This window comes from Acomys minous, assembly GCF_964271855.1.
Source record: "Acomys minous genome assembly, chromosome: 3".
Classification (NCBI taxonomy): domain Eukaryota; kingdom Metazoa; phylum Chordata; class Mammalia; order Rodentia; family Muridae; genus Acomys; species Acomys minous.
The window spans coordinates 11,063,247-11,207,425 of NC_140485.1; the positions used below are offsets into that span (position 1 = coordinate 11,063,247).

The 144,179-nt window shown below is 40.7% G+C and overlaps 1 protein-coding gene and 2 long non-coding RNA genes across 6 annotated transcripts; 2 read left to right on the forward strand and 1 right to left on the reverse strand.

Moving 5' to 3' along the window:
- Positions 1-15,749: 15,749 nt before the first annotated feature.
- On the reverse strand, positions 15,750-46,570 carry BTBD3 (BTB domain containing 3). Of its 2 annotated transcripts, XM_084776337.1 has the most exons (5): positions 46,427-46,570; positions 24,133-24,442; positions 23,538-23,628; positions 22,956-23,074; positions 15,750-19,847 (listed from the first exon to the last, which is right to left on the reverse strand). In XM_084776337.1, the coding sequence occupies exons 2-5, from the start codon at positions 24,273-24,275 to the stop codon at positions 18,815-18,817; spliced, it is 1,386 nt and encodes a 461-aa protein (XP_084632463.1). In that variant the 5' UTR covers positions 24,276-24,442; positions 46,427-46,570; the 3' UTR covers positions 15,750-18,814. The 2 variants fall into 2 exon arrangements, with proteins under 2 accessions (XP_084632463.1, XP_084632462.1); XM_084776336.1 differs by lacking the exon at positions 46,427-46,570 and having other exon boundaries at positions 24,133-25,698.
- Positions 46,571-46,767: 197 nt separating this feature from the next.
- Positions 46,768-78,217, forward strand: LOC311594541. Of its 3 annotated transcripts, XR_014778122.1 has the most exons (4): positions 46,768-46,897; positions 47,952-48,035; positions 53,457-53,585; positions 54,766-55,174. It is a non-coding gene; the product is annotated as an uncharacterized lncRNA (long non-coding RNA). The 3 variants fall into 3 exon arrangements; XR_014778121.1 differs by lacking the exons at positions 53,457-53,585; positions 54,766-55,174 and adding an exon at positions 78,060-78,217; XR_014778123.1 differs by lacking the exon at positions 53,457-53,585.
- Positions 51,752-52,151, forward strand: LOC311594542. The gene is made up of 2 exons (XR_014778124.1): positions 51,752-51,863; positions 52,022-52,151. It is a non-coding gene; the product is annotated as an uncharacterized lncRNA (long non-coding RNA).
- Positions 78,218-144,179: the final 65,962 nt, after the last annotated feature.

Below are 144,179 nucleotides of genomic sequence, written 5' to 3' on the forward strand. Positions count from 1 at the left end.
TAATAGAATTTTTAAAATCATATTTGTAAGTAGTCAGGTTTTATTAGAGGAAAGCTTATGTAGAGTATAGGAAGAAAACAACTCCAAGGAAATTTTGATATGGACCCCAATACCCTCCTCCGGCCTCTGCAGGCAATACATGCATGGGGTGCATAGATATTCATGAAGACGAAAAACAAATGCACATAAAATAAATAAATTTTAAAAATTAAAACTAAGAGAATAAGGAAAGTTGGATTAAACAGCTGTGGGAATCAAATAAATGTTTTCGCCATTCTAAACATTCTTCTCTGAAGCACAGTAACAGTATCAATAGCCCTACAGTGTCATAATTGCAGCATCATGCATCTTTACCTTACCAGGTGACTGTATTTGGTCTTTTATTTCAAAGAGTGGGATAGCACTACATTTGACAAGTAGAGGCTTGAAAAGTATGTGCATGTTTCTTCTTTCTGTCTTAGATTCCTGCTACTGTATTTATGAGCCTCATGAATCAGAAACTGGTTATCTCAGCCTGGTAGAATTTAAACCAATAAAAATTGGAACCCATAGAATCTGGAAGAAGGCCCACCCTGTCTGAACTTGCTTGGGGTAGAAAAGTCTATATTGGTTATGTCCAATTTGTTTTGTTGTACAGGGGCTTACAATTTACACATTTATTACCCCATACTGTTTATTTGGGTCACAAATCTGGGTCAGGATTTATAGGGAGGTTCTTTTGGGGTCTCACACTAAAATGTGAGCTGGGTGCATGGTTGGAGCCACCATCATGGGACCTCATGAAACTGAAAAGCCTCTGGAAGTCAAAGGACGCCATCAACAGAACAAAATGACAGCCGACAGACTGGGAGAAAATCTTCATCAACCCTATGTCCAGCAAAGGGCTAATATACAAAATATATGAAGAACTCAAGAAACTAAACACCACCAACCAAATAGCCCAATTAAGAAATGGGGTTCAGAGCTAACCAGAGAATTCTCAACAGAGGGATATCAAATGACTGGGAAACACTTAAAAAAAATTCTCAACGTCTTTAGTCATCAGGGAATGCAAATCAAAATGACTGTGAGATTCCATCTTACACCCATCAGAAAGGCTAAAATAAAAAACTCAAGTCACACCACATGCTAGCAAGGATGTGGAGAAAGGTAAAACTCTTTCATTGCTAGTGGGAGTGCAAACTTGTACAATTACTTTGGGAATCAATCTGGTGCTTTCTCAGAAAATTGGGAATAGTGCTACCTCAGGACCCAGCTATGCCACTCCTGGGCATATACCTGAAAGATGCTCTACCATACAAGGACATTTGCTCAACTATGTTCATAGCAGCCTTATTCATAATAGTCAGAATCTGGAAACAACCTAGATGTCCCTCAATTGAAGAATGGATAAAGAAACTGTGGAACATTTATACAATGGAATACTACTCAGCTATTAAAACAAGGAAATCTTGAAAATTGCAGGCAAATGGATGGAACCAGAAATGATCATCCTAAGTGAGGTAACTCAGACCCAAAAAGATGCGCATGGTATATACTCACTTATACGTGGATTTTAGACCAATATAGACGTCCTCTGAAAGTTTCTACTCAGCTGGGGATTGGGACAGATGTTGGGACTTTCTGCTGGACTCCGGGTAAGAGTGGTATGGAAGAATAGGAGAATGGGAGGACCGAGAGGGTTCAGGAGCCCCACAAGGAGACCATCAGGGCTGATGGGTCTGGACCCAGGGGAGCCTGAACAAACTGCTGTACCAACCAAGGACAATGCATACAGCAATCCTGGACCCCTGTTCAGATATAGCCAATGGGCAGCTCATTCTCCGAAGTTGTGGGAAGAGCGGGGACTACCTCTGACATGAACTCTGGTGCTCCCAATTTGATCACACACAGAGAAAAGGGAAGCAGGCTATCAGGATGAGACCTGATAGGCTGTGGTCATATGGTGAGGGAGGAGATCCCCTTCTGTCAGAGGTCTAGAGGACAGGATATAGGGCAGAAGAGGGAGGGAGGGTAGGAATAGGAAGATACAAGCAAGGGAATAACAACCGTGATGTAATCTGAATAAATTATAATTTAAAAAAAATCACACACACACACACACACACAAACAAACAAACATGGGCTGAGTGTCAGTCAAAAGTCTAAGTAAGGTAGGAAGATCTGCTTCTAAGATGACACACCCAAGAGGTTGGTATCAGATCTGGTAACCTGATAGCTAGAAAGTCACCTTGGTCCCTTTGTGAGGTACCCTACAGCTGTGGATACTTCTGCCAGTGCACCTTTTCAGATGAAGAATCAGATAGAGACTAGAAGAAAGGTTAAGCAAACTTTAATGAAAGGCCAGCACGGTAAGAGGCTGGGATGCCTTACAGAGAACAAGGCAGGTTAGACCAGGGAAAGAAAACAGAGCTGGCTGTAGCCAGTCTTCATCCCCAGAACCTTTTACTGAGGTAGCCATAAAGTTCGAGGCCAGCCTGGTCTGCAAAGTGAGTGCAGGACAGCCACACCTACACAGAGAAACCCTGTCTAGAAAAACAAAAACAAAAACAAAAAACAAAACACAAAACAAAACAAAACAAAAGAGACTGCATACTGCCCTGGATGACATGAGCCTTGGGCATGAAAACTGTGCTGCTGTCCTTAAACCAATCAGAGAAGAAGTAGTCAAATGCGTTCGATTACTGTTGGTCTAAATGTTGCAATCAGATAAGAGTTTGTAGCCACAAACTCAAGGTGAATGTCTGCAATATATTCATCACCACGGATTTATCTTTCAGTTTTATTTAGCTTTGATTTAGGATGGCATAGCTAGTTTGATTGACTGTAGTTGGTTTACCCTTCAGCTTTGAGGCTAGTTTAGGGCCCCAAGCTGCCGCTTTGGCTTAGTTTTAGCTAAGCAGCAATAAGCAACAAGGATTATTTGTCAAAATATTAGCATTTCAAAGTTTTACACTGTGTCTTTCAGAATCTGTCTTCTCTCCCAATTCCTGGAAGCCTTGCCTGGCCAACAACCTCATGTGCTTGCTGGCTATGGGCAGGGGTCTCAATTCCACACAATTTGTCTCTTTTTACAGGAAAGCTACCTTAGTCCTTTTGTGAGGATGGCTGCTGGCTTTCCATAAGTGTGAATGACCCAAAAATGTGAATCACAAGTTATAGTGTCTTTTCTGACAGTTGCTAAAGTAACACACTGTCATCATGTGACAGCATATTAATTTCACAAGACAGAACATTCAACGTGCAGGAATGATTTCAATCTAGCGACACAGGAATCATTCCAGGATGGTGATCTTGGGGAGGGGGCTGTTAATACCTTGTAGATTTAGATCTGCAGGCAAAACTTGAGAACTTTGTGTTTTCTTTGACATCAGTCTCCAATATGCCCCAGATCTTACGAGGTTTTTATATCTCAGGAATGGCTACATTGACACCTTGTTATGAAGACTACAGATTCGGTGGTTACCATACTCAAACAGCAGGATTCGGATCTTTCCTCTCCTGACTTTTTTTTTTAGCACTCACTGGATTTGTCAGAGGCTGGCGTCTCAAGGTAAGCTCTTTATGACTTCTCTGAGGCAAGTTACCTCTCTTGCCTCACTGGCCTACAGTGGATATTTCTGGATAGCCCTTCCATGGGTTCTTCTCTTTGTTGATACTGCTCCACTGGTACCTGCACTTCCTCCCCCCTGCCCCCCAAAGCCCTCTAATGGCCAAGGGAATCACTCTGTCAGTACGCAGTCCTTCCTTGAGCTCTGATGTAAATGAAACAAATATTTCTTCACATATGTGCATGTGGAGTGTGTGTGTGTGTGTGTGTGTGTGTGTGTGTGTGCGCATATGAGCATGTACATGTGTGTATTTTGTTGTTCTTGTTGTTTAAATAATTTCTTAGTTAGACATTAATAAAATTTTAAAAAAGCATCCAATCACCCTATGAGAAAACCAGGAATCCTTCAGTGTGTGTAGTCCTGAGCAGGTGTATGGTGTTCACAGGAGATAGACATGTCAAAATCTTTCTCCACCATCCAGCCTGAGTGCAATTGTTGATAATGTGTGCTGGAATTTTCCACTGCTGCTCCCTCATGAGATATTTACTGCCTGAAGACTGCTCCCATTGAGATTAGCTACACCGTCCTACTTGATTCAGCTGCGAACCATAAATCTAGTCTCCTTCTTCAGGTTTTTGCAATAACCCCACCTCCCTGGCAAATGTATACAATAAACAGGCTGATCCTCTGGCTTGCTGTGACTTCTCCATCAGAGAGTCCAGTCCACTTGGTCCTAGCTTTTCTGTATTCATGTTTCTCTTGTATCTTAACATCTGTCCTTTCTTTACTCATTCGCCACCCTCGCAGCCATGCAAGGCTGTGACATGACCTCAAATAGAGAAGGAGCTGGCAGATGAAAGAAAGTGCTCCATCTACTTCAGCCTAGAAAATAAAGGCGCTTCCTAGACTCCTTAAAGCATGGGTGACTCCCAGGCAGTGGCAATGCTGACAGGTCCCAAACTCTGTCAAATTTCAGTCTCTTATGTACTCCGACACTTAGGGTTACGCTTAACTAGGCAGAAGGGAACGGTGACTGGGTGAGTGGAATCTCATGTGATGAGCTCAGTCCCCCTTTTCTCTATGTATACGGGAATGTCACACCAAGCTACAAAATGGCCACATAGTACCAAGCCTAAGGGAAATACACACTGGTGTGTGTGTGTGTGTGCACGCGCGTGTGTGTACACACATACACACAGGCATGCACGTGTGTGTGCACATGATCCATATGTGTAGATTTGAGCGTATTTGTGTATGTGTGTTCATGGATGTATGTGTGTGCACTTTTCTGTGTGTGTGTCTTTGTGCTCTGTGTGCTTCCAACTCCATTTCCTTTCCATGTACATGTATATTTTGTAATTGATCCTAGGTTTGCCCTTTAGGTTTTCTACTTCCATGTATAATGCCTGTTACTACTAGAGAGCTGAGGCGATAAGGAGCGATTATGTGCACATCCATTCCATTCACTGGTCTGCATTGTCCTGATCTGGTGATCCTAGTGTACATTTCTTGGGTACTGAATTGAAAAGCATATCCAGATGTCAGGAGAGTTGTTTCAGCTAAGGGACAATGACAGGAGAGCTTGTATTCAGGGAGATGTGGAGGAATGCAGATTGAAGATCTATGTTCGATATTGAAACAGCAGGATTTACTAATGAATTAGATATGGGCGGTGGTTAAAAAAAAAGGCTTGCAACTAGATTGGGAGTCATGACATTTACTTAGAGTCTAAACAGAAGCAGGCACGTTCTGTTGTAAGGGTGGTTGTTTGTTCTGCTGTTGGCCAGGTTGGCAATAGATTTTGAGATGAACACTTGGCCACTCAAATGAAGCAGCCAGAGGCATCTGAACATACAAACTTGGGTCCGAAGTGCTGAGCTCAGCATAACTGTAGGGGCTATGACTCAGCATGTCTCAAAACTTAGTGTAATGAGCGGCAAGGTCCCTGTTCTGCCCCCCAATTCTGTGAGTTAGTGTTGGCTAAAGTAAAGATATGTCATCATCTCTGTTTCCGGGACATCTGATAATTCAGCTGGGGAGTCACTTGAATGGCTGGGGCAGGATCATGTGGGCCTAGAGGATTCCCTTTCAAGCTGTCTTCTCATTCCATGTGTTGTAAAGGATGGACGGAGCTGGTTATGCTGACCAGAGTACAGCATGCGATCCCTCTAGCATACACAACTCTCTCTCGGTAGTTGTCTAGTCCGTTATCACTAATAGCTCTAGGACTGTCTGAGGTCAAGAGTGATCAAGACCTTGGGTACAGCATTCAAAGTCACAGTGCATTTCCATCACGCCTGTTGGATACTATGAACCAGCAAAGTTCAAAGGAGTAGGCACTGATCCTGCTTCATACTGACAGAGGAGCAAAGAATTCAGGGTCATGCTTAAAACTGTCACATCTCATTCATCACTCTCTCTCTTGGGATTTTTTTTTTTTTGTCTGTCTTGTCTACTACTGTATCTACATGTATTTGACAGTTTTCTTCAGATAAACACAGCAGGAGGGCTTAATATTGTAATTGAACCATGTGATAGTAGAGGTTAAAAAAAAAAAGTCTCAGAATGTCCCATCTGCAAGCTGGAGACTGAGAAAGCCATTGGTGTAAATCAGGCCATGTCTTAAGGCTGAGAACATGGGGGCCTTGGTATAAACACCACATGTGCACTATGTGAATGCCTGTGAATAGTGAGGGTGAGGATGGGATGACCACGCTAGAGTGTTCAAGGGCAGAAGAATTTGGTTCATATTAGTTCAAATAGAGTTTGCCCTTTGTCTCACCTTTGTCCTTTTTAGAGCTTTCAGTATATTAAATGACCCACATTAGTCAGGGTGAATGGGTAGAGGGTCTTTTTTAATTTAATTTTGTTTTGTTTTTAGCATTTGATCTATTGTTTTGATGATAATTCTTTTCAGAAATACTTTCGCAGGTATACCTAGAAATAATGATTTACCAGGTATCTAGGTGTCCCTTAGCCTCATCAAGTTGATACATGAAATTATGCATCACATCTTGATACCAAGAAAGATGTGCATTTAGTGAAAAAGAAACGAAGAAGGGCTATAAACTCATTATTATGAGGCCTAAAATATGAGAAGTTTACAGGGTTCTAAAACAAGCTTTCTGAATACTCCATCATTTAGGATAACAAAGAAGAAGACAACATTTTCCTCACAGTGCCCCTGAGCCTCTTAATTGGGAAAGCATGATCACCTGGAATCTGGGCTTCACCCTCTGCATCATGTAGTATGTGGACTCAGCTTTCTCAGTCCCAGGGGAGTCAAGTTCCCTTCCTCCTAAGCACAGGCCACACTACCAGGATGTTCTCACATAGATGCCAAAGATAGTTCTTGGGTATTGGGCTACAATGGACCAATTTCAATGTACGGATAGTGGAAACCATACATAAACAAAGACATTTTTGTTCTTCAAGATAAAAGCAAGGGTTGGAACGGAATGGCTATGAGCTCATCATATGGGCCCAGGGCCCCCTAACCACATTCAAGGTATAGAGCTTTGTGGGGCTGAGAATTTGAAACTTGAACCTGGCTCATAGGCTATTACAAAGAATTATTAAGATAGAGTTATAGGGCATGGTTTGCTTGGCAGTTTTATTACCTTGGCTAAGACAGTCGAGCGTAAGATAGGGTAGTTTGTAAGCTTAATTTAGAACTCACAATATTTACATATATAGTTCAGACAGGCATTCATATTGACTGTCCTGAGCACTGTAAGTGAGGCATGGCTAAACAGAGCCTGTGCTGGAAGGAACAGAGAACTGAATTCAGAAACTGGAGTATCTGAGACTCATCTCCGATGCTCATAAACCCTTGCTGCACTTGCAATTAAAATTTTCTAAAATTAGATTATGTTGCCACCAGGGGAACTGTGTGAATGCCCTAATGAAGTCATGATCTAAACTTCCAGGCTTCTCCTAAATATGATTAACCAAGATCAAGAATTTAGAATGCCTCTCTATTTAATTAGGAATTTTATGAACTGGGAACTCTCATTTAAGCAGTTGAGCATAAGTATCCATCCATACATTCAAGAGGCTATATTACTTAAGCTTTAAAACTCAGGAGTATGAAAATCTAGTCCATATTATGCAATCCCCCAGTAGAGCTGACCACAGAGGCCCCTTTGTCCACACGAGAGTCTCTAAAACAAGCCTGGTTCACTTTGAAATTGTGCGTTCAGCTTTAAGTGTTCACAGTGGGTCCTGTTAGAACCAAGTTAAATGTAAGGAGTGAATTACCTCTGCCCAGGAAGTGCACCTTATTTGTTAGCTTGGAGGCCTTATACCTTCCTCAGTTTTAAAAATGGAAAATTCCAAACACACAAGGATAGAGTCTACAGTGAGGCCCATGTCCTCGGCAGTAACTTCAGACTATAAACCTTCCACTTGTCTTGTTTGGTGGTAACATGTTAGGCTTCAGCAGAGTCTTCCTCTGCCTGGGAAGAAAGCAGGAAGTGCATTCCTTAGATTGTGTTTGTGCTTCCGTGTTTGTGTTCTGGCTTGCTACCTGCAAGAGATTCATGGTTCTATCATCTTGTAGGATGGAAATGTACTCTCCTGATGGACGTCTCCAGATAATAAAAGCATTCATCTGTTATAGGTTTCACAGGTCACGTTCAGCTCCTCTTGCCCAGCGATGACTGCACAGATGTTTTCATTTTTAACCAGGAAGCAAGTACTTGGGGGAAGAAACAGGAATGGTGACATCAATTTTACACACGCTTTGGGGGTTAGCGCAAAACCACAGGTCAGCAGGTAGTGGTCAAATGGCTTCCCCTAACAAGAGAAGCCAAATGATTTGGAGAGCTGCTCACAAGCAGGCATGATGTTGACAAGATGACCTCTAAAAATGACCAATGAGGGACTGTGCTCTGCCTGCACACAGCGATACATCAGAGCACTGAGACAGAAGACTGGACACAGCTGACTGCATGTCCTTCATGTAATAGAAGTCATCTATGACAAAACCAAGAAACTTGCCCATTCTATTTATTTAGGCTCTAAGAATCCATTTGGCAGGGATCTGGTGACACTCACACCCCCCACACCCTAATGTCTACCACTGTATCAACAGGGCCACCATAGACTTTTCAACCCATTGGACCTTCCTTAGTCTTCTCCGTCTGTAAAGTGACCTTTAAGATATTAATGCTTTCTACACAAGAAGTTTTCCTTCATCTACACTTTTTGCTGACGGGTGAGGAAGGGCCAAGCATTAGCTGGTCAAGATCAAGAATTCGAGCTGGCCTGAGATGAAGTTATTGAGACAGAAGAAAAGTTATGGTAGAAGTTGTGGGGGGCCAAAAAGACCTCTGGCTTCTTGTATGAGGCTGACTTCACTCAGCTTGGGGCATAGCAAGGAAGAGCAGTAAGGCGATTTCAAGTGTCTTCTGGCCTCAGGGTATGTATGAGGTCCTCAAGAGGAAGAGCTGTTTCTTCCTGGTGAACACTGAAGCTCACGTACCTTTGAGACTCAACGTGTCTTCAGGGCAGGATCCTGTTGGAACCTGTCAGGAATGGCCTTATTTCTTGCCTCATTCTTTGTCCCTGAATGGGTCATGTGTTGGGCTTGCACTTTAGATGGACTCTTCCTTGGAAGCCCAGAAGATGAAAAACACCAATCAAGTGTCCTGAAAACGTCATCCATACAACTGTAAGCAAAAGGCTTGGCGCGCGCACGCGCACACACACACACACACACACACACACACACACACACACACACACACACACACCATCCAGGCTTTGGGAGCTAGGGTAAGAAGACCTAATAGAACCACTTCTTTGAACATGCACAGCAGAGCTCACAGGAGCAGCCCTTCCTGCTCCCAAAGGAAGCTGAACCTTTCATCCTTCCCAAGGCTTCTCATCTTAGAGGAAGCTGTGCCATGTGACACCCCCCACCCCCACCTACTATCTCCCTCCCTCCCTCCCTGCCTCCCTCCCTCTCTCTTTTTCATTTCCCTGCCATCTCCAGCCTCCCCATTTATACTTTGTTAATACCCTGAAGAAACTACGCTGCATCAGAGGCCAAAGAAATTTGCTTATATGGCTGATTTGAATGTATGGATGTAGTCACTGTTTGCCTGAGAAGATGGGTAAAAGGAAACAGGAGCTTTAAGATTCCACAGATAGGAAATAGTTTGACCTGGAAGGTGTTCAGCTGCAACCCCAGGTTTTCTGTCCCCAGTGAGTAATTTTAGGAAGCCACTGGCTACATGCCTCTCATTCACACCAAATGCCTTTACCTATCAAATCAACACCCACAGCTCAGGACTTCTAATAAAGTGGCAAGAATAATTAAACATGAGCAAATTTTAACATCATCGACTGGTCTCTTTTGGTGTTGAATATGACCTTAAAACCTCACCCACTGAGCTTTCTATGTTGGACATTTGAGTCAGGCACGGAGTTCTGAGGAAATCAAGAAATGAGTACAAGAAGTTCCAGATAAGTAGTTACACAAGGCTTCTTGGTAACTAGAGTCCCTAGTTTCTCCCTTCCTAAGCAGACCCTTTACCCAGCTCCCTCTTCCTGCCACACTTGGGTGGGCTGTTAAACAAACATTTCCTTCTGAATCCTAAGTCAGAACTGGATGTGTCCCCATCACCCTGCACCACGAAGAAGCACAGGGGACATCTACGTTCTTCAGGGAGCAATGCTGTGAATGAAGACAGAAAAACACAATAAAACTCCTGTTTGTCTTCATGACTTCATGCTTCTTGAATAAGACTGTTATGACGAAAAAAAAAAATAATGTCTCCTTAGGACATTCTCCGTGGATCTTAGTTCTAAGGATCAAAAGGGCCACAAAATTCACTGGTAGATTTCTTTAAGACCTAGGTCAAAGCCTGGCACTGGAGGTGCATGCCTTTAATCCCAGCACTGGGGAGGTAGGGGGAGGTCAATCTCTGGGTTCGAGATCAGACTGGTCTACAGACCTAGTTTTAGGAGAGCCAGGGCTACTGTCACAAACAAAAAACAGAAAAGACCTATGTCAAACGCTGTGTCCCAGTGACTATTCCCATGGCCCAACCTGTCACCCTGTTCTGAATCCACGGCCCTGGTCTTGTGACTTCTGAAGCATTCCTCAGTAAGGGGTAGGGCATTTAATTTCTTACATGTACCACAGTGTCACTGTGATCAGCTTTGACCAATAGAGTAGATGTGCAGAGGTGATGTTATACAGGTTGTGAGCCCAAGTCTTGAGAGACCAGGTATGTTTCTTCCTGTTGCGGGTCATTCTCTTGAGCCATGAGAATGGTCCCCTGGGAAGATGAGAAACAAAGCAGTGCTGTCCACCCCCCCCCACCCCACACAAGCAGCCCACTTTGGGGCTCTCAACTTGTCATGCCTTTTGGAATTCTGACTGCTCTTCTCAGATGCTCCTGATCCACCTCCTAAATCTGTATCTCTGGAGAATGAATTCCTTAGAGGATTCTTCTACAAAAGAGCAGAGAATCTAATCCTGAAAGAACGGGGGGGGGGGGGGGGGGGTGGAGGGGATGTCCACTTCTAGATGCCAGCGGCCTGGGGAAAGAGGTCCAGGCACTGGCTGGGTAGATGTAGATGTAGTGTAGATGTAGAGGTTGAGAGGCAGAGGGATGAGGCACTCCCAGACAAGGCAGAGGTGACTGCCAACAACTGTGGGGCCAGCCTAGAATCACCAGTACTGCTGGACACCACCTGTGTTTCTGTAAATGAAAGCAGCTCACCATTCAAACGTCCTCTTACCATTCTCATCACTCACAGTAAAGGTCACACCTGCGACGAACATCTGCCAATCTCAATGCTAAAACTAGTTTTCATCACAAAATATTCGCGGGAATTATATCCCAAGTCCTCTAAGACAGCAGTACAATAAGATGCTATTTTAACATTGAAATTAATAAAGTAGAATTTTTTTTAAAAATGCCTTGAAAATAGACTTGTGTTGGAAAATGTTTCCAGAATCCTTTATTACGCCCTCCTCCAATTTTTCCAGTCATTTGAAGAATCCAAGCAGAGCAAAGCATCTGAGGTGCCAGAACCATCCACAACATAATAAATCATTTCTGTATCTCATTAACATGATAAAATTAAAGTTCATATTAGAAATCTAATTAAAGTATGAGAATTCCTCAACAATGCAGCCCTTTGTAGCTTTACAAATTCAGTGGCTACTGAATGTGAGGGTTTAAAAGAACAGCACCAATACTTTTTCCAACTGTCTACAATGACAACTTGCTAAAAGAATGTGCAAATTCAAAGTACACATGCACACATGAGGAACACTAACGGTTCACTTTGTGACATTTCATCTCCAGTTTCACCAGCCCTTGTAGGTGTGTTTTCTGTTCACCAAGCATTGTCACATGTGCTTGGGGATATATCATCACCTGACTCTTCTAAGAAGGCACCGTCACCATTTTCCTGAAGAGACTGGAGCTTCAGAGGTAGAGAAATTTGATTCAGGCCACGTGCAGATTTAGCCAAAGTTTCAATGTGGACAGCTGTATTGAGAATTCTGAAATTTTGGTTTCTTTAAAAAACACAGAAATATAAGAATGTCTTCATTTTAATCCCAGGTGTGGGGATATGGGACTACTTTGGACAGTCCACAGTAGCTATGATTTGTCTAATGCTATAGTAGAGGCGTGGTTTTGTCAGGTGAAGATCCTTTCTATGATAGTGTGACATTTGGAATTCTAGGAACTTTTCATAGGGTGTACAAAAGCTAGGGCCCTGAGGCATAGTTGGTGATTGGTGGTCATTCAGTGGGGTTGGTTTTGGTTCCTTAGCAAGGATTCTCAAAGAACAAGAAATTAGATTCAGATACTCTCATATTCTCTCCTCTCTCTCTCTCTCTCTCTCTCTCTCTCTCTCTCTCTCTCTCTCTCTCCCTCCCCCCCCCCTCCTATTTAGTGATAGAGGGTAAAATGGGAGGTGGAGGTAAATGGTGGGAAAAAGAGGAACCCACAAAATAGATAAGACCACCTACAGATGGCAGCCCAGCTTCACGCCAAGCCGTTATGAGTTTTTTTTCAAAACTCAACCACACCCTGGGGATCTCTCTACACTTCCTAAATATTCATCCTTTTAACCATCTGCTAGCTGCTTTAACCTTCATTTATGTTATTCTTCCAACGCAATGTTCTCCTGGCCTCCAGCCTGGCCCATTCTATCCTCTCCAGAGTTCAGTACCTAAAATACAAATTTGTCTTGTCTACGCTGAAATCTGTCATTGGCTTATTTTTTATCTAAAAGCCTGATAAATGAGCCTGATACATGGAATGCTTGCTTCCTGCTTCTGCTAGGTCAGTATCCCATTCCAAACCCCAGATGTGGCTTCATCCTACATGGACCCTTTACTGTGGCTATGTTAGGATCTCTCAATATTAATGTTCTGGGATTTCTTCCTGGCTCCACACTACAATCTGTCCATTTATGACAGCAATCTCTTCCATCTTAAGCTGATGTACATGCTGCTAATGGTCTACTAGGAGCCCCAGCCTTCCTCCTCTACCTCTCACTCTGCTGACTCATACTCACAAAACCCAATCTGCTCCTCTTTCTGGGTCAGTGACACTTGATTGTGATCTGCAGACAGCAGCATTGGCATAGGAGGCCTGCTGGCCACTCAGGCTCCATTTTGGGCTTACATCAGAATGTCTGGGGAATGGGGCTCAGCTACCTACGATTCTTCTGCATCTAACATTAAGAACATTCCTGACCTCAACCACAAGCTCCACTATAACACACATCTTCCTGGCCTGAGTCCCTGCACCTCTGACTGCCTGTGATGAAGTAAAAGACCAATAAAAGATCAATGACTGAATGAGCAGCGGGTTAATCCTCGGAATGACTCATTAAACCTTCTGTCTCTTGTTGGAGGCTAAAAGATGTTGATCTGCAGTCCATCGCTATCTATAAATATTCTTAGAAACAGCATTTTTCTTAAGAGTAAAGATTGGTGACAACTTTCAATTTTGAATTAGTTAAGGGCTGGTTCAGTTTCAACACTGTAATAAGAGATGCTGAAATAATTTAAAGTTTACACTTTGGGAGGAACTAAAATGAGAACTCCGTGAGAAGCACAGAATATCTCAAAAGTACATTTTCATGGGTTCTGTGGTGTAACAGAAGGTGGTATTCTTTAGTTTATGCTTTGAAATATTATTCATATGCCCTTAAATAATCATTACCATTCTTTTGATAGGAAGGGGAAAAAATGCAAATTGTATAGCCCTAGTGAAGACTGCCACACATCAAAATAGCTCTGGTTATTCTAGCTTCACACAGAACAACAGTCTTCATTTAAAATTAACAAGGTCATTCATAGAACTTGCTTCTAGCTTTTTTTTTTTCTGCCATAATTTCACTCTTCTAAAATAACAGGCGAAATAGTGAGCATAAAAGAAAGTTTACTAAATATAAAACTGATCCCCAAGGTAATAAATACCAAAATGTGTCCTAACTTAAGTACCTTTTTATACTGCTATGGCCTTGGTGAGAAAGACTGCCTCAAAGAGACCTTTAACATACCACGTCTCCTGCCATCATCAGCAGCTTTGGCGAAGCAGCAAGAGCTAGCTGTCCTAAAGCGTCCACTTACCTCCGGGGGCTTTTCAGACATTAAGGGTATAAGTATTTCCACTGGACATTTCAGTAAAGTGTAAGCTAAGCAGTAATTAAAAGGGACAGAGCCTGCACAGTGGAAATCATTTGTACTCTGCTAGAAAGATTTAGGAAAGACAACAGAGGGGAAAGGTTGGTGTGAAGGAAATATGTCCAGACTTTGCTCAGAAGCCAGATGGTGGCAGCCAGAGTTGGCACTGCAGCAACACACTCAGTGGCTCTGCCCATATTTGCATTTTCATCTTACCCCCATGCTGGCAAATTCCCAACTGGGAAACTTTCCACCCACCAGTGTTGGCTACTGAATTAAGTGCACAACCTCTAATTTGAAAGAAAATTCTCTAGAAGTAGTTTTTGTTAAAATATATATTCTAAAAGGTAGAGGGTGGAGTTTAAAACAAAAACAACTCATCAGTTGTCAGTGGAAGGCACTGCAAGCAACACTGGACCTGGAAATCCAAAAGTGTGCTTAGCTTCCACTGAAGGATTTCAAAGACTCGGCAGATACTTAGAGGCCACTTGCTTCTTTGGCCTCTACATTTTATATAACTTAATTTCTTCTTTCAAAAGTTTTCTCTCAAGTTTTGGTCCAGAGTCTTTCTAGGCAAGCCAATCAACCTGGAAGTGTAATTTCAGTCACATGTTGATCTTGGTCCCCACAATTGAATTGGGATAATGAAAACAAGCAGGAGGATTAGCTTTAAACAGAAGCAAAGAAGAGATAAAAGCCCAGACTTTGGTGGATTAAAGATCTTTGCAATTCAGGTTGTACTGGGGTTAAGCTGATGAGGGTGGAGGTGGGGGCTGGGAACCCCAGTTCTCATGCTTAGGAGTAACTCCAAAAATCCTCTGAGCAAGTAAAAGGTAGAGACAGACCTGGTGAGATGAAAGAGCCATAATAAAGGTGCATAATAAAGTACAGTTGAAAGTACTAAAGAGATTCAAAGAAAAGTTTATGTATGCACAGCTCTGTAGACATAATTATGAAGGAGTACACGGGTGTGTTTTGTACAGGATGTATGCGACACAGGGAGATACACCTGACTGTTGTTAAAAAAGGCCAAGAAGCAGTAACACTGGGAAGCAGAGTGGGAAACGACCCGAGTATATAACAACTGCACTAAAATTCCCATTTGGAAGTTTATTTTATTTCCGGATCGAATTAAGAACTTAGAAAACAGCAATGCTGGTCCCATCAAAAGCCACATGTGGTTCAGTACAACATCCCCTTAGTACAGGGAGGCCCAGCCATGTAAGCAGCTACGGCGAATATAGCTCGGAATGCTAGGCAACCACAAGCTCCACGCAGGACCACGAATGCACCATTCACTCACTCTTATTAACTGAGCAGTCAGGCTTTGAACAATGCAACTGATTAACATATTCATTGTTCCTATGCTTCTGCCTCAAATTTAACCTTCTTTAGGAATCAAAGATACTGAATACTTCGCAAACAAATGCTTCTGCGAAACCATCATTGTAAAATGCAGTGCCATCAAAATTTAGGGAATTAATTTTTTACCATTTCAAGGGAGCAACAAAAATGCTAAGAAGCAAATCTATGAACCAGTTTTATTTTATTTGCATTTAACATGATTATACACATTCATGTGTCTAACAAGATCTGCACTGTTACATTAAAAATACAGTACAATAACATTCAACATGAGGTACTTCATATTTATATATTTTCCTTCATAAATAATGCTGTAAGCTGCTAAAGTCAAGCACACTGATGCACATTGGCTACAGTGTCCTGAATTAGCTGAGCTTATTTAAACACCTTAAAGAAAAAAATGAAAAGACAGTTCAGTGCAATAATTATGTAGAAATCAGACCATTTACTTAAATACTATCTTAAGATATGATTAAAGAATGCTGCATTAGAACTGCTAGCCTAGTTACCCTTATCCCCAGTATGAACAATGATGAAGACTGCCATGTATGCTGGGCAAAGCATCTACAGCGTTTTCTGCCTAATAAAGTTGTATTTATATACTAGAGCTGCCAGCGCTGTCAGAACAATGGTTTCTATTCTTATAAGCTACAAAGTTCAAAGTTACCAAAGAAAACCAAAGCAAGCGCATTATCGTTCATTTTGCTGAAAAACGCAGATAAGAGAATAGGTTCAGAACACAAAATTTCTTATTTTAGGTACAGCTTTTCATTCTTATCCACAGTTCTTCACATAGGCCAATCAGAAACTGGATGTGTCTTTTTGGAAACATAAAAATAATAATATAAACTTAAGTCCTTCCATCCTCAGTGAACTGCACTCGCCTAACCACATGGATGGCAGCTAAGTCACAGTAAGAGTGAGTTGGGGATAGACCTGCCCCTTTAAGGCTATCACACCCAGCCCAACTATCTGACAGGAAGCAATCAGCGATAAACAAAAGTTCCTTCTCCTCTGGCTTAAAAGTTAAGTGCCTTCTAGTCACTTTGTATGTACCATACCAATTTGTATGGTAGCTATGAGCTACTGAAATGTTTAACCATAATTGTAAAACAAAAACCTTTGTAGAATTTATTTCAATTGACAATGTACTTTTATCTCATTGATGCTTTGCCAAAACTACAAACTGTCATCCCCTTTATTAGGAAGCAGTTGAGAGATATTTTTGGAAAGCTGCCCTAGGAATATTCATCTAGTTACCAATAACAGCTTTTGGTCACCTATGTTAACAGATGTAAGTAATGGCAAAACGATTACAACATTTCCCATAATCCAGTGCTCTCCTCCACCAGGGAAGCTGGCCAAAGGCCACAAGCCCTTATCTGCAGGGGAAGAAGTGTCCCAGAAGCACAGTGAGTGGAAGCAGTCACTCATTGGGCCTTACTGGCAACAGCAGGGGTGAGGGGGCATTTCTGACACACCCACCACTAGCCAGGCAGGGAGGAGGCAGTTCCTGAGTTGGCAAGCACACTTGCGTGCACATATTGCGCAGGCACACACACCCCAGGACTAGCCCCTGCTCCAAATAAGCCATCTTCGGCTCACAGAGCAGGAGAAGGAGGCGGCCAGGGACCACACTCTGGGTGGTGGGGAGCCATCTCAGGATCACACTGAGCAGAAAAACTGCCCAGAAACACCTGGATATTTCAGTTTCAAGTGACCACACTGGACACTACCAGGGTCACAGGCACTCAGCCAACACGAGCCATCATGGAAGGAGAAGTTATCTGCGAGCTTTTCCCTCTTTGCTTATGATATCATGGACAAATAAGAACTGCATGTGATGCTGATGAGGTGAATACTCGGAGTAACCCAGTGTCACTCCGAACCTTTTTTCAAAAACCCTGCAGGCATATATTGGCACTTCAAGATGGCCGGAGGCCAGGTTCTAGCAGTACAGAAGCTCGTTCATAATCAACACATAAGATCGTCTATGGTCAAAGAGCAGATAAAGAACGTTTTGATTTAAAAGAAAAAGCACATAAAGAACTGACAAGTAGTGCTACAAGACCGTTACTCCATACCTCTAAAGAACTGTTTGGTCCTCTTTTAACAAGGGAGGGAAGAATGAGAAACGGGACTCCTATGTAGTTAAGACTTAGGAACAAGGAAAGAGAGAGAGAGAGAGAGAGAGAGAGAGAGAGAGAGAGAGAGAGAGAGAGAGGGAGGGAGGGAGGGAGGGAGGAAGGGAGGGAGGGAGAGAGAGAGAGAGAGAGAGAGAGAGAATGTGTGTGTGTGTGTGAGATGGGTGGGTGGATGGGGGGTGGAGGGGGTGTTTTAAAGCTGCCAGGCAAGAATGGCTTTTCTGAACTGCGTATGCCTCTCACTGGTAAACTGAACTATTTGTTGTATAGGGCATTTTCGGGCTTCCCTTTTATCCAACGTCTAAATTAGCAGGTTTGCAACCTTTTTTTCCCTATCACCAATGAGATTTTCTAACTTCATCACTTCGGAAAGAAGTGTCTGCATTCTGGCATCGTGTCTTCTACACTGGAAGTATGTAAGTCGGCTTCGTAGCAGAAGTCAGGACCTACACAAACACCCAAGTCCTCACCCCAATAGTGTGAACTGTTAGTGTGCAACACATGTGAACCTAAGATACAAGGAAATCTAAAAGCAAGGCCCGGAAGCAACAGCAAATGTGGAAGAGCAGAGTCAAGCAGGACTACCGGCCTACCTCTACTTTCTAAGTTGACTTGTTCCAAAGCAAATCTTTTCAAATTTGTACACTGAGGTTTACCTGATTTGTTTGTTTTGTTTTGATTGTTTTTTTTTTTAAGGAAGGGGTTCTGTTTAAAAATAACTGATACTACTTTAGAATACATATTTCCATTCATCAAAGGAAATTCAAGTTGATCCAAAATCTTCTTCAGAGGTACAGAGTGGGAGGTGGGTGGGCACTTGGAAAAGCACATGGTCTCCCTAGGCGTACAGACGCAACTCTAAAACCACAAAGCCTGAGTAAGAACTTGGCTCCTCTAAGCATATAGTTAAAAGCGGAATGTTGCATTTTAGCCTGTACATAATTAAAAGGTTCAAAGACATTAGAAACTGTCTACTGCTTCATTCATTACAAATTACCTGTGCTGACCACATATCTGCAGATGAGCTAAGCGTCAGGCAAGGAGGGCCCATGCGGGCGCCTCGTGCTGCATAAGGAAAGGAAGGTTCAAGCATAGAATATGAGTTCGGGGATCTGCCCTCCCTGTACACCAGTGCCATTGGTACTGTCTGAGGAGCACTGGAACTGGACAGTCACCTTGCCACACTGAACTTCCGTCATGCCTTCTTGTCCGAAGTAGCTGAGTTCATTGCCGTCCAGCACCACACTGGCTGTGTAGAAGGTGTCTGGTTCAATCTGCACTGGATATTCAAACCAGACAGGGAAGGTGTTGCTGGATCCGTCAGAGAAGTACTTGCTCAAGTTCTGGCCCAGGACCACACCCTGCCGTTTGAGTTCAATCTTAGCGCTGTACTCTGCAGAGCCACAGCTGGAGCCATACAGCCCGAAGCCTGCGATGAACACCCTCTTATCAACTGCAAACTGGATGCTGTCACAGCGACCCCGATAGCGCCACTGGTTGCTCCGATAGGCACATGACTGGAACCGATGACAACGCTGGGGGACCAGGCCCTTTCGGGCTTTACTCACAAACTGCAGCTCTGGTTTTTTGGACGCAGTGTACCAGAGAAAGATGTCATTGGTCTCATTGAGAGTTAATACACCGGACTGCGCAGCACCGTTTGCAAAGTCATCCAGGGCCATTGTGGGGATGCGGATCAAGTACAGGGCCTTCCCTAGGACTTTGCGTTTATTTTCAATGCTCAAGGCCAGATCTTGCCGCTGGCACTCTACTTCAGCCCAGTTCAGGGCTGCCTCAAAAACCACTATCTCTTTGGCATTCAGCGTTTCCCTGCGGAGGATACTTTCGAGTGTCTGGAAGTCGATGTCACAGAATCCCTCGGACTTGAGTGCTAACTCAGCTTGGGCATCAATCACCTCCCAGCAACGCTGCGTCAGGTCCGGCTCCTCAAACAGACAGCTCTGAGAGAGAAGTACGCAGGCGTTCTTGGCGCTCAGGCTGGTCTCCAGGAAATTCACACAGGCTCTGGCAAGGTGAGGAACTATGTACTTTTTGGCAGCATACAGTGTGGCCAGCACCGTGTCTGCAGCCAAGTCAATTTCATCACAATAGATGTATCTGGAAGAAAGCATCCAACATGTAAGCGGATTTCCACAAAATGAGCATGTGCAGCAAGGAAGGAAGCCACTGCTTTCAAGCCTGTCCAACAATATAATTTCATGTGACAGTTACTGCAAACATGTTAAAGAAGCATCTGAAAAACATTCATAAGGTATTAAGATTTCAGCTCAGCAGTAAGCTTATATAATTAAAGGGATTAACTTTGTGTTACCATTCCTCCTCTGTCTTATAAAGATGTATTTGGTACATTTTCAACAAAACAGGAGATACTGCAATTATCTAAAAGATGGCTGTGTAACAGAGATAAGATGAAAACAGGGCAATCCTACCACAATGTATTAAGTACTGACATTCCCAATATCACAGTTTTACAAATATTTATTACTTATTTATGTGTGTGCAAGTATGCATGCTTGTTTACTTGAAAGCACGTGGAGGCCAGAAGAGGGCCCCAGATCCCCTGGAACTGGAGTTACCAGTAGCTGGGAGGCATCTGACAGGGGGCGGGAACCTGAAGCCTGGACCGCTGCAGCAGTAGCAGCAGCAGCAGCAGCACTTTACCCTCTGAGCCTCCTCTCTTTTCAGCCTCACCAGTGTTGAAAGTAGATATGTACAGTTTTATTCCATTTTCTGCACGCTCAGTAAAAACACATGTTTTTTGACACTCTAAGGTCAAAAGTTACATTTTAATGATTTGAGGCTTTTCTAAAACACAAAATAAAACTGGATACTAAATATTTCTGAAGTGGTTCTAAGTTCACTAAGTCGCCACATTCAAATTTCAATACTACCTTTTCAGTTAACTCCACAAAATCATTTGAGTTATAAACTTCTAAATTGTATGTGTCACCACATATTCCTCCTACTTTCAGAAGTGAAGAGTACATTACTTTCACATGCATCTATTAAAAGACAAAGCAAAGAAAGAGCTTAAATGTGCATTAATTCTGTGCCTCAGTGAGCTGTACCTATCCTAGGAGATAAAATACTTCTTGGTGTTTGGGGGATGATGGTAATTTCTCAACCCAGTGTGTAAAGGTGGAGACCAGTCAGTGAGAACGCTACCAGTGAACAACACTGAGGAAAATTTATCCTTTCAAGTTTTTAGGCCAAATTATAGAGTACTTTATCTGATTTTTTAATAGTTGTTTTATCCATGTTTGTAAAACACACCTAACTTTAAAAATCAAGAATAGCTTTTGCAAGGGGGGTGGGGGGGAACATAAACACACACACACAAGCCAAAACAGTTTCCACGGTCACACACATTTGCTTCCAGGAAACTCTCTTCTCTAGTAGGCTAAGCCGGTTACACTGGCAAGACCACTTGACAACACAGCTGCAGCACAGCTGTGCTTTGCCCAGAGGCTAGGAGCAGGAGAGCATCCAGGACACAGCTGGATTTGCAGCCTCACCTGCAAGTAAAGGAACCGCCACTCCTTTTCTAAAAGTACAGCTACTCAGCTAGGACACGGGAGGGGGAACCTCAGTTACTACGGTCTCGACTGCAGCACACCAAGGCGAAGGAATGGGACCCTACTGCAGTTGTAGTCTTACCCCTCCACCTGATCCCAGAACTTTAAAAAAAAATACGTATTAATAGGCTGTAGGCAATACATGTATAGGAGAAGATATTTGGCAAATGGTGAATCAAAGGCTTGGGCCAGATGTAACTCTCTGCCACTCTTGCGTGTGTTTCTTGATTGTACTTGTGTCTGGGATGTAACACGCTACTTGACTTCAGTGAGGCCAAAATGCCAGGTAGGGCTGCACTCCACTCAACAACAGATGGCACTATCTCTCTCTCTCTCTCTCTCTCTCTCTCTCTCTCTCTCTCTCTCTCTCTCTCACACACACACACACACACACACACACACACACACACACACACACACACACACACACACACGCAGTGAGGAAGGGCAAGGACCCCGGCAGCTAACTGAGGTTTCGGCGTGAGGAAGCGGTTAACGTTAAGGGGCTTCACATACTTGCTTGCCTTTAATCTCCCTGCTTCCCACTGTGAAAGTTCTAGTTCAATTAGATTTCAAAGCCTTAACAGGTACAAGGAATTAAATACTTAAAACTCTAGAACTGACTATAATTTATTTATCATTAAGCAGGAATTAGCAAATAATAATTGTTTTTTAAAGTTTGTGAGAATATTATCAAACTTGTTGATCCACTGGACAATTTTTCTTCAAAAAACAAAAGAAAACTTTTTTTCTTAATTCACTCCAGTAAACTGTAATCCCCAGACCATCAAGATAACCTTGAACTCACATATTAGTGTGCTAAAAATAGACAAAACACAACTTAGAAGTAACTGTGCTTAAACATAATACAGACTAACCCACTGTCTAGCACTAGAGACATGGGTAAAGATGATTCTCGGTGCCTGATTAACATGCAATAGTCTGCACAGGATCTATAAGATATAAAACTTTTTACATAAATATGTAATAGCCTAATCTTTTTTGTACTTCTATATTACTAATTGAAGATTGCATGCATAAATCTACAGGCAATTATAGAAACTCTGTTTCCCCCTTCAACTATCTCTTCATCACCAGCACATGTCCAATTGTGTGTGTAAAATATGTGTGGGCAAAGATCTGAAAATAAATAAGTTCCACTTCTGGTGTCACGAGACACCCAGAAGACGCACCCTTCCCAGCCTAGCTAAAGAAGGTACATAATTCCTCCAACTGTGAAGTAAAGGTCTGTTTCTCTGACACTTCTCGGCATGCACTGCTTTTGGAGGGTGGGGGGTGGGGCATAGCTTTTGGGGAGGGATGGACACATGCTTATTAAATTACATGTATACCAGAAAGCTATTTTTCTTTTAAAATGTCATTAAAAAGCAGCTCACATATGCTCTTTGCCCCTAGGCTCTAGGCTAAGACATGGCTCTAAATGCCTGCAACATTCCATCTGACGTCCACGGAAAGACGAAGAGCAGTTTCCTCTGAAACCATTACAAGGCGAGCAGCACCCTCTCTCTTCGGAAGCTTTTCTCTTACACAGGGCTTAGGTCTGAGGGAGAAGCCGGCAGAGTACAAACAGCACAAGCTCGCTCTTGGCAAGCACACAAGTAATGCTTACTTCAGCATGGCCAGGAAGGCAGCAGGTTCGACGTCTGGGATCCGGATTTCATCTTTGTCCTCAGCAAGTTCTCCATAAAACATTGCATGGAACACTGAGCTCCCAACAGCTAAGACATACTGTGAAGAAAGGGAAATCTCATTTCATGCACTAAACGGAGAGCATTTCCAGCAAGCCAATCCCCCGGGAACAGCTAGCAAGTCAGAGCTAGGGAAATGCACAGCCAGAGTATTTCAGGGTGTATCCTGACAGGGGACCCAAAGACAGGTTCTCAGCTGTGACATTAATGTATACCACCCCACTCTCACAGTAAACTAAATAAAACCAAAGTGCATTTATCTGATTTCTATTGGAATGGTAAACAGAGGACTTTGCGAATCTGGAGAGTGAAGAGAGCATGTTTCCGGGTGACATATAAAACCAGGGAAATAAAGGCAAAAGTGAGTGTGGCCAAGCCCTAGCAAAGGGTCTGCTTTCCCTGTAATCCGGTGAAACAAGCCCTGCCTGTCAGAGGCAGGCTCTGTCTGAGAGGTCTCACTATGTAAATCTCAGGACTAAACCGGTAATGCAGCTGTTGCTTACTTTGTGTCCTGGCAACCGCTGAGTCCCACCTGGTGGCCCAACCACAAAATGTACATCTGCCATCAAGTCATTATTGAACATCACCGCATTTCTACAAACAAGAGGCAATTCGTTAATCCACGGCAGCCTGTATTCTTAACATCCCTTTCCCCAGCATGCAAAACTTACAGAAGCGCCTCAAGCTAAGCTACAACAGTTCAGTGACTTCACAGCAAAAGAGGAAAGAGAGGATCCAAGTACACAACTGTCTGAAATCACTGCAGACACATGGGAAGTAGGCTAAAGTTGGAGGAGTTATCCAAACTTTCACATGGCTTAGGACGAATGAAGGGTGTCCCTCCTCTGTGCTCCACAGACACAACCCTGCCACTTAAACGTTCCAGCCTGCAGGAATATTTGTACCTAAGAGGAAAGCAGCTGTTTTGGAAAAGATACAAGGCAGCTTTCCATTGCTGGTCAAGCTTCTGGGAAGAGAGTAAGTGGAGGAGATTCACATTAAAATGCATTACAGGTCACACAAAAGCAGATCCTTCAATATTGGCAAACTTTGAAAGTAAACACACTGGGCAATGCCGGAGGCAGCACTGGTGCTTACCTTTCTCTGATGGTAGGATAAAGCCCCTGCCAGTTGGGGGCCGGAATGAGGTTGTTGTTACAGAGATTGTGCTGGTGCTGCTGCTGGACAGTGGTGCTGCTGGAGTTGGCTGGCTTCTTACGGGGGAATATATCAGCAGCCATCTTCTTCTTCTTTTTAGTTTTCAAGGTAATTATTTCATAACAAACTGGGGGCAACTTGCTGCTGCTGCTGCCGCTGCCGCCACCACTACCACCACTGCTGCTGCTGCCACTGCCGCTGCCGCTGCTTGCTTTCTTTGAGCCTTTCTTAGACCTGTTCTTTACTGTCTCTGGAAGCATCAAGAAGAAGGTGAGACATTTCATGTTCTTTTCTTTATCATCTACCATGAGTACAGGATGTCTCTCTTTGGCGCTAGATATTCCAAATTTGCTCGAACATCAAGGCAAAGAGGTTAGCCAGAGCTAAGATGTTAACAGAAAACCGACAAGCTGGTATTTTCCTGCTTTTCACAGCCAGGCAAGGTGACCTTTTCACTATGTTGAAGAGAAACTGTCTTTAAGTTTTATCCAGGACCGGATCTGTTAAATACATTCCCATCATGATTCCTGTTTTTCTTACTTGCTCATAAAGACAGCCGTGTTCTGGATCGCCTAGAAAGCCTATGCTGCGCGAAGGAGGCAAGCCGCAGACAGCTGAGGCGCTTGCTTTCTGAATTAGGTTAGCAAGATGTGCGGAGCCCAGCGAGTCTGTGCGGCCGGCGAAGTTGTGTGGTGAACGGATCGGAGAGAGCAGAGTAGGTATTACAGGGCCTGCAGACGAGTCAGACAGCCAGCGCTCCCAGCCAATAGCTGAAGCCACCAATCAGGATTGGCCCAAGCCAAACAGTGACACCTATTGTAGCGTGCTCAGCTCAGTATTAAAGGAACAGCAGTTATATTCTCTCTTCTACTGTATATTTAAATAAGATAAACAGCAAATGAAAGACATCTGCAAACAGGAAGGGAGGGGCGTGTTTCTCTTTAGTACAGGAACATTTTCATTTCAACTGAAACAAGCAAAAGCCATTAACAAAGAATGGGAACACATGTCTAATCTCTCTTTCTGGCAAAAATCTTCCTCCTAGCAGCATTTACTTGCAACTATTTCAAACAGGATCTTCTAGTCTTTAAAGCCAAAGGGAATCAATGTACTGAAACTAAACCAAACACATTTAAGTACAGCTAGGTCGAAGCAGGGTGTTCTTTTTTTTTTTTTTTTTCAGTCTCTGAATGTTCTGCTAAGGCCATGCATTTAACTTGCCCTCTAATGTTTTCTAGCTCTGCAGTGATCTTAGACAGGAGTCCCAGGTCACAAAATACTGTTAACTACAATTAGCTTATATACCAGCACCCTTAGCTGTACTGAACATAAAACAATTCTAGATATAAAAACAGCATTCAAAGCCCTGTGTGGTGGTGCATGCCTTTAATACCAGCACTTGGGAAGCAGAGGCAGATGGATCACTGTAAGTTCAAGGCCAGCCTGGTCTACAAAGTGAGTCCAGTCCAGGACAGCTAAGGCTACACAGAGAAATCCTGTCTCCAAAAACCAAAACCAAAAACAAACAAACAAAAAGCAACAACAACAACAACAACAACACAAAACAAATTTTTCAAATGAGACAAATGTGATAATCAATCAGTGTTTAAACACTGTAATTTACTAAAGATAAAGCCAGATAGGAGCCTTGTTCAGCATCTCAAAATCCAACTCAACTCTTATGACTAAATATAATCTTGTCATACAACTTTTAAATAAACCGATCCACATACTCTAACACAGCAGTAAGTCTACTTAGAGTCCTCTAAATCCTTTATTAACTAGCTAAAAGGCAAAAGGGCTCTTTGCTTTAAATGGGAATAAGGCTCCCTCAGAGCTTCTAGCAAAACAGCATCTCCTGGAGCTCCTAGACATGCATATTTATTTGTAAAGACAGACTAAGGACTAGAGTGACCCTCACACCTAGCTATGGGATTACTCTGATTTACTCAAAGCAAAGTTTATTTGCTGCCCCTCAATCAAGACTCTTCAGGGCCACAGCCCTGTGTGCTGTGGAACACTCACCTGCAGGATGACTCTGGCAAATGAGAACTAGTTGTTACTGTAACTAATCGTATTATATACCAATAGTCAGTCTTTAAATCCCTAGCACCTAATCACTAAGTCAATCCAGGGAATAGCCTCTGTGCTGTCATTATCATTAAAACTCCTTTGTAAAGCCACTGTGAGCAGTGTGAGACACAGACATGGCTACCCTAGGGGCTGGGGAGACGGCTTAGTGAGTTAAGTACTTGGTGTGCAAGTACTTTGCACCATTTGGGTCCCAGCACATAGAAATGGAAGGAAGGGAGGGAGGGAGGAAAAGAGGGGGTAAGGAAGAGAGAAAAGAAGGGAGAGAGGTGGGAAAAGCAAAGCTTAACATAACAACATGTACCTGTAACCATAGCTCTAGCAGTGGGTAAAGGGTTAGAGTGAGGCCTTGCTAGCCAGCTAGCCTAGCTCACTGGTAAACTACAATTGAATGAATATACTCCGTCACTAAAAATAAGGCTGGGAGCAGTAGAAGACATTGTCACCTCTGCTATACACACACACACACAAACACACACACACACAAACACACACACACACACACACACACACACACACACGCACACACACACACACACACGGCACCAAGGAAAAGACACTAGGAAAACGAGTGAGCTGCCCATCTGGACTAGGTGGCTGCTGCTGAAGTTCTCATTCACATCTGCCTGGAAAGCCCTTCTGACAGGCGGGTCCTTCTGAGCATAAATCCCAAACATATTTCTAACAAACCCAGTATCTGGCTTCTCAGGTCAGAACTAATCAATTAAAATGGAAAGGAAGCCAGCTGCTTCGAGGCAGTCATGAGCAATTGGCAACTGAAGGAGGCAAACAGAAGAAACAAAAGGACACCATGTGAGGCTTTGAGGTGGATGCTCATCTTACATAGAGATAGCTCAACGTCCAGCACAAGGATCTAGAGCCTTCACATCACTGAAGAGTAGTTCAAGAAAGGAAACTGGATAACATCTTAGAAAATATTCCTTTTGAAATGAAAGATCCACCGTATTTAGAAAAATCAAGCTTTGTAGAAAAGCTTGAAAAATGAAAGGTAAGTGAAAGAGGACTGAGTATGGACTTGCTCAGGCGGAGCTTGCTCCAGAAGACCATTCCCTCGGGCACAGGCTGGCGGGGTAGCTGTTAAAAGATACACAGGGCGCGCGCACGCACGCGCACACACACACACACACACACACACACACACACACACACACACACACACACAGGCACACACATACAGCTGTCTTTCCTGCTCTGGTGACAGGACAGGCCACACACTGCTGCAAAACCTGCAGCCCCAGAGCCGGCAGCAGCAGGGCTCAGGAGCCTTTAGGGAATTCAGAATCACAAGGTTTTGGATCACACCTTCATTTTACCAAGGGCTTTCCCACACTGTGTATGGCACTAAAGTTTGAAAAAAACTTCCCAAAGATCCTGGTTCAACAACTTGCACATCTTACCTTCAATTGTGAATTAGCTTCAAAAGTGAATTAGCGTGCAACTATGTGTGTGGTTCTCTGCTAAAGACACTCTGCTCTAGTCCAGATTCCCACAGGTCAACAGCAGGATTCAAAAACACCAAGCAGACAATGCAGCCAACACTGAAATAATCGACTCCCCAATGCTGTCTCAGAAAGCTGCTGTACACATTCTCAACAGCAGCAACCCAGAAACCTACCTAACTGCCACCTAGGCCACCTAACTGCGTGGGACCATGGGAAGGGGCTCTAAATCGCAGTCGTTTTAAGGGACTTGCTTTTCTCATCTGACGGACATTTCTCCAAGTCTGCCTGATCCAGTTAGAATTGCACTTTTATGGTCTGACTAGGCAGAGCACCAATAGCAGAAGAGTGAAAGACAGAAAGCTCAAGCTGATCACTTCTGTTTGATTCTTCATGTTTCGGTGTTACTCCTGATACTATTGTCCTAATGACTGGGTTAAGGACACTGGATTATTTAGTGGGGTATCTAAAGTTTTATCATCCAAAACTCTTTTCCACCAAGAACTTAGACTTGGGACTATCAGAAGAAAAGGAAAGTTAGACCCACGTACTTAACAGAATGCACACAAAATCCCTCAAATCAATGCAAAACTGGCAGTGTGTAATGATTTTTCTGGAAAGACTAACAGTTTTCATCTGCCTTTCTGAGTAATACATGACCCAGAACACAGTAAAACAGTGGTTCTCAGCCTTAACGCTGCAACACTTTAATACAGTTCCCCATGCTGTAGTGACCCCCAACCATAAAATTATTTTTGTTGCTACTTCACAATTGTGATTTTGCTACTGTTGTGAATTGCAATGTAAATATCTGTGTTTTTCAATGGTCTTAGGTGAGACCTGTGTAAGGGTCATTGGACTCCCCAATAGGTCACAACCTGCAGGCGGAGAACCGCTGAAGTAAAATGTTATGAAAAAGCCAAACATAACAAAAGCCAAAACCTCGTATTAATCTTCGTATCTTTGTTCTCTGCTTTTGTTTCTACTTTCCCACATTAAGCACATCCTGCTCCCTTTATTTAAATATAAACAGAATTTCATCTACCCGCTCACCGATCCAGACATAGCACCTACTATGTGCAAAGATTATCCAAATATCTCCTCCCAACTAGCATTTTCTCACTTGCTCCCAGACTCCCTTAATTTTGGAACTTTTTGAGACATAGTTAATCTGTCTAATGAGGTAACTAGGTCAAGAAGCCCTTCAGCATTTAAAGAAAGCATTTCCAAAGTACACTGTGTGGAGCCTGAAGTGAACCAGGAGCTGGGCACACAACACGGGAGGCGAAGGAACCCGGGTCCAAAGGTTGGCTAACAACAGTGAGCTTCTACTGATTTTATAATTGCCAGAAAGTTGAATCACCATTATCTGTTTTCATTGGATTCTGAATTAATGAGAAAATCATCAACAGAGCTTAAGCTCACTTAGATCATCCTTGCTCCATGGGAGGGCTCCCAGTTGGCTTGTCTTAGTATGACTTACTCTGGCAGTTTGGGAAAGGGACTCTTGGAAGCCTGGAAGGCAGCGGTCTTGCTGAGAGGCCACTTGCATGCCAGAAGCGTGAGGGACTTGTAAAGCAGAGTCCACAGAAAAACAGTAGGGTGACACATGGCCTGGGAGCAGGTCTGTGTGCCACGTTCTGTTTGTCCCACTCAATCTGGTGATCAATCACACCAACCACACCACACACAATCCTGCTCATATTTCTAATCCACTATAAAAGGAAAATATATATGCAAAGTGCACAAAGACAAAAGACATGAACTTACACGGTCCACACATCCCTGCTGGGGCATTTCAGGAGAGAAATGAACAGGATCTAGAAAGTTCTCTAATGGGAGGGAACAGCCATGCGGAAGTTGCTGAAATCCAGGAGGCTATGTAGGTAAAGCTAAGGTCAGAAAACCAGCCATTCCTGGCTAACATGGGGCTCCGTGTCCGCAACAACAATGCTGGCAACTCTTGTTTAGCTGGTTCTATCTCTAGTCTCATTGCCTGGACTTGTACATAGCTTATTACAGGGCACCAAAAACCCAAGGCAGTGTGGCACACTGAAAGAGTGTCCCTGCCAACACCCAGTCACAGGACATAACAGGAAAGCAGCTCAACCTGATGAGTTGTGATAGAATGCTGTTAGGGTTTTGCTTATTTTTCCTTTCAGTACCAAGCAAACGTCATGGTTGTGATCTGGGAGGCTGGAGAGATAAGTGACAAAATGCTGGCAGTCCCTAAAGATAGCGGCAGCTGCTGGAAAACATGCTACATGCTTTCTAAATTTGGAGATAAACAAAGAGCCAAGCCATGGCATGCATAGTGAAAAAGGCAAGAGCCAGGAACAAGCAACTTTAAGGCTGGTTACTTAGCATCTGAGGGCCTCATTTTCCCCATCTGCCAAATAGAATAATTACACATGGCTCAGCCTCTCACGCTTACTGTGAAGTCGAAATTATATGTTTGTGAAAGCACTTTGATAAATGTTGAAAATGACAAAGGTAAGCGCTCACTATGAGCAGCAACTGGACTCAAGAAGAAAATATCATTTATGATGAACTCAACCAAAACACAAAGCTCTGGCTTCCGATTCTTGCACCATCTTCAAGCTCTCCAGATGGGCAACGGCCCCAGCTGTGGGCCACACAAGTACCAAGTTACTTCACAGCGTGCTTTGATTTTCAAGTCTGGATAATCAAGATTCTGAACTATGCATTTTGAGCCGGGGACACAGCAACGTCAGAGAACCCTGCACGGTTAGTCTGTACCTGGAGCCGACACTGCAGGAGGACAGCATTGGTTAGTGCCCCCCTAACCTGAAGAGGGGAGCCGGTCATCTAATCACTTGACTGCCAATGCTCACGCTAGCCAACTATAACTGAACTCTAGCACCAAGGACGATGATACCTAATACAAGCCTTTGGGCAAGGCATACTCAGCTGTCCAGATGAGACAGGCATACCGTCAGTTTTACTAAGGTATCTCCTTTACCAAAAAGAACTCCAGCTAACCTTGAAATCTGAGGGGGGAAATATCCGAAGTCAGAATGCAGCACTTCTCAGAAGGCAAAAGCAATTAATTTGTTAAAAACTCCTATGTAGCATTTAACATATCCAGCAATTACAGCTCTGTAACATACTGTATCTCAGTACACACCTTGGTTAGAATACTGAACAACTCATTTAAGTCTCAAAGTAAGCACTCATACATTGATACAGTATAGGCAGCTACTTAAAGGAATAGCATCATATATTATTTTGCAAAGGTTAAGATATTTTGATAGAAAGGGTATCTATCATCAATTTTTAGGTACTCTAAATGACCTTATACATTATTTTCTCTCTAGGTTCCTAGGGTTAAAAAAAAAATCTACCTATGGGCTAGAGAAATAGCTCAGTGGTTAAGAATGCTTACTTCTCTTGAAGAAGATTGGAATTTACTTCCCAGCATACATTTTTACTGGCTCCAGGAAATCTGATGCCCTCTTCTGGCACTTACGGGAGTATATATACACATATAGACATATATGTACATATACATAAAAACTTATATGCAAAAGAAATAATTACTATCATTTGCTTTACATTTTAACAATATGATTATGTATGAATATGTATGAGATGTTTTATTGACTAAGTATTCTTACAAACATAAATATATTTTAATCTGGACTCTGGTCCTTTTTTTCTTGTACTATATAAAAGAATAGCATATCTTAAAACTAACGGTACCTTGAAGTCAATGAAATAACTCAACTCAAACTTATACAACTCAACAGAAAGTAATCTTTCGCTTATGTTGTTTAACTATGCCCTTAGACAGACAAGAGGAGGGCTTAGAATTCTGGCTGATCTGCATTAGAATAACTGCAGGCATTTGATAAAGTATATAATCACAATTCTCAATTCCGAGTGCTACGATGACAAGTGCTGGCATGGTGGAGAGCGTAGATGGAAATCCTGAAGTGAGAACTTCTATGGCCAGGCTCAGTAAAACAAGAACATCCCTGAGTTAATACAACCCGCCTCCAAGATTTTCTCTCTGCACACAGTTAAGCCAGTAACTCTCTGGGTAATAGCTGCTAGAGACTTATCAATCAAACATGAACTCTAACAACTCTGTAAAGTAAAACTGGGCATGAAACAAATCCTTAAAAGTTGCTGTGTCTGGGAAGGAAAGACGGCTCAGCCTTTATAGGCTAGGCTTTAAAAGAACCAAAAAGATGCTGTGCATATTCAAACAAATAGAATATGTATTAATATACTAGTTTAAAAGTGAGAAGCATTATAATGATGAAGTACCTTCCCCCATATAACTATTACTATATATTTAAAAACAATATACCTAATTGGGCCATGTGTAGGGAGCCTTGTGGAAAAGTGGGGGGAAGGAGAAAAGGACCAGGAGGTGACAGGAGCTCCACAAGACCAACAGAGCCAACTAACCAGGGTCCAGAGGGGCCTGCTGAGCCTGAAGCAGCAACCAAGGACCAGGCATAGGCTGGACCTAGGCCCCCTACACACATATAGTCAAATGGCAGCTCAGGCTTCCTGTGGGTCCTCTAATAAGAGGAGCGAGGCTGCCCCTGACATGGACTCTGTTGTCAGATTTTTGATCACTTCCCCATGGTGGGACTGCCTTGCCAGGCCACAGAGGAAGAGGAAGCACTCAGTCCTGATGTGACTTGATGAGCTGGGGTGGATGGGAAGGAGGGCTCCCTTATCTGAAAAATAGGGAAGGGGGAGAGATGGTGGGACTGGGAAGAGAGGAGGGATGAGGGTATGAATAGGATGTAAAGTGAGTGAATAAATTCTGGGTCCTGTGATTTCTACTGAAGATCTGTGAAAGGAGGCTGGTGTGACCCAACAGGGAACTCTAACTCTACTGGGAATGGCCAGTAGAACAACAATGGAACAACTCCAAACAACCATTGTGGTGGCCTTTGCCAGATCATCTGCTGGCTTTTCATGACAGAGAAGGGAAATTGAAAAAAGACAAAAACAAAAACAAAAACAAAACAAAACAAAACAAGAGCATGAAGACAGTGCTTTACTTTGTGACTTAAGCCTGACCCATGTTAGGAGCAGAAGCACCAAGTGCATCGCCAGCAGGTCAGATCAGGAAATCTGCCGCACATGATGCTCAAACTTAGACAAGGACCAGCCTACTCCATCGGGAAAGTCGCTGCTCCAATGAGCACATGCACAGAATGGGAAGAAAGAACCCAGACGACTCCCAAACCACTTGATATTTAGTTTGCACCAGTCTTGATTAATAGTGGGATTCCAAATCTGTCATAGACAAAATCCTACATTACCTATAACTCTTAGTGGAAAAACTAAAAGAAGATAAGAATGCTGAATACAAAGCTACCTAAATATATGGTGTTCTTCTACCCACTCAAGGCTTAGAAACAACCTTCAATTTACCCCTGTCTCATCACACCAGATCACCTAATGAATAAAGATTATCTTAGCCCTAACACTATTTGAAGCAATGCCAGGAAGACCTTTTAAATTTTTATTTTTCAGTAAAACACATAAAAAGGACCAGTTAAAATCCTGTGTTTGGATTTACCAGTAGACGCACATCTACATGGTGTCTATCAACTAGTACTTAATGAGGTTTATCCCTTCATTTTATAATATATATGACTAGAATAAGACAGTATTTCCATTAAATGATGATACAAAACTGAGAGGTCGGATACTCAGGGAAGTCTAGGAAATATGACTAGAAAACAGTGGTAACTGAGATGACAAAGCACTTTTACAGCCGCTGGTCCTTTTTTTCACCCCCGCCTTTTTTTCTTTTTAAACTAATAACTCAGAGTGATACCCTTGCCTCAGTCTTCTGGGTACCAGGATCTGAAGCTTGCACCCCCATGTGTGGTTCTAACATACTTTCTCTGAAATACACACTTTCAAATAAAATTTAAAAAAAAATACATGCATTACCAAAATTATTAACATTCTATAACAAAAGAAGCCTATGATGGGCACACTGGAGAAAAAACTCAAATTCTCTTCTAAGTTAAATTTTAAAAAGGCTTATGCTACTTTTAAAGATTCGTGTGTGTGTGTGCGTGTGTGCGTGTGTGTGTGTGTGTGTGTGTGTGTGTGTGTGTGTGCGCGCGCACACAGGTACATGTGCTAGAATGAGTTTATGTGTACCACATGCAGATACACATGGATGCCAGAAGAGGGCACTGTGTCTTCTGGAACTGAACTTAGAGGCAGTTCAAAGCTCTTGTGTGGTTGCAGTGAACAGAACCTAGGTCTTCTGCAAAAGCAATACACACTCTTAAAAGCTAAGGCATCTCTCTTGCCCCTAGTTTTAAATTAGCTTTAAATTGTGCAACTTCTTAGGTGTGTTGTGAAAGGCATATAATGAAGGTGCAGTGTATTCATAACTCTTCGCGTAGCCTTAATGACATGAACACCAAGAAAGAAACATTCAAAGACCCTCCATTTGCCCCAGGAAATAAGGTGGCATTAGCAAAGTGTCCCTTTACTGTTCATACCTCTCTTGTTGTTGTAAAATGAATAGATGCTGAGGAATTTCTATACTTGATTTCTTATATTAGAATAATTAGGTATGTGGAGCATAAATTCAATTCCAATCATATAATAGTACATTTTATATTTTATGATAAGTATGCTATTTAAGTGGGTCAATGCTTGTACTACCCAGAGGTAAAGATAAAATAATCTAACTGCTCTGAAGTCAAGAATCTGTTCTAAAGTCTTGGTTTCCACAATCTACATCACACAACCCTCAGGCACAAGCATGTGGTATGGATCTTAACTGCCACTGAAGTTAACATACATCTTCAGAGTGGGCAACTCTTAAATTTTATAATAACACACTGAGAAACATTTCCCCATAGTTTACAGCTGCATGGTCTCACAGGAGATCCCACGTCAGTGTGGTGACAACTGGAATCAGACCAAAACCAACCTTAGGTTCTAAAGATAAAACAAAATGTGTATCTAAGTCAGCTAGCTCTCTTTGCTCAGGCAGCTGCGGGCATGTTGTGGAAATACTAAAGATTCACTATTTGCTTATACTAATATCCTCTAGTACAATTTAAAATAACATCAACCATGGAGACAAAAAAGAGATGTTTATTAAATGGCAGGTGGCCAACTCTCAGCTGCACTGAGATTCTTCATTAAAACACCCTATGGTAACACAGTGGGCATGGACTCTCCTGCACACCAGGAGAACACACAAGCATCTACCCAGGGAAAAGAAACCCTATCTTGCTTTCACAGTCAGGAAAAAGCCAATGTGTTACTATGGCCACACTGACGCACTCACTATAGCTCTTTTGACTTGTCTTCTTTCTTCACAGGACACACGGCTCTGCTGCATCCTGTCATCGCCACAGCTCCTTTTCTATGACCCATCTGAAACTTACCTCTTTCTTCATCCAGAGACTACCTCAAGCCCAGGACTCCTTGACTTTCCACACCCAAGGGCGCTACCTTGCCTTATGTCACCAGAATAGAGTCTATTCTCTGGGGCTGCATCTCGTATCTCTATCTAGAGCTAACAGGGCCACACCCACACACCTGGCATTCTCTGGTTACATAAGAGCAAAGTTCAGGCTCAACATGTCCAAATCCAGCTAGCAGTCTATACTAAATTTGTGCAGTGCAACTGATCTTGGGTAAATTAGCCAGAGCCTGAGGTCTAAGCGCTCATAACTGTGTGAGTTGCAAGTGCAAACTGGATGCTGTGGCAAGGACCCAGGGAACTATTAGCTGCATCCGGAGGCTTCTCCCAAAGAAGTCCTAGCACAAATGCGCCTTAGAATACTACATTCAACTTGTAGTTAATGCAACTGAAAACAATAAAACTCAATCTAATGCAAGTCCCTACATGTGCTTAAAGTAGAGCTCTGTTCATTAGAAGCCTAACATTTAATGCAGTGCAGACATTCACAGAGCAGTGTGGGCTAACCAGGGGCAAGATCACTTACCGGACAAAGCTGCTTTCAGCCAAACCCAATTCATGGTCGGGCACATTTATTTATAGCAGCAGTAGAGAATTTTAGTGATTTAATGAACTGGAAAGGATGATAAATTATGTGATCCACATGAAAGGAGCAAAGCAGTCATATGAATAACCCAAAAAAATGATAATTAAAAAGACTTTTTGTGGCTCTGAGATGTGTTTCATCTGTATTTAACATTGAATGGATGGATTTCCACTACATTAGACACACCCAATCTTCAAACAAAGCAATAAAATGGGCATGTGTGAATAGGGCAGTCCAAAAACCCATGCCTCCCCAGCAAACCACCACCCTCGCAAGCCTACTTTCAGACTACCTCCTACCACAAGGAGAAAAGGGCACCGCTTACATCTGTGTCTTGTTGCATGCACTTGAGCCAAGCTCTCAGGTGTGTGATAGGAAGAAGCAAGACAGCCCTCCAGCTCATCTCCAATCTACACATCCCCTCACAATAGAAATATTATTCTGGAAATAAATAAATAAATAAATAAATAAATAAATAAATAAATGTAATGGTAAGTTCTCCTGGCTTATAAAAACATATTTCTGTGAGGTGGTATCAGGGAAATATACTCTGTGTGTATCTGTTTAATTGAAAATATCAAGTATCTTTGTTTGTTTGTTTGTTTGTTTGTTTGTTTCAAGACAGGGTTTCTCTGTGTAGTCTTAGCTGTCCTGGACTCCCTTTGTAGACCAGGCTGGCCTTGAACTCACAGAGATCCGCCTGCCTCTGCCTCCCTGAGGGCTGGGACTAAAGGCAAGTGTCACCACACCTGGAGAAAATACCCAGTATCTTAAACACTTCTGAACCACACTGCTGAAGTGGGCACCAGAGACAGAATCCCAGAGCAGCATCTGGCAGTAGTGATGCAGAACTGAACGTCTCCGTGAGAGAGCTTTCTGCCACAAACAGAAAGGATAGGGATTTTCTTCACAGACTCCGAAGGAAAAGGACTGCTCCAGAGGCTTTCACTATCATGCAAAGGCCGTGGAAGGTCACCCCAGTGGACCTTGCAATCAAGAAGGGAAGATACGGTGGAGGATGACATAGTAAATGTCCTCTTACCTTCCTCCATCTCCCCTGCCACACCAATAAGGTGTATTTCAGCCACTGGTGAACAGCACAGGTGAGTGAATATTGGCACAATTCTACATTTCTTAGCTATCATCAAAGTAATGCTTCATGGGGAAACCCACAAGAGAAGTCACAGTGAAATGGACGAATGCCTGTAATCACAGCACTGAGGAGGCAGAGGCAGGAGGATCACTGTGAGCTTGAGGCCAGCCTGGTCTACAAAGTAAATCTAGGTTAGGTAAAGCTACACAGAGAAACCCTGTCTCAAACAAAAACAAAAACCCTGAACAACAACAAAAGACATTCAACTTAATAGATCTGATGCGTGAGTATACACCTTTCACGCTGTGCTATGAAACGAGAAGCCCGCACAAGGCGTTTCTGATGAAACTGAAGCATTTGCGAGACTTTGCTGAGTCAAACCCACAGCATTTGCAAGCCACTGTTACCTGAGAGAACTAGCTAGGTGGCAAGCTGTGCTTATCAGGACTCTGGTAGAGAGTTTCTAAAGGGGGTGGGGGTGGGGGGGAGACAGAGAGAGAGAGAAAGAGAGACTGACAGTTCAAGAAAGAGTGACAATATTTATTACTGAGGGTGAAATTCAAGCCTCTCAGCAAAAATCAGAACTTTGGAAACCATGATTATGACACCAAGGGTCAGAAATCCTCCCAGTATTTAGCAGTTATGATGAAAGTGGTTGTTGTATTATAGGATTTCTCAGTACCAGAAAATGAAAAATACCGACACCTGAAAGGTTTACATAACTCACTGAATCTAGCCACAATGCAAAGAATCACACCTTGGTTAAGTAAGTGCATCGGCTGATAAACAGTTCATCCAAAGTGCAAGAAGATCTAATAGCTTTTAGCATGACAGACGGACAAAAAGTTCCTCAACACTATTTTGGAAATCTGCATGGCAATTAAACTTTAAGAAAAAAAAAATGACCCTTTCACATTGTCAGGTATATCCTGCATGAAGGTGATTTTGAGGCCATGCCAGAGCCATTTGCTAACAGGAACTCGGGACTGATGCAAGCTGTGTGGAGATGTTAGTGACAATGGCAAAAAGAAAACAGCTAAAAAACTTCAGGGAGACATGAATGGATCCCACAGAAACACTAATTGCATGGTAAGTACAAATTAACTGGACCCTCTATTCAAATAAAGAAGCTATACGCATCTGCTAATTAAGTGCTGATGTCACGTGGAGGAACTTCAGGGATGGCTTGACTGCTCACCCTTCTCTCCAGTGCTGGCCACGTGTGCAGAACAGTCCACATTCCAAGGACACACTCCAGCTTGGAGCACTCAAGGATCTTATGGCCCTAAGCGACCAGAGTGAAAGAGGCAGCACTGTGCACACATGCCTGGTGGGCAGGAAACAGGAGCAGGGGGAAGGGCAGCACACAGGGTCCAGCCAGCTGCCAGCGGCTCCCTGCAGCCTGGACCCTCCCCCTTAAAAGGTGCTTCTGGGAACCTTCTTAGCTTTTGTAATGTTGATAGTAAGATTAAGAACTTAATGGATTTCCAGGCTATTTAGGCATGTACATCATTCCAAGTCACATTAAAAGGATTTTGCCTATAAACTGCTTATATTTTCCACTAACAAACATATGAAAAATAAGTGGTGGTTGTTATTAGGAGTACTTCTCTATGCAGAGATTTAAAATATAATAGCAGTCAAGGGCCAAAGTTACTCTCTCAGTAATGAGCAAAAGTGTGACATTTAAAAAACAAAAACAGTAGATACAGAGAAATGAGGTGGCCAACCAAAACAGGCAAAATAATAAAGTAAATAAATAAGTAGATAAAAAAAATAATAATAAAACCAAAAATTTTCACAGGACTTGAAAGAGACTTTCAGGAGACCTTCAACAAGGTACAGATGTTTGGCCCACAAGCGCCAAAGGGTTATGAATATACTGGTTTCTTTGAAATACACTGGGGGGGAAGTGGAGTAGGAAGAAGACTATACTTATCCAAGAAAATAGTCACTGTGCATTCTCTACATGCTAGGCACTTGGGACTGTCTACAAACACCAAACTCACGCCTTCCCGGACCCCGGAAGTACAGCAGGAATAGGGGAGAGAAACAATTCATAAAGCCAAAATGATGCTATAAGTAATTTAGAAGGTAAGGCATGCTATAGAAAAGAAGAGGAGAAAGCATACACAGCAAGGATAGAGGCCATCTGATGGTGGTGTGAGGGTTAGCACTCCCCAGGAAAGGTGCAAGCATGGCCAAGACTTGAAGGGGGTGAGGTCATGAGCAGATCTGGATAACTGCTGTGTGCAATATTACAGCACACAGACTTAGCATGGGAGTGGGCCTACTGTGTTCAAGGGTTAGCAAAGAAGGATGAACAGCTGGTGTGGAGCGCGTGATAGGAGAAACAGGAGGTAGAGGGCAGAGTTAGTGGGAAGGGCACTGTGTAAGCAATGGGAGTCATGAAGGATCTGGCCTATCTGGAACCAGAGAGCACTGGGGATTTTAAAGCCTGGGTTATTTAAATTTTTAAGAGATAAGTTTGCGGTAGAGGATGTAGATCAGAGGTAAAGAGAGAAGTTTCCTAGCATGTGCAAAGCCCTGGGAATAATCTTCAGCACCAAAGAGGAGACAGTAGAGGAGGTGAGGGCAGAGAGAAGAAGGAAATCAATCTGGTCTTTATGTTGATGGGAGACTAGATTTACCATGGAAGGCCACTACAACAGTACCAGCAAGAGTTGGTGGGACAGACACAAAGATGCTGACAGGTGAGGTGAGGAAAGGAGCTACTTTTTGGTTTTGGTTGAAGGCACAATTCTGAACATATTCTTGAAGACAGTAGCAGCAGACACCCCAGATACAGGATAGGAAGTAAAATTCACCGGTAGCATCAATGGTTTTAGAATGAATATCCTTGGAAACAATGTGGGTTGCAGATAGACCAGGTTTACAGAGAAATAATCATTCAAGGTGGGGCTTGCTAAGACTGTCTTACTTAAGCCAGTTAAGTCAAAAAAGTCCTTGGAGCTCTCTGAACAGGTAACAACATACATTCGGAAACTGCTTGGAGGTACAATGTACTGTATTAATTTTGCACTGAGGCTGGTAGGAAGTTAAGGTTTGGCCCATTCCGAAGTAGTAGGTTAGTAAAAGGGGAAATTAGTATATATTAAAAAAATATGAATGAGAAAACCAAAAGCCGAATGGTACAGGAGAAAATGAAGATGTGAAGTAACTACGAGACTCAGCTACAGAAGTGACTCAAGAAAGGACGGCCAATTGTTTCAAAAGCTGTCAGTAGACACGATGAGAATTTAGTAACCAGAAATATTTTCTTCCCAATAACCCACAGTAACTGACTCGTATTGCGCACCAAGGAAAACATGACTGGGATTGGGTGTGTTATATTTCAGTCTTCTGATGAATTTAACTTTCTGGAATTATCTATTGAGTCAAGATTGATGCAAACTGATTAATGAGACTCAAATCAGTACTTTAAGATAAGTAGCATGCCAATGGCCATTTGCTAACATTCAAATACCAGCCTTGAAAATATTTTTTTTTAATTTAAACATAAATGAAATGAAAGGATAAAGTTCCCTTTTCCTGACATGGGGCCATGACAACCCAAAAGTTAAGCTGTACTCCTCTTTTGTCTATCAAAATAAAACACAAGTCCATACAGTAACAGTTATCGATTACGTTCCAGGAAGATTTTATAAGATTAAAACATGCTAGTGCAACTTACCATAAAGCCAAAACTTAAAATGCAATTATTGCAAAAATATAAATACAAGTGTCATTATCTGCACCCAACACAATAAAATGCAATGCTCTTACAGTAACAGGCAATCGTAAAATAAATACACAAAAATCACTGTGCCTCAGCCTGGCAAGCCAGTTTGATAAACAAAGCACAAAAGGAACAAAACTATAAATCCCCAAGAACCCCAGCAGGCCCTGCTGAAGAAAGTAAATTCTGCTGAGCCTGACGGGAGGTCTGAAGAACCACCTTTCCCGTCTCACAACAGGAACACTGACCACTGACTCTACAAGAGCTGGGTGCTTGCCAAACACAGTGGTGGGTGATTTCTATCTACTTCTAAAGATTCAGTCAATCACATCCTTTTCATAAACTCCACTAAAGTAATAGTAAAGAAATCTCTACAAGGGACAGAAGCCCTCTCTATCTTCTCACTGTGCGACACTGGCAGCTCCCGAACCCAACACTGAAGATGTGTTCTTGGACAAGGAAAATAACAACACCCCAAACTGGTTACCCGTAAGTCTTTCTTTTTTCTTCCTTCCTCATTTGTTTGTTTGTTATTTTTTATTCTTTACATCCTGGTCATAGCCCCATCTCTTCTCTCCCACATTCCTTCCTCCCCTATTCCTCAGAAAAGGAGAGCCCTCCTTCCCATCCAACCCCAGCTCATCAAGTCACATTAGGACTGAGCCCATCCTCTTGCCCTGTGGCCTGGGAAGGCAGTCCCAATAGGGGAAGTGATCAAAAAGCTGGTGTCAGCGTCCATATCAGAGAAAACCTCCCGAAACCCCCCTCCCCTTACTATACCACACACATGAAGCCTGAGCTGCCCATCGTCTACACCTGTGTAGGGGGCCTAGGTCCAATCCATGCGTGGTCCTTGGTTGGTGCTGCAGTCTCTGCAAGCCCCTCTAGGCCCTGATTAGTTGGCTCTGTTGGTCTTGGGGAGCCCCTGTCAGCTCCAGGTCCCATTTTCCCACAAGACTCCCTAGGCATCGCCCAACGTTTGGCTGTGAGTCTTAGCATCTGTTTCGAGCCACTGCACGTGGAGCCTCTCAGAGGACAACACTGCTAGGCTCCTTCCGCAAGCATAGTAGAGTAATAGTGTCAGGGGTTGGCTCTCTCCCACAGAGTGGGTCTTGGGTTGGGCCAGGCATTGGTTGGACATTCCCTCAGTCTCTGCTCTATCTGCTCGATCAGGGTAAATTTGAGTCAAAGTTTTTGTGGATGGGTTGATGTTCCCCTCCCTCTACTAGGAGTCTTGTCTAGTTACAGGGTGTCCTCTTCAGTCACTATGGCCCCTGCTACTAGGAGTATCTACGAGAGTTCTCCAGTTAGGTCTTAAAGAAACCCAGGACAAGACCCACTGAGTACCTGTGGCTCCTCCCTGCACTTCTTACCCAGCCCCCTGTCCTAAAGCTCTCCAGCCCAGGGGCTGGGCTTCCCTGTTCCAGCCTCTGATCCTTATTAGACCTTGGTCATTTTGACCACACGATTTCTTGGCTCCTCTCTTGGGTCCCATGAGCTCTTCTGGTCCTCTCTGTCTCTTCTCTTCCTCTCTTGCTTTCGCCCCAACTCTCTCCTCTCATTGCCCATTTCAGTTTCCTGGCCCAGAGAAGTCTGGAATCTTCCAGATGCCACTGGCTGGGGGTGTTCTCCCCTCATATCTACAATAAATCCCACGCCTCAATCATACTCAGGAGCACTCACGGCCTTTCTTCATTCAGTTACCACCTCGAAGACAGACTAAGAGAAAAGGATAGGAAGCCACTGAGATTACAAGTCTGGGACAAGTTTAAAACTACCTACAGATTAATTTAAATTTAGCGTCTATATCAGAAAGGATAGGCCAGTAAAAGGATTTAAGTCATGTGACTTGATCTACCAGATTTCTATATAATCTAAATCTAAGACTTTGACATTAAGATTTGGATTGGTGTACTGATGAAAAAAGACTAACAGATTTAAATGTCTAAAGTTTTTTGCTTTACTTATGTCACTCCTGGACTTGTCAAACATAACTGTTTATCAGGAAAAAAATCATAAGGGACAAAAGAGACAACTGGCCTTAAAATTGTGGAAATATAAAATTGTGGTAACAATGTGCAATACATTATAATATAAAATAAAATGGGTCAAAAATTTTTTAAAGAAATGGATGTATTTTGCTGTATGGAAAACACTGTAACATAAATTACCAAGGAGTAATTAAAGTGACTCTTCTGGGAAGAGCCCACATTTACACTTCCAACTAGGCCTTTCTTCTTGAGTACCTCTCTCTTTCTTAAACCCTGTTCTTAAAATCCATGTGCTATTTTTAATAAATCCCAACTCTGATTCAAATAACCCAAAGGAACAACTGCATAATTAAAAATATATACACATACATGAAACAGTCGCACAGTACTTAGTTTTACATAAAATGTGCATTTAACTTGCTTTAAAAGAAATCACCATTTAAAAGTAAAGTAGAAATGGTACACAGGCAACTCCCCAAAGCAATAAATTACTAACTTCAATAGAGAGAAAGCATATTAAGGCTAACTGAGTCTTTATAGAAAGTCAGGAAGGATTAAACATTCGAGTGCTGGAACATCTGACCACAGAGCAGGCAAGGGAAGGACAGGCCATTGCAAAAGCAAGTTAACAAGCCTCAGGAACCATTAAAAAAAGTTCACCTGGTTCTTCTGCTTGTAAATCTAGCCCAAGCAAATCACTGACGCTAAGGCACACAGGGCACTGACCTCAGTTGCACTTGCTTCCAAGACTGCCTTGCCCACGCGCTCTGGCACCCTGCTGGCCTTCTTTATCTATCTCCCCACAGCTCTCCAGTACAGTTATCCGTATCCCATGAAAGGATGTTTAAACAATAAATAACTAAAGTCACCAACAAGTGGCCAATCCAGGCTTTACAACCTGAGAGCCTAACAGCATATTCTCAGTGCTGAAAATGGAAACAGTATTAAAAACAAAAACACGAAACAAAATACCTCAATAAAGCAAGAACATGGGCATATCCATCACAAAAACCTGATCTGCAAATGATTTAAAGGCAGAGACATTTGTGATGTAATGCTAATTAAAGGGTTCTATTTAAAAGTACAGAAAGCCAGGTATGATGGCACATGCCTATAATCTCAGTGTTCAGGAAACTGAGGCAGGAGGATGGTTGGAATACACACTGAGTTCCCTGGGCAAGCTTGAGCTACTTAGACTGTTTCCATAAACAAACAAACATTAAAAAGCCAACTTGTTTCTGACTTTCTGCAGGAAAACACAAAAAGGCAAATAGAAAGCAATTAGCAGATGGTGACTGCCAGGGGATGTGACTATGGCTTTCATTTCCTTAATATCTTTTGCAAAGTCCCAAAAGCCTGAAATAAAGGTAAATGCTGTTTGCTTTACGATGCTTTTAAAACCCTACAACAACAGAAATTCTCAGCTATCGCTGTGACTAGTATTTCAAAAGGGCCTATCAATGACAGCATATTAACACAGTCCACAAGGATCTCACTGGTCAACTGGACAGAGGCTGTTAGTTTTTCAATACGCAGTGAGAAAAAGACATGATTAGGTTTTTTAAAAAAACAAACAAACAAACTTATTTCAGCACCATGAGGTTGTCAAGTCCAGGATTTGGTTGGTAGTAGGTTAACAGAACCTGAATTAGCACACACCAACAAGAGAAGACACCCAATCCTCAGCATCACTGCAAACCAAAGGATACACTGTAACACGTTACAGAGAAGCCTAAATGATTTCAAAACCGAAGTCTGAAACACACAAGAAACAACTTCCATCCTGCTTTATTCAGGTGTCATTTGGGTGGGGGGTGGGGGTTGATTGGGGTTTTCTTTCTTTCTTCCTTCCTTTTTTTCTTTTTTCTTTTTCCCTTTGAATGTGTGTTGGGAGAAGAAAGGAGTTCTGTGCCTCTCCCTTTGTCATTTTTGAAGGATAATATTACGCAAGTGGTTTGGTTTGAGCTTTTGTAAGTAGTCTCAGAAAACACCTTCTAGGAATGAACCAACTTAAACTGCTGACAGCAGCATTTTCCCTCACAAATTATGAGTCATTTTTTTTCTTTTCTTTTTCTCCCGCTTGCTTTTTTTGTCTTGCATTGCTGTAGGATATTTCATGTTTATAAACTGCTAAAACATAAATTTTTCTTAGTACTTTAAAATAGCCATTGTTCACAATTCTCAGGTTTGTAGGAACAAGGATCTTTGCTAAGCAAATCAAGTGTGGACAGAGAGTGGTTCAGGAAGGAGTGAGGACCACTGTTCTCAGTAGCCCTGAGAGGTATCCTCCCATGAAAATCGCTAATTATCTCAGAAAGAAAACCTGCAATTGGATAAACTCGCCTTTACCTGCAGTGAGGCCAAAGAACTGAGGAGAGTGAATCAAAATCTTCAGAAAGGGAAGAGTCCTGTTTAGAAACCAAATAGTAAGAGGTCCCGCCCACTTCCCCTGGAGGACCCGTTGCTATGGAAACCCACAGTAACCCTTTAGCTTCTAGTTACGGGATACTACGCCAGAGACTGAGGAACACTAAATATGGGGCCCAGGAACAAGGGTCGGAGCAAAACTTAAAATGAGATAGCCTCTTGGCTGTGACAAGGGGCCAAAGGGGAGTACTACAGTTCCAACAGGAATTCAAAACACCAGAGTCACATAGCTCTAGCTCCACTTTGACTCTTAGGAAGTTTTCTCCCTACCAGGCGGGAAACAAACCACTTTTGTGTATTGGAGACTTCTTCCCCCTTCCCGGTGGGAAACAAACCACTGTTGTGTGTTCCGGACAAGGAAGAATGAACTAGAATATCATTCCAGCAATTACAAACCGAATGCCACTACTCTGTAAAACCTAAAGTCTTGACTTTCTATTATCGAACGACTGTCTCTGAACGCCACAGCTCTTAGAATTAGACGCGGACCGTTTACAAATAAATGCCTTGGGTTGGAATTAGCTTAGGGTGCAACGGGGGCGAAGTGGGATTTTAAAACTCCCCCAGCGAATCTCCCACATTGACAAGCTTGGGAACTATCCTAGGGCAGGATTTACAGAAGTGGCGGGAGTATTTCAAAATGAAAAAGCCCAATTATCTCCACTGGCCATCTTTGAAAACATATATATACAAACAGAATTAGCTAGTCTTCTGCACGCGCACATGGGACAATAGGTTGCTAGAAACACAGACTAAGCAGCACGCTCTAACAATACTTTCTGTGAGAGAAAGGCAGTAAGTGCCTTTTCTTCCCAAGACAGCAAACAACCAAGCCGCCAAACTTCAACCTCTACATTAGAGCGAATGGGCCCTGCAGGGAACTCGGAACTTGGAGGACGCACTCCAGCAGCAAAAGGACACCCCCACGAGGGCGCACCTGCGGGAACCAGGGCAAAAAGGCAGGGCATGGGTCCCCGGAACCCCCAGCCCGGGATCCCGTCGGCCACGCCCCAATAAGTTTCTTGGGAGAACTTTACTCCGGCCTCTAGGTGTTCTCGTTGTGCTCGCTGCGGACTCGGCCCTGCACAGTGCAGGTGGCCACCACCCCGTACCGGACCTCCGCCCCCACCGAGGTGGTTTGGCCCACGGCGTCCGCCCTGTCGCAGCCAGGCTCGCCTCGCTCTCAGTGGGGTCGCGTCCTCCGCCCTGTGCCCGGCCCTCCGCCCTGTACCCCACTCGAAGCGTCGGTCATTCGCCCACACCCTCCCCTCGCCTTCCGCCCCCCCCCCCACCAGCCCTGTGCTCCCCCTACCCCCCCACCCACGTTCGGCCACTCCGGGCGCGCACCCCAGCCTGGGCCCACGCCGCGCACGCGCGCAACCGCCCGCACTCACCGTGTGCGTTCTACGTGGCTACGGACGCTACCGCCGCTCGCTCGCAGCTTCGACCAGGTGCCCGCTCCGCAGGCCCGGCCCGGGCACTCAGGGATCCAGAGCCTGGCGGGCGAGGCGAGCACCCGCACGCAGGGCACGCTCCCGGGAACCGTGAACGCACGCCCGAGCGCCAGGAGGGGCCGGGAGGCGCTCCCGGAGGCTGCCCTGGATACGGGGCATGCGCAGAGCCAGGGCCTGTGAGGAGTGGGCGGGGATTCTGGACGACTGGCTGGGAAGACTGGAAGGGAACTCTAGGGTTTGAGTCTCAGTGGAGACCTCTGTGTCCTTGTCCCACAAACTGAGGCTTCTTTCTCTACTTCACTCATTACATCAGATATTAAACACCCATTGAGCTCTGTTGCAGACTACAGAGCAGTCTTCCGGAGCAGCAGACATATTGCCTTTGATTTTGGAACTTCCTTTAGACTGATGGTGAGGAATGCGTAAGCAAGCATTTGGAAGAGCAAACATGAACTACACTATTCAGTGATAGAGGGAAGGAAAATGGCTGGTATGCTAATGAAAGGTTAGCTGGGGGATGGAAAAACAGGCAGAGCTGAAGTGAGAAGGCAAACTTCCCTGTCAGGGAAGATAAACACACAGGCAAAAACGTTGAAGGATTCCACGAGCATGTGACCGCTCGGGCAAGAATACCTTGGCTGCTGTTTGGAGGGTTAAAACGGCCGCTGGAAATGTAATTGAAGCTCATCTGGAAATAATCTTTAATGCTTTGTACAAGATTCCAATTTTATTTAGCGAATAAATGGGAATTACTTAAGGGGGGGGGGGCGGGAGCCTGCGGTGGCCTTTTGAGGTACAGTCTATGTAAGAAGCAGTGGATTCCTAGGTTCAAGAATATTAAGACATTTTGGAGTGAGCCAACAACCATGAGTTACTGGTCCGAGAAGTCCCTGAGGCCCACAAAGCAATACACACTATTGCTGATGATGTTGCTTGCTCACTGGGGACCCTATTGCTAAAGAAACCACACCTGCTTTGCTTATAAAAGAAAGAAATTAAGCTGTACAATAACAGAAGGTGCTGTACAAGCTGCTCCGGGAGAACATGAAAAGTCTTACATAGTTGGGGACCCTGCATGCTTCATTACTAACTACCCAGTTAGTACTTAGTAGCACACTGTTGCAGTAATGGCAGATCTGTTATGAGGATAACCAACCATTCCCCAGGGGGGACCCCCCTTTTTAAAATTAATATCTGGTTCTATAGATTTGGTCAAAAACATGGGCCCTAGTAGGGAAGCTACACTTGTCATCTTGTTAACTGAGTACGATGATGTGCCTGTCAAGTGTCTTTCTGAATATTTTTTGTTTACGTACACAGATGAATGGTCTTGTCAGCTTTGGTCAAAGAGGCTTGTTTTGTTCAGTGGGCAGCAGTTACTGCAGAAACTCATTACTATTCAAAGTACTGAGAATTCCTGTTGAAAGCTGAACTCTAAATGAAACATGTATATCATCCCCTAGAGGGCTCAGGGCACACTGTGAAGTTAACACCAGAAAGAATATAAGAGGAGGAAGAAGGAGGAAATGACTGTGGAACTCATCCTTTGGTATGTGGCATGCTTTTATCGTCTTGAACTGTTACTTACTACAGTTATCAACACAAGGCCTGTTCAAGATTGGGGCCATCAACATTCCGTCATGGGGTGGGAAAACAGCTCAGCAGGCCTTGCCCTTTTTAGAGGCTATGAATGCAATTATGGTTGCTAGGGGACAGAAAGACCTTTCCTTCAGTGATATAGGCACTGATACAAGGTTGTTCCACTAAGTAAGCTCTTGTGAACAACTCTAACTAAACTTCCTGGATCATGAGGTGCACAAAAAAGGGAGAGAAGAGAAAGGCATGCAATGGAAGATAAGGCAAAGAGGAAGGATTTGTCAGTGGGAACAATTAGCCAAGAAAATGGGTTGGTTGCTAGATATGATCAAAATGTCATACCCATTATTATGTGTAATTAATATAGGAAAAAATAAAAAGAAAGAATGAAAGAATGGATAGAGATGATCCAGAGATTGGAAGAGACAGAATGTCTCCTAGCTTTGCCTAGTTCTCTTTTTGAATAGAGAGATGTTTATCATGGCAGGCACCACACTGGACAAATGAGGCCTATAAAACATACAGCACTGGGGGCTGGTAAGATGGCTCAGAGGTTAAGAGCACTGACTGCTTCCTCTTCCAGAGGTCCTGAGTTCAGTTCTCAGCAACCACATGGTGGCTCACAACCATCTATAATGAGGTCTGGTGCCCTCTTCTGTTATGCAGCTGTACATGCACTCAGAATACTGTATATATAACAATAAACAAATCTTTTTTTTAAAAAAAAAACATACAGCATAGGCTTTAAATATTGATTTTAGTGTGGGTTCAACTCTGTAAGCAAGCATTTCTGTGTACTTAAAAAAACCATTAATATGAAAAAGTGTGTATATAAGAAAGATAATTGGGCTTTCCAAATCAAAACCACTTAGGTAGAATGTACGTGCCCCACAGTAAACAGCCTGCCAGTGCCCCAATCACTTACTGTCTCTGAGCTTTACTATGCCCAACTGTGATATGGACTCAAAGCATTTACTTTCCTTGGCAAAATTTCTAGATTGTTCTTGTAGATGGTTCAGTTAAGGTATGTTTCAGAAGTCATTAGCGTATCTGTAGCTCTGAGAAAAGCACTTTAGTATGCACTGCTTGTGAGTCTCATCCACTCAACTGAAAACTTCAATGCAAAAAGTCTGACTTCCCATAATCAAAGAGAATTTTGCTATCAGTCAGCCATAGGCTGACGCTTCCTGAGGTCTCCAGGCATTCAGGCTGAAACCCCAACCTTGCTTAATATCCCTTCCCCTCCCCCTCCCCTTCCCCCTCTCCTTTCCCCTCCCCCTTTCCCTCCCCCTCCCCCTCTTCCCCTTCCCTTCCTTGTCCCCTTTTCCCTCTCCATCTCTCCCTCCTCTTGCTCTGTGTCATACTCTGAAGTGTGTTTATGTGTGTGTTATCTAACATACACATACAGGCTGCATATTTAACATCGATGAATACATACAAATTAAAGAAAACCGGGAAACTCGAAGCTGAGTCATTCCTAAAAAGGTTCCACATCAGCAAATTAAGACTCGACAGAGCTGTTTACATGTAAGATCAAATCCTGTGAGAAACAGGGACAGAAATGATGTCCAAATCCAAGTCAACTAAGGAAACTGTGCTATAGGTCTGTAATGGAAGCAACAGGATGAGCAGAACCAGAACAGAAATTAGAATAAAGTGTACAGATGTGGTCTTGTATGTCTCTGTCTTTGTAAGTTGGGTATTTTAGCATACTCTTCACATCTATTCTTAATTACAGTCTATTTAGGAAATTTATTTATAAATAACTGAAATATATATATATATATATATATATATATGTATATATATATATGCCACTTTTTCTGTGTTGGAACTATGGTCATCAATCTTCATAAATATGCTTTTAAAAATTTCTATTACTCAGTGAAATGAGAAAAGTGCTTTCAAGGTGCAAATATCCACCCTCCCTCCCTCTTTTATTTCACCTTTGGTACTTATTCACATATGATAGCTTTTGCCATGTAATCAGCTTCTATTTTGTACTGGAGGTTTTCACACTTGAATTTGATATTTTTTATAGGGCAGGCAGCAAGTTAAAGATGAAGGTTGTTTTTTTTTTTCTAATTGAGAATTAATTTACGTAGTATTCTTCATAAAGCAATAAATTGGATTATCCAGAGTTATCCCAATAAACAAAGTCAACAGGATGAATATTACATATATAAGTCCAAGACTGTCTTTTGTTAGTGGTCCACGAACCAAGCATCCAGTCTGTGAAACAGAAACTTGCTCCTGTGAGTATCCGAGATTCCATTGGCTTTTGTTAGTGCTGCCAGGGCAGGAGAAATCTAGGAGCTTATTTATGACAAAATTCCCAGCCTCCCATGGTGGCTGCATGCTGCAGCACTCAATCTGTATCAGCGTTTTTATTGATTCCTTTCTGGAGAACCCAATAGCTGAAGGGAGTATGCAAAAATGATTAAAATATTCCGTTTAGTCTACAAATATCACAATTTGTTATTCTAGGCAATGCCTCTATCTTGAGGGAATTTATTAAATAGTCCTAGAAAAAGAATCCTGACTATAATTTAGAAGAATGTGACAGGTACCTTAAGAGGAAATGAATGATTTGGCCAATTATGCTTCATCAGATACTAATGCCAGGGGCTTTCTTTCCTCATGGTGGCCTCACGGTGGTTCCTAACTTTCCATTTTGGTTTGGTAAAAGCCAATGAGGTATGACAGAATATTTTAAATAGGTTTCATTTGAGGTTCATAAGTATTAGATCAGCTAACATTCTCATTTCACTGATGCTCAGCATCTCAGCTGACAGGCCACTGGAAGGTGCAGTGAGTCAGAAGTGTAGTGTATTTAGGTCTATAATTCCTTTCTTCCATCTTTTCTCCTCATCTTGATTATCTTACTTACAGGAGAATTTAAATTTAAAATATAAAATAATAATTCTCTTGACATAATGGAAATTTTTAACAAAAGTGCATAAAAAACTGTCATAATAAAAGGCTTGGTTTCGGCTACTGATGGGACCAATGGGTTGAGAGCTCTTACCAGGGCGACCATGAGGACTACTGTGTCGGTTTGGGACCAGCCTCATTTTGAGGTAACGTTCTTTTCCTTTTTGGCAGAGCATAAAATAGTGTATTGTAAAGTACTTCAATACCAGAACTAACAAAAACAAATGATTAGGGGGAAATACTTATATATGCAATATACAAAAATACATGGCATTTTAGTAATCTTTAAATCATCAGCATATTTTACTATGAGAATTTAGGAATACCTTTATGTTGTGAGCTTGTCACAGCTACTGGGCAATAAACTGATCTGGGTAATCTAGCCTAGAAATGGAAGAGTTTTCATAAAACTGATTGGAATGGCCTCCAATCTTGGATGAGCATTGTCATTTGGTGAATAATAGTGATCATAATAGAAGTTGTGATATAATATACATACCAGAGTTGTTCAGAGTAATACAATGTTCTGCCTCCCAATTCCTTAAAATTAAAATGCAATTAGCCTGACATGGATCACATGCAGCCCTCTCCCATGGTCTTTCTTCATACTAACTCTATTCAAAACACCTTATCCGGATCCATATCACAGTAGAATGTTTTCTCTTTACTTAGCAGGCAATGGCACTCTAGAGACTTCTTTTATTGTTGTTGTTTTGTTTTTGTCTTATAGGGCTGGGTTTCTCTGTGTAGCCTTCCTTGCCTGTTTTGGACTCATTTTGTAGATCAAGCCGGCCTCAAACTCACACAGATCTGCCTGCTTCTGCCTTCCCAATTGCTGGGATTACAGGTGTGCGCCACTGTGCCCAACTTCTAGAAGCTTCTTAATGTGAGAATATTCGATCTTGAGATGCTTAAACTCTAACAAAAAAAAGACCATTAAACATGGTAGTAATAATTTCAAATTCTACCTTCCTCTTTTCTTTTATGATTTTATCCCATTGACAGGTGTGGCTGAAGTAGTTTGAAGAGATGACGTCAGCCTTGGAGACGGCTGCCTATACTCCCACCACTTAGGCACTGAGAAAAGGAGATTCAGAGTTAAAGTCAAGCCTTGACTATCTAGCAACACCATAATGGGGGGCGGGGGAAGAAAGAAAGAAAAACAAAACAAAACAAAAACAAAAAACAAAAAAACCCAAAATCCCACAAAGCAAACTGACCAAACAAAAACGCGCCAAACAACAAGATGAGGTTTGGACATCTTAATTACTCCTGTATCTCAAATCCTATGTAAACTTTGTATGGTGGTGTAAATGAAAGTAGCCCCTATAGACTCGTAGGGATTGGCATGTTGGAGGAAGTGTGTCACTGTGGGTGGGCTTTGAAATTTCAGAAGGTCTAGCCAGTGCCAGTGTCACCCTCTCTTCTTGCTGCCTGCTGCTGATTCAGATGTAGAACTCTCAGCCGCTCCTCCAGCCCCATGTCTTCCTGTGCACTGCCATGCTTCCTGAGAAGATGACCACAATGGACTAAATCTTTAAACTCTAAGTCACTCCCAATTAAATGATTTCGTTTATAAGAGTTGCGATGGTGTCTCTCCAACATGTAATAGAAATAGAAACTTGAACTAAGACACTTAGTATCAGTGTAATATTTAAAATATTAAATTTGGTGTAATAATGAAAATTCTTGTAAGTTAGTTAATTTACATGAGCAGTAATAAAAGGTAGAAGCTTTGCATTGAGCTACAGTTCATTTTTAAAATGAATCTCTCAGGGAAAATTACACTATTTTCTTCACGGTGAGCATACACTTACTTTATTAAGCCAGTTTCTCTATAATCACATGAGCATTAGGATACTTATTTCCAAGTCACATTTCTATTTAGTGGGGGGGGGGGGGAGGCAGTCTAGATCAGAGCTGCTCACTAAAAACAATATCTATAGTAACACTTCAAAAATGAATATGTACCAACTCTTCTTGAAGCAGGACCTCACTTTCTGTTCCAGACTGGCCTGGAATTTGTTGTATAGTCCAGGATAGCTTGGAGCTAGCTGCCTACTTGGCTTAGCCTCCTAAGAACTGGGATCACAGGAATGCAGTACCAGACTAAAGCCAAATACAGATAAAATAAAATTTGACACCGTATTCCATTTACCACATCAAAATATTCTTTCAAAATGTAGTGAATACAATTTTACTTGTTTATTTGATTTTGGTTTTTTCGAGACAGGGTTTCTCTGTGTATCCTTGACTGTCCTAGACTCACTCTGTAGAATAGGCTGGTCTCGAACTCACAGTGATCCACCTGCCTCTGCCTCCCAAGTGCTGGCATTAAAGGCATGTGCCACCACCACCTGGCTAATGAATACAATTAAAAAAATTATTTATTTATTCACTTTACATTCCGGTCATAGCCTCATCTGTTTTCACCTCACAGGTCCATGCTTCCCTCCTTTCCTCCATGTCTCCTCCTTCCCCTATTCCTCAGAAAAAGGAAGACTACCTTCCATCCATCCAGTTTATCAAGTCTTTCAGGACTGAGCTTGTCCTCTTCCCCTGTGGCCTGGTAAGGCAGTCCTGCCAGGGGAAAGTGATTAAAAAAAAGAAAGCTGGCAAAGGCAAGAAAATCCATGTGAGAGACAGACCCCACTCCCCTTACTAGAGGATCCACATGAAGCCTGAGCTGCCCTTCAGCTACATCTTTGTAGGGGATTTAGGTCCATGCAAGGTCCTTGGTTGGTGCTTCAATCTCAATAGACCCCTCCAGGCCCTGGTGAGTTGGCTTGTTGGGCTGCCTGTGAAGCTCCTATTACCTCCAGGTCCCATTCTCTTTCTCTGCGCTTTTCAACAAGACTCCATTTGTATCTCCCAGATGTTTGACGGTGAGTCTCAGGATCGTTTTTGAGGTGTTGCTGGGTGGAGCCTCTCAGAAGACAACTCTGCTAGGCTCCTGTCTTCAAGCGTAGCAGGGTATCATAAATCGTGCCAGCAGTTGGTTCACTCCCATGGGGTGGGTCTTGGGTTAGGCCAGGCATTGGCTGGTCATTCTCTCAATCTCTGCTCTATCTGCTCTATCTTTATACCCCTGCACATTTTGTAGGCAGGGTGAATTTTGGGTCAAAGATTTTCTGGGTGGGTTGGTATTCCCTTTCTTCTACTAGGAGAGCTGTATACAAGAACTTCAACTCTTGTCTGAGGAGAGAAATTGAAGATATTAGAAAGGGGAAAGATCTCCCATGCTCATAGATCGGTAGGATTAACAGTAAAAATGGCCATATTACCAAAAGCAATCTACAGATTCAATGCAATCTCCATCAAAATACCAACAAAATTATTTTTAAACCAGAAAGAACAATTATAAACTCCATATGGAAAAACAAGAGACCTAGAATAGCTAAGACAATCCTATAAAATAAAAAGAGCTTCTGGAGGTATCTGCACCCCCTGACTTCAAGCTATACTACAGAGCAATAGTAAGACCTGCATGGTACCGGCATAGAAATAGACTGGTTGATCAATGGAATCAAATCAAAGGCCCTAAAATAAGTCCACAAACCTACAGACACTTGAGTTTTGACAAAGGAGCCAAAATCATACGATGGAAAAAAGCAGCATCTTCAACAAATGATTCTGGTCTAACTGGATGTCCACATGTAGAAAAAAAATGCAAATAGGTCAATATTTATCACCCTGTACCGTAGGGGCAAAATTAATGCCATATTCTACATGTAATTTATATTCTACAGTTAATGCCATGGTCTGTGAGAACGTTGTCCTCCAGGTGATTCCACTACTTCCTGCATTCTGGGAAAGACCACGTACTGCCATAAACCAAACCTGACAGCACTCTCCAGAAGATGCAATTAACACCCAATGATCCCTGGAGATTCAGCCTCCTGGACCCAACCTGCTGGAAGGTCTGCATGCCTGAGACTCACAACTTTCCCTGGAGATCCTGTCCCCACCCAGCCTGCCTAAAGGACTGCATTCCTGAGACTCACGACCCCTGCTTATGGTTGTGTCATTGCTTCCCTGTGACCCCCAATCCTAATTACAGTTTTTCCTAATAAGCCCATTGCCCTTGAAGCTCCGGTACCACTCTCCTATCCTGCTGCGTCAGGAAGGATGATGATGATCTGAAGCTCAGAGCCTGTAATACAGGACCCTGTGTTTGTTGCATCAGTATCGAGTCTTGGTGTCTTTTTTTGGGGGGGGGGGTCTTGTGATCTGGGTAATCTCAGCATAACAGCACAAAACTCAATCCAAGTGGATCAAAAATCAACTAATACCAGATACACTAAATCTATGAGAAGAGAATATGGGGGAGAGTCTTGAACTCATTGGCAAAGGAGACAACTTCCTAAACAAAACACCAACAGTTCAGACTCTAAGATCAACAATTAATAAATGGGACTTCTTGAAACTGAAAAGCTTCTGAAAAGCCAAAGACACTGTCAATATAATGAAGTGACCATTTTCAGATTAGGAAAAGATCTTCACCAATCCTACATCCAACAAAGGACTAATATCCAAAATATATAAAGAACTCAAAAAAATCTTTTCCCAGTCGTAGGCTGTCACTTTGTGGTGTCAACAGTGTCTTTTATAAAGGACTAATATCTAAAATATATAAATAGCTTAAGAAATTAAGCACTTAAAAAAAGCAAAAAAACAAAAACAAAAACAAAAACAAAAAAACATGCTGAGCAGTGGTGGCACACGCCTTTAATCGCAGCACTCGGAGGCAGAGGCAGGCGGGTCACTGTGAGTTCAAGGCCAGCCTGCTCCACAAAGTGAGTCTAGGACAGCCAAGACTACACAGAGAAACCCTTTCTCAAAAAAACAAAACAAAACAAAAATAAAACAAAAAGAAATTAAGTACCACCAAACAAAATAACCCAATTAAGAAATGAGGCTCAGAATTAAACAGAGAATTCTCAACATAGGAATATTGGATGGCTGAGAAACACTTAAAGAAATGCTCAACATCATTAGTCATCAGATAAATGCAAATCAAAATGACTCTGAGATTCCATCTTACAACATCAGTATAGCTACGATGATAAACGCAAGTGACAACATATACTGCAGAGGATGTGGAGAAAGGGGAACACTCCTTCATTGCTGGTGGAAGTGCAAACTTGTATAACCACTTTGGAAATCTATCTGGTGCTTTCTCAGAAACCTGAGAATAGAGCTACCTCAAGACCCAGCTTTTCCACTTCTTGAAATGTACCCAAAAGATGCTCCACCACACAACAAGGACATACGCTCAACCATGTTCATAGCAGTCTTATTTGTAATAACCAGAACCTGGAAACAACGTAGATGTCCCTCAGTCAAGGGACTGGATAGATAGATGGATAAAGAAACTGTGGTACATTCACACTATGGAATACTACTCAGCTATTAAAAACAAGGAAATACTGAAGTTTGCAGGCAAATGGATGGAACTAGAGATGATCATCCTGAGTGAGTTAACCCAGACGCAGAAAGATACACATGGTATATACTCACTTATAATTGGACACTAGCCCAACAGAGATGTCCCCTGAAAGTCTTCACTTAGAAGGAGATTGGGATAGATGCAAGGACTTCCAATTGGGACTCCAGGTGAAAAAGGAACAGGAGAATGGGGAAATAGAAGGATCCAGAGGGTCCTAGAAACCTAGAAGAAGATCATCAAGGCTGGTGAATCTGGACCCAGAGGGGTCTGCCCAAACTACTGTACCAACCAAAAACAATGCATGCAGTAAACCTAGAACCCCTATTCAGATCTAGCCAATGGACAATACATTCTCCACAGTTGTATGGAGAGTAGGACTGACTCTGATATGAACTCTGGTGCCCACTATTTGACCACGTCTCCTTGGTGGGAGGGTCTGGTGGCACTCAGAGGAAGGGTAAGCAAGCTACTAGGATGAGACCTAATAGGCTGTCATCATATGATAGGGAGGTGGCCCCCTTCTGTTACAGACCTAGGGGAGGGCAATAGGGTGAGGGGGGCAGGAAGATACAAGTGAGGGGATAACAATTTAGATGTAATATGAATAAATTATTTAAATAATAAAAGAACTCAAAAAATTAAACACCTACAAACAAAATAATTCAAATTAAAAATGTGGCACAGAGAATTCTCAACAGAGGAATATCAAATGGCTGAGAAATAGGAATGTTCAACATCCTCAGTCATCAGGGAAACATAAATCAAAACGACTCTGAGATTCTATCTTACACCTATCTGAATGACTTAGATAAAAAACTCAAGTGACAGTAGATGCTGCCAAGGATGTGGAGAAAGGAGAACACTCCTCCATCACTGGTGGGAGTGCAAACTTGTACAAGCACTTTGGAAATCAATCTGGCAGTATCTCAGACACAATATTTTAAAAATACATTTTTACTTCTTTTCATACTATACCTTTGTAATCTGGTATGCTCTTTTCATTCACAGCTCAGCTAAATTAAGGCTAGCCATGTCTCAAATGCTTCCTAGTTACCTGTGGCTGTTATACTGCATAACTAGGATTCAGGGATAAGTCCTTCGTTCCCATTGCTGGAAGCATATTGCCATCAGCTGAGAAATTTGAAATTTCTCATATGTCTGTGTGATAATCCCACAGCTGTGCTCTGAATATCACCTGGACATTTAAAGTTTTATAAACTCTTTGAGTGATTCTAATATATGAATAAAAATAAGATAAATCTCTCTCATATGCATATTTAAACCACTCAAGTTCTTGATATAAAATGCATAGAAGTTGTTGTTTACTTATATGCATTCACTTGCATTGGTTTATAAAATTATGGTGAAATATACTAGGAATGTAGTGTATTTAGTAACAGTAGTAAATGAGCATCACTAATGTATCTTAAGAGTTCTTGCTAATGAAAGCCTAATCCTTTGGTCAGTGCGGCCAGGTTCGTGTGTAATATAGCCAATTCCAGGTCAAAAATTAATCCTATTGTTTGATATAAACTGTTGATCAGTGCTACTTCTGTAAAAGATCTGACTAGAAGGAAATTATCTTTCTTTACCCTCTGAGGGTCAGTATTTGGAACACTTAAATTAAAGTAACATTTGAAAATAAATGGGTAAATATAGCTTAACCATATGCATTTATGAACACGCTCAAAACAATGACAATAAATAAAGGTGGGAGTTATAAACAACACTTTGTGAGAGGGAAAAACAAATGGTTTTCTAGTAGAACCAGGGAAACATCACAATGAATTCTTCATGCTATTTAAATGGGTTTATTTAATTATTTAGACAGGGTCCTGCTGTGTTTTCAAGGCATACTCTAATTCCTGGGCTCAAGTGAGGCTCCTGCCTCAACTTCTCAAATAACTAAAATAACAGGTATGTGTCACTGTATCTGATACTGTGTTGTTTATCAAGGTTAAAGTACTCTTTTTCACTTTTTCATGATGGCGAAAGTCTACTGTTTTAAACCAATTGATGTCAACCTAACGGACAAGATGAGATATACCAAGTCGAAGAACAAAGAGTTTATTCATGCCAAAATGCGAATGCCATCGGGGAGAAAACAGTCATTTTCATTGTCTAGAATATGTGTTTCTAAAATGGCTCTAAAGGCTCTTGGATTTTATAGATTTGAAGAAGAAAGAAAGGAAGGAAGGAAAGGAATGTTACAGAATTTCATACAGCGAGCAATACTGGTCAATAAGAACAGCACAGGACATCCTTGGTCGCTTACACTACACATTCCAGATTGAAACGTAACAAACAGGAAAAGACGTTTGCATGGAAGTTTTGTTATTGTACTTATGTCATCGTGGAGTTCACAAACGTATGCTCCGTTGGGTCAGGATGACCTTAATGACCATGGCCCCATGCTTCACATTTATCTCACATTTATCCTAACTAGAAAGAATTTATGACCTCATTGCTATAGTACATGAAGTCTTTTCTCAACATTTATTAACTTCCTAGTCTACTGTTCTGTTGGGTGATTCTGTGCCAAGGAAAACAGCCAGCAACTTCTCCTGGACATTTTCAAACAACTCCTCCTGGGTGGTGGGTTGCTGGAAGCCAGAGCTTCTGGGCCAGCCTTACATGAGACCGCTCAGCTTTGCTCCAGGTGCTGTCTCTTACCATCCACCCACACAACCATGAGCAAAGCTAGACCGTGGAGCTGACAATAAAAGACAAACTGGGATAGAAGCACCAGCACATTTTCAAGAATCTGCATCCATCTGTCACTGTATCAGTGGTCAGAACTAGTCCTGTGGGTGAGGGCAGCATCACGGTGAGAAGCTCTCCAGAGGATGTGGATGCAGGCATCGGTACATCCAGGGTACATGCATCCTGTGTATATGTAATTAGTCCTATCATAGTTTATTGTGTTCCTTTTCATTGCTCTCACTCTGCAATGTTACCAAAATTATTGTAAAATGTCAGTTATTTAACAATTAGATTTCTTCTTCAAATCTTATGTTTCTCTCTTAAAAATGATTATTCTTTATATTTCAGTCATTTTTACACTTTTAAAAACCTCTTGTTGAAATGACTATGTGTATAAATAATAAAAATGAATATAATCTTTGATCAGGAAACCATAAAGAGAAGAAATAGCATAAAAGCGTTTAATACATTTTCTTAAGTTTCAAAAAAAAAAAGGCCATAAATGCTCTATGTTTTGTCAAAATTCTGAGTCTTATTTCAAACAATTAAATAAATGTTTGTTTGCATATGATATTGGCAACATACTCTGTCCTTTCACTGATCATTTGAGCCTTTGTTTTTCTCTGCATTCCTTTGTAATTGATAGATTGATGCTCTTTGTAAAACCTTTCTTGCTGTGTTTTGAGGCAAACATACACAGATCCAAGCACTACAGTAAAAAGAACTGTATTTTACCAACTGGCAATATGGCTACACTTTGGTTTAAGACTAAAAACAAGTGTGTTTTCTTCTGTAGGATTGCATATTTGGTGCCTGTAGAATTTCATATATATGTATATATATATAATGTTTAATGCCTTTAAGTAGGAATTATACATTTTGTTACTAGATTATAACCTTATACAAGTAAATTACACTCCATGCAGCTTTGAATTGCCATGCAACATTTTATGCCAACATGAATAAGTGACAAAAAATAGACTAAAAGAAAAAAAAAAACAGCACCTGGATACACTATGCTGTTTGCCGCTTGAAAAGACTTAACACTCTGCTCCTGCTCATGATGAAGACTCTTGTGTGTAGCCGGAGAAGGTATTCTTCCCCTCCAAATAATAACTTAGACGACTCCCCGGGCTCCCTTTCTTCCAAGGTTAGCTTCCTAGGATCCAATAATACAACAAACAGTACACACCACTGGACAACCTCCTTGCTTTGGTTTTCTTTCGAAACAAACAGAATTCACCAACAGAATTCAAATGACAGCGGTGCGTTTGGCAGTGGTCCATGGGAAAGCTGGTGGTAAAGGGGGGAAGTGAAACAATGACGGAGAAGCGGCCAAGTAAGGCCGCAGGCAGCTGGAGTTGCAGTATGCTGGGGACTCTGGGAGCTGGCACACACAGAGCACACACATGCCGGGATACCCGGCGAAGGCCAGAAATTCAAAGCTCACTACTCACGACCTCCTGCTGGTCAAGTCACAAGAGAAGTGCAATCATTAGCAGATAGTTCTCATTCATCAATGATTTGGGGCTGTTCTTAGAGAAACTAATCGCCTAAGTGCTTTTCTCCATTAGTTCCTGTTCATGAACGGAAAGAGTTCTGTGGTTAGAAAAAAAAAGAAACGAAATTCAATATCTCATAATTGAGGGGCACCAGGATGTCCTGAACACGGCCACACGGCTACATCGCACTTTCCGCCGCATACCTGAACGTAGTTTTCATTCAGCGGGAGGCCTGTTGTTTTTCCCACGTTTACATTTGCTGCCGTCGCTGGTCACTGTGGCCCTCAAAACTGACAACTCTTCTTGCGGCCATGTTCCAATGATGCACATAACAGATAACGACTCTCATGGCTGCATAGCAGCAGGCCCAAACTACCAGCCTGGAGCTGCATCCTCTGTAGAAGAAACTTTGTATCCAGGCTGTGTCCATAAAGGCTAGAAGCTGGTTTTCATGAAGGTACAGAGGTCTTGAAGGAATCTTGAAGGCAAAATTGTCAGCAACTCTCCACCCCTCTAAACCAGAATGAAAATTGACCTTTCCTCCTACTCTGGAGCAGATGCTTGGCTCTGGCTGAAGGCCATTGGGTTTTGATAGCCACAGGTGATCTAGTTACACACTAGGTCCTCCAAAACCATTAACCAAAGGAAACCTTTTCTTCTAGTAAGTTGATTGTCATGGGTGTCTGTTATAAGGGCACAGAGCTAACCAACACATAGCTAATCAACTTATAATACAGAGTATTGCTCTTCATTCCTCAAATAACTATACATCCCCCAAGGTTCCGTGGAGACCCTATAGAAGAGCTGTGACCCAAAGGAACCATATCAATGGGAGAAGAGGGCACTCCAGGCCGTGCGCCCCAATTTTCTTTGCTAATCTGTGCTTTCACTTTTGAATCTAACCAGCAGAGTTTCCATTGGTTTCTAAAGGTGACTTCTAAGCAGTTTAGCAGGCACAAGGAAGGAAGCTCATTATGAATTTTTGCAACTTTACTAAATTGAATAAGGGAGTAGCAACCTGATCTTTTCAAATGTTTCCAGATGCTGAGGACTGGATTGAAATGCGAAATTGAAAGAACCAACTATTACCGATGAGCAGTGAGCACTATAGCAAAAGGACAAGTTTTCTTTTGATGTAGTGAGTCACGAAGGACGGAAAGACACTGACACTCAGTGATTAATTTCTAAAAATGTGGTTGAACGAATCACATTATGTATCATTTGATGCCATTAAATGTGAGTTCCTGCACTGTGTGCAGACCTTTCGCTCCGCAAGCATTGGCAGCCTGCGAAATTAACTGTGCCATTTACAAGCTATCATGCAATTTTCTGTTTTCTGAAACAAAGGCAACAATCTGGGTACATTAAAGACCGTTATATAATTGACAAACCTGCTTTTATAAAAACTTGATCTAAAACACTTAAATGACTATCATTTGCAAAGGGAGCTACTCATTAACAGTGCAAAATCATTTAAAAATTAGACTGAAAACTGTACTTGTTTTTGTTCCCCTAGAATACTTCCAAGTGCACCTTCTTATTGTTTACAAAGTTTCTTTCACTCAGGCCAATTGCCTCACTTGATTTTTTTGTTTTTGTTTTTGTTTTGTTTTGTTTTTGAGACAGTGTTTCTCCATTGTAGCCTTGGCTATCCTGGAACTCAACCCTATAGACTAGGCTGGCCTCTGCCTCCCAAATGCTGGGATTAAAGGAAGTGCCACCAGTGCCCAGTCTTTACTTGATTTCTTAACTCAATCATACAAGGAGACAGGAGAGAGACCCATGTCCCTATTTTTAAATACAACTCATTTTTAAATACAACTAAGGATAATTTTCTAGTCCAGCAACTAGAAAACAGCTGCACTTTTGTCCCATCACAGTAGCTTGATTTGCAGTTTTATTTTAATTCTTAAAATACTTTATTGGAGTAGGCACATATGGAATGGTGTGCACAGTTCACAAGTGTAAAATTCAATGAATCCTTACAACCTAAAGATACCTGTGAAGATAATGGTGTCATATTAAGAGAGTGAGAACACGGTCCCCCATGGCCTGATACCACTTCCTGTTTCCAAAGGAGTACCAATACTATCCCTAACCACTGTGCGGTCACTTGGCCACATTTGAATTAGATGTAGAGGAAATCATGTGGCATACATTCATTTTGGCCCCCTTTGCTCTGTTAGTTTCTGACTATAACTGTACATTTGAGATTATCACCATGTACTATTTCATGTATGATGTTTAAAAACAATCATCAACTTGACTCTTGCTGGAAACAGCTATTTCACATGTAATATTTTAAAACAGTCACCAACTTGATGATTGATGAGAACAGTTTGTTTCCAAGTTTTTCAATTATAATATATGGATGCTGTGGACCTCTTTAGACATAGTGAACATAGTGTGTATTTCTGTTAAATTGATACCTAGGAATAGATATGCTTGATAAGAGGCATGTTCTGCCTTAGCTGATATTCTCCAGCAGTGGTTGTGTGGACTTACAGTCCCACAGCATTGTTACAGACTTGCTGTTCTTTGTTCTTATCTATTCTTGGTATTATCTGTCATTTCATTGTGACCATTTTGTGAGGTATGACATAGCATCAGTGATACTTTCTTTCAATTCTAAGTGTAATGACTGGAAAGCTAAGTCTCTTGATGTCATTAGCCTGTAAGTTAAATAGTGATAAAAATCACTAAGGTTTTCTGTCTGTAGCCCCCAGCTGTATACGTGCAATGACTCAAGTCTGCCTTATTTAAGGCATCTGTTTATTTCACAGTATCCGTGGAGACTACAGAGACCTGGAGATCATCTCTGTTCACGTCAGTAGAGTTCAAGGCCTGTGAAGCCAAAGAGCAAGTGGTTATATCAGAATCATGAGGGTGAAGCCCACTCAGTTAATATTATGTTTATACCAAAAGAGATTTTGACCAATACACCAAAGCCCTGACAAAGTGCAAGGCCTCTGAAGAACACCAAGTGGATTCCGCCTGATGTAACCACAGCCTTCCTGAATCATCACTACCATGACTGCCCCTGAGTAGCCCTAGGCACTTTTTCCTACATAGTTCGCCAACACACTCTTAGTAAACACAACAATTAGAGAGGTGTGTGAAGCTTTATGACTTTACCTTGATGCAAGGGACGGGCTTAACCCTGACAGCAGCTGAGATGAGTCAGGTACGGTCTAGCAAGGATGAAATAATTTTTGTCCTGTCTACTTTATAAGCTGCCAAAGTTCTGACCCACTTGTCCTTGGCATCACCAAGTACTATATTTTATCTGGAGGATTCCATCAAATGACATTCAGTGCCACCCTGTGTCTTTCTGCCTCTTTCTTCAGCCTCACAGCACCAAGGGGCTGTTCTCATAAACTGGGACCAGCTTGCTCTGGTAGAAACAGTGTATTATTATTTCATGAGAGCCATATTCATGTTTTTTGTTGCTATTTAAGCTCTAAAATATTATGTCTTCCTCTACTCCTATTTCCATACCCTGATTTTGTTAGCCAAATTACACCCAATTTTATATTTTACTGTGCCTCTGGTCTTTTTGGGAGGAGTGACCAATCATCTTTAATTGCTTCTAACTTCTCTATCCAGCCTTTCTCTCCCGCCATTTCTGACCCAGGAACTTCCATCTAATATCCCTGGAGTACATTGATATCATCTGTACATAATGACAATTATGGACATTCCTTCACTCTCAACAAGTGACAGTTATTTCAGATGCTCAATCCCTAGGATATGAATGAAAGTGAGAGCAATTTCTGATCACTATGTTCAACTTTTGATGAGAAGTATACATTCTTAATGCCTAACACACCTCTTCAGAGTAGCCAATGTCTACAGAGAAGAATTCAACAAAAGCCTTTGCTCTTTATCTTCTTTACATATGGCCTTGATTTTGTACACTGGCAGATTATTGAAATAAGACTTTATAAATAATAGCCTCAAGATTCAGTGCCTCAAGACAGAAAGCATAGAGTTACCTCACGAATCTGATACTTAGGAATTTTATGGAATCTTGCTTAGATTTTTCTATATGAAAAGGTGGACAAATTTTTCCTGTCCTGGTTGGATTTTCCTACATGCCTGCCTCCTAGCTGTCCACAAAGCCTAGGCTGGGATGACAGAAGAAGCTGGTGCCTGTTCTAGGTGTTTCTTCTTCTGCTTCTGGGATAGTAGTCTAACCAAGACAGGTGCTTTCCATGGCAATGATGAAGACAAGAGGACAAGTGTGAGCAAGTTCTGTTGTACGAAGTCTTGTCCTGCCTCTGAATGTCCGGTATACTATCACATCCCATTAACCAAGACAAGTCATGTGGCTGACTGGGAGGGGCAGCAAAGTGCATGGCTAGAGGCATAGAACAAGTAAGGCTGAGGAGCAGCCTGTTTTTGTGCTCTATCATGGCAGGTCATCTCAGGCAAGTTACTTAATCTGTTGTCAATAATTAAGGGATGATTATAACCCAGGAGACTCTCCCAAATTTTTATAGTGACTTAAAGTATGATATATGTGTTACAAAAGTATTCAGTGCTTTAAATGTGGTTACGTTATAAATGTGTCAAGGCATTATCACTATTGTTGTTTTTACATGGTTGGTTTTAAGCAGAATGCTGAAGTGAGTGAGCTCGGCTCTCGGTGCCCCTGACGTCACACACGTTGCCTCAAGTCTTACCAGGCTTCCCATTACACTAACAGTGCGCCCATATTTAGAAAGCATGAAACCAGTGATTGACGGAATGAATTAATTTGACAAAGAAACGGCTATTTGACTCTCATCTTATCTTGCATTCAACCAAAATGAACTGATGACTGTCCTGTACAAAGCTTCGTCCGCCAGGTGTGATCAAGTTTCAGAAATGCAAAGAAGAATACCTTGACAGAGAAATGCGAAGCCAGAGAAATGAACAGTTTAGAGGTAAAGAAATACAAGATAAAATGCAGCTTCAACAATCAGAGCCAACAGACGTTGGCAGCTGAAGTGGGATTACATACCAAGACTTCGAGGGATGTTTCAGAGGAAACACGTTGAGGCTGGGAGATAAGCGAGAGCTGCTTAGACACTCCAGGACTATGTGAGAGAGACACTCCTGAATCAGGCAGTAGACTCTATAAAGAAACAGAGAACTGTCATTGTTGGTCATTGTTTACTCATGCTGACATATATAATAGAATCATAAATGTGAGAGAAAAATGAGGTTAGGGAGGTGGGAAGGTGAACGCAAGATCTGAATGAGTGGAACGCCCAGATTTGAGAATTAGAAGGACCAGAGCAGGGAAAACAGACCGACATGGAAATAGTCAGTTGGAATCGTAGAAGTTTAAGCAAGAGGTGCTTTGGCCTTTATCCTGAGTTACATCAGGAACGCTAAAGAGGAAAGGGTGAATATGGCACACACTAACTGATGTTCACAGTACTTTGCGATTAACTTGATGGATGAAACAGGTCTACACACCCACAATGGGAACATAAATAAGAGATCCAATTCATCACTATACGAGTCAACCAGCAGATGATTATTCACAGGGAGGTACTTCGGGCAGACCAAGACAAGATGATGAGACACAGTGCTCTGACAATTAGTAAACAAGTAACTAATGTAAGTCACCAAATTAGAACAAAATCTTCTATTAAAGAATAAGCACTGCACTATGAGATAATTGAGAAGGGGGAACTGAACTTGATTAATAAGCTTTCTTGTCAGGAAGCTAGGAGACATTACTCTAAGTGTAGATTGTTCTTGTCTCTATTGTCATAACAGATTCTATTTTCTTAAGAGGAAGGAGGCCCATGCTGTTCATCCTTTTCTTCTAAATTTTTGTAAAATGAATAAGACTCAAAACTTAGAGTTCTTTTAGAATTTTCTTACAAAATGCCTTGGCCAGCACTGAGCAAACATCTGTATTTGCTCACTGCTGGTTGTCTCCCTGTCCTAGCTGTGTTTCAGTTGTGATGAAGAAAACACGGAACAAAGGAAAAGTATGGAAGAAAGAGTTTGTCTCCACTTCTACTTCCAGGGAAACCATCACTGAAGAAAATCAGAGAAAGAACTAAAGGCAGAAACTTGGAGGGAGCAACTGAAACAGACGATGGAGGGTTTCTTCTTCTACACTTGCTCTGAGGCTCATGCTCAGTTCCTTTATTATACCTACCAGGACAACCTGGCCCAGAGTGGTACCACTACAATGGGATGGGTCTTCCCATTCCCATCACCAATCAAGAAAACGACACAGAGACATGCCTATAGGCTAATTTGATGGGGACATTTATTCAATTGAGGTTCCCTCCTTCTACGTGAATAGTTTATGTGCACTTGACAAAACTACCCAGAATGCACTCAGTTGCCTCTTCCATCAGGATTATAGAACTATATACCTTACACTGGTCAGGTGTCTCTGGGTAAGCATAAGAATTCAGATACTCATCCTAATTTTATATAGGACCATTCCTCAAAAAGGTGACGAAGGTAGTGGGTTTAGAAACCCTTCCTCACAGTCTTATCCCTGCTGTGCACGAGTGACAGCTTGTTTTACATTCCCCAACAACACATGTTGCCTACTACAGAAGCAGACCCTATAATGAGTTACCACATACAAGTGATAAAGAAGGGAGTACTACTTAAGAGACCACAAAGCAAGTAGGGAAGAAAAGAAGCCACTGTTTTAGTTACCCTTCTCATCGCTAAAACAAAATAACCCCCAAAATCAATTTATAGGCAAAAGGGACTTCTTTTGGAATTTTTACTTTATCATAATGCAAACGGTGTCACAGTCCTTTTCTTGGCAGCTCTGCTTGCATGAGTGGGATGCATGGACCTGACATATGGCACCAGGAAGAGCTTTCAAAGGCTTCCAGAGACTTGGTTTTGTTGGCCAATTCCCATATCCTATGTGCTCTACAACCAACCTTCTAAATATCATAAACTGGAAATGGCATAGCCTATGTGTATATATGTGGAATGGGGTGAGGATGGTGTAGAATTCAGACAAAACAAACATAGCATCCTGTCCCTGGACTCAAAAATCTAAGTACACAGACAGAATGTAGCCAGGCCTGGATTAATTATTTTTAACTAAAAAAAAAAATGTTCTAGAATTCCAAACATAAGTATTGTATTTATATTATTTCAAACCCTCTCCCGACTCCTCCCATGTCTCCTTCCCACCCCCTCTCAAGTTCATGGCCTCTTCAGTAATTATTATTGTTACATACTGGGTGGAGCATTGTGAAATTTCCCCTACCAGGGCTGGAATGTTGACAGGTATGGTGAGTATGTGGGTCTAGTTTAAGCAACCATATTGTTGAGATTTCATGTATGCAACTTCCCTAACATATGTAGAAGACACTATCTCAAAACAGGCAGCCAGAGCCTCTGGTTCTTACAATGATTCTTCCAACTTTTTCCACACTGTTCCCCAAGACTAATGTGTACAGGTTGCTTTGTAGACATACCAATTAGGTTATGGACTCTGCAGTCACATATTCTTTGGATTTGGACCAGTTCTCTATCTTTGTAATTATCATTTTGCAGCAAAATGAAGCTTTTTTTGGTGAGGGACAAGAGCTTCACTTACCTATGCATATAAAAGTACCTATGCATATAGAATACAGTTAGGAACAGTATTGCTTCAGGCAAATGACAGTAGTGGGTTCTCCTCTAGGATCTATGATCTCTCTAGCTGTGGGGAGTTGGCTAGATTTGCAGTACCAGGCATAGATTTCTTCCTATTGAGGGGAACTTAAGTTCAGTCAGATAACTCTCTGTCGCCCCAAATATAAAAAGGCCAGTGTTGCACCACTGAGGACTATCTTGTCAAGCAGATGACTGCTGTGATTCATAGGCTTTGCAGCTATATCTGACCATTGATAGCTTTTCTCCCTTGGGCACATTAGGCAGATTATTTGTCAGAATGCAACACAGATGTCAGCTAGCTCTGTTTCTTATAGGGGTCTAGTTTCATACGAAAATCCATGAACAAAGTAGTCACTGTCTGGTTTCTATTGGCATCTTAGTTTTCCACAGTTCCACCACTGTCACTGATCGAGCTGTGATGACAGAATCCTAGAGCTGCTAGTCCACATCTTCAAAGTCTCCTGCTTTCATTCTGAAAACCAATCCAAAGCCTCAATAGTGTGGTAGAGCTTAATGGTAGCAATGGTCCCGCTCTTGATACCTCATTGCCAGGTTAGTTAGTAAGTTTCTGGTTGCTATGATGAAGTGCCTGATGGAAACACTACATTTGTTTTAGCTCCTGGTTTTGGATGTTTTAGCCTACTGTAGTGGAGAAATCATGACAGCTTGGTCATGCTGGTTCTGTCTGTGGTAATATGTGGTGATAGGTTTTTGAACCAGACCAGGAAGCAGAGAAAGCAGATTACAACCAGTAGCTAACATTCAAAGTTTAACCTTCAAAGGTCCATCGCAACTGACTTACTCCTGTTTGTAGGGATTCCTACCTGTGGTATTTGTACAACAACTTTTATGAGTTTACATACTTGATGTGTGTGTGTGTGTGTGTGTGTGTGTGTGTGTGTGTGTGTATGTGTCTGTGTCTCTGTGTGTGTCTGTGTGTGTGTGTGTTCAGAAATGATGTTATGCTATTTTATTTCATTAAGAAAGAGAAGAAGAAGAGGATAAAGAATAAAAAAAGAATAGGAGAAAGAAAAGGGAGAGAGAAAAAAAAGTACATGAAAACTGAAGGATGAGAAAAAGTCCCGGGAGATCTGGCATGGCTCTAACATTTTCTTTCATGCGTGGGACACTCAGTGTCCTATCTTAGCAAGATCAAGGTGAATAGTTAGAGGATAGTAATTCTTCCAACACTGATGTGTAAATACAAATAGCCAAATATATATGTGTCATTGGGGGTTGAATCCAGAACCTTGTGTATGCTAGGACGTGTGTGTCTTTATCATAAAATTATACACACAAACTGGTTATATATGTTTTTACTCTGGATATATTTTCTTTCTCTTTCTTTTTTAATTTTCTCTCTTTCTTTCCTTCTTTCATTCTTTTTAGATATTTCATAGATACTTTTTGAGTTAAAGGGGGAAAGGGTATACGTTTATTCACTTTTGTTCACTTATTTAAAGTGGATTTTAAGATTGTAGTTTGAGATATGTCAATTCTGAGGAGGAACTTTAAAACGAGAGTTGAAATGCAGAGCCCTTCCCAAGAGAAGCTACGGCCTATCTACAAGTATTGAGAGTGACCTCAGATAGCTTGAATACTTTCTAGAAAAAAGTGAACTGATACTTCTATGGCTGACAAAAGGTCTACATTTTTTATGTCAAAGCAGTTCCTGCTGACAATGTATATTGAAGTGTTTCTTGTAGGGCTATGGAAAATTCTGTGGAAATCTATACCACCATGATTTTACTCAGAATGGCTCAGCATTACATCATCTTTTGGGCAGGTGGTCAGAAACAAGGTAGAACTATGCTAACAGGAAAAAAATTCATTTCCCCAAAATAAAATGTCTGGAAATCACAATAAACTTATTTGCTGTCCCTTTGATGTATAATTGAAGCATTAATCAGGTTCTATAAAGAGTTCTCATTTCTTTCACCTTGCAGTATAAAATTTAAGGGAATTCAAGATAGATTCTTAAGCACAAGGTAGCAGGCAAGAACGATGAAGGAGATGAAGTCTGTGATGTTTGTCCTTTGTAAAGGAAACAATTACTGTTTGGCACTTTCTGTAGCTGTCTTGTGGGAATGGAAGGTTTAAGTTTATCAGACCTTCTGAAGACCTGGAATAATTGGAAATTTAATGCTCTTCCAGTATTAAAATCTTATCAAATTAAAAAATTAAAAACTGTGCCACCCAGTTAAATCTCATAAATAGCAAAATGCCATTTTAAAATAAAATTAGCTATGAACATTTTTACTAAACTTTGATAGTACCATTGAGTTAAATCAATGACTTTTAACTCCAACAATGAAGTAAGTTTGCTTTGCTGTTTATTTTAACTTACGGGTTAAACATCTTCTCTCCTGTGTGCATTCTCAGTTCCGATATGTGAATGTACTGTAAATCTCACCCCCTCCCCCCCAGTCAGTAATATTTAATCCCTACTTTGTCTTCTGGTGTTTCAATGCTGAAGTCACATTTAGCACAGAGTGTTAAGATGAGAATCTGGACACCTGTGGAAAGACAGAAACAGCATCGAAACCCTTTGCCCTGCCTCTGGTGTCATCCCCTGTTTTATAGTCTATAAGACTCCAATGACACTTATTTCTATAAAAACAATATCTTTAAACTAGATAACTTTAATTTTGCCATGGTTTCTTATGCTCAATTACATATTCAGTTCCGTAATTCAATTAAAAATGCAAACGTTTCCTTATTAGATTAGCAAAAGGTAAACATATTTTTAAAAGTCACTTCTAGTGTAGAATTCCGATCACTGGAGTCTCTTTAGCCACAGGAAAAAGAGTAAATTGGTAGAACTTTTGGAAGCCCAGCTCTGCAATATACTCAGCAGTGTGTGCTAAGTTTAACAATATACATATATAGCCTGTGATTCCATAATTCAGTTTCAAGGGAGCTCATTGCACCAAAATCAACTATTGAAATACTGAAAGGGGGGAGGTGTAGTTTCAATAAATGTCAACATAGCTGTAATAAAGTAGTTTTCACTCACTAAATATCAATCTAGGTACAATTATGTTTGTGAAAGTAATGCATCAAATATTCATTAGAAGAAAAGATCCGAGGCATTTGTTTTGTGGTTATATTTTTATGTGTGTTTAGACTGATATGAAAGTGATAAGAAATAAAAGGGAGAAAAGAGAGGAAAGGATGAGAGGAAGACAGAAAAACACCATGTGATGGTAATCCTTCTGTGACACCAAGAAGGGAGCTAAAGATGACCTTGCAAGCTGTTTCTTACTATTTTAGAGAATGCATGAATGAGAAACAGGAGAGTTAATGTCTTTTTATATACTCTAATATAAAGTCAGTTGAAGCACTGGGGATCAAATAAAAATATTAGTGAAAGCACTTTGGTGTGTGCCATCCTTCTCCTTGCTGTTTATTGGTGTAAACATCTTTCCTAAGCCTTGGCACATTGTCCTGCTCCTTTCAAATTGTAGCTTAGCTTCTGACACAATATGCTTTGTATTTTCAATACCAGAAAATACCTCTTAGAGTTTCCTTAACAGAAAGACTTTTATTGGCATCCATTCCCATGGAACATTTTCATCCTCTCATCCCAGCATTTGTCATTTATGTTAAAGATGGCAGTCCCCACGTCGCCTTCCAATGGCAGCCACTTGAACTTTCCCACAGTGGGAGGGCTCAGTTTTCCATGACTCCACTTACGTTCTCTTTGAATCTCAATTTGAACATCATCACAGAATCTTCATCTTTCTTCAGAAATATCCTTTTTTTCAGAGTGCGGGGCTAATTTATTCCTTCCCTTTCTGATTTTTTGCAAAATGCAGTGTGGATTTATCTGTGGTAATGTAGCAACAGCCATAACGTTTGCTCGCTGAGTGAGTAACAAATATGAAGTGACCCAAATGTTGCTGGGTCTACAGATTCCACACACCTGCATTATTAGCAAATAAATGGTGGGCAAAGGAGATGGAGGCAAGATTTTTTTAGTTTATATTTTTACAGTTTAAAAATTGAGTCCTCTTGTTGGGGAACAGAGGCTAACTAAATTCTGTGGCTAAAATTTTGCAGTCACAGCCCTCAAATCAAATAATCTAATTGTAAAAATGATAGAAGACTATTATTAAAATCTACAGTTGAGTGACTATCTTTGGACAACTGGAATTGTGTTTTTAAATTTTCGTTATGTAGATTCTAATCTTCCATACAGTTAATGTTTATTGCTTTGTAAGAAACTAAGTAATATTGAGAAAAATAGCACCTTCTATCTTTCTTTGCAATTTATTTTGTTTATTTAATTTTATTTTGGTGCAGTGCTGGGGAACTAACACAGAGCTTACCACACGCTAAGCAAGCATTTTATTTACTACTGCAAAATCTAATTAGATTTTGGTATAAATCAATATATTTAATTTGATTCAGGTAACTTGGGAATTCTTTAGCTAATAAACTGTTTTAGTTATTCTTTTAAATTTCTTCCCTTTAATATTAGTTTTTATTTGAACACATAACCTTGATTAAATTACCTTCAGGAAAACATTCTTTTATAATATTTATCTTTATGCTAAGAACACTGATTGATATGCTTTTCCTCTTGCACTTGTCCATTTAATCCTGGTCAGTGATATTTTATGGTGGTTTCCAGTACAATCTTTTATATTTCATATCTATTTAGAACTAGGAATATTTTCACATGGATACTATAAGTGCAGTGTCTCTGAAATAGGGGAGCTATTGATTTTTCTATATTTAATTATATTGGTTCTGATAATAGAATTCTTGTTAGTAGAACATATGATGGGTCATACTCACATCCAGATTTTTGCTTCTGCCCTGCAGTGGGTTCCACTCTTCTCTTCCTCTCAAGTTTCCCACTGTCTGACATGACTATATTTTTCTCTCCTTGCTGTGCTATTCCCATAAGCGTTCATACACCCTATAATCTCACTTTTAGTAAAATAACACCGTATATTCCTTCCACCTGTCATCTGATTTCCCTTATACCCTTTACCGCTGAGTTAGTGAGGGACGTGATCTTTGCTGGCTGACCACCCTCTGGCTGCCCATCTCCGAGGTGGCATAGCAGGACTGACTTCTGAAGGCCTTCTCACACAGAAGGGAGACCTCGGAAAGAGTCATCACGGGATGCGGGTCGCATATACAGGTCCGTGTCAGGTGCTTCTGCTGTTTTCACTCTTAGAGGCTGGAACTTTGGTACACATCAGTCAGAAGCTGCCTCCATGGCTGGCCCCTAGTAAAAAGTCTGGGTTCCAAGGCTCTCATGAGCTTGCCTAGTGGGCAGGACTTGCCACAGCCTCTTGAATCACATTGAGCTTGTACTGTGTGAATTAAAAGGAAAGGCTTGGAAGCTTTCAGCCAGTTTGCCCTATACCTTTCTCTTTGCATTTCTTTTTCCATGTGGCTAATTCAGTTTTGTATTCTTTTAGTAAAGTGAGTCATAGTTGTGTGTTTAACTCAAAAAAGTCTTTAAAAGCTTTTCAGACAGAACGGACAAGCAGGGAGTCACAGGTACCATGCTACCGTCCTCACTTTCAGTTCTCTGTTGGATAGCCTCTACTGAGGTTTTTACCCTACTGTTCCCTGCAGCCTACCTGTGACAAGGTCCCCATGAACCCTTTGACACTCAACCCTGGGGCTGTTTTCCAGTCCTCATTTTATTCTGCCTTTAGTGGCTTATGAGTCAGAGTATTGTGCTATATTTTTCTTCTGAATTACTTCCTTCCTTGGTCTCTAGGACAATGCACTGTCCTGGTTTTGGACCTACATTGACGCATTTTTCCATCTTCTTTACTGGATGTTGTCTCATTCCTGAACTCTACAGAGGAAACAACGTCCACAGTAACGGATTCCTAGCATGGTGTGCATGTGGTTGGGACGGTAAATATCTAAGTTTGATGGCTGGAAAGCAAAGGAGAAGAGAAATTGAAGGCAGTACAAGAGACAGTAGAAAATTATTTTTTTCTTACATAGCTTTACTATGAGGGGGAACATAAGTAAAATGCTTACTAAAAAGGAAAATAGAGCTTATAAAATGTTTTCAAGATAGGAAAATTGACTCCCAAATAACTGAATGCTAAGGAGAATGACTCAGTTGTGGGGAGTAGAAGACAGGTGGGACAGATACGGGGGACATAGTAAAGATTGTAGGCACCTGTTAAGCACGTAGAGGGCTCACATTAGCTGGAAATGGGAGAAATATCATCTGTAGCCATAAGAAGAGAACCCAGTGCGCATGGAGCCATTTGCTTAGAGACTTTTTGGTGCTGCAGGCATGGGAAGAACGCTATCGAGTACTTTGATTTTCAGATTTAAATATGTCAGCTTTGAACTAGAGTTCAAGGAAAGGAATTTGGAAATCTGAAGAATAAGATGCTGATAAAAGTGAGAAAAGCAGCGGACTATGATGATGGGTAAAACCTGAGAAGTAAGGACTGCATAGGTTTCCACCGACCTTGTACATGGCTCCCATGTCCTTTCTGATAGATTTCCTTCCCAGTCTTGAAGTTAAGAGGGATCTGTTTTGTGATGGAGACATTTGGTAATATAAGTCATAAACTCCACTAATATAATTGTTTGTTATTTGTTTCTTTTTGTTTTAATTTAATTTAATTATTTATTTAATTGATTTATTCAGAGTACATCTCAATTGTTATCCCCTCACTTGTATCCTCCCATTCCTCCCTCCTTCCCTCTTTCACCCTATTCTCCTCCCCTAGGTCTGTGATAGAAGGGGACCTCCTCCCTCACCATATGATCACAGCCTATCAGGTCTCATCCTGGTAGCCTGCTCATCCTTTCTCTGAGTGCAACCAGGTCTCCTCACTAAGGAGAAGTAGTCAAATATGAGGCACTGGAGTTCATGTCAGAGTCAGTCCTGGCTCTCCACACAACTGTGGAGAATGTGTTGTCCATTGGCTGGATCCGCATAGGGGTTCAATACTTACTGCATGTATTGTTCTTGCTTGGTGCAGTAGTTTGAGCAAACCCCCTGTGTCCAGATCCACCCATCATGATGTTCCTCTTGTAGGTTTCTAGGACCCTCTGGATCCTTCTATTTCCCTATTCTCCCATACTTCTTTCACCTAGAGTCCCATCTTTTTGGTTTTTGAGACAGGGTTTCTCTACATAGCCTTGGCTGTCCTGGAACTCACTGTGCAGACCAGGCTGCCCTCAATTATTGACCTGGTACCCAGGACAACAAATCTGCACTCATATTCTGAGTAACATTCTTTCAGATCAAGTTTGAAAAAGTTTCTAGGCTGTCTGCCCATTTTCTTTTCATCTCTGGAGCCGAGTTCTAATTGTTTTGTTTTAGTTTTTCCTAATTATACTTGTTTGGGGCTTTGCCACAGATTGCCCATTTACAGGGATAGTTAAAATGTCTCAGGGTTTATAAATTAAGCCTTTTTCAAGAACTCACATACAAATATTTATATGAACAGTGCATCCATTTCTCTTGAGTAAATGGGATTGATTGGGGTGTATAATAAATGGTTTATTAACTTTACCACAAGATTCAAGATTATTGTACAGTGAGTGTGGCCATACCGTTCACATCCTCAGTTGTGGAACACATGAAGTGTGCAATTGAGGGAACCAGCCTGGAGCAAAAGGGAGGTCCAGCTATGTCCAAACCCTGAAAATATCATCTTGAGACTGGCAGGAGTCAGAATCGCTCCCTCTCTATTCTGTGCTTACATATTCCGGTGCACGTAGTCTTGCAACAGCTCCCCTCTCCCTCCCCCCCCCCCACTTCAGCCAACCCGTGAGGTAGTCACGTTGCCTGGTGACCAGGTTTCAAGTTTTCTCATAAGGACATATCCACCTAGCACCTGGATCTCCTCTCCATGCAAATGAAGCATTCCCAGAACCTCAGCCCCAACCAACCAACAGTGTACACTCATCCCAAAACCCCCTACCCACTTCCCCAAGGTTTATATAACCCTTATTCTCCCCAGTAAAGAAGAGCTGTATCTCTGGAAGGGCTGTATCAGAGAAGGTGTTATCTCCCTCCGGCACATGCCAGCAAACTGAGATCCTGCTAATCCATCCACCCAGCTAAGCCTCATTCCTGTATGTGCCCATTCCTGGATGCCCCAAGGGAAAAAGCAGGACCTGGGCTTCAGAATGACACTCGGGAGAAATAGAATAAATTTACCCACTCTGTTTTTCTTGGAAGTTGGCAGTATCTCCCTTTCTTATTTTCTTTCCTTTCTTCCTTCCTTTCTTGCTCTTCTTCTTCTTCTTTTTAAATAAAAAAAACATTTTTATTTTTATTATTTTGTTTTCTGTGTATGGCTATTTTTCCTGCATGTATATCTGTGTACCACATGTGTGCCTGATGCCTGCAGAGACTAAAATGGAGCACTGGATCCCCTGAAACCAGTCACAGATGGTTGTAAGCCTCGTGGTGGCACTGATCCTGGGCCCTCTGGAAGAGCAGCCAGTGCTCTTAACCCCAGACCTATTTCTCTAGACCTATTTTCATTTAAAAAAAAAGCTTTTTATTGACTCCCTGTGAATTTCACATCATGCACTCCAGTCTCACTCATCTCCCAATCTGTTTATATGTGCTCTCTGCCCTTGCAACCTTCCCACCAAAGAAAACAAAAATAACATCAATAACAAATAAACAAATAAATAAACCTCATTTCAGTGTGGAACCTTTCGTGTGCCATACAGTATACCATTTTGCTCAAACAGCATTACCTGAAGATGTTCATTGCACTGAGTTATTGGACTGGTTTGGCTTGAGGCCTCTGGCTTCTGCTACACTGTCAGGACTGGATGCTCAGCAGGACTCCTCTCAGATACCCTTTTGTTGCTCTGTGTCACAGAGATCATGCAGCTTTGGATCTGCAGGACTGGCCCCATGTGCTCCATCAGTTCATAGATGGGGTAGATGTTGGGGTGGGACAACTCAAAGGCCTGGATCTGGCCCTGGGTGTCAGCTGAGATGGCCAGCCTGCCACCTCTTCCATACCCACACTACCAGGACCAGCTCTCTAGCACTGCCTCTCCCAGTTTATCCCAGTGCCCAGCCAGCAAGGGACGGGGCCAGCTTACCAATCTCAAGCTCTCAGGGCTGGCTCACCTGGGCGCACACCACCAGGGCCAGCTCTACGGTGCTGCCCAGGTGAGATGCTACAGACTGTGAGAGGCCAAGGTTCCTGAATGTTCTGCAGCCAGTGAGGGGCAGGGCCTGCTCTGTGCAGCCCTTGGACATCAACATGGCCCCAGGTGACAGCCCAGGCCAGGAATGTACACATGGCCTTTGGTGGTAACATGGGCCACAGACATTGACAGAGACCATTGCAGCTGCATGGCTAGAGATACAAACATGACCTTACCATGGCTTCAGGTGGAGGGGCAGACTAATTACATCAAGCTGTTCCTCATCACCCTCACATTATGCCTTGGTCTTTCTGGTGATAAACTTTCTTCCTAATGCTCTACCACAAACTTGCACGTCATAGTGGTACATGCTGACAAGTGGGCCTCTGAGTGTGGCAGGCCTCTCTAATATAATTTTAATGATCTCTAAGATTCTGGCTCATAAACTACCTGAAGGCATTTGTGATGCTGTATAGATAGCCTTTAACACCCTCCAAAGGGTCTCCTCTTCTGTTTTACTATTTGCCATTTGATTTAGAGCTAAGTTGGTGTGGGATCACAAGAAAGCCCGTTCGGTCTTTGCTTGACACCTGATCACATATTTCTAAAATTGTTACAGTTTCCTGAATGCTAGAGTGCTAGAAGCATCTTTTACTACATCATTGCTTTCTAACAGAAGACCCTTAGATGTTTAGGATGTATTCTATATTTTGATGAGATAACTGTTGCCTGGAGTCTCTGCGTCACTTGTAGATGGGGCTTCATCACCAGAAAGACCAAGGCATAAGTAGAACCATCCTGAACTCTGGGAGGAGGAAAATGAATTACACATTAGCTAAATCACCAAAGGTCAATGACCAAACTCATCATGTCTGTGTAACTAAACCTCCACAAAATCCCTAACAGATGGAGTTTGGAAAACATCCAGGTAGGTACAAAATAGCCATGTCAGGAGTGGCACATGCAACTCCACAGGGACAGGAGCTTCTGCTCTGAGGACCAGTCCAGACCTCACATCACACATCTCTCCTCTTGACCATCTGTTTCTTTATAGCATCTTCTATACTGAACCTGCAAGTATGCACAAATGTTTCCTTGAGGTCTATGAGGCATCATAGCAAAACCTGAGGAGAAGTTTGTGGGGAGCTTATTTGCAAGCTCATCAGAAGTACAAGTGATTTGTACTCAGTGACTGACAAAAAAAAATCTTATAGCACTGAACTCCTAAACTATGGGATCTCTGTGCTAACTCCAGGTAAGTAGAATTACAATGGAAAAGCAGTTTTTATCGAAACAGTCAAGAGGACTGGTTAGTATCTTGGTCTGCTCATGGTGGTATAACAAACATACCACAGATTGAACAGTTTATAAACAACGGGAATTTATCTTTTTAGTTCTGAAGCCAAGGAGTTCCATGATCAAGACACTGTTTGGCCTGGTTGTGATGGGGCCCTAGATCTGTCTTTTCAAAATAGCTGGATCCTTAGAGGGGACACACATAATGTTCTTCTATGGCAGAAGAATAAGAGATCACTGCCTGCAACCTTAACCTTCATGTAAAGGTACTAACTTAGGATAGTGAGTACCTCAGAATGTAATCACCTTTCAATGGCCTCACTAATCACCTTTCAATGACCTCACTTATTATTACTGTTTCACTGGGGACCAGGGATGAGCATAATGTTTGGAAGGTTGTGCCATCATGCTGTCCACAGCAGGAGTCTCATGAGGCACACCACCTTAAATAATGAGAGGACACAGACAGAATGTCAGGTACATGTATAGATATAAAACAAAGTGTACATTGCAGTAAGCTGTTTTTATAGAACCTCATAAGCCAGAATCAAATTTTATTTTATGTGATTTAAAAGTAATTGTGGTTTTTATCCACTGTTGATGTTTTATGGGAACATAACTAAATTTTCTATATTTATTTTGTCTCAGAATTATTTGCTAACCTCTGTTGCTTGATCTTGTAATGTGCCTATAGATTTTGGGAGTATGTTCTAAGAACAATTACATCTGCTCTGAGTTATAGCAGTTCTCTATTGTTTCTCTAAATCCTTGTGCCTTAATGCTCTTTCTTACTCTCTTAGATAATAATGGAGAAAAAGTGATAATAGGATTTGCCCAATCCTTAAAAGATTTAAAGTCTGTACATGAAATTAGATGCATTCCATAATCCTTCCTTTTTGTTTTTGTTTTTATTTTGTTTTTGAGGGAGGGTTTCTCTGTGTAGCCTTGGCTGTCCTGGACTCACTTTGTAGACCAAACTCACAGTGATCCACCTGCCTCTGCATCCGAGTGCTTGGATTAAAGGTGTGTGCCACCATGTCTGGCTCCTTCCTTCCTTTTTAAAGAATATTAATGAATGAATTAAGTTGACGTATACTTGCACATCATTTTGAGCATCATATGCCATATGTTAGTGAAAATGGAGAGAAACAGGGGCTCACGGACAGATGATGGTCGTGTAACATCTAGTCGTCCTGGAAAACTAACTGATTGGTCATCCCTTAAACAGCTGCCCTTAGATGTACTCTATTCCACCACCACCTTGCTTAATTTTATTTTCTTCCATGCTATTTTTATTTTCATTTATTTCTCTTAATATATTATCTAAAAATCCTAATGTTTTTCTCTTCTTAATTTGCCCATAGGGCAAATAGTCCCCTGAATGGGACTATCTGCTATGTTGAGAGGAGAAAGTTTTACTACAACAACTGGCAACAAACTTCGTGTTTTATTTGCTAAAGAAAATCTTTATTTCTCCTTAATTTTGAAAAGCAATCTTATACAATATAAAATCCAGTGATGTGGGCTCTCCTTAACACTTTAATATTTTAACATATTCATGTGGTGATATGGTTTCTGAAAAGTCAAAAGTAAATTTTATCTTTCTTGCTCTGTAGGTAAGAAGATCTCTGCCCTGTTTTGGCTTCTTTGATTTTTTTCCTTTAATTTGATTTTCCGCAGTTTCATTATGATGTGTGCAAGTTAGCTGAGTTTGTTTACCTGTCTGGAATTTACCGTGCTTGGTGTTCTTTCCACATCTGCTGCCAGTGGTTCACCACCCGAGAGCAATTTTATCAGTTCTTCAGTAATTATGGCTTCAAATATGTCCTTTATGCATTCCCTTCCACCAAGTCTCAGCACACACCCCTGCTACCTTCTGCAGTTGTCCTACGTTTTGTGATATTCTATTGTATTGTTTTGTCAGTGTTCTTAGCTTTTGAGTTTCAGAAGTTCACATTGATATTTTCCTTCCGTAAGAAAGTCTCATCTTCTAATAATGTCATTCTTCATTTTAACTAGTGTTTTCAATCCTAACTACTTCTTTTTTTAATTCTTTCTGGGGTTCTGTCTGTCTCCTTACCTAATCCTTCTTATATGTGGGTATCTACATTAGAACACTTGGTGTTTTAATCATAGTTGTTGCTGATCTGATTATTTCAACTTTCATGTGGCAGCTGACTGATTCTGGTGCCTTCTGTGATGTCTCCAAGCACTGCCTGGAAGCATGGATGGTGATTTTCTGTTGAAACCAGACATGATGCACTGGGTGAAGGAACCTGTAGCAAGAGGCCTTTAGTGGTGGGAGAATAATACTCAGGAGGGAAAAGGAGTCTGTGATCTGGCTTCAGCTTTTGGTGAAACAGAACCTCGGGACTTCCTACAGTTTACAGGGACAGGATGGCCCGGGGAGGCTGGACCTTGGGTTTTTCCTTCCTTGGATTCTGACAAAACCTTTGTAAATTAGGTCCGGTTAAAAGGCTTTAGAAGGAAAATTGACGCAGGCACTCAAAAGTTTGTTTTTCTTAAAAGACATTGACTTCATACTAGCAGTCAATATAATACCAATAATTAAAGTCAGGACGAAAACCTGGAACCCCGTCTTCCCGTTGTGTTTTTCTCCTTTACTTTGGCATGTTAATCACTCAGGGTAACTCAATGACTTACTTCACCTGTCTTCAAGGATGAACATACGGAGGTAAGTATTTTCCTAAACCTGTAGTCATTTTGAGTTACAGTAAGAGCAAAATCTTGTACCCCTACCCTCATCCCACCTAGAGAGGGCCAATTATCTACAAAGTCAAAGCTATGTCTCGGGTTCCAGACTGAGCCACTGACATGCTGACAGTTATAGTGACTTTGTTAGACCACCTTGAAAAACCAAGCTAGAGACAAACTTTGTTGACGTTGACTGTCATACATCTTGCCTCTTGCCTCAACTCTTCTTTTCGAAAGTTAGAGGTCCTGTCATTCCCCTGAAGACTGACTCGAGGTCACTGGACCCCTTTATTTATTTCTTTTCCCATTGTGGCCACATTTGAATAATTCTCCCCCTCTGCTTTTCACCATCATCTTGTTAATTGGTTTTTGGGGGCACATGGCCGAGACTTGTTAACTGGACCACCAAGGCCAGGATTCACTCTAAAAGTTCAAGTTGCATGACCTGTGAGATCTGGAGTCCACTGGTGTTTTTCATGATAGCTAGTTATCTACCTCTCTACTTGTTCCAGTGTAGATAGTTTTTTCCTTAGTTTTTAATGACAAAACCTTGTCTAACTCCTAGACATAAATCTCATAGGACCAACAGAACTCCTAGAGCTCTGTAGAGAGTTTTTGTTCTGAGATGTAACCATACCAATTCGCCAACAATTATAATGTTTCTTATTCAAATACAGATTTTACCTTGGTTTTTCTTGGCACACATTCATTGTACATAGTGGTAGGTTTCACCAAGGCAATTTCTTTTAAATCTGTTATGTGTTTAGGCCATCTTCAGCTCCACATTCTCTTATATATTCCCCTGTAATCTCTTTCTTCCTATTACTTCTACCTCCATGTCATAGATAGAAATGGTTTCATGTGCCTATAACCAACTATCCTCTGTGGGTTTGGTTTATTTCATCCCACACAAGAATTTCCTTGTAGAAATCTTGTCTTATTTGTCTCCACTCCACTCACTTAAGAGTCTCTGTATCTCCTTGTCTCTCAAGTTTTGAGGGTGGCAGTTTTCCTGTGTCTTCTGTTCTCTGACAGATCTCATATCAATTTTTAATTTGTTTAGCCTTTCTCCTGATTAGGACAGATGGGTAGCTTTCAAACACTTTACACACCAAAGTAGAAGCTGGACTTAAAAAAAATCTGTTAAGACAGTGAATTTAATTACAGTCCTGTGTACACACACTTACATTGCTGGAACAACCGTAAGTTAATACTAATGCATATTTTTTTCATGATCTGCTCAATTCACTTGGCTAAAAGTTTCCTTTTCAGTTTGTACATATGTTTATTAGTGACATTTTGCTTTACATTTCCAGTATCCTTTCTTCTTGGTTAGCTTATGTGTCATGATTACAGAAGTCACACACATACTAGAACATTCTGCCTTTTATTATTCTCTAAAACAGTGACTAATACTCAAATGAACCTTTCCCTGAATGTCTTTTTATAACTTGCTTGCAAATCTTTTCTTGATATGAGATGTCTCTGGCAAAGAAAGTTAAAAGCACTGATTGCTTATCTTTAAAACTACTTGAAGTGGTCACTCAGGTCTCCTATTAATTTTAAGTCATCATTCAGACATCAAATCCAGGGGGATTTCATTCATTTTCAACTGATATCAGAATGTTGCCTTATAACATCTAAAATATTTGTATTGTCTAGACTTATATCTCACTTGTGTTTCTTCAGAACTTCATGCTCAGTCTTTAAAGTGGGATGGAAAAGTAAAATCTTTTAGACACCATCTGCCTCTGCCTATCTAAGGGCCTGTATCTAAGTAGAAGTGGGTTAGCTGTCTATTAACACATTTACTCCCTCACTCTGGATGGCTATGGAGACTACACTCCCCATACACTCATCAGCTTCTCTTGGAGTTTGATGGGACCTTGTGGCTGAGTTCTTTTCAATGTAAAGTTGCTTCAAACCTGCCCTGAAAAAAAAAACATGGTACAATCCCTACACATGAAGCTCATAAGGCCACCAGAACTCCAAAAACTCTGTAGAGATTTTTAAAATTCTGAGATGTATCCACACCAATTATCCAACAATTGACCTGGCTATTGTTGAGGCACAAGCCAGCTCCAAGACCCAGTGACTCTGAAGAGTAGCCATTTTATTTATTTCAATGGTCAGTTGACTGGGCAGTCCTGTCCTTTGCAGTCTTTCCCGGCTTTGTCATGTGAAAGAGCGCAATCATAGAGAAATTGGAGTGCATGCGTGTGTGTGTGTGTGTGTGTGTGTGTGTGTGTGTGTGTGTGTGTGCGTGTGTGTGTCTTCTTTTTGTACTGTGGGGAATGGAACTCAAGGCCTGTGCATGCCAAGTCCTGCATTACTGATCCATGCCTGCAGTCCCACAGGACCATTTCAATACTGACTACATCACCCCTGACTATTCCTACAGAGGATCCTTTTTCTTTTTACGTAATGTCAGGTAGATCATGCTTCAAGAGGCTTTATACACCTTGAAAGAAGTCAGAAAGACCTCTGTGAAGGAATTTGTTCTCTATAGTTGCTGCACTATGGCATTAAGTGTGTAGGAAAGGAGTAAATGTGGTTTGGATTAAGCCACTGATATTTCAGTGTTGTTTATTAAAGCTAATCTTACTCTAAAAATAGATATTGAAGCTAAATTCTCAGCTTGAACTTTAAGAACCATACAGGTGATATGCAAACTTATGAAAGAATCATTTTGTGAACATAATTTCTCAAGGGATAATATTTTCTTTTGCACCTAATGCCAAGGTCAGAAACAGTCAACTTTACTTTTCAATCTAGGTAGTGTGAATCATGGGAAGGTTTATAGAAGGTAGGCAGTGGCTGCTTTTGTTCCAAACTTTATTCAGCGTTGCTTGAGTGTACTTTGTTATAAAGCTCATTTTATATGGGAGAGAATTCATTTCTTTTCCTGATCTCCCAACTGATTAGTCTGCAAAATCCAGCAAATGTCAGTCAGTATCACTTAGACTTGGCAAAAACCCTCAGACTGAAGTTGGCCTTGACTTTCTGCTCACCTGTCTGGATCTGAATTTAATCAGTGCCTGACCTATGAGAAGCCCATACTCTGTGTCCACACATGCTGGCACTTAAAAACACATTGTTTACAGTTTGACTATCATTTTGAATTGTTTTCAATGGGTGTGTGTGTGTGATTTGTTTCTGTGATTTCTGAGACTTCTGGAAGAACTAGGTATTTATTCTGAAAAACCTTTAAATTGGTGATAAACGTTTCTCGCAACCCTGTTCTAAAGATTTACACACCTCATTTTATTTTGTGAATTTCCTATTCATATTCTATGGTGTTTGGTTTCCTCCCCGCTCCTTAAACTGGACACTAGGATCAAATGCACCCCAAGGAAAGTCCCAAAGATGTTTCCTTTCACTTTGATCTTTTGCAGGTGGGGAACATCAGAGGACCAGCAGTGAGGCGAAGATCAACACCTTTCCTTTTGCACAGAGACTGACTGAGCAAGCCCGTACTTGTTCACAGGCCTTGTGTCTCAGGGTTCAGTAGAGTGCTCCATTGCACTAGATTTCTTTAGATTTCCTGGGGAACTTGCTATGAATTTTAGGTTTACCCTTCAGTTTAACATTCTCAGCATTGTATCCTAGTCAGAAATCTCACAGGACTTGCCAGAAAAGTGATTCCAGTGTGTTGGGCCAGCCATGATAACACTGCATTTGCATCCTACAGGGAACATGAAGGTGAGCCTGTAGGTCATAGTGATCAGTGCTAGTAAGAACTGTGTTCTGTATTATAGTAAACTAATGTTTCATCCATTAAGGTTACTGTAACCAGATGACACAGCCTGGGTGGCCTACCATCAACTGAAACTTCTACTTCCTGGTTCTGGAGGCCGTGAAGTTCCAACAATACCATGTTCCAGCAAGCCCTGTTTTCCAGGTTGTGAAGTGCCAGACCCCTACTGTGCCATCAGACAGTGAAAAGAGCAGATGAACTCCCTTGGGCCCATTTTATAAGAGCTCAAGTCTATCGTGAGACGGGCAACTTCACAGTCTTACCTCCCCCAAAGCCTCACTTCCTCATACTAATACATCTGGGTGACACAAACACTTAGAATATAGCAGACTTAAAAAACAAAATTAAATGAGTGGCACCCTATATCATCATCATTGACGTAATCTCATGTGTATCATTTTTCATGAAGTGTAAATCATTTCACTCTTGAAGAATCAAATGAGGTCGAACACTTCTTAAATACCAATCTCTACATAAAGAACTTACTATGTGGGAAGATTGCTCAGGTTTCCTAATGCCACACAAGTAATAGGAAGTAGAGTAAGATGACAGCACAGGCCCTCTGCGGACCTTGTTCCTAAGGACTATGCTACATATTACCTTTCCAGTTTATTCCATAAATAGAGAGAATTATACGAAATTGTTAGAGACAAGTAGAAAAGAAAAATAACATCATAAGCAATTATTTCAATCATTCCATGATGTGTTTTCTAGGAGACAGGAGGGATGGAGGGAAAAGGGAAGGAAAGGAGAAATGGGAGGATATAAATACATCTTCCCTCTGCAAAGCCTATTTTCCACAATTCTAATATTCCGGTTGGCATGGGGTGTTTATTTTAGGAACACATTATGAGATGTAAAGTCAATTCCATGAGAGCATGTGGGTCTGTGTTTAGTTGTAACAGCTCATACACTTTTTTCTTTAATCTACACTTGGAGTGTGTGGGCTGTGTTCCAGGTCCCCTCTGAGATCCCACATTCTAGAAGCCAGCAATTACTTTAACTTTGTACCTCAGGACCAGACAGCACTGTGACTATAAACTCTCCCATGGCCTTTAACAGTCTCTTGCTTGCTGAGGCTTATTCCTTATTTAAAATGGGCTCAAAATAATATTCAGGTCATTTTTTCCTGCTAATAAAAGGAATATGATCTAAGTCATCAAGATAAAATGAAGGCGTATTATGCAATTTTAAAAGGAAGCGATTTGCTCTTTTCACTTTAAGCACTGAAGTAGAAAGATGGGTGGAGTAAAAAAAAAAATCATTGAAGGAAATTAAATTAGGTATCAAGGAAGGGCAAGCACATAAAATGCAACTTAATCACAATAATTTATAAAAGCTCATTATAGGATGATTTTCAAATATCACAAAATGGATCACAACAGATCTGACCTGATATCTTAAGTAAGCAGCTTTGTTACCCATCAGTCTGAGATCTTGAGGGCTGCCAGGAGAGCGTCTGCAATATGCTATTAGCATGGGAAAATAGAAATTATTTTGAGCCTTGGAGTATGTGGTTGTCACTGAATATTCTGTGATTAGACATTTTAGAGAGAATTGGACAAATGGCACAATTAGGAGGAGCCAAACCTTCTAATTTAAGAAAACCTTAAGATAGATTTTTCATTTTATACATAGGCAAATAATTAAAGCTTAATAGATATTCTTAATTTTGTTTTTGTGCTTTGGTTTCTGACTTTCGCTGGTGGTAATTGTCCTTGGCCTAGATTAATTTTTTCCCTGTGAATAAACATGAATTATCTATAAGGAACATTCTGCTTAAAATAGCTTATGGCTGTTAGTCACTCTTAGAGCATCATTCTCAAGTTTTTATAGTAAGTGTTCAGCTCATTTGTAGTTAATGAATATCTTGTTTATTAGTTCATGTTGCTACCATAGAATACCTAAAGCTAGGTAATCCATAAGGAAAGAAACTTCCTTCGTACTTAGTTTCGGAGGCTTAGAACCAGAGGCTTGGCATTCCCATCTGTTCAATCACCGGTGAGGGCCACCTGGCTGGGTCACAGCATGGTGGACCAATGAAAAGAGAGCTGATGTGTGCTGGAGAAACCACACTCAAGAAGTGGCTGTGTGAGCAACAACCGACTCTCTTGGTAACTAGTTTATTCTTCAAAATCAGTAGTAATTCTTTCTGAGTTTTGATGAATGCTTCAAAAGTCTGTTTCCTAATACCATGATACCAGGGCCCAAGCTATCAGCACACAGGGTTCTCTAAAACACAGGCCAAACTATATACAAATGATGGCATATACTATTTTATTTTACATTAAGTTTTTTTTGAAATTGCATCTCAATCTACATATCAGACTGACCTCATATCTGTGATAGCCTTCCCATCTCTGCTTTCCAACGATGAACCCCCAGGTCCAGCATTATTGCCATTTAAAAATAAATATTTATATAATTATATACATTTACATAATTAGAGTAATGGTATTTATGTGGTCTCAGCATTAGTATTATTTGGATTCTTATTGGAAACGCAGGCTCTCAGACCTTCCCCACATACGCGGTAGCAGTTGAAGCCAGAGAGCATGAGTTTTCAATAAGTCTTTATACAATGTAAGTTTAAGGTTTAGAAAATTAAAGGCCAGTCAGCAAAGTTTTCTATAAATTCCTAAGTCCTGTGTAATTTAGTCACTGTAGAATGTAGTAGGCCCTTATTATGCTATGGCAGGATCAGAATGACCTGTACAGGGGTGTGGCTGTGTCTCAGCAAAACTGCATCTACAAAACCAGGCTCTGGGCCACCTTTGACCCATGACATACAGTATGTCCACCTGTTAGCTGGAGTACGGAGTGCCTGATAGAAGTACAGAAATGGAAGCATAGGAATGCTTATTAAGTAATTACTGCATGTGAAGCATCATCCCAACAACTTATGCTCTGCCTTATCCAGCTGTGTAGATTATACCATAGGTCAACACTTAATGACATTTGGACGGTACTCTGTGTGACCCAGACAGCATATGGAGGACATAGTTTGCATCATTATTTTCTTTTTACAGAATAAAAAACAGAGCCTCAAAAGGGTGAAAGAAATTGGCATGTATATCATATTAAGCGTGGATTATCTAACAATCACAAAGACAGTGATCGGGCCAGCTGAGGATAGTATAGGATAAGATAAGAACACCACTGTTCTTGGCTGTGGGTTCTATTTCTCTTAACATAAAAAAGGTAAAAACTTGCTATTGGGCATTGGAGTGCCAGGACAGAGCAAGAAACATATTGAATATGGACAGTTCAAGGAAATGCTTTTGAAGAATTCTGAACATCTGAAATATCTCTCTGGATCAACATAGAGATTTGTATTATGACAGGTTTATGATAAGCTGCCTCTCAATTGCTAGAGTATGTCCTACAAACCACTCAAACTCAGTGGCCTAAAGCAAGAATCTGTTGCCACTCTTCTTGGTCTTGCCTCAGCACACCTGTGGGATTGACTGCGCGTGGTCAACAGCTCTACACGTCTTTGCTACACCCTCCTTTGTGTTTGGAGCTGAATTCTATAGAACAGTAGGATGCTTTTACATTGGGAAACTGGCTTCTTTCAGGTTAGCCCGGGCTGCTCTTTCTTTTTTTTTTTTTTTGGCAGTGGTAAGATTTAAAAGAGAGAACAGCCAGCAGTGTGCAAGCCTTCTTGACATAAACAATGATCAGAAATTAATTTCTTCCCACCGGGTTGTGCTCTCTGCTTTCCCATCTTGGTGTGGTCCTGGAATTTTTGTTGGCCAGTAAGCTACAGCAGCAGGAATGGAGAGCTATCCTAAGCATATTGCTCAAGTTTTGGGGCCTCGCCTAGTCACCACACCCAGGCAAGTTTCCTTGGAAGTCAGAAACTACATAGAAAAGATGAGTTAACCCTACATCAGTCTTTCGGAAGTGAGTTAGCTTCTATCTAGCTAAGTTTAACTCAAACTATATACATAAAGCTAGGCAAGCTTCTTAACACTATGGGTTAATTTTGTGATATGAAACTAAATAGTAAAGATACTATGGACATAAGATGACTACCATTTGTTCTGTATCCCTTTTGTATGGATAAGGAGTACTTAATCTTGAACTCTAATTTGAACCCCAAAAAGTGATATCATCGTGCATCTTTTATCTTGCCTGGGACTACTATTGATTCGAAGAACATCTCCAAAGGAAGGGTGAAAAGATGTCAAGACATAATTCTTATCTGCAAGAAATTCCTAGTCCTATGGGCGAGACAGCTCTGTAAATAGATACCTGACAATCCAATATGATATGTGTTGATATAGAATTATGGAAGCACAAAGCTGTCAAAAATGAAAAGGATTTGATTTACCCTGCTTGGTGAAATTGAGGGTGGCTCTCCCTGACACATCTGGGTGGTCGCAGGGGAAGGAGAGTGGAAGAGATGAAATTTCAAATAGAGTAAATCACATGGACAAAAAGATGTAGGTGTCTAAGCTGATGGATCTAGAGAATAGTAAGGCTGGGAAAATGGAGAGTTAGGCACCTCTTCAAACTCCTGAGTTCTGAGGGTCTCACTTTCCTCTTTGTGTCACCTCCAGCATGGCAGCTATTCATTCAGCACACTAACAGCAGGACCAACAGTGGCTTCAGTGGTTGGGGGTCTGATGGAAACCAGTTCTTCAACTGCATCTTCTTCTTTGGTAGCCAGAGTGATAAGCATGAATTCCTTTCTCCTAACTGGATCTTGACAACTCAATTTTCAACCCTTAAATTTATAGGACAATCAAGAGGATAACAACAGCAGGATTATGTGAATAGCCTTGGCCGAGACAGTTATGAATAGAGAACATTGACTCAGTCTTAAAGTGAAGGCACCATCTTTGATTCTCTTCAGTACCTCTCTGCGCTCTTTCTGCACCACCTCTCAGAAGGCAATTTCATTAACAGCGGCTCTCCATTCCCTGTGCAAGACAGTTTTGGATCTGACAAGGGTCAACACATCTGCTGGAGCAATTCTAGCTTTAGCCAATGCCTTTCTAAGTCTTGATGATCACAATAGCTTCCAAAACGTTATTGTTCCCAGTCTTATTCCCCATATAAGGCCATATGAAGCCAGCAGCCAGAGCCAATTCTGTAAACAAAAGAGGTAATCCAGGGCTTCAGAGTTCCTCATTGAAAGCTATCACATTTCCTGCTAATCAGTAAAACTCTCTGTGTCGACTCCACCTACTTCTCTGGTGTCTTCCTTTGCCTGTCTCCCTTAGCCATTTTTTCCCTGTCCATACTGGTTTTCTTGCTCTCTTGAACTCTACCAGCCTGGTTTTCCTTTGAGATTTGTACTGGCTGCTTCCCCCTCCACCCCCACCCCCACCCCACCCCACCCCCACCCCCGCCTGCAACTCTCACTGCTGAATATCCCAGGGCTGGCTCTTGTCCATCTGGTCTCAGTCCAGATGTTTTCTGCTCATAGCAATGTTTTCCCTTTGTTTTCTTGTTCCGCATTTCATCATGTTCCATCACATCATGAGTGAATTTCCATCAAGAGAAATATCTAAATAGATCTCATTTACTGTCCAGCCGTCCTCCCTCCTTCTGTTTCCTTCCTGCCTTATTTATCTTTCACTGGGGCTCACTCTCTCCTGTTCTTATGCATTGTGATAATGGATTTTCTCCATATCATGTGATCTGCACACACACACACACACACACACACACACAAAACCAACATCAGGACAGGGGCCTAGTAGGTAGAGAGTAGATAGCTCCAGGAAACTACAGCAGCTGTTTGAGTGTACAAAATGGAGAAAAGAGAAACAGAGGTCAATTTCTAATGTTTTTAAAGACTGACTTGCTGAAGTGTATGAGTGTTTTGCCTGTATGTGTGTCTGTGCACTGCTGTGCCTGGTATGCAGGGATCAGAAGTGGACACCATAACTCTAGTTCTGAACTGTTATAATGAATTTGAGTGAGAACTGAATCCAGGTCCCCTGCAAGAACAGAGAGAGTTCTGAACAACAAAAGCAATTAACCACTAAGCCTCTCTCTAGAACATCCTAGTGTTCTTACAATGAGGAAGCAACTCACAGATGCTGGAGGAATGACAGTGCTACAGACACATCAGAACTATCATCAAAAGAAGCATATTTTGGACAGAAAATAATGGCATTGATTTTAGAAACAAATTGTGCCTTAGAGTTAAATGAAGAAGGGAGAACTGGAGACAGGATTTATCATTATTATAGAAATGTTTGTAATCTGGAAATCTATATAACATATGGGTTAATAAATATGAATGTTAATGGTATAAAACATATTTATATAGAATATTCTATTACATGCTTGTAATTGTAGATGGTGTTATATTTGAGAACAATATTAAGGTGGGAAGACTAGATAGAAGTAAAAATAAAACAGACAGGGTTTTTGGAAGTGCTCAAAACCACTCAGAATTATTTAGAAACATGTTACTTTGAGGGTGAGTTTCAGAATATATTAATGACAGATTCTGACATTTGGTATTATAATTCACTTATATTTTGTTTATTTTGGTTTTATTTCCATGTATTGGTCCTTTTGAGAACCTGTAGTTTTAAGGTGGATTAGAATGAGACTGCTTCATCAATGTACTCTTCTTTTCTGGCTTTCCCATGAGATAAATCTCACTAATTCTGTGTCAATTGGTTAAAAAGTCCAAGTACCCCTCTTTCTATTTGAATGTTCTCACAGTGTAGAAAAAGCTCCCTCTGTGGTCAACCTTGAGCATGGGGGAAATGAAGCTTTTTCAAGTCAGTGCTGGCAGAGAACACTGCACTTGTAAAATAATCATGCTGTCGTACTAATCTAGCTTATCAGCTTGATATCTTTCCAAAGAAGGAAGAAGGAGAAACCTCAATTAAGGAATTGTCTCCATCGGATTGTCCAGTAGACTTGTCTGGGGGACTCTTTTTGTCTGTTAATTTATATAGGAGTATACAGTTCATCGAAGTTGGCACCACATCTGGACAGTTGGACCTGGCCTGAATACAGATGGAAGCTGAGCAGGCCAGGGGAAACATAACAGTGAGCAGCATTCCTTTTCCACGATCTCTGTCTTGAGTTCCTGCTTTGGCTTCCCCAGATGATGGACTGTGAAGTGTAAGAGATTTGATATCCTTGAGAAGCATTCCCCACCAAAGTCTGAGAGATTAAAACATTATTCAGAAAAACCAGAAGGAAAATCAGAAGAGAAGGAGTAGTATTCTAGCTACAGTCACAGAGTCTAAGCTTAGTATTCAGCATATTGACCAAAACAAATGATGCTGAAGCCATAGGAATTCAACAAAAGCTAACAACCTATACATAATGGTCTTGGGTGAGTGACAAGGGTCTTTTGTCTCTCTCTTCCAAGATGTGTTCTAAAGGCTTAAGCTCCTTTCTTGGAATACCTATACAACCTGTGTCACATGCTTCCAATCAGAGAGAAAGTATAGAAAACCATTGTACTTATTGGGGTGGGTGGTCAGACTAAGAAAATGTTCTTCATCACTTTTGAGCATATTTTGCTGGCCAGAATCAGTCACGTGGTCCTACCAAAGTATAGGGCTCTCAGAAAAGAAGTCATGTTGTGGCACTGCCTTGGCAAAAACATTAAGCATTTTAGGAAAGACATGGAATTGTCTTAGCTGTACTTAATGTTCTACTTATTTAGTTTAGAGGTGATAAACCTTTTATGTTTCCGTTTTTACATATAAAATGGTTCATAATCATATGAACTCACAGGCAATTACAAAGAACAAATGGATCAATACAGGTAAAGTGCTTAGAAAATATCCTCTTATACACTATGGAAGTAAGTATTTCTGTCTTTATGTGTGAGGAAATTTACCAGAAGGATGATCTGATAGTCTATAGCATTTCAGGGTAGAAAAAGGGAGACCATTATAGTCACCACAGGGCTCTTCAAGGATGTCCATATGCTAAACCATGTCACTCAACTCATGAATATTTCGTTATATGGAAAAAATGACTTTGTAGATTTAGTTAAGGTTATGGTCCTTGAGATGGGGAGATTGACCTGGACTATTTGGGTGTACTCTACCTCAGTACACATCCTTTCAAATCAGAACTTTCTCGGAAGAAAGCTGAGAAGATGAAGTAGACAGAGAAGTCAAGAAAACTGAACCTTGAGATTCAGTCCTCATGGTACAGGAGGCAAAGACCTCAGGACCATGAGAACCAAATTTTGAATGTATTCATAGAAGATTTGATTTTTGTACTAAATCCTCCAGATAATAACCCAATTAAATAGATCTTTGTCCTTGCCTAAGAAGACACAGGAAATCTTTTTTTTTTTTTTTTTTTGACACAGGAAATCTTACAGAACTGTGACATCATGAAGGTGTTTTTAGAAATTACGTTTATGGTGCTTTGTTGCAGGAGCAATAGGAAACTAATAAAAGGAAAGAGTAACAAAGCACTCAGAAAATTACTTGAGATACGCTTGATTGACATACTTAGAATGGGAGGACATTTCATATGGAAAACACGGGAGCTTGGAAATGAGGAATGCATGGGAAAGTGAAGTGAACCTATTTATGTACAACATACATATTTTACCTGCAGTGATTAAAGATTTTTAGGTAAAAGTCAGTGTGGAAGGCTTGATACACATGGCTAAGAAATTGTCTTAAAGTAAACAGCAAACCCAGAACCTTTGTTGGATTCTGAATGGTGAACATGATGTGGCTAACGATTCATATAAACAATTGTCTCCTTTAACCGTGTTGTTGGTGGAATGCATCACAATGGCTTCATGAATTGCCTCTGCCACAGGGAGTGACAGGTAGTAGTGTGGGGAATGGATGAGCCGATGGCTTCTCCAGAAGTTGGCATTCTGGCAATGGTGCCTGTGTTTAGGAGTTTATCAAGGCATAGCTTCTGAAGAACACAGGAAGTGGGAAACAGAAGATGAAGGCAAGCCTTTGAGATTCATTTAGTTCTGCAAGGAATTATGGACATGAGCGATAGCTCAGTGCACTTTATTTGATCGTAGGAAACCCAGATTTTCAGGCTTCGGTACCAGCTACTGATTGGCTGTGAGCCATCCTTGACTGAAACAAACAGGAAGCACTGAAGTGGTGATCTCAGGCAGCTCTGTGAATAAGAGCTGAGGTGGAAACCATTGGAAACAAAGCAAGCAGAATCAGGAAGATGGGCACAGAGACCTAAATAAAGTGTCTCAGCTGGGGCCAACAACATCATAGGCTACAAAGATGTAGCAGGTAGAGTGCAGAGCAGTTGATAGCAGGAGGAGGAGGAGGTAGACAGAAAGTAAAGGTCTGTATCAGTTCCCAAGACTGTTGCCATGGGAGACTGCCGTCACCGTGAAATAGAAATAAGATTAGGAAGCAAATTAGGTTAAGCAAAGACAGAAAGGGGATAAGATGGAGACCATTTTGGATACATATATAAGTCGCTTTTTCATACATTCACTACTTAGAATGGCAGAATCCAGCTCAGTTTCCAAGTGATTCAAAACCCCCAAGAATGAGCCAGTTACATGAACACAAGGTTCTCACAGTAGCGAGTCTCCATTTTCCATCTCAGTGTACTGCATTTTTCTTATTTTCCAAGAATTGTCTAAAATTCACATGAGCATGATCGAAATGAGGCATTATTAAATGGTTTCAATTATTCAGATGAAACATAATTGAAAGCAATGTTTTATTGCTACTAACGATGGGAGTTGAGCTAGATATCGATCACATTAGTATATTGTTCAAGTTAAGCAAGAGTGAGTAAACATTTCTCTCTTGCCTCCAGGGCTAGTCTAAATGAAAAAAAACAAACCAACTGTTGTCTGTTTAAATATACACAAGAGCAATCTTTAGCAATAAGCTAGATTGTGATAAAAGAGGGAAAGAAACAGGCAGTCTTGAAGAAAACAGCAAATATTTCCTAATCTACTATAATTACTAGAGTCTTAACTCTCAAATTATGTTCTAACTCCAGTTCAATTTGCCATATTTCCTGAGTGTTGGTTATATTCAGAATTAATTCTAGAGCTGGAGAGAATCAATTGACTTGGCTTCCTGGTCTGTCACCACAAGCTTGTTCTCTGTGAAAACATGGTGCTAATTTAACATTTCCAGAATCATTAGGATATTTGTTCTTAGACAAGTCATTTGCTGATGCTTTATTAAAAATCTATTGGTCAATAATTTACCAGATGTCAAATCTTGTTTAGATTACATAATATTTGTGCCAAATATTTAAAATTTAAAACAGTTAGGTGCTAGAATCTCCTTTGTGGGGCTGTACTATTCCTCTAACTGTGGTCTGTGGTCTTTCAGTCTCATTAGACCCTGGGTGCTGGCTTAAAAGTGATGATCTCTGGCTCCACGCCAAACCTGACAATTGAGAACTGAGGGTTTGGGCTCTTGGAACCTCGTTAGTTCTCTAGTTGATTTTGATGCAAGCTCTGGCTTGAAAAGTACTAAGTAAAATGAGATTGCATATAAGACACTGGATACAGAAACAAGTAGTACCATAGGTGTTAGGGCCAGGCTGCTTGCTTCATGTGGGAGGTGTCTAACATTGGGGCATTTCTGAACCTCTGTGTTTGTTTCTTATCTCTACAAGGGTCAGTAGTAGTGTAGAATTCAAATGACCACATAGCACTGTTTGGTATTTTGTAGGTGTCAAGAAGGGTATGCCACCATTATCCGTATTATTTTATACTTATTTTGATAGATATTGAGATTTTTTTTCTGATGGGCAGAGATATTGAATACAAGGTATTAAAGTCTTACAATTTGAATACCAACTCTGGTCCATTTGGCTCTAAGGTTCAAGGCAAAAACAGCAAAGCAAACAGGTGTTCAGTATATACATCTCTGAAATAGAATTGACAGTCATCTCCTGGAACTCCTGTGGAAACAGAATAAGTAAGGGCATAGGCCGGGCACGGTGGCACATACCTTGAATCCCAGCACTCTTTATAAACCTCCTATGAGTAGTGTTGAGCTAGTTATCAGTCATATATAGACTGAGCAGATTGAAGTACTCCACCATTTTTACCTCTGTATAATGGAGCTGTTGTAGTCTTAGGAAATAGTTTTTAAAAATCAAGAAAAGAAGGCAGACGGTGGTGACACACATCTTTGATACCAGCACTTGGGAGGCTGAGGCAGGAGGATCTCAGTGAGTTCAAGGCCAGCCTGGTCTATAAAGTGAGTCCAGGACAACTAAGGCTACACAGAGAAATCCAGGACACAGGACACAGGTGCCTAACTATGCATGCCGGTATGTTTGTCATGCAAGATAATAATTTGCTTCATGTTTTTTGAATTATTATGTGAGGTTTATTGTGGCAAATGATAGATTAACAAACATAAAAGCCTAGCTCTTTAATAGCTTTATTTCACGTATTTTCATGGTTGCTGGAAGTTGCCCAGGTATTGGGTAACTCACAAAGAGGTGCCTTAGATCTCTAATCTGGGTAGCACAAAAGGATAGTAAACTGCTGGAGAAATTTCATGGAGTAGGGTGACTTCAAAGTCAGTAAGGGTGAAAAATTGTGGGATGGCAAATGGGTAGTGGATATAGTTTTGTAGCTCGCTCTAGTACATCTCTGGCTAACAAGGGTCTAAAGTTTTCTTAGGTGTTAAACTGCTTTGTCTTTCCTTGTCGTTTGTAATTTAGTCCTATGTTTAGGCAAGTGGGGGAGGGGAGAGCTTTTCCTGTGTCTTCTCCATTGCCTTCTATTCAAAATAGTGCCCATGACAACATGTACTTGGAGGTGCTAGGGTCTGCTCTCCTGTGATAACTAGTTTCAATTGCCATCTTGATACAACCTGGAATCAACTGGGCAGTTGGCCTCAATGAGGGATTATCCAGAACAAGTTAGTCTATGGGGAATTGTCTCAAGTAAGCTATTGAAGTAATAGAGCCAAGCCACTGAAAATAGCACTGGTTCCTAGGTCTAGAACTATTTAAGAGTGGATTAAAAAACTTAACACAAACAAGCAAGCACATGTTTATATTTCTATGCTTGTGTCTGTGTATATGATATGACTAGATCTTTGAAGTTCTGCAGCTTTTATTTACCTTCAATTATGGGCTGGAACCTCTACTCTGCAATGAAAGAAAGCCCTTCTCTACTAAGTTGTTTTTTGTCAAGATATTTCATCCCAGCAATAGAGATCAAACAAGGGCAGCTCCACATTAATGCTAAGATGCAGTATTGCTAAACAGAGTCTGTGTGACAAAACTGTATATAGGCCCAAGGGTGCAGAATAAGTGGTCAATACTTTTGATTTGAGCATCTCTGCCTGAATCTTCAAATTACCTAGTTGGTCCATTGTTTCTCACTTGGGATCTCAGTGTCTATAAAACATCAACAGAGCACGCAATGTATTAGGTATGGTTCTCTAGAGAAGCACAATCAATAGAATGTGTGTATTTAAATAACAAAAAGTGATGTATTAGACTGGTTTACAGCATAGAGGCAGGGTAAGACTACAATGACACTCTGCATATTCTAGAGTCTGAGAACCATGTAGCTTTGCAATCCAATAAACCCACTACCTTCAACCCAACAACTCAAAGTATGGAAGTCCCTGGAGCATTGTGGATATTGAGTCCATGTGGAAAAGCTGAAGAGGTTTTTCTGTTTTCTTTCTCTTTCCTTTCTATAACTCTATCATCTATAGCCGTTTGTTTCTCTGCTTGTCTGCCTGCCTATCTTTCTGTCTGTCCACACATCATCCATCTATCTATCTATCTATCTATCTATCTATCTATCTATCTATCTACCTATCTATCTATCTATCTATATCTGGAAGCCCAGGATTGCTTCACTGTGTGCTAGGCATTTTGCCTAATATACATATCTTTGGATGACAAAGTCAGATAGTTCCTGAATTTATGTTGCTAACTGCATTGTTAGAAATAAAGACAATTATCTGTCCTCTCACTTATTGACACAAAAATATTAATAGACTATCTCCTGTGTGCCAGATACTGTTCTTAACAGGCAAACAAAAGAGCTGACATGCAATGAATGTGACATCTGAGCTATAAAAATGTAGGAAAGATTAGTGATATTATGAGGCTTTATAATAGGGCTGTTTGGGAAGACTGTAAAATATAGTCAAGGGCAGAAGAAGAGTTTTCAGTTTTTTTTTTTTTTTCATTTCCCCTTGAACCCAATAGTGAAGCATCACAAATGCACAGAGGATTCACACAGACACACATAGACACACATAGACACACTCTCACACATACACACACACATACACACACTCAAACACACACACACAAACACATGCACACACTAAATTATCCCAAATGAACATGCTACCAAAATTTGGACCAGATGATAGTGCTTTTCTACCACCTCTAAGGATTTCTTCCTGCTCCACCCTTGCAGGTCATCATCCACTCAAAGTAATGGATACTTCGCTTCTAATGCCACATATGTATTTCAGTTATTAAACCAGTAAAAATGGGTGGACAGCACAAATTCCTCTCTATATTCTCCTCAATCTCCAATAAGACTGCTTTGTGATGCTAATTAGATTGAGGGTTAATCACTCTCAATGCTAGATAGTATTGTGTGCTGGGAACATATCATTTAAGGCTTCAAATTTACTCCCTTGAGAATCTAGGTGGTTTTCAATTTATGATTAATGGACATCTTGCTGCTGTATACATACATACATACATACATACATACATACATACATACAATATACATATATATATGATCATATCTTTTCTGATAAAGGGATGTGCACATGTCAGTTGAGTAGACACACATTGGAAACAGCTGACAGTTGCTGGGAATGCAAATGTTGAACATCTGTATGCAGCACAGCTGTCTGAAGAACTTATCATTTTCCATACTCACTGCTAGTGCATGGGGGTCCCAGTCAATAGTGATTTCTAACAAGGGCCACTCTTGTGTTTGTCTTTGGCTCTTTCCTTGGAACTAGGGGACACTGGGTAAATTTACATCCAGTTCCCTCTTGAAGGTGGTATATTGTGGGAGGAGAGCTCAGGGGGACCATGGCTCTTCTCCAGCTGGAAGTAAATTGAGACACAGAGGGGAAAGTTAGAGCAGACTTTTCCAACTCTCCTGCTTCTTGACATTTCACATGAAGATGCATTGTAGGGTAGAAATTGCTTCCTAAACTTCCCACTTCTTCATTACTGTTTCCATTATTTTAGTTTACTTCAAGATAGAGTTTTTCTGTATATGCCAGGCTGGCCTCAAACTGTGGCAGACTTCCTACCTCTCCCATCATGGTCTGGGATTGATGGCGGGAATATGTCTCCTCACTTTGCTTCTTATATTTCATTTTTGAAATATAGTTACTGAGAATTTCATATATGAGTAATTATCTCCAACATTTTCCTCTCCTCACTCCTCTCCTTCCCATGCCTGGCCTCACTCCTCTAGTTCATGGCTTCTTTTTTTTTTAATTATGGTTGCTCTATATGTGTATGTAAGTTTATAATTACAGTTGCTGAGATTATTTAATGTTGCTCATATGTGCTTAGGGATGGTCACTTAGGATTGGCTAACCTATCAGTGGGCTTGTCCCTGGAGAAGACTGATTTTCTATCTCCCAGCAGCTGTCAATTGCCTCTAGGTCTTCTTTTAGGTGTGAAACCCTGCTGGGATCTCCCCATCGATCTTAGCATGGATTTAATAGTTAGGAGGAAGATGGGATCAATAGAAGAAAAAGAATAAAAAACAATCCACAAGAACAAGAGGCCGAGTAAGATAATTTAATTCACTATGGTTCACGTGTGATGTTTCTAAATACTTTGCTTAAGGTAACAGACAGTTCAAAACTCAGCGACTAGAGATGTAGGTGGGTACACTGAAGACACGGTGTTCTCAAGACTGAGGTTTGAGGGTCCCTACCACTACCAGGAGGAGGAGGAAGAAGAGAGAAAGATGTGCTCAATGGCCCAGGCTTGTAATCTAGCACTCGGGAGGGTGATGCAGGAAGGTTGTTGTGAGTTCCAAGTGAGCTTGAATTACAGTAAGTTTCTGGCCAGTCCAGGCTATACAGAGAGTCTCTGTCTCAAAAAACAAAACAAAACAAAACAAAACAGAACAACAACAACAACAAAAACCCAGCAAATTTGAACACAAGAGTATTTTACTCGTACGGAGGAAGACGATGGGGAAAATATGGGAGTGGGCCACTTGCTACACCCTAAGCCTTTATTTTGGGCAAAAGTAGGCAGACCCACTTTACCTTCTGTCCTGGGAGCCTCACTCCATGAGGCCGTCTCTGTTTTTTTGTAAAGTTAATCAGGCGTTGCTGAGAGGCTACCATGTTGTGAGTCTTCTCTTCAAGACACTTAAAAAACTATAGTTCACACCACTAAATCCTAGACCTTGAGAGGCTGAAGGAAATTTACAAGAGTCTACCCCATTGGTGCTCTGGCTATTAGGATGCTAAAGCAGCTAACTAGCCTAAACACTTATGAGCGTTGTCTTGGTCTTATGTTTTTCTCTTTCTTCTTTAAACAAATTACATCTACCACCCGCTGCCCTTTCCACAGTCCCCTATGTCTTACCTAACATGCTCCCCTTCCATCTTTATGTCCTTTCCCTAGTTTTTAAACCCACTAAATCAAATTGTTCTGCCCACATGTACATGGAACATGGGGAACTTACCAAGGGGCCACACCTTAAGAGAAGAAAGATGCTCCCTCCATCAGCATTTACCAGCAACCTGTAGCTATTCGCTAAGATGTGGGTCTCAAGAGCTCCCATGCTGCCTCTGCTGGAATTTTGCCCTCATGGGGTCACAGTCGTATCATATCCAGAAGCTAACATTTCACAGCATTCCTCTCTCACATCCTTCTTCCTCCTCTTCTGTGCCGTTCCCTGATCCTTGGCAGGGGGTACAAAGATGTTCCATTTAGTGAGGATCACTTAAAATCCTGTATTCTCAGCACCGAGATTAGTTATACATTTCTGCACTGACTGCTGCCTATTACATAAGGATTTTAAGAGACCAAGGTTGAAAATAGTCCAGGTATCCCCAGGGTCTGGACTTTGGGCCAGGTTTATAGTTTCAGGCATGAAATGAAATTTCCTTCTTTGGAGGACTGTTGGTTACTCCATAACAGTATTTCACGTGACAGTCAGGCCATTAGTACACCAGTGGACACATCCTGCACACCTTGTCTGGTAGATGCTATGTTTTAACTGCAAGTCTCACTGTATCCCTTGTTAACCTAGAATTTTCTATGTAGGACAGGCAGGCCCATTTCTATAAATCTTTATTTATAGAAGTAAATACTGAACAGCGTTTTGACTTATAGGTCTTTAGGACCTTATTTGAAATAGCACAGGAGGTTTATGAATATTTTAGTAACTTAAAAGCTGAAAGAAAAGCCAATTTTTCTGATTGTTTATCATTGTGGCTGAAATGCTCTTGTAATTAAACATTCAAAAGATAATAGGCAGATGCCCACAAGAGGATGATCTTAGCCTTTCTCATGCAAACTCTCATTACTAAACAACTACACATTTCCAGTTTCTTAAAATCTAGTCTTGAGGTCCTGGAATCCTACACTAGGAGATAAGGATTACTCTTGAGACCTGATTCCAAGAAAAATTCAGAGTGATGAGCAAGAAAGAAGCAGCTGATGTCTATGCCATAAACACTTTGTGGATGCCAGGTTTCTATGGATTGGACCATAGCCATTAAATTTACAGAAAAATATATATAAGAAAGTGAAGAATGAAGCAGTTAATGTTATTAAGTAGTTTGTTTATCATTTCTCTTATCATGGGGTATTCTAGTGGCTTCTATCAGAAAACCTTCTTTGCTAATCCTTTGTGTATGGAGTACGCTTGCTATAGCTCTGTCCCTTGTCTGTTGTACCCTGAGATGTAGGCTGATACAAACAGCTCAATTTCTGTATGAATTATCTACTGTACATCAATGATGTTATTTGAAACTGACACAACACTTCATTTTCACGTAGGAATAAACACATTTCTCTTTTTGAAGTCTGCATCCCTGTTTATGGTTGGGCTGGTCAACCTCTTTACCTTTGGAGGCTTAGTTTGCAGCCTGCAGTTCTTTGATGGGCAAGCAATAGTTCTAAAAATATTATAGTGGTGCATAAAAGCTAAGATGGAAAACATTCTTTAAGTACATTGTTGACTCAGTAAAATTTGTTTTTGACATGCTTATGACACGAGACACAGAAAGCTGGTAATACACAGGTACATTTCTGCAAGTTTTTCTCCTAGTATCCTTGGGGGAATTTAGGGATTCCCATGTCGCCAGTAATAGCTCATCAATATATCTTATCATTACATCCTATTTTATAGTATACATACTTCTGATTCTCAGAAACAACAAGCATACTCATTGTAGTTGAAGTCGCAGATACTATAATGAATCTGAGAAGTACATTTAAAATACCTATGTTTTCAAAACCATGGTTCCAGTCATGATGCTTTGGGTACTGATCTCATTCACAAACTCAGGTGTTTACAAAATTCATCTACATTTATGTTCTGCAATTGTATTTAGTATCTATAATGAGACACTGAGCCACCGTAAGACACACAATTGGTTTCAGTTAATCCATATGTTCACTACACACTACCCATTTGTCTCTGAGCTTTTCACTATTTCTTGGCTTGTATGATGTAGGGTCAGGGAACCTGTGTAATGTTTTCACATCGCCACATGGAAATCAGGCTTCATTCTGGTTCTTGGTATTTGGAGCCTATTACTGTTACAGAAGATTCTGTCTACAGAACTCTTTTATGTCCCGTTTTAACACAATGGATGCATGTGCTCCCGTGTCACATCCATATCAGATATCCTGGAGAGACCTTTGATTCTTTATTGTTATCATGTCTAGATCAGGCATTATCAGCTTCATTGCTATCTTTGGGCCTTCTTAATCACCTGTAATTTTACCAACAGAAACCTGAATCTTCCTCCACTTTATTCCTTTGAACATGTCCTCAATTTCCAACAACTTTGCCCCAAGCATTGGAACTCCAACTCTTACTGTTTTCTTCTCTTAGACAAGAACTCCATTCTCTTGTGTCTCTTTAATTCAGGAGAGCATGAACTGGTGAACTCTGTTTCTGCACATCTTACTTTCTCCCCCAACGTATTTTATTTCTCTCGTCGCTTCTTTTCATTTTCTGCATCTAACCCCCTTTAGAACTCAAGCCTGGAAAACAGTTGCAGCGTCTCTCCTTTTATTCTGCCTTATGTTCCTTGAAACAATGAACATAAATAAAACCCTGTCAGAACTGGGGCAAAGGGAGGATCCAGAACACAGGAGAGGGAGGCAGAAGTGAAAATGATTGCTGGTGTGTTGGTAAATGTTTAACAACATGCTGTCAAAGAGAAAGAACAATGCTCGATATGTACAGGTGCTGGTTTCCATAGTGGAAATGACTTGGGTTCCTCAGGGATGGCAGCGCTGAGCCACTGTGCATACTTCTAGCCACGTGGTTACCAGAGTCACGAGGAAAGCCGCCAACATACAGACAGTGGCTACAGTGACGCCATTACAAAATGATCAGCTGTAACTATGTACTTTCTTTGCAGCATCTGTGATGCTGGTGTTAATACTGCATCAATAACAAGCATATACACACTTCAACAGCAAACGACACCTCCAGTCCAGTTTCTGTGATGTAATTTTTAAGAATCATTAAATTGGTTGACAAAATGCCTGAGAATTTAACAATAGGCTCTTGGAATATGTTATTAATATTTTGAGCTCATTTGTTTGCTACTATTTTTTCAACTTTTCGTTTGCTAATATTTTTTTTTACTTTTCTTGACAAAATGAAAAGCAGACTTTTAATACTTAGTAGAGTGAAGTCATTTAACATTTAAATATTATTGATATGGTTTATATCTGAGTCATTTCTCACATTATCTCAAGTTCATCTATGAAGCATCTTGTTGTAAAAAGATGATTTGAGCCTACTTTTTTTCTTATTTGTTCATAAAATATATTTTGATCATATTCTTTGTTCTCTCCCAGATCCTCCCAAATATCCCCTCATTCTTCCTTTCTGAAATTCATGTTTTCCCCTCACAAAACTAAAACTAAGCTAAACTAAACACACACACACACACACACACACACACACACACACACACACGTGATGTAATCTTTTTTTGTCTTTGAATTTGTATGCAGGACTGTTTCTAGCCTACCTTGTGGAGTTACCTACATCCCCTGGTATAACTCTCAGCTGATGGAGAAAAGAGGTAATAGGTCTTGATTCTGCTGAGTCTCGGCTCTAGTTTCACACAGATCTGGACAAATCTATACTGGGCAGTAGGACTGAGCTCTTCTTTCCATTCTTATTATGTTCTCTATTGCCGTTACTCCTGTTCTTTGAGAACTGGTCCTTGTGAGCTACAATGCCCACCTCAGACCCTGCCTTTGAAAGCCTCCTGATTAAGAATCTGTACATCTCTGAATTTGTTCCTTAGCCTAGTCCACCTTAAAAATATCATTCCGTAGTTGAGCAAAACTATCTAAAACCAGTTCAATTTTAAAAGAATGTGGCAACTATCTAACATAAGTAGCTAACCATTGTATAGAAAATGAAAAACAGAAGGATTCTGTAGGAACAGAAACCACAAATGAAAATTCTGTTGATATTCTGGGATGCAAAACACAAAATACTTGCTTCAAAAGACACTAACAGCACAATGTGTTAACACTATAGAACACTGGTTATCTACTTGCATGATTATGTGGCTGATCAGAAGCTGCCACTGCCCACAAGAGTGTGTAGCACCAGAAAAGAGTAAAGTTCAGAGTATGTTTTCTGCATATGAATATCACTTCTGTATCATTATGATCTTGGTGATCATAAAAGATTGCCTGTATACTATATGTACATACACATCTGTCAAACATATGTGTGTATATATGGGTCCATTGTGTGTGTGTGTGGTATGTGTGTGGTGTGTGTGTGTGTATGTGAGTCTGTATTTTATGTATATAAAGTGTATCCTCACTACTTGCAGATTCCATTTTGAGAACTTACTCAATTTGCTCAGTAAAATTCATCTGTAACATCAAGTTAGCACTCAAAGGACTTTCCCAGTCATCTGTGGGTGTGCACAGAGCATCACAATGTTCACACCAGACACATATTCAATGGGCCTGAGAGAGGTCCTGTTTGCCTTCATGCTCAGCTTTCCTGTTGCAAACACATTGTTCCCATGGTCTGGTGAATCCTCTGTTTTGCAAATATTTGTTCATGATGTCACTGTTTAAGATGGACCCCAAGGATGATGTTGAAGGACTTTGTAGTGTTCCTAGGTGTGAGAAGACTTATGCCCTAGGACAACATACCTGTGTGGAATAAGCTGTAAGCATGAGATTACAATGCTGTAGCTACAATGGCTGGGTCAGTGAATCAACAACATGTGGTAAACAAGAAACACATAAAAAACATACCTTTGCTTTTGGTTGGTTCCATGGTGAAAATGCTTTAACTTAAGAACTTAATGCATACATATTTTCCCTTAGAGCACTGGGATTATATTCACTAATTAGATTTTTATTAGAACTTTATAGACCATATCTTCCATGAGAAGTCAAAACCACTTCATAATCTAGAAGAAAAACAGAAACACTTACCGAAACATTAATTACTGCTTCAAAACCTCTCAAAGCCGCAACAGTTTTGTATAATGTTTCAGATGCTTCTGAAGGCCATGCACAAGTTCTGCAGCGGTCTCATTGCAGTCAGGAAGATGCTCCATGCATCCAGCTGTTCTGCTTGTGATGAATTTTTATCAAATAAAGATCTGGCCTCAGAGACTGGGGGATGCTTTTCTCTCTCTGTATCCATGTGTATCTAATAGTGACAGCTCCAGCTCCAGTTAGAAATAGACACAGAACTGGATGTTTGTTATAGGGATTTGACTTTATTCATTCATATAGCTTTATGGTTCATGCATCGTTGCTAAGAATTTTCAAGTATGAGATCACCATGCTATTGAAAGAATAAATAATCCTGTCTGCATGTTAGGTTTCAAAATATGCTTTTGTGATCAATAAGGCTTCAATTATTTTGTTGAATGAATTGAATAATATCTTGTCATCTTGATTTTATGAATCAATAAATACTAAATTATAAAACTATTGTGTACAAGATAGTCAATTGATTTTTCTTTTAAAAAGAGGTCCTTATGCACAAAGAGTTATTGGCACTATTAAGTAGTTAATGAACTAAACCCATTAAATGAGTCACAGTCAATATCACGATTCTCAATTTCTTCGTGAAAAAAGTAGTATTCATTTTAAGTTAGAACATTGAATTCTCTAGAAAAAAATGTAAAGGAATTTTTTGACATATGGTTTAGTGTTAAACTTAGTAAAGAAGTTCCAAAAATACTTAAAAATAAGCTTACATTATAAAATTCCTTTAAATATTAAGAGCACCGCTATGGTATAATAAAAGACTAAGGCATAAAATGCTGATTTGAGCTCAGTTTTACGTAATGAGCACTGTCCTCACATAACCTCCAGAAGACAGACCTGGTATTGATGTCACACAGTTGAGAAAAAGAATACTTGCAAAACCCTTTGGAAGACATGACGAGCCTGTGCCTAACACCAAAAATCAAAGAGTCACTTTAAACTATGTCCTGTGCTGCAGAGCTAGAGACTCCAATTTCCTTTCATGATCCTAAGTACAACTGGCCAATAATCATGGGTGCGGTGTGGGAAAGGAGAGCTTGAATAACTCCTTCGAGAAGCCTCTGCAAGGGATAGAGGGTTGACTCAGTGGTTGAGGGCATCTGCTGCTGTTGTAGAGGACCTGGGTTCAATTCCTGGCACACATACAGTAGCTCACACCATCTGTAGCTTAGTGCCAGGGGATCTACCAGCCTCTTCTGACCTCAGCAGGCACTGGGCATGCATGTTGTATACATACATGCATGCATTCATGTTGGTTTTGGTTTTTAACAAATAAACTTTATTATGCAATCCAACAATCCTATACAAGAAGGAAAAATGGTTAAAGGGAAACAAGAGTAAATCTTCCGGTATCTGTTCCACAGGACGGATCCCCAGGTGTCTCTGGCCTGCACACTGGTCTGGCCTTGTAAGCTGGCCTCTCCCCAAATCCACGTGGGATCCTGTTCCAAAAGATGTAGTCTTCCCCTCTCTCCTCCATCTGCGTCTCTCTCCTGCATGCAAGGCCGGTCTGGGTAAGGATCCCTGCCCCCATCGATATTCGATTAGAATAGCCTGGCTGGAGTCCCCTGGTCCACTTCCTTCCTGAATTTCAGACCCAGGATGGTTCCTTTCTGTCTATCCGTGGTGTTTCCAAGGGGTAAAGCCCACCAAGACTGCTTTCACCTGGGACAAGGCTTACAATCCTTCCCACATGTTCATACACATGAAATAATAAAATACTTTAAGAAATAAAAAGATCCCTCAACACTCGGTTGTTCCTTAGAAAGACCCATGGGAGGCTGCAGCCTCCGTTGAACTCAGGAGAGTCTTCACCAGACTCTCAAGTTTTAGTATGGTGGTGGATCTTGTGTTCTCACAAGGAAAGAAAAATAATCTTTGTTTTGTTTTGTTCTTTCAAGGCAGGGTTTCTTTGTTTAGCCATGACTGTCCTTGACTCACTTTGTAGACCAGGATGGCCTCAAATTCACAGAGATCCACCTGCATCTGTCTCCGTGAGTTCTGGGATGACAGGTGTGCGCCACCTCAACCTGCTAGAGAAACATTTTTAAGTAATCATAATAAACTATAAAATCTGATGGTTTGAAATCATAATTTTCAAGATTGAGACATAAAATTTCCCTGTGACATTTTCTAAAAACAATCATTTCTACTTAAAACCTGTGCACATAAATCTCTGTCTTTTTCACTTTCATCTATATTAGAAGGTTAATTATTTTTCCCTCACATGCTTATGTAAATGTTTTTGAACCTCTGTTTTAAATGGATGACACGTTAAAAGGTGTGCTATGAGATACGTATCTTTAACTGTGAAAATACAGGCACAAAGTAGCATATGTTCCTGAAGCCAGTAGATAGAAACAAAACTGAATCAGCAACATCTTTTTTGACCTAGGAATCCTGCACCCTCACGTTGCATTAAATATTTGTTTGGAAAGTATGTTGGGTGGCTTGTGATTTCTCTTTTGGCCAAAAGCCCTCTCCCAACATAAGAAAGGAGGATTCCATCTGGAGAAAGCAGGGATTAAATGTGGAGAAGATGGGGGTTCTTATGGAGCTGTTTTTATGCGTACAATAGTCATAATAGTAATAACAGCAATCATGACTACTGTGCTTTCACAGTTGGAAACACAACTATGAAATAACACCCATCCTACTGACTACTATTTTTTCATTAAAATTTAGGAGGTGTCTCACAATAGTACAATAAATGCATCTAAATGGATGGAACCAATAGTCCTGCGAGGCCAACGTCCTTCCACCCCTGTTCCAGTTAAAATGCAGTACCAGAAAGTAGAACCACTACTGATTGTTTTTCCTTTTTGTTTTTAGAAAGCATATTATCTTTGCTTGGTAATAAGCAATGGGGAAAAAAGTAGATTCTACCAAGCTGCTTTATTTGTTCTGTGCAAGGTCACTTCTAATGCAGCCACGGTCATCTACTTGATCGGATCCTGGGGAAAACTTAGTGTTGGTTTGTCTATGGCTACTGTGTCCCCTTTCGTTTGGTTGCATTTACCTTGCTTTAAAAATACCATGAAAGAAGAATTGGAAAAATGCAAAGTCAAGAATCTAGACTTGTCAACTGCTGAAAAATATGACATTTGTTAAGTACATACCAAGCGCAGCGATTTCTCAACATGGCCAGTGCTCCAAGTTATATTTCCAAAAGCAGATGGAATATATTGTGATTAAATGTTTTAAAAGAGGGTACAGACAATGCAAGAAAAGTGTCAGACTATTTTGTATGCCACACCATAGTGGCAATCTGAAAGTGACAGTCATGCTGTAAAGCTGACACTGTGGTCCTCATTTTCAAGAGTTATATATGAGTGTGTTTATTTATAGCATGAGTGCTTGAGAAGGGGAAGTGACTCATCAAAGATGTTTTGATTTCTTGACTAAAATTTAACTTGCAGCTTATCTCCCTGATGCACAGCCATGCCACATGAGCATATACCTTGAACACAGTTTCCTGTGATTCTTTATTCCTGTAAAGCAAATGCCCAAACAGGAAAGAGAGTTATAGTGGGTTCAAAATATATGTCTTATTTTAGAATATAATAGGAAAGTCTTCAAACCCATCTATCTATTCTGTTTCGCCAATACTCATTTGTAACACAACATTCTGAAATACATAATTCTTTGTAAAAAAAAAAAAGTACCTCTTCAGTGTGTTGGAAATGTTCATGGTTGGAGAGGTTTATGCATGGTTCTGATTTATATTTCCTCCAAGGGAAGAAGCCATCTCTGCTGGCTGACAATGATCTTCAAGACAATAATGATCCTTGGAGAGTCTTTCATTTCGGTGAGTTATACAGGGAGTAGTCCGGAAACTGAAAAGACGACACTGGCATGTTTATAACCACTGTTCACCAGGTCAGATAAGGAACCTACGTTTGCCTTGATTTCTCTTTTAAAAATATTCTATACGTCCCTTCTTTCAACCATTAGTCATGTCTCAAAAAGAAAATTTATTTGAGTGTAGAACACACATGCATGCGTGCACATATTACCCAAGTGTGCCAGGTGTGCTGGAAATGGAATCGTCCTTGACCTTATATTTGGGAAAGACATAGTTATAATTTTTTATGTGCTAAAGACAGCACACAGATTTTTACTGCACTGAGTACAAATGGACCAATTACTACTCAATCTTGAACATTACTTATTTGTTGAAGGTATGAGTTTAAAGGAAAGCCTCAAATACTGGCCTGGAGTCTATCTTGTCTCTTGCTTGAAGTGCTCTTTTTTGAGTCAATCTCTTCACAGTCACCTTGTATTCCTGCAGCAAATGGGACCAAAAACTGTCCCCAAGCAACTCCTAGCTCTGCAGGACTGATCATCTCCTCAAAAGGGCAATTATCTAAGGTGAAGCTTCCTTCATGATGACCTTCAACAGAACATGTTACAGAGCCAGAACTAAGACCATTATCAACCAGTCTCCACCATGGATAGGGCAGCTTTATTTTACATGATTCTCCCTTTATTTAAACATAAATCTAACATCAGTACTCAAAAGAGAGATACTTGGTTACTGAACCCCTTTACCTATTCCTCTTCCTAATCTGCCATCTACTCAATATTCAATATCCTTCCTTCTTGCATGATTAGTTGGTGTACTTAGAAAGCCTATTGTGTTGGAGCTAGCCAAACCAGGAACTTTCCTTTAAAACTCCAGGTCTGGCTGAGGATAAGAAAGAAAGTTCAGTTAGATGGAGCCACGGAACAAAGCTACATTAAATATATCAAGAGCCAGCCTTAAACACTGAACTGTTCATTTCAACAAGATCCTTGCCTACCCTGCTGGATGGGAGGTTACTGGTAACACTTGTTGGATTAGGGTTTAGTGCCAGGAAGCTTCAATAAGTCTGCTTCTGCCTCTGGGTTCTACTCATACAGGGAATCCTGGAGCATCATAAACCACATTTTATCTATTTCTGAAAGTGTTATGAGCCATTTTGAGAGTAGAAAACATATCTGAAGATTCCTGTCCACTTGGGCCTGCTAGTGGCAGTTAATGTTCTTTCTTTAAAAAGGTCTTTCTATTTTGAAACAATTATATATTGGAGGAAAGCAGCAGAGATAGAACAGAGGGCCAATTTGGCCTTTGCAGACTATAGGATTATATTAAGATAGCAACCTGAGTAGTTATAGTTCACACAATTACATCATAACACTGAAAACAGAAAACACACATTGGCTGTTCACCACACAGATAGATTCTCCTGACAATCACTGCCAGAAAAATGTCTGCTGTCTCCCACAAAAATGTCTGCTGCCTCCCAACTCTATAATTTTTTGCCTTTGAGGATGTTATATAAGCAAAATCATACAGTATGTGATCACATCAGATTGACCTTATGTTTTTGTCTTTTTATATCCCTGAGAACCATCCAAGTTGTTTGTAACAGAAGTCTCTTCCTCTCGCTTTTCCCAGCAGTAGAGTATAGCAAGATACACTGTAGTTTGTCGAATCACTTACATCACTTACATTGAGTAAGGAACATTTAAAAAGAAATTGTTGAACCAAGGATGGCCCTAACCTACTTCTGCCTTCCAGTTGCTGTGGCTCTAGGGGTGTGTTATACCATGCTTTTGCTCCTAGGATTTGCATATAATGAATAAAGTTTCTATGAAAACTCATATGGATTTTGTGTGTATAAATCTAGGTTCATTTATCTAGGATAAATATAAAGCAATTGCTGAGTTGTGTGATAATGTCTTTTAAAGAAGTTGGTAAATAATAATCCAGAGTGGCTACTTCATTTTTGTTTTCACAGGCAGTAGATGGAAGAGCCAATTTCTCCACCACCCCCTCATCAGCACTTAATGAGTATCATTGTTTTAAAATTTTAGTCTTTATAATAAATAGTAATATTTCATCCTCTTCTTAATTGGTAGCTCCTTAGTGGCTGGTGATACTGAACAACTTTGCATGTGTTTATTTGCCATTTGTGCATCTTCAGTGCTGTATCTTCTCATATTTTCTTGTGCTAATTTCAAAGTATTATGCTTAGTTGCTAAAAAAAAAAGGACTCTTTTTAGCATGCTCTACAACACATTTTTAAAATACTCCTATTTTTTTTCTCCCAGTAGTCACAAACAATTCTTTTCTTCTTCTGGGTTGTCCATACCTACTGGGTGTTTCGAATAGAAATGGCCCCTAGAGGCTCATGTATATGAATATTTGGTTCCCAGCCTGTTTAGGAAAGATTAGGAGGTGTGGCCTTGTTGGAGGAAGTACATCCCTGGAGATGGGCTTTGAGGTTTCAAATGTCTAAGCCAGGTACCATATCACACACTCTCTCTCCCTCCCTCTTGTAGATAAGATGTGGGTTATCGGCTTCTGTCTCCTGCTGTCATGTTTCTTAGCATGGTAATCATGGACTAACCCTCTGAAGCTTTAACCAAGCCCTAAATTAAATGCGCCATTGTTTTCAAGACAGCATTTCTCTGTGTAGTCTCGACTATCCTGGACTCGCTCTGTAGACCATGCTGGCCTCGAACTCATAGCAATCCACCTGCCTCTGCCTCCCTGAGCACTGGGATGACAGGCACGTGCCCTTTGCTTGGCTTAATGCTTTCTTTTATAAGCTGCCTTGGTCATGGTGTCTATTCACACTAAGATGCCTTTGCATCTTCATTCCACGGGGAAAGGCATTTCCTATACTCTTTGACGCTATGTAGCATCTTTTCTGCCATGGTAAGTCAGAGCATCATAAGGACTCAGAACCTAATGCCACTGTTCTTCACTCATAAATATGTATAATCCCTGGCCGTTATGTATGAATATGTACGTATAATCTAGTTCTTTAAGCTGGTATGAGACTTTCAGAAACAGTTCTGAGAAGTACTTTGGCATATGCTGTTCACAACCTGTCCATAGGACACTTTGCATTTGTTTTCAAACTGGCCTGACTTTCAAGCCAAAGGCACTCCTGGAAACTCCTTGGGTCTCCTGCAGCTACTCGTGGCTTCCTCTCTATTCCTTGACTGCTACTTGCATAGAGCTCCCAAGTGATATAAAGCCGTAAGTGACTGTGAATCACACCCCAACCCACCTTCTATTGGCTGGCTTCCCTTGCTTGGCTTTACTTATCTACTTTACTTTTGATATTTTCTGAGGTTCCTTTCTCAACAAATGCAAATTTTCTCGGCTTTGACTTGGATTGCCCCAAATTAGTTGGCAAGGGGCCTCATCTACCACAGAGAATAGTGAGCCACATTCCTCTCATCTTTCCTGCTAAACATGACTCTTTGCAGATAAAGAGCTATTACAAGAGAAAGCAAACCAAGAGGACTACTGGGCAAAGAGTACAGAAAGACAAGTTAGTGGATTCTTGGCCATTTCAGGAGGCCTGGAAGAGCATCATGGCAGTGAAAGAGAGAGAACTGGAGATGAGCTCTCCAGGAAAGCTCATGCATTTCTGCCTGTTTAATCAGGGGGATAGAGTAGAAGCAAGAACAAATACAATAGAATAGAATTATTGTCTTCTTTTACAATTTTATGAATATTATCTATATGAAATATGTGGTATTCTAATGTTATTGATAGATATAATCAAACTGATTCAAAAACAATTTTTTTTTGAGACAAGATCTCACTGTGTATCTCAAGCTAGTCAAATTCTCTATGTCGTCTAGGTTGACATCAATCCAGTGGTCTCTCCAATTTATTCTCTTGAGTGCTGGGAGTATAGGTATGTACCTTTGTGCCTGCCTAGAAAACAGGAACCTGCTGCTTGATAGAAAATGAGAATGTAATATATTTTAATAAGGGCATATGAAGGCAACACCTGCTGTTGTATTAGGTGGCACGTAGGGGGTCAATATGACAGTCTGTGGGTAGACTGAAATGTGGTATAGTCTCAGTCTGCAATGTAGCTGACATTGCATTCAGACTATCTCCCCAGTGTGCTGTGTTGTCTTGTTAAACTTAAAGCTTGACATAAATCCTCCTAAAACCAGGGGATAAAGGAATTAACCCAAAGCAGCTGTGTCTGTGACTAGAGGCTGTGAACCCTTTCTACAGAGCTGAAAGAGAGATTTCGTTTTTGACCTGAGATATCACTGTCCATCGCAGAATTGATCAAAATCTGTTAGAATTAGAAGCTTTAAGCAGGACTATGTGCCCTGGAGGCCAAGTTGAAAGGTCTTGAAGTTCACTTTATTTCTGATTGAATGTAGACTTTTAGGATCTAAGTTGTACTGTGAGCAGGGAAAAGACACAATGTGGCCAGCCCATCTTCACATCTTCTTTACAGGTATTTGGGGGGGGGGGACGAACCATTTATGGAAGGGTCATTAGTTCACATCAGGGTAGCTTGCTTCCTCTTTAGAACCTTATAGCCCTGACATGTCTGCTTAAAGAATTCCTTTTTATAATGACTTGAGCTAATAAAGGCAGGTTTGTTTTTATTTTTTCAAAAAGCATCATTGAGCAGGGATTGATAGGCAGAAACCTGACTGTTTTGGCCAACTTCTGCTGGATCACACGGTCAGGAGCTGGTGCTGTCTTCATGTGGGGCCGCTGACTTGTGTGGATGTTGATGCTGGGAGGACTTTGCTATCTGGGCTCAGCAGGCTGAGGTTCCTTGATACAGTTTCATGTCTCTGGGATGTCTCTGCATGACTATCTTCATGGTACAGCTTAAGTGTAGCCAAATTGCTTGCCTTTTGGGTCAGGAATGGTGTCAGGATCACACTGGCCTGTACTATTTAGAAATCAGGCTGTTCTCAGTAAAGCATACATACTAAGCAAGGGAGCTACACAATCCATCTCAGTGGAAGAGACACAAACTGGGGACTCTCAGAGGAGGGATGTATTGTGGGTCATGATGTACGATGGGCATATGGGCAGTTTTGAGAAAATAGTTCCTTCATATTTTGATTTTCCTAGTATGTGCTGAACTGCAGGCCTATGGCTGTTTTTTTTTGTTGTTGTTGTTTTGTTTTGTTTTTTGTTTTTGTTTGTTTGTTTTACTGTCTAGTGGATAAAAGAATTCAAAGTCTAATTGATTCTGGCTCTCAGATAGGAGTGGAAATAATGAAATGACCAAGAAAACACTCAGATCACATACCAATCCCAACACTTTTGCAAACGGACATTGTATTGGAAAGAATGGAGTTTGGAGCTCAAGTGTGCTACCTACAACTAAGGTGTCTGTATGTATAAATGCTACTCTTTTTAAACTTCAGAGGGCTGTGTGATTATACAAGGAAATCCATGAAAAGTCTCAACAGAGTGACTGACCATGTAGCAATTGGCTTTAGTAGGAACAGGGTGATAGAGATAGAAATTAATGGAACGAACAGCAATGAAGCACTAAAAGTTTTCAATTTTGAATAACCTCTGTAGACTTTCTTCTTTGTGCCCCAAAATGACCCAGCAAGTAGGCTTCTTTTCATTATATACCAGAGTTCATAAGCAACTATGCTGAGCAATTCATGTAATCTGATGAATGTACATTGATTTGAATTCAGTGGAATCAAATCAAGTTCTCCCTAAAAATAACTCCTCAGCTCCATATTTGGTTCAGCCAGTGAGTCACTGCAGAACTTAGAACGAGCAAGCGCTCTGCATTTTGCACAACTATAACCCTCTTTTAGGGCTGGGTTCCACTTCTGAGTAGCACTCTTTAGGGTGGTGGAAGATGTTGCTTTCATTAACAGTGTTTAGCAATGCTCCCAGCAGAGAGTGCTGACCTTCAGTAAGCCTTCTGAGCCTCCTGATGCCCTCTACGCTCTCCCTTTTCACCGATGACCCTTTCAGTGCTCCTGGTCTCAGCTCATCAATTTCCACATCTCACATTCTCCTCTGTCCTTTCTTGCACAGGTATACTCAAGCAGTCATCTGGTATTACTTTTAAGTTCTGCATTTCATCTCCATCTTGTCAGATATTTGTGGACAATTGATGCATATTCTACTCACCTGATTCTTTCACCAAGAAATACTGCATGCATTTGTCATCCACCAGCCAGGCACTGTTCTCACCTCTGGGAATGCATACACTGTTCCAAAATCTTTAGCCTTAGGCTGAATTCTCACAGAAGCAGATTTTTTAAATCTACAAACAAGTTGGGAGATAATGCTAGGAAACATCAACAGGAGGTTGGAAAACAGAAAATCCAAAAGAAGATCAAGTAACATGTATTTTCCATCAAGTTGACTGCTGGGGGCAGCTAGAGCTTAATATTCCTGGGCAATCTCTGAGAGACTACAACAGTTATCCCACCTCTTAGAGTTGGATGTTAAAAGCCCCAAGAGCTCATGTGTTACAGGCTTGGACTCCAGTGTGGCACTACTCAAGGTAGGAGGTAAGACCTAGTAGCATGTCCTAATGACATGACTTCAAAATTGACAACAATAGGAACCTGGTTCCTTTATTCTCTTCTCCATGGCTTGTGGTACAAGCAATTTGGCCTCCTCACCACATGCTTCCACCATGATGTGCTGCCTTGCCATGTGATCCAAGCAATGGCATCAGTAAGCCATTTCTTTGTAAAGTAGTTATCGCAGGTGTTTTTTTTTTTTTTATAGAGATGGAAAGCTAATAATACACCAGCTAGTGGGAAGCACATGGATGCTGCCATCGCCACCATCTCCTATTTGGACTGCTCATGAATTCCTACCTTCCTGCAAAGAGGGCTCTTTACGTAGAACACATCAACAGAGAGCATAGTGTGTATGGTGATGATACATGCTACAGGGAAAATAAAGAAGGGTAGTAGAGAGACTCTTGTTACTATCATACAGTTTAACATAATTCTATACACAGATGAGGGTCCAATAGATTGTATTGATGAGGTAACTATCTATAAACTAAAAGCATGGATGCATGTACTAACAACCATTAAATGCTTAATATTCATCAGTGGTGATCCAACAAGACTTTTGGGTCTTGAGGAAGTATTTGTGCCTTTTCAAAAAAAAATCTTAGTGACTGGTCTATTTTTCTTCATTAATTAATAAATTTATTTACTTTATACCAGATCACAGCTTCCTTTCCTTCCTCTCCTCCCAGCCTATCCCTCACTCCTTTCCTCCCTCCCATTTTCCCCTTCCCCCAAGTCCCCTTTCTTTTTAGTCAGAAAATGGGGAGGCTGCCCATGGATATCAACCTGCTGTGGCACATCAAGTTGCAGTTTGACTATGCACATCTTCTTCTGTTGAGGCTCGACAAGGCAGCCCAGTTAGGGGAAAGGGATCCAAAGCAGGCAACAGAGTCAATACAGGAAGCAAATCCTGTATACATTGAATAGGTATGTGATATAATAGTCTTACATTCTGTGCGAAGCAGGTGTACAACTTGTACACTCCAGATTAGCTCCAAATTCACCATGTAGCCTGGGATGGCTTCAAACTTACCATTCTTCTACCTTTGCTACTGAGTGCTGGTATTGCAAGTGCATGTGCCCATATCTGGCTCAGACATAATTAAACAGTCTTTATAATCTGTGGCAGGTGGATTCCATAGGTATGGAACCCATAAATATGAAATACATTTGTATGGATATTTATATTACATATGTATACATACATACATATATATAGTGATCATATATGGATATGTATATGTACACATATATGATATAAATATATACAAGTATATATAAATATACTCATATATTATACGTAATATAAATATATACTTTGTGTATATATGTGTATATAAATATATAATATAAATATGTATTTGAGTATTTTGTGTACCTCAAGTATAGTGCTTCTATAAAAAGTTATTTCATTAAATATTAACCATAAAATAGAAAGTAGAAACAGAAAAATATCCCTAGCTTGCTCTCTGTAGATAGTGTTGCTCTTTCTACCCTTCACATATAATTCTTATTTAGTACCTTTAATTTTATATTTGAATGCATAAAATCCCTTTACCAATTCAAAAATGGGCATTTAAAAGACTGTAGTTATAGTTATATAAAATGTTCTGGCTTTGTTTTAGCTTCATTGGGATAGAAATTATAGCAATAAATACCTTCTCATTCTGTGTATTATGGGAAGAAAAATGACATTAATCCCAAACAATAGGAAATAATTGAGAGGTATTGTCAAGCAGTATAGTGACAGAAAAATCCATGTGCTAATCTCCTTTGTTTCTTTGAATAATTATTAGTTATAAAAAGAAAAAAAGAGCAGTCCCATGATACAGTGCCTTTCCATTATTAATCGGGAGACACTATTTTCATTTTATTTTGACAGTTCCTTACCTAAATGGTTAGCAATTGCTTTACTCTGCATTATTAGGCTAAGTCATCAATTGTGGCCTCCAATGACTGGACATCTCAGTTCTTTCAGCACTTGTTCCCCGGGCTCTGTGCCCTGAGACTCATGGGGTTCCACTCAATAATGGCCTTAAATAGAGAGGGTTTTTCTTCCTTAAAGCTACTGAGCACAGTTTGAATGCTAGTGCTTTCAATTAAACCTTCCAGGTTTTGTGATGGTGTTAAATAGGCCACCAATGGGGTTGGTGGCTTCTAATAAATGTAGAACTGAGGAGACTGTAGGGTACAGAGAGACAGTCCTTTCAACCAATATAAAGGAGATAAAAGATGGAACAGATCTCTCTTTTCCTTGCTTGACTCAGAATGGAAACATTGTAAATGATACCTTTAAACAAGAGTTGCAGTAAAAATACCCATCAACAAAGGAAAAAGAAAAGGACTTTAGCTGCGTTAGTTACTGTATTGGCAACACATATATTAAGACAGACAAGACAGGCAGTCTTATTGTTCAGGGTTAACATCACACTAAAGAGTTCAGGCAGGAGTCACAGGAGGTACTTAGACCATTGTCCTCCATTTCCTTCCCTTCTAGCAGTTTCTCTTTGACCTGTGTTGGGAACTAAGCCTTTCCTAATTGTTATGCCTGCTGAGAGACAAAGAGGACACTGGCAAAGATGGTGGCCCTCACCATCCCCTGCAAGCTCTCCACTGCCTTTTTGAGAGCTGCTTGGCCTTAGGAGCCAGACTGAGTATATGCACAAAGCAAGTGAGAGGTATAATGATGTAGGGAAGAGGTCATATGTGCAGTGGTCCTCAGTCTTCTCCTACATGTAAGATACATGTGAATGCTGTGGTATGTTCTACGCAGCTCCAGGGTTTCTCAGAGGGTCAACACTCTAGTTGCTAATATGATAGCAAGCACCCAGGATTGCTTCCTTCCTTGCAGTGTCTCCCCCTAGATATTTCCTGGGAGACCCCTAAATATCTGTGCCCACTAATTACACTCACTAGTGTTATATTCACTATAAAGATGTTTTGTTAAAGAATTATACAGTATATTTGATCATATTTTTCCTTCCTAACTCCTTTTTTTTCTCACTGTGAAGATTTCAATGTTTTAGATCACCAGAGAACCTTGTATTTCATAATTATACTTTTCATTTTTGCCTAAAGCAATATTTATACATAATACTGACATTTTTTTCCTAGAAATATTTTAATATTGCTTGAAAGACCTGGAATAATATGCAAATTGTTCTTTTTTAATTTTAGAAATATGCATGTGGCTTCATAAACCTTAGAGGTGAAGAGATGACAAATCCCAGAAATTTGATTAAGTTTTCTGTCATCTAAAACATCCAGATATTGTTGATGCATACATATTCTGGTTAAGAATACATAAACAAATTTAAAAGAAAACTTCTGATATATATATCAGAATATATATATATATATATATATATATATATATATATATATATATATATTTCAAATCTAGAAAAAGAGATGCCAATCCTTATACAAGAGTCATTTAGTGCATTCATCAGCTAAGACCAGAAAAGAAACTTCCTATATCATATTCTAGATAAAGCACTGCATTACTCAGCATTCTCTAAGGAGACAAAACAGTTAGAAACACACACACACACACACACACACACACACACACACACACACACACACACACAGAGAGAGAGAGAGAGAGAGAGAGAGAGAGAGAGAGAGAGAGAGAGAGAGAGTTATTAAATTGACTTAAAGGAATTGGTCAAGCTAGCGCAGCAAGGGCTTGTGGTAGCTGTTCACAAAGTTTGTACTTCCATGTCCTTCTCTCTGGGCTGCCATCAAAGGTGCAGCCCACATTTAGGGTGGGTCTCCCCACTTCAAACAATCTGATCCAGAAAATCTGTCCCAGGAGTGACAGGAGGCTTGTGCTTTAGTTGACTTCAGATGCATGCAACTTGGCAATCAAGATTAGCTAGCCACTGCCAACACTGAACATAGACCAAAGAAAGTATATTGAAAGATGCAAGAAACACCAAGTCCCATAAAAGGCAGGGCTATGGGAATAACAGGGCACTTGCCAACCAAAAGTTTGTATGCAAGGAGGGCTTAGATTGATGTATTTCAAGTTGTAAACAAAACAAAACAAAACAAAAAACCAAATACCAAACCCAGATTAATATTCTTAGCAGAAGTGTTTGTCACAAATGAAGGAGAAAGAGAAACTCTGCATGACAAAAAAGACCAAAAGAATTCACACCACTAATCTAATTTTTGAAGGAATCCTTCAGACTGAAGAAAAAGAAATACACTTATTTATAAGGCTGCAGGAGAGAGTGAACAATACTTAAATAGCAGTCAAGCAAACGAGATATAAAACAATATTAAATTTACAGTCAACAAAGTGGCAGAAATTAACATACAACTTTTGTATTAACTCTGAATACTAGTGGTTTTAATCCCCCAAGGAAAATACACAGACTAACTGATTGCATTGAAAAACAGATCCGTCTCTTTGCTGCCTCCAAGCAATATACCTCTTCATCAAAGACAGATGCAATAGTAAGGTGAAAGGATTGAAATCAATACTCCAAGCCACTACAAGTGGGAAACAAGCCAGTGTCATTGTTTTGACGTCTGACAAAATAAATTTCAAGCAAAATTAATCAGAAGAGATAAAGGTCACGTCATATGGAGTAAGGTACAATCCAACAAGATGACATTACAATTCTAAACATATATGTATTGAACCCAACAGCACAGAGTTTCATGAAACAAATGCATGTAGCTGTAAAGGCACAGATTAACCTCAAGCAATGATAGTGGGCAACATAAATATTAGACTCTGATGATAGACAGATGAGTTAAATTATATGATAAGTCAAAAGGACTAACATTAGAAAAATACTCTATTCAAACAATGTAGATGTACTATCTTCCCCTTGTCCTTCAGAACAGTTTCTAAAATGATAACATAATAGGACAGAAAGTAAATATTAGCAAGTATAGATAAATTGAACCAATTTCTTCCACTTTATTTGACCATAGTGTAATAAAATTAAAAACTTACATCAAAAGAAACATATAAATTCATGGAGGCTAAACCATATACTATCGATTGAAAAATGAGTCATTAAAGGAATCATAAAATAAGCAAAACATTTCTAGAATTGAATAAAATGAAAAAATATGTGTATATATTTATACCTATTGGATACAATTAAATCAGACCCAATGGGAAAGTTTATAAATGCTATATCAAACAATCAGAGAGAACTCAAATAAATAATTTATTAGTACACCTTCGGTTCTTAAAAAAATTAGAACAAAAAATCCAAAATGAATAGATTGGAAACATTAAGATCAGGACAAACATTAATTAAATAAAAATAAATAATTCAAATAATGAATGAAACAAACATTCTTTAAAACTCTTAGGCAAACTAACTAAAAGAAAGAAAGAAAGAAAAGACCCAAATTGCTACAATTAATGACAGAGAGAGAAACATTGCAAAAAACTCATTGAATTTTAGAAAAGTATTAGGATAAATCTTAAAAATTCACATTTCACTAAATTGGAAAATCTGCAAGAAATGGCTGAATTTCTAGATGTAGTTAAACCATGGAGAGAGAAACATTTTAAACTGTTCTAGTCCAAACATTGAACTTGAAGCAGTAACAAAATGTTCTCTAACTATAAACATCCTAGGACCACACAGATTCAGAGCAGTCAACAAGAGCTTTAAAGAGCCAACTACAATGCTTCTTACATTATTCCAGAAAACAGAAAAAGAAAGGGAGGCTAGCAAGCTCTGTCAAGGAAGCTGGTATTATTTTGATACTCAAACCAGATAAAAACATACCACCACCACCACCGCTGAAAGAGAGAGAGATAATGGAGGAAATAAAAGAAGAAATCAAGGAAGGAAAGAAGGGGAGAGGTGGAGGCAGTAAATCTTAAGCTAGGTACGGTAGTACATACCTTTATTTCCAACACTTTGGAGGCAAATGGAGATAAAAATCTGTGAGTTTAAGAACAGTCTGGATTACATAGGGAAAGAAAAACATTATATAACAATAACAAAATCCCATAATTCAAGAAAATATAGAAAAAGATCATTCATTGTAATCAAGTAGATTTGACTACAGAGATGCTGATCTCACAAAGTTGCGGCCATGTGAATTTTGACAAAGATGCCAAAACTATACATTGGAGAAAAGACAACATCTTTAACAACTAGTGCTGGAAAAACTGGACATCCACACATAGAAGGGTGAAAATAGTTCCCTCTTATCCTATTCAAAAATCAATTCTGAATGGTTGAAGGACCTTACTATAAAATCTGCAAGTTCTAGAGGAAAAATTAGGAAGACATAGGAATAGTTATGACTTTTCTAAGTTGAGCTCCATTTGGTTATGAAATAATTCTGATTGAAAATGTAATCTAATAAAATTAAAAAGCAAAGGAAACAGTTAAAATCATGTAAGGGGACAGAGTATAGAATTGGAAAAAATGTTTACAAGCTGTATATCTGACAGCAGATTAATATGTAGAACATACCATGTACTGAAAAGAAGAAACAGCCATAAGTCATGCAATCCAATTAAATGGGCTAATGAAATAAACAGACAATTCTTAGTAGACGAAACATAAATAGCCAATAATTAGGCGGAAGAAATGATCAACCTCTTAAGCCATGAGAGAAACACAGATCAAATGTGCTTTGAGCTTCTATCTCACACTAGTCAGATGGCAACTATTATGAAAACAAATTACTAATCTGGAAAGATGCAGACAAACAGAAGACTCATATATTGCTTGGAGGAAATCAAACTAGTCCAGAGACTCTGAGATTCTTAAAAACTTAAATTAGATCTTCCATAGTACCCTAAGCATCAGGCTCAGAATTTGTCTGAACATATCTACCTCAACTTATTACAAAAGACACCTGAACATTAATATTTGTTGCAGTATTATTCACAGTAATTAATTTATGAAGCCAACCTAGGTGTCCAATAAGGGAGGAACAGAAGTAAAATGTGTATAGACACAATGGATTTGTTTTTCAGCTATAAAGAAAAATAATTGTATCATTTACGGGAAAATGAATGCAACTAGAGAAAATCACCTTAGTTGAATTAAGCCAGTATCAGAAAGACAAATATATGTGTTCTCATCTCTTATTAGACTTTTTAATAGATACATAAATCATACATTTATATCTGACATAAAATTATAAGTGAAACTGTCTGTAGGAACTTGGGAAAATGAATGCTAGCAGAGAGCACACAAGGAAAGAAGAGAGACTTGTGGGAGGATAGGCACAAGGTAAAAAATATGCTTCCATGAAAATGTCCATGTATAACGCAGAACCATGTAAAATGCATGTATATCATGAATATTAGACAAAAGAAGATTTTTTCTTGTGAACATCTATAGCAATTATACAAATATTACTGAGCTCTCACTGTACATGTGCCCTGAAAACTCAGTCCTCATACGTGGTGGTACCACACTACAGATTAGGTGTGGGACACTTACACATCCCGGGAAGAGGTCACATTTCCTTCTGATGCAAGTTTTCTTCATTGTGGACTTTAGCAAAGTGACTGTCATCCTTGGGTAAGAGAAACATTTGGGAGAAGGAAGACAATTAATAGAGAAGCATTTGACTTCCCAGCCCATGCACATCTACCCCACCCCACTCCCCCCAAAAAACACAACCAAACCAAACCAACAAAGCAATCAACCAACCAACCAACCAAAAAAAAAAAACCCACCTTGATATGATTCCAGGTGACTATCACAGAAAATGGAACGAGTCAACTCGTTGTTCAGCTATAAAAATTCTAACAGTAGAATTAGAACTCATTGTAGATCTCAAAAATTAAATATTAGGTTATCTCTTCCTTCTTCCCTATGTCCAGGTGGCTACTAAGGTCATGGACACAACTGTCAAAGATAAAGAAGAGGTATCCAGAGAAATCATTTCTCCATTCTGTCCTTTATAAAGTTGATATATATATCAACTAAATAAAGTTGATAAATAGAATATGCCATATTCTCTAGCGAAGGCTTTAGTGGGATTAGAAGAGTGGCTCTCAACCTTCCTAATGCTGCAAACCCTCAATTCAGTTCTGTTGCCCTAAAAAATGAAAGGCCCAACTGTTTGACTTTACCATTATAGACTCATAACACAGATGTTGGGGTAAAAACCTGCTAGCTCAGAGAGGCAGAGAAAGCACCTAGCTAATCTTCCCACTGTGCTCACATGCCAGAGGAAAAACCAAAAAGCTCACTAGCTCAGCTGACAGGCCAAAAAAAACTTAAAAGCTAAAAGCTTGCTCACTTAAAGCTCAAAAAGCCCTGTTCTTACTCACGCTGTCCTAAACACCCTTCAACTCAAAGTCCCTCTTACTCTTTAATCTGTCAGCTAGATTCTTGTTCTGCCTCTTGACATAGGGTTAAGTTTATTAAATGCTGTGTACAGAAAGCTCTTGGATTAAAGGTATGTGCAAAGGCTGGCTAAGCCACACCATAATGTCCTATTTACAATAAACAGAAAGTTCTTGGATTAAAGGTGTGTGCTAGGGCTCAACCATACCAAACAAAAGACAGGTTTTTATGGTTCAAAATCTTGGGGTTAACAATGAGATCCAACATCCTGCAACACAGTTCCTCATGCTGTGGTGATCCCAACCATGCCATTGTTTCATTGCTACTTCATAACTCATGAATCATAATGTAAATATTTGATATGTAGGATATCTGATATGTAAGCCCCGGAGAGACTGAGACTGACAGATTGAGAACCACTGGATTGGAACCCCAGACACAATTTCCACTGAGGCTATGTCATGTACCTACATTGCTAGCTGAAGTTCAGGATCAGTTTAGGAAGTAATAGATTTAGCTCTAGTGCTCTATCGGTCAAAACATACAATCAACAGCATGATAATCTCTTGTCAAGTCCCTTGACCTACTGACTCACAATCATGTTAACTAAGACACACATAAGGAGAAGAATTGCACTAGGCTGTTCTGTACAGATCTATATGCTCCAATGCAGTAAGCATTAGCCATGCATAGCTATCAAGCACTTGAAATGTCATAAGTCACTTGGAAATATATATATAATTTCAAGGTTGGTATGAGAAAAGTAATGAAAAATACTTTATTTTCATATTGATTACATATTGAAATGATATTATAAATATACTTGGTCAGCTGAAATATATTTCATACAATTCTCATTGGTTATGATTTAATGTGGTCAATAGAAAGTGTGAAACTAACATGTGATGTGTGGCTAAGGAAAATGAAGTTACTGTGGCATTTCTAACATTACACCCAATTCTCTGAACAGAGTGTGAAAAACAGTGATGGGAGATCTTTGGAAAGGAACACTAGCAGGCAGTTTGGTGATCAGATTCAAAACTGAGTAGCTAATGTGGATGCGGACTGGACATGAGTTCCAAACTTGGAGGATTTTGATTCTCTGTCTCCCATCTTCAACTCAACATTAGGAAAATCTCAGAATTGCACAGCAGGTGCTGAGGGCATCCATAGAAAACCTCCTCATTTTGACTAATGGACTGGAGAAATGGGCCTCTGATGTGGACGACTGTATAAATGTCCTATTTTCTTTCCTGTCTTTTTTTTCCCCCACCTCTTTTCCCCTCAGCCCTGATCAGAGTCAGTCACTCACAGGCATATAACAACAAAGCATGGACTTAAACCTTGGCCAAATCTGCTCAGTCAGATCTCACTCCTACTACAAAATACTGAGTAAGTCTATTTACAAAGAAAACAAGATTGTTTTGGTCTCCTGGTTTCAGATTCTCAGCTCACAGTCATTTCGTATTGATGTTCTCCAGCTCATAAAAAGTCAAGGAATAGATGGAGGAGAAGACTGCTCCTTTAACATTACCATGAAGCGGAGGCAGAAAGGGAGACTCTGGGTCAATGAGACAGGTTAACTCCTGGCAACACGCAGCCTACCTCGAAGAGGATGATGAGCATCAAAGACCCTCCTTATGGAGATGGCTTCAATTGTGGCAAACTAACCACTGGGCAAAAGGTCCTCATTTATACCACAGACAATATTCTGACTAGAAAAAGAAGGGCAAGCTTGGATGCAGGCAGAGTCGACAGCCAAACTCTGCCAAGACAGGGTAAGCAAGTCCTCAATAGTTCCTGCCTCACAAATATGTCCTGATATTTCCTTTACGGACACAACGCCAGGGACCTAATCTTTATTCCCTAGACACCATCTTCTGACATTTCTACTACCTTCCCACAATATACAGGTTGTCAAACAGCTCTTCATTACATGAACCTTAGAAAGACACACAAGATCCACACCATGAAAAGAAAACATTGTTCTTACAAACAGAAGTAAAAAAAAAAGTGGGTATCTTGCCTGAACAATATCCACAATCCACATTATCTTTCTGTCTCTTTTTATCACTTAACCTAGCAGTAGTTATCCAATAATTCACAGAGTTGTGGGAAGGTTAAGCAGCTCTGAGACTCCTTTCTGGTTGTGAGAACTAAAAAATAAAATAAAATAATAAAAAAATAAAAAGCCATTTGAAGTTAGAGCTCATTGGCGAAGACACGTGGTGGAGGAAGCTGGGTCTCTATATTTGGGGTATGTAATGACGTAACTCTTGAACCAGCTCTAAGCTGCCCTGTACGGATGAACACAGCAGGGTGCAGAAGTGCCTTTGAAGACTGTCTGACTAACACTTTACCTCTGAGTCAAATCTAATTCTGTCCTCGGAGTGAAGCATGGCACAGTAACAGCCTGAGAAGCAGTGCTGGCATTGATCAAAGCAGTTCAGGGAAAACTTCTGGACAGCCTGAATATTGTTTTTTTTTTTGATTGCCAGTTTAAAACAACTAATATTTCCTAGTAGATTATAAAAATAGTTAAACACTCAGAAGATCAAATTAACATGCCTTGCATATAAACTAATATTATGTGATATAGGAATTGAGAGAATTTGATAAATGCTCAAAAGGTACATGGTTAATTACATTTTGAAATTGCCAGTCAAACATGCTAAAGTAGCTATTATAACCATTTCTGATAAGATATAGCCTAAATTCATGTTTTAAAAATTGATCATGACATATGGAAAATGTCAGCCAAAATATAGGAATATTCAAAATGTAATGAACGAAAATTTAGAGACTGAAAAATATCATATGTGACATAAAAATATGCTACAAAGAATCATTAACAGAATAGAGGAAAGATGCTAATATAAAGTGTACAATTAGTGCGTTGGGGAGACAGCTGTCAGTAAAGGGTGTGCTTTGCAAGCATAAAGACCCAAGTTTCATATTGAGAACCCACATGAAAATTGCAGGCTTTGTACTGTGGACTTGTAATCTCAATGCTAGAGATCCAGAGACAGGAGGATCCCTTGGAGCTCTTGAACTTGACAGTCTAACCTAATTGAGGTGTTCCAGACCAATGAGGGATGTCGTCTCAAAGGAGATGGATGGCTTATCTGAGAATAGGAGCTGAGGTTGTCCCCTGGCTTCTACATGCATGTAAAATGTGCATGTGCATGTGGATCCATATGTGCGAATGCATATACACACATATCCACAAGTGTGTGTGTGTGTGTGTGTGTGTGTGTGTGTGTGTGTGTGTGTATAGACACACACACTATATGGATAAAATCTGCTAATCACTTATCAGTAGTTGTACTACTCAGGGTTCTCTAAAGGTAGAGAGCTGATAGGGGAAAAAATCCTTTTTAAGTGTATGCATTAGAGTAACATACAGGCTGTTGTCTAGGTAGTCAAACAATGGCTGTCTCCCCATGGAAAGACAGGGCTACTGTAGCTGTTAAGTCCACAAGACAGGATGTCTCAGCAGTCCCAATCTGGTACTGTAGTTCCAGGGAATTCCTAGAGAGCTGCTGGCCTTCAGTCTGTACTGGAATTCCAGAGAAATGGATTATAACATGAGCAATAGATTCCTCAGCAACAGGAAGGGTGGCCTTGCCAGAGAGAGTGGGGAAATGCAGGCACACCCCCAAAGTTTCCTTGTTCAGTGTTCTTTTATGTCGGCTGACACCAGAGGTGTGGGCCAGATTGAGTATGGGTCTTGTGGCTTCAAATGATCCAACCAACAACAAAAACAAAAAGCCCCAAACAACAACAACAAAACCCATCCCCCATAGCATGCCCAGATGCATGGATTTGTGAAGGAGAGATAAACATGTTTTTTGTTTAGATCACAAGTGGGGGATGAGAAAAAAAGACTTGTGAGAGAACAGGTGATGTTTATTCCCTCAGAAGTCAAACTGCATGTGGGGGAGATTGGTTGTTAACCAGCTGAAAAACATCCTGGAGGTACTCTTGTTTAATAAGTGTGTAATAAAATATATTTGTTAAGAAAATTGAGCCTACAGATTTCTTTGATTCCATTATAATGATGTGTTCCTTTCATTCTATAGTTTGATATTATAATCTTTGGAATTTTAGAGAAGAAAGGGAGACTAGAAAGGAAAAGACTTGAGGGAAAAAAAGGTATTTGAATAAATAATCAGTGAAAGCTCCCAAAATTTGATGAGAGTAATATTAATAAATTCAAGAAGCTCAGTGGAGAACTTAAAATGTTGAAAAATATGAATAACATTTCTTATTGATAAGAATTTAGTCAGAAATTACAAGAGAAATTACAACTAATTTGATATTAAATAGGATTTTCTTCACCGCTTTTGAGCTATAGGCACAAAAAGGCAAAGGGAACCCAAAATATGACAGGGCAAATAGGAAAGTAATGAACAAGTTAGCAAGTATAAATGTAGACATATTCAATGATCACATTAAATGTAAATGGGATAAATGTCTATACATTAAAAGGCAGATTTTTTTTAGGTTGATAAAATAGTCAAGTGCTGTCTCTAACATAACACTGCTCAAATACAATGGTACACAATGGCTTAATTCACTCAATGCGAAGTGAATAAAGATTAAGTAGACTGTTCTAGGATAAATAATATTACGATTGAAAAGTCATAATGATGAAGGGATAATGTAGGAAAGTGTACATAGGTTTTTCAGTAATTGAAATTTTGCATACAATAAAAGAAAAAACTTGAAGTCAAAATGATTAATCAGTCTACAATTGGTAGATTAAACATGTTAGTGTTCTTACCTTGTTAGTTGAGAAACTGTTTGTTCAGACTATCTGTAGTACATAGAAGACTTCAAGAAAATGCTTTGTGAATAATTGTGAGGTGTCTATCAAGGTAGAATGGTCTGGGTTATATTTTGAGTTTTATGTATTTGAAAGGGCATAAGTCACATTAAGCATAACCATTGATCACAAGAATAAAGTAAAATCAACAGCAGAAACACCCGTAGTATTTATTTTAATTATTTAGAAACAAAACACCTTATTTCCCAATAATCTCCAAACTCAAACAGAAATTAAAAAAAAAGAAAATTAAAAAGTATTTTGTACTGAATAAGAATAAAAATCTAATATATCAAAGTTTCTGGGATGCTATTGTAGTATCCAAGGAGAGGTGTAAAATACTAAACACGTGTATCAGAGAGAAAGGAGTTTCAAATTGGCAGCTACAGCTTACTTCAAAGGAAGGGAAAAGGAAAGGTAAAATCAGAAGCAAAATTGTGGGTCAATAAGATGACTCAGCGGACAAAGGTACTTGACCACTCACTGCACTGTTGTACTTGTTTCAGATTCTGACCACCTGACTTTGAGCCCCCGAAGCCAAATGGCAGAAGGAGAAATGACTCTTCTAGGTTGTTCTCTGACCTCCCCACAGACACATAAGAAAAAATATGTTTTTAAAAAAACTGTAAAACTTCCATTAGCTCCTTGCCTTTCTGGAGGGTTATTTAAACATTTTAGACACTTATTTTTAATTCTCTATTGACCTGGGCACACAGATTTACTCCTCATAACCTCTCAAATCATAAGCAAGAGAATGATGAAATGGTAAATGGTACATCCTTAAAGAAAGATGGCATCTACAGATAAGTACTTGCCACAGTATGCTAATTTGCAGAAGCCAGACTCAAAAGAAAGCTAGAGTTTTCGTCTGTGTATATGATTTATGGAAAAGGGAAATGGAGGGGCGAGAAGCAGAACAGAACCTGAGGTCGATGTGTGTCAAGCACAAAGCAGGAGTGGGAAGTTGTCTTGTTCTGGCAATGATAGTGTTTACATGACTCTGTGTATCTCTGATAGATGGAATGGTGACTCTGAACCATATGTTGTATTGCACTGTGAGATCGAAGTCAGAGTGTAGACACAACATGAGTTTTAATCAGCTGATGTTAAAATGTGGATTCTCCCGTTTCCTAGTATCTGGGCCATTTAGAGGACATACACTCCTAGATTTTTTTTTCCATCATAATAATTTCTTCCTTTGAATGTTGACTTAGTCTATTTTCAGTGGCTGTAATGAAATACCAATGCTCGCCACTTTACGAAGAAAAAGGAATTTTTGATTTTTTGTGATATTGGAGGCTGATAGTTTAAAATTTGGTGGTACTGCCTGTTTGGCCCCTAGTGATAGATTTCTCGGTTACACCGCAACATAGCAGATGGCTTCATGGTATGGGAAAGTGCAAAATAGAGAGAAAAGAAGCGAAAAGCCACAAAGGGGATTGGTTTCACTCTTTTTATAATAACTCTATGGGAAGTAAACGGAACTTACCAGGTAGACCCCAGTCCCACAGATGGCATGAATACACTAATAAGAGAGGTACTTAAGGGACCAATCACCAATTGGATAGATTTTCCTAACCACCCTGAACCTGTAGCTGATCTCCCTTGCTCCAGGCAATCTGCTGCTGAAGGCTCAACTTTAAACTGCGGGTGGTATCAGAGTTCCCATGAGGGTTTAACTTCCTCCTAGTGCCAGATGTCAGTGATGGTCAGAATACGTTTCCAGCCCTTTCCTGGTCACATCCTGCTTCTGCATCTAACCCAGTGTATCCAAGTGCTCAGCGAAGAATAAATTGGTGCCTGTCCAAATTCCCTGTCATCTTGTTCTCAAGGTCTTTCTTTTCAATTTTTGTCAAGACCACTGTTTTCTCCAAATAAAATACCCAGAAAGCAGCTTTGAAGTGACAGTGTCAGCAGTAGTAGATTGTCATGGTTTTCACTTCTATCCTGGGGATAGGTTTTTTTTTTCTTTTTCTTTTTCTTTTTCTGGTCTGATCTGAGCTCCAAGAGAAATCAAATAGAAACAACAAGCTGCCCAGGAACTTTCCAGGAGCTGCTAATTTGATCAAAGGCTTGAGTACCCTCTGGAAATGTAGCTTTTAATGGAACTCCAAAGAAGTCAGCTTTCTGGGTTGCTTGCTAAGCTGCGGGCCATTTCCTGGACACCTGGCCCGTGAGGTGAAAGGGAGGGAGGCTGGAAGAATCACAAGGGAAAGTGACACAGACCGGCTGTATTTTTAAAAACGGCCGTACTGGATCATTTTTTCCAGGATTCTCATTGTCTGACATAGTTTTGGGTTCACCGAGGTCCTCAGCTTCTCATTTCAGCTAGAAAGTCTTAGCGACACTCAGTTACCTCAGAATGAAACATGTGAACTGTTGATCTCTATGTTTACTTAGCAAATGCCTTGATGGATATACATTGCTCACAAGGGCTTCAGGCATATTACTGGGTATAATAAGCATGGGAGTGTTTGAATGTTAGCTGCTATCACCATTATCCAACTCTTTTCTCACAAAGAGAGCACCACAGAGCCATGGCTAGGCAAGGAAAGCATGTGCAGTGTGTTTGCACAGGTTTACGCTGGTGACCTCCACCAATTCAGACTTGAGAATCCAACATAGTGGAAGAATTGTGACAGGAGCTAGACTAAAGAAGGCTTACCAGATTCAAGAATCCAGTGGCCAGATAGGTTCTTCCCCAGTATTTTACTGGAAGGCCTTCCTAACCCAGGAGTTGTGGAGCAAATAGTACGTGCTCAAGTTAGGATGCAGACAGAGAGGCTGGAACCCTTTTCTCACGCGGGCTTCATACAGTGACCAGAGCACAGACAAGAGAAATCTGGGATAAGCAAGCAAGGGAGAAGCAGCCCTACCTAACACTTTATTTAAACACGTTTCTATTTCTAATTACATGTCTCATGTCTCTGGTCTAATTCTTTGACAGGACACAAGGACCTTGATCCTTTAGCAGGGACCAAGGTCCAGCTTGTAAAAGGATGAGTGTTACTGAAGCCTGGGATGAACAGAAGCAGGACCAGGCTAAGCAGAAACTAAAGGGAACTTCAAGGACACCACGAATACATCAACTTCCCACATCCTTCAGCTTTACCTCCCAAAGATAAAATGGGTTGCTTGTCTTTTGCAAACCAGTCTGTGAAAATCCTTGTGATGCCTACTCTTGACGTCAGATGGTTACACCTGGAATGAACTAAAACCCAAGCAATTGGGTATGCCTCTGAGAGAGTTTTCTTAATTAAATCATTTAAAGTGGGAAGACCCACCTTTAATCTGTGTCTTTTCAGGTAGGAATATCTTCTTTTAACTCAGTGCTTTTGAGGTGGGAAGATCCACTTTAATCTGGGCCACCTCTTCTAGGCTGAAGGACCTGAGTTCATTCTGTAAATTTGGTCCTTCTAGAGAATGCTCACCACTAACACAGTAATCTCCTGATTGTGTTTGGAACCGTATTTCTGGTGATTGGATACAGATAATCAAGGTCTCAATGGGAATAAATCCTGACTAGAAGAAAGAGGTATAAAATTAGAGGCCTCTAATGATGACACTTGGTGTCCATTATCTTAAGAGAAAATACGTCTGGATGGGGTAAGATAAACTTCTCTAAGGTATGACTAGGGGCCAGAGAAGCACAATTTTCAAAAATTTTAGAAAATGAAAATTACAAAACATCGAGTAGCTCGTGATAATTTTATATGCTTTGCTTTTTTAAAAATTTTTTTTGAGTTTCTAAGTACTTGGAGCTGTTTTCAAATTTGTGATCCCTTGTATTAGTCTCCTGAGTGCTTAGTTTATAAGGTATATATAACACCCAGAAATGTATAACAAATTGATAAAAAATGTTTTGAAATAGCTATAATATTATTAAAGATCAAATGACACAGGAATGGGTGTTTGTATTTATCATTGAAATGAGTAATTTCTTAGAAGTGTCAGTGGCTATAACATGGGATTCCAACTGAGGCAAGGCAAAAATACTTCTTGGTAACCTGCTATCCTTCCTCTGAGTGCCACCAGGTCTCCCCCTCCAGGGGACATGGTCAAATATGAGGCACCAGAGTTCGTGTGAGAATCATACCCTACTCTCCACTCAACTGTGGAGAATCTTCTGTCCATTGGCTAGATCTGGGTAGGGGTTTAAAGTTTACCACCTGTACTATGAGCATATACAGGGGGTAGAAATCCCCCTCAGGAACAGTCAGTCATAGGGGAGGGGAATAAGGGGAAAATGGGAGGGAGGGAAGAATGGGAAGATACAAGGGATGGGATAACCATTGAGATGTAACAAGAATAAATTAATAAAAAATTTAAAAAACATAAATATTAAAGTAGGAAAAAATTAGAAAAAAAAGACAGAAATACAAGAAAAAACAAGCATGGGTTGGCATGGAAGGGGTAATAAATCCACACCCCAATCCTGACTAAAGTCTTTTACCTCCTGAGAATTGATAATTCCTAGTAAAATCAACATTGACTATGAAGGTCAGCAACATGGAGACATTATTCGTTTTGTATAGAGACATTTTAAGTAAAAATGCTAGAATAGCAATGAACCATGCTCTTTTGACAGATTCGTGTAGTTTTCTGGGCATCTTACAAATAAAACCACAAAGATTTTTGTTTGCTTTGGTTTTTTAAATAAAAAAATGTCTAACTCCCATTTGTGGCTTTTGTGACCTATCATTTTAACCTATAAACCATAGTCTTATTCAATTCTCTTTAGGAACAACACTACTATCTCATTTACTGGGGGAAATAAAAGGAAAAAAATGGCCCCTTTGCAGCTTTTTAAGATGTAACTTCAGAACCTTCCACATTTTTATTTATAGCTATTTTGAAGACACTGTCATTCAGGTTTCTCTTGGGAAAGCCATGCTTGTGTGTGTTGTGTAACCTCCTAAGTGCCTCTCTGGTAACCCCTATGCTTCTACCTCTGGTAAACTCTCTAGGAAGCTCCAATTCACCTTCTCACTGGCTTGACATACAATTCTTTGCTGTGGTGAAAAGTCTAGCTTCAGTACAATAAAGGACTCTGTGAAGAAGTGCCCCTCCCACCACCCCAGCCTGCAACAGGTGGCAGTGCAGAGCCCTGTCCCCAGCTCCCCTTCCTTGATGCTACTGACAGTATTTATCATTAGAAAAAGAAGTTCCACTTGTGGAGGTCAAGGGTCTCTGGAGGGAAATGTACAAGCCAAGGCATTCACTTGATCCAGGTGGGCTACAGGTCTGAGTTCCAGGGTCTGGGAGAAGAATATGCCCCTCCCTCTGAATCCTATGCAAACTCTAAGCAATGCCCAGCAGCTACATGGTTTGAAGTCTTGTCTTAGAAATGTGGCCCCAGAAAGAGACTCTCCTTGATCCAAAGCCTATCCGTGTTACCCTTGGCTTCTAAGTCTTTTAAAGCTTGACATAGTTTCCGGAAGGCTTTAGAGAACACCCCTAAGATGCCCTCTAAAATGTCTGCTTGGGAACACTAGATCCTGACACCCCTCCCCCACATATACACAAAGTTGTTTCTTCCCTTCAATTCCTAAAGAACCCAAGCCCCTAGCTTTGATTCCCAGCACCCACGTGAGAGCCAAGATCTTCTATAACTCCAGTTAGAGGAATATCCAATGCTCTTTTCTGGCCTCAGTTAGTACATAAATTATTGCATAGAAGAGAGCCAACCTCTGACACTATTAATGGTACTCTGTAATGCTTGCAGACAGGAGCCTAGCAGAGTTGTCTTCTGAGAGGTTCCACCCAGCAGCGGTTCATAACAGATGCAGAGACTCACAGCCAAATGTTGGGAAAAGCATAGGAAGTCTTGTGGAAAAGTGGGGAAAGGAGAAATGGACCTAGAGGTGACAGAAGCTCCACAAGAAGTTCAATAGGCCAACTCACCAGGGCCCAGAGGAGCTTGTGGAGATTGAAGACCAACCAAAGACCGTGCATGGACTGGACCTAGGACCCCTACACAGATGTAGCCAACAGGCATCACAGAGTTCATGTGGGTCCACTAGTAAGAGGAGTGGGGCCTGTCTCTGACTTGGACTCTGTGGCATATTTTTGATCACTTCCTCCTGGTGAGACTGCCTTGCCAGGCCACAAGGGAAGAGGACATGTTCAGTCCTGATACGACTTGATGAGCTGGGGTAGTGTGGGGGCATTTCTCTTTTCTTGGGAATAGGGGAGGGGGAAGGGGGAAGAGGGAAGGATGGGACTGGAAGGAAAGGAGGGAGAGGGCTATGATTGGGATGCAAAGTGAATAAATAAATAAATAAATAAATAAATAAATAAATAAATTAAAAAAAAAAAAAAAAGAACCCAAGTCCCTCAACCTCAGTGTGAAGACAGTCCTGCCCTAGCAGACATGGTTGGTTGGATTGTTGTCTCGTTGACTCAATAGAAGTTTCTGCTGCTATGACTCTCCTAAACCCTCAACTACTTCTCTGCCACCAATTTTCCCTTTAAAACACCACTTCACATTTGTGCAAAGGAACTGTGCTTCACTTCAAAGTGTTCCCTTTTCCCTATTCCAGCACCTACCACCAATTGAAACTGCCCCTACCACTTCATCTAGTGTTCTGTCACTTTTTATCTTTGACACCTTGTGAGTGAAGCCACCACAACTCTGTACTGGATGATGGTGACAGTGACCTCTCAAGCAGAGCAACCAGGGGGATCATCAAGGAAGATTCTAAGAGGTAGTGAGTTCAGATGAGACCCTTTCCTGGAAAGTCCTAAGGATCTATAGTACGCTACTCTGTCACTCTGGTCCATTAAAATTGCCTGATTTATTATAGCTGATAAATGGAAATGAGTGCTTTAACATTTATAAGCTGACTATGATTGAAGACACTTTAGTTTTCCTTAGTGATCCTCATATATACCATCAACAATGCTGTATATTCCCTGGTACTTAAAGCCATTCTTCAAAGCAGCTTTATTATGTACATGTGTTAGTGAAGGAAGTGAGAAACAGATGCTAGTAATTCTCCCGAAAACACACAACTATTCGGCAAAACCAGAATTGATACTCAGATCTATTTCAACCCAAATATCCTTGTACCGGGGCACCATTTTGTATGTCATCTATAGAAGCATCGTTCTTATTTGTGTCCTTTATATTTGTGGATCCTAAATCAGGGTGGCTAGCAAGTATAAAAAAGTAAAAGAAATGAGTCAAAGAAATGATAAAAGTGGTTCTGACTGCTCAGACATTACCAGTTCTACAAAATCACAATGGGAAGTGGGAGGAAGCGGAGAATTGCCTGCCCAAAAGGGGCACAAGGGAGCACAAAAGACTCGAGGCTATTAGAGAGGAATTTACAATGCAGGAGTTGAAGTGACAATTGCTTCCTTTTCACTTGTCCAAGTTGGGAAAAGAAAGTTAATTTCAAAAGCTGAAACGCCGATAATTGCATACATGGAGTTCCATTGTAGAGAGAACAGCACTGCTCAAGGTGGAATTGTTCCTGTTGAAAGATGGTCAACTTCAGAACAGTCTGTGGGAGTTTTTTTGAAGAATGGGAGAAGGTCCTCGAGAAAGAGGAGGAGGAGCTGGTAGTCAGGAGTGCCCAGGTAAAATTCTTGACTCCTAGGGGAACGTTGAATGGCACTTAGACAGCTGGTAGAATGTCCCATTCCGATCAAGAAGATGCTGTGAGGGAGTCCCTGCAGGTGTCATACAGGGGAGGAAATCAAGCAAAGAGATAAGAATGAAAGCCAGGTGAGGACTGACTCGGTTCAGACATCAGGGAGTCGAATGGCAGGCGTTAAATTGTCAGCATATTTAAAACACAGTACAGTCTGGGAAATGGTTTCCAGGGAACAATCAACTTAATCAGTCCAATTCCAGGTGTACAATAAAGCTTAAGGTGTGATTACATAAAGATTCTTTTGCAAAGTACAAGTGACCATGAAGGTGAGTTCTATAGCTAAAAAGCCTGAAATCTGCTGTGGTCTCGAACAATAACATAGAGGTCAGAAGGCCATAAACCCCAGGTGACAGATCCTCTAAGGGTGGGTAACAGTACAGGGAGGGGAGCGTCTGGAATGATCATTCTTGGAAACTTGGGTGAGGTCTGTCTCTATAGAAAAAGGTGGTGAGGTCTGCTTCCATATATAGCAAAGAGGTCACCAGGTCCTTAAGGAAGTCCACTCTCAGCTTTCTGGGTGGAATGCAGGTGTTTGATTTTTATCTTTTCAACTGAAAACACAACCTGCACTGTTAACATTCCTGGCTCCTTTAGTGCTTCCTTGTGAGTACAAGGACCTCTGTGCCCCAACAGTGTTGAAATATGAGGAGCCTGATCTTAGGCCCTGAAACTTAGGAGTCCATAATGCCCAAAGATCAGATCGTTGCTTTCTCAAATAGTCAGGCTCAAGCCCTTTGGCAGATTCATGGAGTTTGCCTCCTACAACCCTAGAGCTTTTCTTGCTGAGAATGAACAGCAGTGAGACCCACTAAAATATAAGTCACCGTGTCCCCAGGCCCTGTCACGTGCTTAAGTACTGATTCTCAGTTTGGTAATACTCGGAGTTAGAGTCTCTAGATTGGCAATTAAGGTTAGGGTCAGATCACATGGGTGGGACGCAGCTGGAGAGGAGTTAGGAGCCAACACCTTTGACTTGTACTTTGTTTTTTGTTTTTTTTGACACAGGATTTCCATGCACAGCCTTTGCTGTCCTGGACTCGTTTTGTAGAGCAGGCTGGCCTCTGCCTCCTGGAGTGCTGGGGTTACAGGCATGCGCCAGGCACCATGCTTGGTTTGTCTTGTGCTTCCAGGCTGAAGAAGTGAGTAAAAGAAATGTGAGCAGCTTACAGCTTGTGGTAGTTTATTACAACAGGGCAAATTCCACCAGCCACAGCATGTTCAGGCCTGCATGTGGCCTTCTCATGCCCCTTATCGTATTTGTCACTATCATTCACTCTACTGCCCATCACTTGAAAGTGTCTCAAAGTAAGTGAGCATGGCTGGGATTCTGAAGTTGTTCCAACCACCTTTGGGTGAATTTTAAAGTGGTGTAGCTCCTGTCCGACAAATACTTTTCTCCTCTCTATTTGATTTAGTCGCATGCCATTTACATTGATCTATATGACTTCCATCAGCCACGTTTTAGTTCAACCAAGAGTAATTTTGCTGCATTTAAAGCTGCTGTTTAAAGTCGGCCTGAGGGTATCTTTTGGGGGAATTTGTAATATCACAGGAAAAGTTTTGGTCTTTGCACATTTATCCAGATTGGAAAGGGGATCTGAGAAAAGTGTAGGTGAAAGAGGAATAGGTTTCTTACTCTCTAGAGCCCGCTGAAGATGTGAATAAAACAAAGTTATCCCCAAGACACTTGTCACTAAGCCTATAAAGTCTTTCTTTCAATACAGGTTTTGAGGACAGATACTGAGCTACATCAAAAGAAACATACCAGGACACACTGGCAACTTCAATGTCCTAGCTTGACCATTGCTAAGCCTTCAGCTCAGATCTTTGTTTTCTGGCTTCTCCGAACTTTTAAAAGGATGGCAGTCCAGTGTACCCAGTGCATGAGGCTTTGTCTTTCCTCCAAATGATGTCGAGCTATGTTGATGTCCACATGAGTTCATTGATATATTGGTCTCATTAAAACTATATCCAATAGGATATAATTAGCTATTCTACCCTAAGCACATTTCAGAACCACATTTTATTCATTTTTGAGACTTAAATAGGATTATACATTTCCTTATTGCCACTCAACAAATTCATGATAAGTCCTTCAAAAAAAGAACAGGGAAGTGGATCAATCTACACATTCAATAAAAATTAAATTTCTTCTGTTCTTGCTAAAGAAAACACGTCCTTTGGAGGGAGAATTTCAAAACTGCAAATTACAACTTAACATGATGATAGCTGAAGGGCATAATCTACAGGAGGCAATTTTTGTAAGATACATTAAATTTGAAGTTTTATATTTGATGGGATGTAAAATCATAGCATTTTAAAACTTGAAATAAGAAAGGGCCCTTGGAGCACTCTCAGGGAAAACAGAACCACTTCTCCCCACATATACTTTTCTGTGGGCAAAAATGGAAATGTGCATTTGGGAGATGGAACCTCATTTCCCTAGAGGTCTGTGCAAAGTGGTTTTCAAATAAAGACAAAGATAATAAAAAATGTGTTCTCTTAAATATCTGGTTAACACACATATACATGTATAGGCTGCCAACTAGAAAGGCAGACATCCATCATGCAAGGCTCCTCTATTAAGACACTGCACGTTGGCATGATGCCCCAGGGAGACTGCTGACTGGGTGGTATGCTGGAAAAAGCTTTCCTGGTGTATTCCTATACATCTCAGCCTTAGGATCTGACAATTTTATTAGACTTTGCTTATTTTATTAGTATTTCATCTTGACATGATATAGATGATATTATAATGTAGAAATAAAGCAAAAAACGGCAGATTTGGCACCAAAGAGAAGCATGTTTGCATTCCATTTTGCCATTTGTTAACAACATAACCTTGGCCAGGCACTTATGTACTCTCATTTACAGCAGGACAGTGATTCATGATGTCTGCTTGTGTCATCTATTTAAGCATAAGATGTAGCACATCTGTTCTAGCTTGAATATTGAGTATTTCTGTAAAGAACATTGGTCCTCAGAGCAGTAGCAATGGAATGCAGTGAAACCTGTACATTGAGTCTAATCAGAAGGCTTAAGTCACTATTGGAATGTACCCTCAAAGAAGGGTGTAGGACCATGTACCTGCTTTATTTTTGCATTCGGACCATAAGGTGAGGGGGTTGGTTATGTACTAGAAACCATGAAATGGTCAGCCAAAATAAGCACCTCTCCCTGATACTGAAGTATTTACTTATTTATACTTATTGTTCCTGAATGTTTTGTCTGCATATATGTACATGTAGTGCATGTTTGCCTAGTGCCAGTAAAGGCCAGATGACTGCGAGAGATCCCCTGACTGGAGTTACAGATGATTGTGAGGCAACATTTGGATGCTGGGAATTGTATCTGAGCCTCAACAAGAGCACCAAGTACTCTTACTTGCTGTGCCATTTTTCTTGTTCTCCTTTCTTTTTCTTTCTTTTCTTTTTTTAAATGTTATTAATGTTATTTACTCATTCAGAATTTTATACTCATGTATAAAATGTATTTTGATCATATAACGTGTGTGTGTGTGCGTGTGTGTGTGCGTGTGCGTGTGCGTGTGTGTGTGTGTGTGTGTGTGTGTGTGTGTGTGTGTGTGTGTGACTGAGTTTAATTAGTGCTTCCCATAAGCACATAGAAGGAAGGGTCTTTAACTGGAGCGTCTCCCTCACTCACAAGTCATCACCTATAAGTGGCTCTTCATGTGGCCTTGGAAGGCTCTCTCCAACCTATCCTGGAACTTTGGCTTGCATTTTGTGCAGGTAGTAACTACAGCTTGTGTGTGTTCACTATTTATTTGTTTATGAGATGGGTCGTTTGTAGTAGAGTCTGGTTTCACACTCACTGTGTAGCTGTGGCTGGCCTCAAACTCACAACACTTTTTCTGCTCCTGCCTTCCTAGTGCTGGAATTCTATGTTTACATATACCACCATGTATAGCTCTCCTTTTAGTAATTACTTGAGAATTTCAAACAATGTATTTTGATCATATTCACCATCCAACTCCTCCAGGATCCACCTCATCTCCCTTCTCACCCCGTTCTTTCTGTCTGTCCTTGTTAAGGCCAACAACACTAGTTTGTGTTACCCAACCGCCTTTGAGGGTGGGGACTGTTCCAGAATACTATTGTCATTCTACCAGGGATCACATCATTATGGGAGAACACACACACACACACACACACACACACACACACACACACACACATACACAAACACACACACACACAAGCACACACACACACACACACACACACACACACACAAACACACAAACACACACACAAGCACATACACAAACACACACACACACACAAACACACACACAACCTCTCTCTGTTTCTCTCTGTCTCTGTGTCTCTGTGTCTCTGTCTCTGTCTCTGTCTCTATCTCTCTCTGTCTCTCTGTCTGTCTCTGTCTGTCTGTCTGTCTGTCTGTCTGTCTGTCTGTCTGTCTCTCTCTCTCTCTCTCTCTCTCTCTCTCTCTCTCTCTCTCTCTCTCTCTTGTTCAATATAAATAGTAATAAGTACCTAGGTAGTATGTGTCTTCCTGCTTACTCTCCATCTCCATCCTGGGATTTTTTCTGATATGAGTTTTTAGGGTCTTGTGCACACTGTCCCAAACTCTGTGACTTCATATATTAAATATTCCAGTTGTGTCTTGGAAACACTGTTTTCTTAAAGGTATCCACCATGAAGGTCTCTGAGCTTTGGGGAGAGGGATGTGATGTTGATATCCTATTTGAGGCTGAGCACTTTGAAGTCTCCTGTTCTCTGCATGTTATCCAGTTCTTACTTGTGAATCTCTGCGTCAATTACCATCCATCAAAAAAAAAGAATCTTCCCTGAAGTGATATGCTGATTTTTGGGTGTAGAAATAAGTTATTAGGAGTGATTTTAGTAATCTGTCTACTTAACGGAATAGTAGATTCTCCCTGGGACCTATGAAACATTAGCCACCATTTCTTGACTCTGTTAAACATGAAAGGAATAGGATCCATCTTGTGTAGTGGGCTTTAAATTGAACCAGAAAGTGGTTTGTTACTCCCACAAAATTTGTGCCACTACTGCACCAGTGGGCATATCACGCCAGACCAGTCACTATTGTACCTCACAGGGTTTACAAGTGAGACTGATTATTAGTTTTCTCCTCTGGTAGCATGCACACACACACACACACACACACACACACACACACACACACACACACACAGTGCTTTCTATCCCTATCTATAAAAGCCACTGGGAATGAAGCTTTCAGGTTAGTATCAGTTTGATTTATGGCCTAAGTATATAGTGTGTTCAGCTGTAAGGTCTTATCATTATATTTTCAGGGTAATCAAGAAGTACGAGAATAGCCAGTAATGCATTAGAGTCTATGGGAGTCCACTGGCCTGAAAGAGATTGCTAATATAGTCTTAAATTGGGGTATTTTTCCTCTGTTATAACATTTTATATATTTATATATTTCAGGACGTGTCTGCAGGTAGACTTTCAAAATGTGTTTACGTGTTCACTATCTCTTCTCATGTTCCCTTCTCTATTCTGTCTGCCCATCTCATCCCATTTAATGCTTCATGATCTACTATTCTCTCCTCCCCGCACCCCCGCTCTCATTACTGTATTCTATCTCTCATCCCTTTTAAGATCCCCTTCCCCCATAGTCTCTTTTTAGTTTCAAAATTTTACGGGTATCTAAAGAGTCAAAGCCAACATCCACACATAAAGGAAACCATACAATGTTTTGGGTCTAGGTTACCTCACACAAGATGACAGGTATAGTTTTGGGTCCTGGGCATAAGCTTAGGAGATTCTCATTGTCCATCTTCAGAAGCCTCCGGAGGACTCACTGTATCATGAAGTGGTCCTTGGGCAGCAGAGGTTGGAGATCACAGTGAGTGAGGGTGCTTGTCTATGTGAGCAGGGCAGAGGATGCCACATTATCCTCAGATGAAAGTGGGTGTAGTGGAGGCAAGGCTAGGGAGGCTTTATTTGGGGTTGGGAGTGCAGTATGCCCATGGTCCTTGGGGTGCACTATGGGGGTATAGTGACTGGTGGGCAGGTAGGCTGGGTCTGGTGATTCCACCTGGGGTCCATGTCACATGTGGGCTGAGTTCTGAAGTGGGTGGGGTGTCTAAAAAGTGAATGGGTAAGTAAACCATCCTTTTCTCTTTATGAGTTAATTATCTCAAATATCCTTATGCTGCTAGATTATCAAATATATGTAATGTATCTAGCAAGCGGTTGACATTCATTTATCCTTACTCAGTTTGTACATGGAAATTGAATAATATTCCAATTAGTTGATTTTGATATTCAGTTAAGACTGAATTACAACCTCAGTTCTTTTAGTTATGCCTCCGTGTAGACTCAAATAAGTTTGAATGAGATTACGTGAAAGACTACACATGTTCATCTTGGTACTAATTCAGCATTAGAGAAGTTATGAAATCACCTTTAGAACAAGATTGTCCACCAATCAAAACACACATGCATACATAAACACATACCTATACATACACATACATGTGTACCAGTATATGCACTGTTTCATTGAGAGACTCACCATCTCTAAGAACTGTCCCCTGAGTGCTCAGGAGTTAGTTACACAGGTAAGTATCCTCAGCCATTTATTCTGAACAGGTGCTGAGAGAGCCAGTCTTTGTCAGGCATTCTAGAAGGTGGCTGGGCAGCAGCATGAACAGCAGGTCCTATTAGTGTTTATGTTGTTACAGAGAAAACAGAAAGTTATAAATACCTACGCCCTCCATGATTTAAGAAAAACTCTCCCTTCTTTTCATGACAGCTTAATATAATTTAAGTCAGGGTCCTCACAACACAGTTCTCAGTTATGGGACACTAGCTACGCCTTACTAATTAAAGAAAGCTCAATCATATATTTCTTTAGCATGTAGTGCTATTTTACAAAGGAAAAGATGCTTCAATCGCTAGAGTAAAGATTTTTGAGGAAAGGCAGAACAGTGAGAGAGAATGGAAATTTGGGGGTGTCTCCTAGACACAAGTGAAACATATGTAGCAAATAATGTGTCCTGAGATAGGTTCTTATCCTTTGTATTGGCCAGTTTACCTTTCGACCAGGAGAATGAATGCACCGGGTACAATAGTTACAGAGCTCACGCTGGCTCATGCATGCTGGA

Excerpts from the sequence above, each read along its gene's own strand:
- BTBD3 (XM_084776336.1), bottom strand. The coding sequence starts at position 24,500 with ATGGTAGATGATAAAGAAAAGAACATGAAATGTCTCACCTTCTTCTTG. Across the intron at positions 23,629-24,132 it reads TATCCTACCATCAGAGAAAG|AAATGCGGTGATGTTCAATA; the intron begins GTAAGCACCAGT and ends TCTTGTTTGTAG. Across the intron at positions 23,075-23,537 it reads AGCGGTTGCCAGGACACAAA|TATGTCTTAGCTGTTGGGAG; the intron begins GTAAGCAACAGC and ends CTTTCTTCACAG.